Source organism: Moschus berezovskii, chromosome 11, assembly GCF_049115385.1.
Source record: "Moschus berezovskii isolate FMDL1 chromosome 11, NW_MosBer_1.0, whole genome shotgun sequence".
Classification (NCBI taxonomy): Eukaryota; Metazoa; Chordata; class Mammalia; order Artiodactyla; family Moschidae; genus Moschus; species Moschus berezovskii.
In genome coordinates this window covers 93,580,680-93,708,379 of record NC_142470.1, presented here as the reverse complement: position 1 = coordinate 93,708,379, position 127,700 = coordinate 93,580,680, and the positions used below count along the sequence as shown (strand labels likewise).

The window sequence follows — 127,700 nt, the reverse complement described above, 5'->3', positions numbered from 1 at the left end:
ATGATACAGGATGCTCGGGGCTGGTGCACGGGGATGACCCAAAGGGAGGATAAGGGGAGGAGGGAAGTGGGAGGGGGGTTCAGGAAGGGGAACTCATGTACACCCGGGGTGGATTCATGTCAATGTACGGCAAAACTAACCAATATAATATTGTAAAATAATTAGCCTCCAATAAAAAATAGGCAGTAAGGGAGAATCGGTTATGGGGCAGTTAGATTTGGTTATCTGAGTCGAATGGTATATATGGCTGTAGATATGATATATATATATATATATATATATATATGGATGTAAAAAACCTCACAAACCAAAAAATATCAGGAGTGGCTCTTTAAAAAAAAAAAAAGCATCAATTCTTCGGTGCTCAGCCTTTATGGTCTAACTCTCACATCCATACATTGCTACTGGAAAAACCTATTTTTGACTATACAGACCTTTGTTGGCAAAGTGATGTCTCTGCCTCTTAATATGCTGTCTAAGTTGGTCATAGCTTTTCTTCCAAGGAGCAAGTGTCTTTTAATTTCATGGCTGCAGTCACCATCTGCAGTGATTTGGGGACCCAAGAAAATAAAGTCTGTCACTGTTTCCATTGTTTACCCATCTATTTGCCATGAAGTGATGGGACCAGATGCCATGATCTTAGTTTTTTTAATGTTGTTTTAAGCCAGCTTTTTCACTCTCCTCTTTCACTTTCATCAAGAGGCTCTTTAGTTCTTCTTCACTTTCTGCCATAAGGGTGGTAACATCTGCATATCTAAGGTTATTGATATTTCTCCTGGCAATCTTGATTCCAGCTTGTGCTTCATCCAGCCTGGCATTTCGCATGATGTACTCTGCATATAAGTTAAATAAGCAGGGTGACGATATACAGCCGGGACATACTCCTTTCCAGTTTGAAACCAGTCCATTGTTCCTTGTTCAGTTCCTTGTCCAGGTTGCTTCTTGACCTGTATACAGGTTTCTCAGGAGGCAGGTAAGGTGGTCTGGTATTCCCATCTCTTTAAGAATTTTCCACAGTTTGTTGTGATCCACACAGTCAAAGGCTTCAGCATGGTCGTTGAAACAGAAGTAGATGTTTTTCTGGAATTTGCTTGCTCTTTCTATGATCCAATGGCTGTTGGCAATTTGATCTTGGCTCCTCTGCCTTTTCTAAATCCAGTTTGAACATCGAGAAGTTCTTGGTTCATGTACATTGAAGCCTCACTTGGAGAATTTTGAGCATTACTTTGTTAGCATGTGAAATGAGTGAAATTGTTTGAACATTCTTTGGCATTGCCTTTCTTTGGGATTGGAATGAAAACTGACCTTTTCCAGTCCTGTGGCCACTGCTGAGTTTTCCAAATTTGCTGGCGTATTGAGTGCAGCACTTTCACAGCATCATCTTTCAGGATTTGAAATAGCTCAACTGGAATTCCATCACCTCTACTAGCTTTGTTCGTAGTGATGCTCTCTAAGGCCCACTTGACTTCACATTCCAGGATGTCTGGTTCCAGGTGAGTGATCACACCACCGTGGTTATCTGGGTCATTATCTCTTGTATAGTTCTTCTGTGTATTCCTGCCACCTATTCTTAATATCTTCTGCTTCTGTTAGGTTCATACCATTTCTGCCTTTTATTGTGCCCATCTTTGCATGAAATGTTCCCTTGCTATCTCTAGTATTCTTGAAGAGATCTTCTTTCCCACTCTATTGTTTTTCTCTATTTCTTCACATTGATCACTTAGGAAGGCTTTCTCAGCTCTCCTTGCTATTCTTTGAAAATCTGCATTCAGATGGATATATCTTTCTTTTCCCCTTTGCCTTTCGCTTCTCTTTTCTCAGCTATTTGTAAGGCCTCCTCAGACAACCATTTTGTGTTTTTGCATTTCTTTTTCTTGGGGATGGTTTTGATCACCGCCTCCTATACAATGGGGTTTCCCCTTGTGGCTCAGCTGGTAAAGAATCCACCTTCTATCTGGGAGACCTGGGTTTGATTCCTGGGTTGGGAAGATCCCCTGAAGAAGGGAAAGGCTACCCACTCCAGTATTCTGGCCTGGAGAATTTCATGGTCTGTATCATGGGGTCACAAAGAGTCGGACCTGACTAAGCGGCTTTCACTTTCACTCCCGTAGAATAATACGAACCTCCATCCATAGTTCATGCACTCTGTCTATCAGTTCTAATCCCTTGAATCTATTTGTCACTTGTACTGTATAATCTTAGTGGATTTGATTTAGGTCATACCTGGAAATAATATGTCTGTCAGTAAATACAAAAGATAATTTTTCCTTTGTTTCTAAATACCTATCAATTGTTTTTTAAAAAAGTTTACAGTGTGTGGTATTTATAATATATGTAGAAGTAAAGTAGATTAACAGAAATAGCACAAAGGATGGGAGAGGACAGTAAATGGAATTATGTTGAAGTAAGGTTATTGTACATTAAGTTGTATGGTATTAAGGCAGACTGATGATGGTGTATCTCTCATCCAGCAAAGGGTACAAGGGCAGGGGGCAAAGTCCGGAGGAAACCAAAGACTGGCTCTGAAGAGTCCTCTCCCAATGGAGTTACACAGGATGTGCTTGATTCCTCCCGCATTGTTATGACGTCTGTGAAAACATTAGGCCTATCCCCGTTAGGCACAGTGAACCATTATCAGTTAGGGAATAGTGGGAACCCTCCCCCAAACCCAAGTTCCCAGATGCCAACTAAGGGCCGAACTGTCAAGGCCTTTCAAAGGATAGCAATCCCAGCCCTGCTATTTTAGTTCTTTTCTGCACCGTGGTTCAGGGAAGGCTTTGCAATGAGGAAAAGCAACATATGTGGGGGATCACAGACCAAGTGGGATGAGGAGGGTGTCTACAATAATGGACACTTCGTCTGAGGAAGTTATTCATAAGGGTGGGGGCAATCTGGAATGAGGAATAAATTTTCAAGAATAGAGAGGTGTATATATGGAGGAATGGTGTCAGCACAGATGACAAACTGCTTACATACAGGAGACTTGATCAAACAAGTCAATGTACATTAACCCTATTGGAACCATGTTTCTCACTGTTGCGGAGAGGAGTTATGAATACAAAAGAATGAAATTTGTATGGTTGGGTAGGAATTGGATTTAAGAATATGAATTCATAATTTAAGACATATAAAAGTAGATGAAGAAATGTAGATGTAAATATGCGTGTGTGTGTACACATATTGTCTAGTCCTTTGCATTGAGAAAGCCTTGGAATAATTACACCCCAAAAGCAATGAGCACAAGTATCACTCCTGTCTTCTAAATTCTCCACTGTCTTAGTCTGTTCAACCTGCTATATTTTTAGGTGGCTGCTTTTTTGGTGTTTTCTTTGGTACATGGCTTGTGGGATCTTAGTGCCCCTGAGCAGGGATCAAACCTGCACCCCCTTCAGAGATAGCATGGAGTCTTAACAACTAGACTGCCAGGAAAGTCCCTTTATTTCCTTCTTTGTGCTTGCTTTTAGTTTAGTTTGCTCTTCTTTTTCTAGCTTCTTAAAGTGGAAGGTGAGCTTATTGAGATTTTTCTTATTTTTTCAATATAGGCATTTGCAGCTATAAATTTCCCTCCAAGGACTGCCTCTGCTGCATCCAGTAAGTTTCAGTATGTTGTTTTAATTTTCATTCATCTCAATGTATTTTCTAAGTTCTCTAGTGATTTCTTCTTTGTCCTATTGACTAAGAATATGCTTCTTTTAATTTCCACCAGATGTTAGATCTACTAGGTATATAGAGTTGTTCAAGTCTTCAGTTTCATTGTGATCCTTTGTGTAGTTGTTTCCTATGATTTTATACCAGTTACTCAATTCCCTGTATTAGAGTCTTCTTTTCTCCTTCTTAAAATCGCTTGAGAAGTTTCTTTTTACTACCTCTAAACCATGTTACACTCATCAATAAGGAATTAGTTAACTATATTGATACTCAGTGATAGAGTCCACCTGCAATTCAGGAGACATGGGTTTGATCTCTGGGTCGGGAAGAGCCCCTGGAGGAGGAAATGGCAAACCTGCTCCAGTATTCTTGCCTGGAAGATTCCATGGAGACAGGAGCCTGGTGGGCTACAGTCATGGGTTTGCAGAGTCAAACTTGACAGTGACTGTGCACGTCCACACACGTGCACAACACATACACACAATTGATATTAAGGCACATGCCTATGACTGAATTCTCTAAGGCACTGAAACTATAATCTAGAAAAATTAAGACATGAGAAAAAGTCACAGTACATCCTTACATGAAGCAGGCAAACTATAAAGAATATGTACTGTCTGATTTCAGTTTTGTTACAATTCAAAAGACTGGAAAGAAACTTCAAGAATCAAAAATGATTTGCTCAGTGTAAGTGAAGCAATAATATTCTAATTTGCCTTCTCCATGCTAATCTTATCCAAGAGTAGCAAGTACAGGATAGCTGGTAAGGAGGTAAAACTAGGTTGTAAAGAATTCCAACACCACCCCTGACTAGTTGTTTGACCCTGACACAATTTTCCAAGCGGGAGCTAACAACAGTACCTGTATCAAGGGGATGCTGTGCTGTGCTTAGCAGTTCAGTCCTGTTGGATTTTTTGTGACCCCATGGACTGTAGGCCGCCAGGCTCCTCCATCTATGGGGATTCTCCAGGCAAGAATACTGAATGGGTTGCCATGCCCTCCTCCAGGGGAATCTTCCCAACCCAGAATTGAACCCAGGTCTCCCACATTGCCGCAAATTCTTTACCATCTAAGCATCCAGGGGACCCCAAGAATCCTGGAGTCGATAGCCTATCCCTTTTACAGCAGAATTTGACCACCCAGGAATCGAACAGGGCTCTCCTGTATTTGCAGACGGTTTGTTTACCAACCGAGCTACTGGGGAAGCCCAAAAAGATAATATAACGATTAAATGAGCTAATACACTTTAAGTCCTTAGTGCCTACTACATAAGTGCTTTAATAAATGTTAGACATTATCTTCCAACTACAATCCATTCTGCATACTACAGCCAAAATGTAGCTGGTCACTCCATTGTAAAAACTGTCCCCTGGCTTCCTGTCTCACTGGGGCGGGGGGAAAGCAAGCTCTTTAACCCTGATTAGAAATTTCTGCTTGATCTGGCCCCTATTTACCACTTTGATATTCTCTTCATTTCTTCCCCTCAAGGACAATGTTCCAGACACACTATCTTCTTTCAAATCTTAAAACACACTTACTTGAGTTTTGCACTACTTATCCTGCCTGCAAAAATCTTCACAAAAAAGACTTGTCATTTGAAAGTCAAATTTAATCTTCTTAGAGCTTTCTGTGACTACCTCTTTAAATCAGCGACTCAGTTACTCTCTGCTGCTAAGTCGCTTCACTCGTGTCCGACTCTGTGCGACCCCATACACGGCAGCCCACCAGGCTCTGCCGCCCCTGGGATTCTCCAGGCAAGAACACTGGAGTGGGTTGCCATTTCCTTCTCCAATGCATTAAAGTGAAAAGTGAAAGTGAAGTCGCTCGGTCGTGTCCAACTCTTAGCGACCCCATGGATTGCAGCCTACCAGGCTCCTCCGTCCATGGGATTTTCCAGGCAAGAGTACAGGAGTGGGGTGCCATTGCCTTCTCCGCAGTTACTCTCTTCTAGTACCCATTTTCTAAATGGCACTACTTACCAATATAGTTAAAGAATCTCCTCCTCCCTAACTGTTTTGCCTCTTCTTACTAGGTATCTGGAGAAGGAACTGGCAACCCACTCCAGTAATTCTTGCCTGGAAAATCAGATGGACAGAGGAGCCTGGTGGGCTACAGTCCATGGGGTCGCAAGAGTTAGACACGACTTAGCTACTTAACCACGACCACAAGAGTATCCTTTTCATGAGAGTGTACCTGATACACACGTGTTCCATATTCGATTTTTGCTGAATGAATTATACTTCAATGTGTTTTATTTTCTTTTTTAAAGTAAAATTAATCCTATAAAATTTAAGTAGTATTTTAGGAATTACCACATAACCCCCTCTCAGTGTCTATGCTGAGAGTCTTGTACTTTCCTCCTATTTAGTAAATCCTATTCACTTGCTCGGAGGAGGCAATGGCAAGCCACTCCAGTACTCTTGCCTAGAAAATCGCATGGACAGAGGAGCCTGGTGGGCTGCAGTCCATGGGGTCACTACTAGTCGGACACGACTGAGCGACTTCACTTTCACACATTGGAGAAGGAAATGGCAACCCACGCTGGTGTTCTTGCCTGGAGAATCCCACGGATGGCGGAGTCTGGTCGACTGCCGTCTATGGGGTCGCACAGAGTCGGACACGACTGAAGCGACTTAGCAGCAGCAGCAGCCGCGGCGGCACTCTGTCATTAGTCAGCCTGAGCAACAGCTACTATGGCAAACTAGGTATGTCTCTGGGTAAGTTTCTCTATCCTGTTTCCTCACTTGAAAAATGGGAGTGTTACCTATTTCATAAGGTATTGCAAAAATTAAAAAACACAACAGAGGTCAAAGCGCTTCAGGGCTCAAATAAATTTTTCTAGTTACAAACAAACAAACTGCTGCTTAAACCTAAAGACCTCAGCTGGCAAATCTGGACCCAGACCTCCGCCAGCTTGGAAGAGTAGCTCTAGCCGCCGCCTTCGCCTCTATAGAACGCAGGGGCAGGCCGGAAGTAGGGCGCGGGACCAGGAGGCCCGTGCACGCACTTCCGCCCCCCGCGTCGCTCGCAACCAATCGGCCTCTGATGACCACGCCCCTTCCGCTCCAGGAACTACCTGCTCCCAGAGCGTCTTCCGGTGGGAGCTGTGCTGCTCCTTATCATGGTGAGTTGGCCAGGGGCACGAGGGTTTCTATTGTGATTCTTCTTATCCTCCCTGGTTGCGAAGCGGCCTAGCAATGCTTCAGCTGCCCAGAGGAGGGGTCGTCAGAATTATGCTCGAGGTCCCCGGAAGGCGCCTCTAGCGTTGGAGAGAGTGCCCTCAGAGCTCTGATGCCCCTTCGCTCCCTCACCCGGTTCCTTATCCTGTCGGGACCCCGGCACCGCTCCGGACCGACTTTTCGGCTCTCATGAGTGTATGACTCCTCCCTGCCGTGGTATCCTTGATATAGGAATAAAACTGTTTGCTGGTGTCAGTAACCACAACACCGACAAAAGATCTGAAAACAAGTCCACAGCAGCAACGACTGTATTAGTGATGCTTACAGCAGTGATGATAACGTTGCATTAATGAACAGCATGATTAATAGGCTCTTGAAGCTGACGCCCCACTCTCCAAATTGGTTTTATTGAGTGCAGATAGCCGGGTACAGCACAACTTTCAGAAGGCCAAATATTGGCTTAAGTCAGAAGTGTCTGTCGTTCCTCTTTATTGCAGCTTTTTTGGTGCGTTTGTAGATCCCAGTATATCTTAGGGCTTTAGGAATATGGTGTTTAAATTTTGTTAGATAAGTTAGTTATTTTATTCTTTCATAAATCAAGTACATAGCTCTCTTAATTTTATCTAAGGGTAAGCAGTGGATTGTGATTTCAGCGTCAAAAGAGGTATACACCATTTTATCAGAAAAATTTATGGATCTCTTATTGATAGCCTGTATATGACAGAACGACCATGTTTCTGTATCTAAGCATTGTCATTCCGTTTTTCCCTTGAGTAGATATGGTGGAAAAAAATGTCTTATTTATCTAAGATATTTTCTAAATTTCCTGTAATCTTTCCTTTAAACATGCAGGAAGTAGGTACAAGTTGACTCTTTTGTCTATCCAGATACCCTCTGTGTTCAACACCAGAACATTCACCACTGTGTAGCAGAGTTAAGTTTCTGAAACTTGACCATACCAGTCCCTTGCTTAAAATTCTTCCCTTTTTTTTTTCTTTAGCCCACAAGCTAAAGACCTGTTTAGTATGGCGAGCAAAGACATCTGTAGTCTAGCTTCTTACCTTTGCAGGTTTTTTTCATGCATACATACGTATATCCATATTCCAGCTACCAGGAAAAGCTTGCGGATTGTGCTGTAAGAATTAGACCTTTGCACTGAATTAATATATGCTGTTCTATCTGCCAGAATCGTTCTCCATCCCTTACATGTCCTTTAGTCTCTTTCCTGAGCCTTTCTATCATGTCTCAAAGTCCTATTAAGTGCCTCCTTTAGGCTCCTATGAAGCTCCAGTAGCGTCTGTAGCTCTTACCAGACTGTGTTACGATTGTGTATTTACTTGCTTGTCTTTCTCACTTCCTAGGCTATAAGCTCTTTAAGAGCAGAACCTATGTATTCACTGTCATATTCCCAGAGTCTTTTGTACAGTGCCTGGCCTAGAGGAAGTTTTCAATAAATATCTGTTTCAGAGAATGATGAATAAGTAACCTTGGCGGTAAATACTTATGTTTGAAAAATTAGTAATAAGGGAAATATTAGTATTTAAGTTTTATTTTTAAAATTGCCCATTATTTATTATTAATAGCATATACTATGTGCAAAGCATAATGCTGTCTTAGAAATGTTGGGAAAATATAGCTCTTGTCATTGGTGAAGTTACTATAAATGAACTTACCATGCAAGATGACAACATGAAGACTACCCTGTGGTGAATTACAAAGCAAGTGGCATTAAAAAAAAAAACTGTCATTTAAATAACCTAATATGGCTTCTTGGAGGAAATGAACCAGTGAACTGAGTGCTTTGTCTCTTTATTCCAGTCTCTTAGTCTACTATTCATTACTCTCTTCTGGGTGAGGCGACAGAGAGGTCAGATAACTTGCTAAATGCTACAGGGCTATTAGTGCCTGGGTTAGACCAGTCTGACCTTTTCACTCTAGAATTATCGATATGATCATGAGGCAAGGAGTACACCAATATAGTGGAAATTGAGCAAGAGAAAAAATGGAAAGAAACAGGCTAACTCACTGAACACATTGAGTTCCAGGTTGTAAAATTTGGTGTTTATTCTGATAGCAATGGAGAGCCAATATAATTTTAGAAAGAGTGACATTAAAATTAGGGTATTTGTAATTATTCCTCCACTATCAGAATGGCATCAGAAATGGACATGTGCCTTTTAGAAACCTTATTGATTGTCTTAACCTGAAACTTAAAGTAACTGAAATAATTTTAAATGAGCTAGAAGTTAGAAGATATTCAAGGATACCAGTAGTAAGCAGAATTTATCTTTGGGACCAAAATATCCCACTCATAATTCTTTAAGAATAAAGTATGTTTGTTAACATTTATTAACATCTCAGATAAAAATAGCATATTGTTCCTTTTCAACTAAACTGACTTAGCAGAGCCTTAGGTTATTCACATACACGGATCTTTATTTGGGTATCAAAATTGGTAATACCTTTTTCTTGATGCTTTATTTTCACATTTTAAAGTATATCTTTAACTTTTAATTGTGTAAACTTTCAAGCATGCAGAAAAGTAGAGAGAATATCATAAGGTCCCCGTGTAGCCATAACTTGGCCTCCACAGTTACCAACATTTTGCTATTTTTGTTATGCCACATTTCTAGCACTCAGCCTATTTTCTGCCTTCGCTGAGTCTCAACATAATGCAACTAATGACATGTCAAACTTAAAAAAATGGAATATATAATTTTATAGCTACTGAGATGTTTCTAAATGCTAACTGTAGGCAAATCATACTTCTGCTTGAATTTGATCTGAAACTTCACATTTATAATCTGTTAACTCACATTTCCTCTGCTGTCTGTGAAAAGTCAGTGTTTGAGCCAAATTGGCCAACTTTAATGAGATAGAAATGCCACGTGGTATAATGATTGTGGCCTTTACCATCTAGGAAAATGTTTTATTCAAGTTGAAATCCAAATATTTAAGTGCATGGCACTTAGTAGTCAAGTTATTGTGCATGACCCATTGAAAATTGTGAAGGATATTTTTTCTCTAGAAACAATTACTTTACCTTTGTAATAACAGAGATTTTCAGTTTATTTTTGTAGGGTTTTCTTTCTTTTTTTTTGTAGATTATTTCCATCTTGAAAGTATATAGAAAATGTATCAGTTTTTTCCTTTACAGCTTCTTGATTTTATGTCCTCGTAACAAAAGTCTTCTCCACATCCAAGATTATAAAATTATACATCCATGAGTTTCTTCAAATGTTCTATTGTTTTATGTTTGAAAACTTAGATTGAGAAGTATAGTAAGGACCTATCTTTGCCTTTTTCCAAATACTGTTTATTGAATAATCCATACTTTCTCCTAGTGATGTTGGATACTACCTTAATTTCAGGCTAATTTCCTATATGTGGTTGAGCTCTCCTTTATGTTAAGGCTTTCTTACATTGTTTCCTGAACTTGAGTGGCAAATCCCTCTGTGGTCACCACTGCCATGTTCTTTCTTTGCTAGTACCATACTGCATACTAGCAGGGACCATGGAAGCTAGCTAGGATGTCACATACTTTGAATGCCTAAGAGACAAACTCAGAGGTTTGACTCTAATAATATTTGCCAAACCTTTCATATATAAAGCTTTAATTAGGTAAATGGTATAATTTCTTGGAAATTAGAGCTACTTGGAAACTGCTTTTCTGGTTCAAAATTGCTTAGGCAATCTATTTTAAAGCAGACTCCTAGGTTTGAATTCCTGCTCAGATGTTACTAGCATTGTGTACTTAGTTTACTAAAAATTGTTTCCACCACGTAGGTTATTGTGAATCTTAAATAGATAAATACATGTAAGGTGTCTAGAATAATTGCTTGGCATGTATCAAGCATTGAAGAAATGTTAGTTGTGATTTACTGTATCACAGGAGTGCAGAAGCTTAGGTACTTAAATGCTGATTTGTATACTTTTTGTTTACTTTAAAGGGGACAATTCATCTCTTTAGAAAACCACAAAGATCTTTTTTTGGCAAGTTATTACAGGAATTTAGACTTGTAGCAGCTGATCGAAGGGTAAGTTATTTTTATTTCGTAATCCTAGTTTTTAATTATTGTATCAGCAGTATTATAAAGTTGAAAAAGGTAATTTTTAAGACAAATATAAATCACTCTCAATTCATCACAGTGTTTTCACTTTTTTTTTTTGGATAAGTAATTTGTTAATGTAAAATCACAGCACTTTAGTATACAGTTGTTATGCCTGGGAGGAAACTCGGCTTTGATTAGTTTTTTTTCTAATTTTAAGGAGTTTTGAAGAAAAATTGTTTGGTGATTGCCTTATGTTGTTAGTTTTTAACAAATTAAGTGGATGTGGTGTGAAGCCATGTTTTCACATTTTGAATGTAAGGCAGAAAACAAGTTTTCTCATTAAGTTAAACTTTGAGACTATAAATAAACAATCAGTACCCATTTTGGTCACTAATGTAGACTTTCTAGTTATTATTCTGTTTTCATTGTTCTCATTACTGTCTCATTTATACTGTAAGTTCCTTGAGGGTAGTGACTATGTGTGTCTTGGTCACATTTTTAATAAAAGTATAAAATAAAATTTTAAATATGCTAGCTTTGTGTAACATAATAAGCAGAAGCAATAATATTGACCATGTCTTGTGATACTGAAGACTTCTTTTCTTTGTTTTTTTACTCTTTTATCTCCTGTTTATAAAACCTTGGGATATAATCAGAAGTCAGTAATTCTAGTATTTGGAAATATTCTCACCTGTAGATGTTAAACTTCAAGAGCCAAGGGTAGGGAACTAACTCACCTACTTCTTATTTATCCAGTCCATTTAGGATGCTCTCTTGAGAGCAGATAGTTATGATGTTGATGGAAAACAATTCTATTGCAGAAGTAAGCAGGAAGTTCTTTAAGTACACTTCAGTGAAGCACAGTATACCACAGAATAGGTGGTAGGAACAAAACTGATACAGGAACACCTGAATTATACAGATAACCTCTATCATAATTTAAATCTGAAGAGATCCACCTGGCTTATTGCTATTCATTACTTCTCCTGTCTTAGTTCTTAGTGATTTCATATTTCATGTGAAAGATCCTTACCCCTCTCAGTTCCTCACCACAAATCTTGTCCTGTGTCCCTCTCAACTGTCCACTCCTGTGATCATACCATGCTGCTGCTGCTGTTCAGCTACTAAGTCATGTCCGACACTTTTGTGACCCTGTGAAGCCCACTATCTGCCTATGTCCGAGAAATTTCCCAGGCAGAAATACTGGAGTGGGTTGCCATTTCCTTCTCCAGGGAACCTTCCTGAGTCAGGGATCAAACCCACGACTCCTGCTTGGCAGGCAGATTCTTTACCACTGAGCCACCAAGGAAGCCCAATCATGCCATACACTTTATCATTCACGATAACTATCCTCCCATTGTCTCAGTTATAAACATTTTACTTATCAGTCACTGTCTCTTGTCTTTCCAGTTCCCTTCTCTTACTGGGACCTCCAATTCTTTGACTCTGCTGTGTTTTCACTGTTTTTCATGTCTCTTATCGTCAATTGCTTGCTTATCAGTTTAGATTCTCTGGTCCATCATTTTCATTTTCTTGCACATGCCTTCAACTCCTTTGTTCCCATCTTCTATTTATCATACTTTATTGGCAAATCCTTAACGTTATTAAGCTTTACTCTGTACCTCATGCAAGCAACTGAGTGTAGCCTTAAACACAAAACCACACTGACGGGTCTTACTTTGTTGTTGTTGTTTTTTATTTTTTTGGCTACGCCATGCCACATGTGGGATCTTAGTTCCCCCACCAGAGATTGAACCTGTGCCCCCTTCAGTGGAAGCACAGAGTCTTAACCACTGGTCCACCAGGGAAGCCCCTGGTCTCACTTTAAATTCATGATCAAGTATGCCATTAGCGCTGCCCATACTGTATCTTCCTAGTTTATTCAGTTTCCCACGTTCTTAAGTGACAGTTTGATAGCATTTTCTTTCACTTCTATCCTCAAACTCCCCAAAGCTTGTTCATTCTCACTCTAACCTGTTGGATCTTGCTTCCTGTTTCTCTGAAGGAAAAGAAGCAATCAGGAAAAAACTTGTGCATCCTGTCATTAGCACCTCTGCCAACACTCTGCCTTCCCTCCCATTTCTTCGAATGAACTGTCTGATCTGCTCCATAAGGCCAGTCCCTCCGTTGTTGCCTTACTCCGAGCCAGTGTTCCTAGAGCCATTCCTTCTTCTCTTGCATTGTTGTTCCTTCTTTAATCTTTCTCCTTCTCGCATCATAATTACGTGCCATAAATACCACTCTCAGCTGCTGCTTCCTCTCTCTGCTTGCTTTTGAAGCAGAATTGTTTAGAATTGTCTTTACTCTCTTTGTTCAGTTTCTCTTCTCCCTGATTCTGTTAAGCAAAACCAGTCTAACTCTAGTCCCCACTTATCCACAGAAACTGCTTTTACAAGTACCTAATAACCTGTGTGTTGCCAAAAGCAGTGGTCATCCTCATTTCCCATCTTATTTGGCCTTCAATGGCATTTGAATCAGTCTTCCTCCTTAAAGTATTTTATTCACTTGGACTCTGAACTGCCACCCTTGATTTTCCTCCTACTTACTTCTTGAAAGTGTGAAAGTATTAGTCATTCAGTCATGTCTGACTCTTTGTGACCCCCTGGACTGTAGCCTGCCAGGCTCCTCTATCCATGGGATTCTGTAAGCAAGAATACTGGAGTGGGTTGCTGTGCTCTCCTCCAGGGGATCTTCCTGACCCAGGGCTCGAACACACGTCTTTTATGTCTCCTGCATTGGCAGGCGGGTTCTTTACCACTGGTGCTACATGGGGGGGCCCATTTCCTAGTCTTTATTTTTTAGTCTTCTTTGTTACTCTCTTCCCATCTTTCTGACTTTGGAGTTTGGAGTGTCCAGGACTTACAGAACTCTGGCCTCTCTTGTTTGCCTCATTCCGTCTTGGTGACACTTTCACTACCGTATGCTGATGACCCTGTATTTATATCTCAGCATCTACCTTCTTCCCTACCTCCAATTCCTATGTATAATGGCCTTCTCAACGTTTTCACCCAAATATCTAATAGCCATCTCAAATTTAGTAAGGTCAGACCTGAAATTTGATTTTCTATCTCTTCTTCACTACATGGCTCAGGCCAGAAACCTTGGAGTCACCTTTACCCCTGTCTTTCCTTCACTCCTCACAGCTGTTTTATAAGTAATTCTTGCCAGCTCTGTCCTCGTAATACCCAGAATCTGACTCTTCTAACACCCACCTTCAAAGCTACCATCTTTCCCCACGTGGTTTATTGCAAGCACATTCTAAATGGTCCTCCTGCTTTCATCCTTCCCCCTGTGCAGTATATTCTACGTTGAGAAGCTGAATGAGCTTTTTAAAATGAAAGCTAAGTCACTGTTCCATCTCACCTGGAATACATCCCAGTTCTTTTCCTGGCATACATGACACTACTTAATGTAGCCCCAGACTTCCTCTCACCTCTCTTGTCTAGCTGTCCTCAGCCCCTCTTTTATCTCAGAGTGTTTGCACTGTGGTTCCCGTTTTCTCTCCAAGATGTCTGGATGCTTAGCATCTTTGCCTCTTTCAGGTTTCTGGTCACATGTCACCTTATCAGAGTTCTTTTCTGACCACCTTATCTAGATGAGCAGCTCTTTATCTTCCATTCCTGTGTTCTTACCATGCTTTAGTTTTTCTTCCCAGCACTTAGCACCACCTGACTTTATATATTTGCTTCTTGTCTGTCACCCCACCTGGGTTATAAGATCCACGCTTCATTCACTGCTGTATCTCCAGTGCCTCAAATACTATCTGTTACAAAATAGATACTCAAATGTTTGTTGATTAACAGCTTGATTTGGCATTAGCACAGCATGTATTCCATGCTTTATCTGCCTTTTCTGTTCCTGAATCCCTGTCCTGACTCGGCCCCATGTCCAGTCATGTCTACATTAGGCATACAGCCCCTCGTCCTGTCAACCTGTCATATCAGTTCTCAAGTTTCTAACATCCCCATGTCACCTGCTCTTCTGGTTTTGCTCCTCCTTGAGGAGGAAGTTTGAGAATGGTGTCTCCCATAAATTCATGCTGGTAATTGTTGTTCTTTTTGATGATTCAGTAACGTATTCACCATAAGAGCTATTCTGAAGATTTTTTCTGTATTTAAGTTTCCAGTCCTACTTTACCATATCCCTTAGTTTTAGGAAATGGCCTTGTTTCTTCCTTAGATTTGTCACCTATTACCTCTGTGCTCTGTCACTGTCACTTCTTTCTGCCTTACGATTTCTGTCTCTTGAGTTACCGTCTTATCCTTCTCACTTCCGGTGGTGGTCTTCCTTTCTAGACCTACAGCTTTCATCTGTATTCTAAAACCATCCTATCCCATACCTTTCCCATACCTTACTTGACCTTTGCAATTATATGTTTAAACTTAACATCTCCAAATAACAACCTTTCCACCATTCATCTATACTTTGAAACAAGTGTAGACCAACACTCCCTATGTAGGGATTGGAGCAGAACAAAGTAAAAAACACTTCCCTTGATCTCATCTTCCTTTATTTTTAGAATGCTATTCCTTCCTCTGACTAACTCCTAGCTGTTTCAAGGTGTATCTCAAATTCTCCCTTTTTTGTGAACTTCTAAACTGTGGTAATCTCCTTTTTTTAGCAGTCCTTTTTCTTATGACTTATTTGGTAAATAACCAAGCATTGTTCTGTTTTTGGTGGGTGGATGGGCAGGGTAACTATTTTGATGTAATTGCAAGCTTACAGAAAAGTTTTAAGAGTAGTATAAGGAGTTCCTTTATACCCTTTATTCAGATTCATCAGCTGCTTTATATTTTGCCCCATTTGTTTTATCCTTGTCTCCATATACATGTTTATAGAGTCAAAATTATATTCAAATGTCATTGTATTTTCTTAACTATTTGAGAATTTATATGTCAGAATTTATTTTCTCTTGAATAATTCCCCTTCTCAAATTATCCTTTTAGGTTTATACATTATGATAATAACTTGGTTGATGAATTTTTTTTGGAAGTTTTAGAAACTGTAACCCTTCAGTTTTTTAAATCAGGTTGTGTTTTTTCCTCTGAATATTAGAGTATGAATCACAAAACTTGAGTGGACCCAAAGAAGTTTATCAGTGTTGTGCAAATAAGAATGATTTTCCTTTTCACAGTCCTGGAAGATACTGCTCTTTGGTGCAATAAACTTAACATGTACTGGCTTCCTGCTAATGTGGTGCAGTTCCACTAACAGTATAGGTATGTCACTGTTCTTATTTTATACAGTTAATTATTAATTTCACTTTTATTGTTCTTATTTTAAGTAAAGGTATGTCTTCCTTAACATGGAATATATTATTCTGAAATATAATTTGAAAGATTTAAATGAGGGAATCTATTCCAAAAGTACCTTGTTATATTCTGTTTTGGCTGTGTCACTTGGCATGTGGGATGTTGTTTTTTGTTTGCTTTGTTTACAATTTATTAAGCTCTTCCAGTGTTTCAGAGTGATATGGGGATTTCAATGATGTAACATGAATGGGACAAAAGGTGGACTTCGAACATAACAACTGTCATGATCGAGTAAGACTATTGATGTAGTTTTTCAATCTATCTGTAACAAATGTAGGTCTTCCAGCCAGGTGATCTTGTAATTCAAAAGTTTGGGGATAGGGATGTTAATATCCTTAAAACTGTAGAGTAATAGGCCCGTGTTATGTTGGTTGCACTATCTCATACTGGTTATTTGTAATGGCACAAGAGAGGCAGTAGGCTAGAAAGATTCCAACCAGCTGGAAGCAAGCGACTCCAAAAGAAATTCCGGAAACAACTCCCATTTCTGATTCTATAATGGTCATCACCATTATAAAACAACTCGTGCTTTGGATCTTGTCTACTGCATCACTTCTATAATCTCCTGTAGCGTTATATTGCTTTAAAGCTTTCTCATAATTATTCTTAAAGCTGTTCTTAATCTCATGTCTGAAAACAAATCCTACGATAGCAGCGACCAGTTCAACCAAAAAAATGAGAGTCAGAAACATTGCATACAGTTTCAGCATCCATGCAGAAGCTTGGCAGGTGGCAAAACAGCCAGAGGTGCCCAAAAGAATAATGACAGTGCCAGTGCCAATGAGCACAAAGGGGACATTGGTGGCTTTCTCATTTAAAAGGGAAAAATAATTCTCTAGGCTCACCTTGCCCCAAATGCCAACAGCAAGAAAGATAACACCAGTGATCCAGAAGATGAATGTATAGATCAACAGGACGCTCTTGAAACAAGTGATGACTGGTTTGGTCTGCAGCCTCTGAGAAGGGGACGCCATGACTAGCCCGAGACCGGCATGTGGGATGTTAATTCCCCAACCAGGGATTGATCCCCTGCTCCCTGCAGTGGCAGTGCGGAGTCTTAACCATTAGACTGCCAGGGAAGTCCCTCAGAAGTACCTTGTGAACTATAAAATTTGGTTCAATTGCTAGGCCTTATTTAAAATGAGCTTTATCAAAAAATTTAAATCTATTTGAAAAATGGAGATTTCTTTTTCTTTTTTAATTGAGATATAGTTCATTTAGTTTCAGGTGTACGGCATAGTGAGTCAGTGTTTTTATAGATTATACTCCACTCAGAATTACTACAGGGACTTCCCTTGGTGAGGAGGCTATCTATTAATACATTTGTTTGTTTTATTTTTTAGATTTCATGTATAAGTGATACCATATGGTATTTGTCTTTCTCTGACTTATTTCCCCAAGCAGAATATACTCTAGGGTTTATACATGTTGCTGCAAATGGCAGAATTCATTCTTTTTTTATGGATGAGTAATATTCCTTCCTACATGTGTGTCTGTTGATGGACACTTGGGTTGCTTCCATATCTTGGCTACTGTAAATAGTGCTGCTGTGAACATTGGGTGCGTGTATCTTTTTGTGAGGTATTTTTAGTGTGATAGATTAGTTCTTCAATTTATATAGTGTATAAATAAGATTTTGAGGTTTACTGGATTTTCCTTAAAAAGTAAAACCTCTTAATATCTTTCTTGTGTTTTTAAAAACCTCTTATATTTTTATGTACCATTATTTGTTGTATTTCCTAACCATGGATTCAGTAACATTTTAATTAGTCTTTCTGTTGTTTTGCAGCTTTAACTGCCTATACTTACCTGACCATTTTTGATCTTTTTAGGTAAGTTTAAAAAACTCTCCTTAATGTTTTGAAGCTTATATAGAATTTGTCAATCAACTATACTTCATTTAAAAAGAAAGAGACGTCCAGAAGACTTCCCTGTTGTTTTACTCCTGACCTTAATTTGTGGTTACATAGTTGTTTTATTTGTTAAAATGTACATATGTGCTTTATGCACATTTCTGTATAAATGTCCTATTTTGAATAAAACAATAAAAATAAATTTATTGCACTGAATTTATGAAATTTTCTTAATTAAAGGAAAGTAATCTGTGAAATAAGTAAAATTATCAACATGGATCATGTATACAAATAAAAACAATTAGAAGATATGCTGGAAGAAGATATCCCATTTACATAGCAACAGAAAAATACCCAGACATTAGGTCAGTTGCCTACCTATACATGAGTCAGCTGTGACCGGGGAGCAGGAACATGTAAGAGCATACCAGTTCCCACTGGAACTGTGTAGATGGGAAGAGAAACAAGGGGTATTAGTAACTGCAAAGCATGTATGTGATTGTGAGATCGAGAGACAACCTGTTGGCTCCTGCTTTTGGGGACCTTTCATATTTCCAGTGTGTGTGTACTTAGTCACTCAGTGGTGTCTGATTCTTTGAGACCCCATGGACTCATGGACTCATGGTAGCCTGCCATGCCCTTCTGTCCATGGGGATTCTCCAGGCAAGAATACTGGAGTGGATTGCCATGCCCTCCTCCAGAGGATCTTCTCAACCCAGAGATAAAACCCAGGTTTCCCGCATTGTAGGCAGATTGTTTACCGTCTGAGTCACCAGGGAAGCCCCATGTTTCCAATAAAGATTGCAAAGAGCTTGGACAATGATGTCTCCAATATCTGTGCCGTAGGTGTGTTATAAGGATGTTGTTTCATCAGTCACATAACTAAATCTTATTGATGGATCTAAAACAGATGGTTGTTATCTGAATTTCACACTGTAGTAAATTGCTTTAGAGTGAATCTCCACTAGATTTGGAAAATGACCATAACTTTACCTCATCTAGAATATTGTCAAGGTGTTATTAATATTTAGTTTAACTTTTAACATAGATTAAATAAAATTTATCAAAGTTGAAATGTTTATGCGTAGAATCAAGTAAATATTATTACTGTGTTATTTTTTGCAGGCTCAGTTATGGAAACCATTTAGGGTGGATAACTTACTGAGTAGAGAAAATATGAGTTTAAAGTTTCTAACTGTCTTAATGGTATATCATAACTTCTTCTGTTTCTCCCCATGTTAAAACGCACATGTTAGGGTGTTTATTGTGATTAGATTATGTATTATTAAAATAATTTGTTATTAGCCTGTTTAGCAACTTAGGTATTCTGAAAGCTAAATTTCTTTCTGTATGTCCTCTAGCTCTCATTCTAATGCTGAATTTATTTGCCTTTTTACTTAGTTTGATAACTTGTTTAATAAGTTACTGGGTGATGATGAGGAAACCTAGCCCTGCCTATTCATTTGGGTAAGTTCAATTTACTTTATTTTCTGCTAACTTATTGCTATTAAAATTAGTAGTTAAACTACTAAAGAACTAGTTTGAATATTTCTAGAAAATAAGTATTGCCTGTTTGGTGTGATAGTGATAAATAGTAAAAGTAGATTTTAAAAAGCATCTTCTAAGAGGATTCTAGATAAGAAACATAGATGTTTAAATTTAAATCATATTAAAGTAAAATGTTCACATTAGGTTCTTTGCTATTTTACAAAACAAATCTTAACATAAAATGTTCATTTTAAGGTCTTTGATACTTTGGTAATTTCTTATTTCAGTTAGAGAAAGTACAAAGGATTTTCATGTATGTATCTTCTAGCTGTTAAAGTAAGCGGGATACATTTTAACATTAATGCAGTGGCAGAGATGTATTTTTATCATAAGACTAGATTTGTGACAGCAACATACTGACAAAGATTTTGAGATTTCTGTGTCTATAGTTTAGAAACTGCTGAAAGCTGGAAAATAATCTTTTAAATCAGAGGATTTTTTTTTAATATTTATTCATTTATTTAGCTGTGCCAAGTCTTAGTTGCAGTATGTGGGATCTCGTTCCCTGACCAGGGATCAAACTCAGGGCACCTGCATTGGGAATCTGGAGTCTTAGCCACTGAACCACCAGGGAAGTCCTGGATTTTTTTTATTATTTTAGGAAAAGAAATGAATTCCTTTCAGATTCAAGGAAAGAACTAGAAAGAAAAATTTAACCTTGGGGAAGAAACTCTTGAACCAAACTTAACCTTTCTTTTCCATACAATTCATTGGGATTATATTCTTTTGAACAAAATTGGTTTTATTTACTTAAATAATAGGACAGAGTGAACATGAAATTTTAATGCAAAATGAAGATATTTATGTGTCACTGAAATTTGATAGAGTTGGACTGTTACTATGATAATCATTTGTAAAGAATAGATATCTGTATATGGAAATCTTAACTCTTGAGTCAGGCTTTTAGTGGTGACAGAAATCCAACTCAAACTAATTTTGGGGGAAAATGATAATGTATTTCAAAGTGTGGGAAGACTGAGGTAAGCTGGCACAGGGACACTCAGGACATTGTCTTTCTCTTACCTCAGTGGCCTCCTTTTCTCTGCATGTCAGGTTCGGTTTCTCAGACCATTTTTCTCCACTCTGCTGGAATGATCACTTCTAGCAAGACTGGAACTTTCTCACCTTCCTTCTAGAGAGGAAAGGACTCTTTCCCAGCTCTAGTTCGGAAAATCACGAGAAAGAGCTGTTTGTTTGTCCACTTTGGTATAGATGTTAGTCTTTTTAGTTCAGCTCCTGTGGCCAGGATACAAGGTTTAATAAAGACATGACAGCTCCCATTTTGGTCTCATTGCCTAGAGAATAGGAAACGAGAGAGCAATTAAATATAATTATAGTCAGTTGCATGGCTTGAAGTATCATCTATATCTGATAATTCCAAAATTCAGTTCTGCAGTTCAGTTCAGTCGCTCAGTCGTGTCCGACTCTTTGCGACCCTTTGAACCGCAGCACGCCAGGCCTCCCTGTCCATCACTAACTCCCAGAGTCACCCAGACCCATGTCCATTGAGTTGGTGATGCCATCCAACCATCTCATCCTCTGTCGTCCCCTTCTCCTCCTGCCCTCAATCTTTCCCAGCATTAGGGTCTTTTCAAATGAGTCAGCTCTTCGCATCAGGTGGCCAAAGTATTGGAGTTTCAGCTTCAACATCAGTCCTTCCAATGAACACCCAGGACTGATCTCCTTTAGGATGGACTGGTTGGATCTCCTTGCTGTCCAAGGGACTCTCAAGAGTCTTCTCCAACACCACAGTTCAAAAGCATCAGTTCTTCGATGCTCAGCTTTCTTTATAGTCCAACTCTCACATCCATACATGACCACTGGAAAAACCATAGCCTTAACTAGATGGACCTTTGTTGGCAAAGTAATGTCTCTGCTTTTTAATATGCTATCTAGGTTGGTTATAACTTTCCTTCAAGGAGTAATCATCTTTTCATTTCATGGCTGTAATCACCATCTGCAGTGATTTTAGAGCCCAGAAAAATTAAGTCAGCCACTGTTTCCACTGTTTTTCCATCTATTTCCCATGAAGTGATGGGACCAGATGCCATGATCTTAGTTTTCTGAATGTTGAGCTTTAAGCCAACTTTTTCACTCTCCTCTTTATAGTAGTGGTTAAAGTCATGAACGCTAGAGCCAGAGTGTCTGAGTCTGAAAATCTGACTCCTCCACTTGCTAGCTATATGACTCTAGACAGTTACTCTTCCTTTTGGCCTTCAAGTTCCTTATCTCTTATTTATTTTTTTAAAGAGGGATAGAATAGCCCTCATAAGGATTTAGATGAGGTAATGTGTTAAGTACTTTGACTGGTGTCTAACATAAGATGGGTCAATTAAGCGTTAGCTGTTATTATGATAATGAATATTTCTAGAGAATAAAAGCCATAGAGAATATATGTTGTATAAATAGGCACTCTTTCTAAAATCTAGGATATTCACTGTTTATTATCATTCTAGGAACTAGACTTTTTAAACAGTGTTTGGCTTATAGTAGTTATACTTGTAGTGAGTGAGTGAATGTGTTTTAGAGATGCTAGTTTGTGAATTGAAAAAATTATGCTAATTTAATTAATTTTCCAATTTCAGATTTGAAAGATTAGAAGTCCTGGCTGTATTTGCCTCCACAGTCTTGGCACAGTTGGGAGCTCTGTTTATTTTAAAAGAAAGGTACATTTGTATACAATGTTTCTGTCACTGCAAATTCTATCTATGTTACCTTTGGAAATAGGAAAGAATCCAGTGAGACATTCTGGTTAAAAGGGTATACAAATTAATATGAGCAATACTAGAGATTTGACAGTACAATTTCTTCATGTTTCAGACTTTTCTCCCTCTTTATACCCTTCTTTTATTACCTTTGATAACTACTAAATCCAGTCATTAGTAGATGTGAATAAAAGGAAGGGATTCAGTCAGACATGATTTAGTGTTTAGTATAAACCCAAAAGCAGGTTTGTTAGAGAAAGATTGGACATTGCACCTTGAGGATAATTTGTCTCATCTGCTTGTCTCATCGTTGCTAGTAATCAGTAGGTCATATTTAAAAGTTTTGTGAATTTATTAGATTAATTATGTATTTAATAAAGTTTTTTAACTTGATTCTTTAATATATTAACATTATTTCTTTTAGCGCAGAACGCTTTTTGGAGCAGCCCGAGATACACACGTAAGATTCTACTTTTGACATATAATACACTATTAAGTTTGATTACCAGTGATTAATTGGTATATTATGAAATAATATACTTTGGCCCATACTAGAGTTCAGAGTGTGGTAATATATATTTCACAAGCAAAATCCCCAAATCCCAAGACTCCTTCTTTTCACCCTTAACTGTTTCCAAGCCCCTATGTTTTTATACTGAACAGAAAAGCCTCTCGACTGTGATGTTGGGTCCCTCAGTATTTCCAAACCCCAGTGAACATGCTAAACCAGCCCTGTCTTGTCTTCTATAATTTGGACCCCCCCAAATTTTTCAGTAGCATCTCTAGAAGAGATGGAAATGTTATTAGCTGCAACATAGTTGCTAACTGTGTGGATCTATTCTGATCAGTTTCATTCAGGACAGTTTGACTTAGCCAGCAGACTATAAACCAAATATCTGTAGCATTTCTAAAAATTTATAGCAGCAGTTACCTATAAGAAGATACTGTTAATGCTAAAGGTCTTTTTTGGAGGAATGGGGATCCCATGTAAGATGGAGCAACCACATGCAGAACATGGGTCATGGAGCTAGAAACCAGGTTCGGATTGTGACTCTGCAAATACTGAGGCAGACCACTCTGCTTCATCATCTCCTAGTTTCGCTACATGCTGAAATTGCAAATTAATATTACCAAGAAAAAAATAACAGTGAATGTTATTCTTTTTAGGGGAAGATTATTAGTTGGTACTTTTGTGGCTCTTTCCTTCAACCTGTTCACAATGCTTTCAATTCGGAATAAACCTTTTGCTTATGTTTCTGAAGGTATGTTTTTGCTCACCATTAATAAAAATCCAATTAATTTCTCATAGCAACAAGTCTTTTGTTTGTTTCATTGATTCATAAATCAATGAGAAAGTGTATCCTGAGGAAAAGAGAGGACTACTTAACCCTAAAGTTCTAAAGTCTTCAGAAAATTATGAAGGAGAAAATTAAGAAATAGAATCTAACTTTTTAAGCTTTAAAATAACATATTCCTTAAAAACAAGCAGAACTGACATATTAAATTACATGAGATAAAAAATTGCATTTACCAGATAACATGAATGAAATTTTAAGTGTATGAACTACCTAAGAACGCGTTTTAGAAGCCTCAGTGTATATAGACTAGTTGATGTGCTCATTGCAAATAATGGTATTTTGTTAATTAACTTCGTTCCCAGGAACTCTCTGGGGCGATGATGGGTGGGCATATATTTGAAAGTAGCCAAATTTTAGTCCTTTTGATAAATTCTTTTACTTTTAAGTCTTTAAAAATTCAGTTAGAATTTTTCATTTTAATGGTCTAAATTATTGGCATTTTTCACTAGTTTCAGTGTTTCGGGATCCTACTCCCCCATACCAGATTAAGCACTGTTGGATGGCTGAAGTTTTACCTCACTTTACACTGAGGTAAAAGCAAAAGTGGGCTGTGTACACACACCTACACTTTGAAGAAAAAACAGGGGAAGGTCTTTTTAAGTCTCACTGACTTGAATACCAAGATAACCAGGGGAAGAAAGCTTTCTGAAATACCCATTCAAGCTTAAACAACTTCCTAAGTGTCATGAAGTATGAGTTGCATTTGTATGAATTAGAGTTTAAGAATTACTGCATGAACTAGAAAATTAAATAATGATATTTATGATCATCAGAATTACTTTGAAAAAACTTTATTAAGTACTATTATGCTCATTCTTGAAATTTTAAGAAGGTACAAAGATTTAGAAACTATGTTTCCCTGAAGAGCAGAAAGATACAAGAAGGAAACAGTACTGGTAGTCTCATGAGCCAGAGATAACATCTATTAACATTTCTGTTTTGTTCCTTTATTTTTTTTTCTGTGCACATATGTATATTATTTTACATACTTAGAATTATATCAGTTAAAAATTTTATGTTTGGCTTTTTTCACTTAACTTTGCGTCTTGAATATTGCCTGTCATTAAATAATCTTTGAAAAATAATTTTTGAATGCTTACATAACATTTTGTCATGAATATTTTAAAAAATTAGTCTATTGTACATTTTCAACTTTTCCTTTTAACTGTAACCACCTTTTTTCTATCAAATTTCTTGTATGCATTTCTAATATTCTCAGAGAAAAAATCATAAATGGGTTAAAGATACAGTATTTTTTTAAGTGTTTGATATATATTGCCAAGTTTATTTCCAGAAAAATCATCTAGTTTGTATTTTTATTAGCTGGAAATGAAAGTTCGCAGAAACATCAAGATTTACAACATGAGTTGAAATTTGAGTGAAAAATAATATTAAAGCACTTTCTGCCAGGCACTGTGCTCAATACTTTACACAGAACCCATTTAATTCTTCCTATAACCATATAAGGTAAATCATTTTATTCTCCCCACTTTACACTGAGGCACTGAGAGATTAAGTCACTTGTCTCAGGCTATATATCTAGTCAAGGGCAGGGTTGAGGTTGAAGCCAGGTATTCTGGCATCAGAGTCTGCTTTAACTGGTCTTCTGGGCCACTTTTTATATGGCTTGTCAATCTTTTCTACATCATGGTGCACCTAAATGAGAATTTCTGTAGCACCCTGGGGTAAATGTAAGAGTATGCTTGCACCTGGAGGTCAGTCACTGACTGGCATCTGCTTGTAGCCAGATACCTGGCCTCTCTGAGAGCTAAGAGAGTTAGTAGTTGGTGGACCTGCAACTGATTCTCAACACACTGGTTAGGAAGCTTTGCTTTGCAGTATAATAAGCCTTTAAGACTTCAGATTAATATTAACAATGACATATGCAAATTCATTGATTCCATCAGATCAGCTATGTACTGTAGTTGAAACTACTTTTCATTTAGTATCCTAAAGGCATAAAAAAGAAAAAAGTTCTAAATATAATGTATCCCTTTGTAGTGTTACATAGTCATCATGAAATTTACTTTTTAAATTTAAGAATCAAGTATTTCTGGTAATCTAATTATTATTTCTGGTAATTTTAATAATTTAAGTATTTTCTTTTTAAAGCTGCTAGTACGAGTTGGCTTCAAGAGCATGTTGCAGATCTTAGTCGAAGGTAAGATGTTTGGGGTTTCATAAAATACATATTGTTAAAGGAATGCACAGGAAACACATCTATTATGGGAACTTAACATTATTCATTGCTGAGGTTACTATATGAATCTCACAGATCAGATTCTTCTTTTCCCTTCTCTTTTTCTTATTTTTTAATTAATAATACAAAAGAGAACTTTACAAGTGAGAGATTTGTTCCCAAATCCTTTGTTAAACAATTTATGATACTAAAATACAAGTCACCTTTTATACAGTTTTCATTATTATTACATAAGTTTTGCTAATGAGTATTCTTTTTGTTTGTTTTTTCATAGCTTGTGTGGAATTATTCCAGGACTTAGCAGTATCTTCCTTCCCCGAATGAATCCATTTGTTTTGATTGATCTTGCTGGAGCATTTGCTCTTTGTATTACTTACATGCTAATTGAAATTAAGTAAGTATTTTTTATTGCTCTCAAGTGGATTTCCATTCCTGGGGCCTGATTTTTAAGGGCATTAGGACATGCGGATTAAGTTTTTAGCATGTTTATGACCTGCACAACTTTGGTCAAGTCTTGTCTTCAAGTGTCTTCATCTGAAAAAATTAAGCGGGTTGGATTCAATAAGAAATCGTCACTACAATTTATGATGCAGATGGGAAAGCTATTTAAATTCCCTTCTGCTGGCCAGATGAGTGAAACAGAGGAGAGGAGAGTGAGAGACACATAAATCACAGCTGCTGTTGCTGAAAGAGGAAAGAGGAGTAGATGTGAACCAACTGTTTTTAAAAGCAAGCCTGTTAGGATTAGTCTTCAGCAAGCTGAAGTTTAGAGTTATGACATTGTTCTTTGACTCCCTGCCCCTTTGCCTGCTCGCCTAGGACATCACTAGCATTGTTTGTATTTTCTACCTTTCTGTGATTCCTTCACTATTTCTAGCCCAGACCTCTATATCTCAGAGCCTGTCTTCTGGTCATGGCCACCTCGACTGAACCCGTTTTCCCCATCCGCTAAACTGCTTTTGTGTGTATTTCCTGTGAGAGTGACTGCTACTGCCATCTATTCCATTGCATTCTACTTTGTTTTGTTCGTTTCAATTTTATTTATTTATGCATGGCTGCACTGGGTCTTTATTGCTTCGTCGGCTTTTCTCTGGTTGTGGTGGCCGGGGGCTCGTTGTGGTGCTCAGGCGTCCCATTGCAGCGGCATCTCCTGTCGTGGAGCACGGGCCTCAGAGTTGCGGCAAGTAGGCTCAGTAGTGGCGGTGCACGGTCTTGGTTCTTCTGCAGCATGTGGGGTCTTCCTGAATCAGGGATTAAACCCATGTCTCCTGCGTTGGCAGGCAGATTCTCTACCCCTGAACCACTAGGGGAGCCCTGCTTTCCACTTTTAAATTGTGTGAAAAACATACATAAAATAAAATTTACCATTTTAGCCATTTTCAAGCATACAGTTTAGTATTTTCACAGAAATTTGGTGCATTCATTTTGTTGTACAACCATCATCATGATTCATCTACAGAACTTTTTAATCTTCCCCAGCTGAACCTGTACCCGTTAAATAACTTCTACCCATTCGGGCTCCTTCCAGCCCCTGGCAACCACTATTCCACTTTTGGTCGCTATGAAGTAGTCTGAGTACTTGATTTAAATGAAATCATATGTATTTGTCCTTTTGTATCTGGCTTATTTCACTTAGCATAATGTCCTCAAGGTCCATCCATGTCAGAAATGGCAGGATTTCCTTCTTAGAACTGAATAATGTTCCACTAGTGTACATATTTATGTATATATATATGCCACATGGGGCCTCCCTGACAGCTCAGTTGGTAAAGAATCCACCTGCAATGCAGGAGACCCCAATTCAGTTCCTGGGTCGGGAAGATCTGCTGGAGAAGGGATAGGCTACCCACTCCATTATTCTTGGGCTTCCCTTGTGGCTCAGCTGGTAAAGAATCCGCCTATAATGAGGGAGACCTGGGTTCAATCCCTGGGTTGGGAAGATCCCCTGGAGAAGGGAAAGGCTACCCACTCCCGTATTCTGGCCTGGAGAATTCCATGGACTTTATAGTCCATGGGGTCGCAGAGAGTTGGGCACGACTGACCGACTTGCACTTTCACTTTCCATGTGCCACATTTTCTTTATCCTTTTATCTGTCAACAAGCACGCAGGTTGTTTCCATGTCTTGGCTGTTGTAAATGATAGTCTTGTCTCCCAGTCTTGTTTAATCTTTCCTTTTTTATCTATTCCTTCTTCCCATTCTGTTCCCTAAATTGAGGCCTTTATCCTCATTTCCTTGACCTAATTAGAATAGTCTCCTGATCTCAAAATTTTTCTTCTCACACATCTTTAGTTACCTGCTCTTTTACTACAGAGGTGATCATTAAAAGCTTCAAATCTAGACATAATATTTTCCTGTTTCAAAATCCTCTCCTTTGTATACTTAACAAAATTAAAAGTTGCTAGTATGATGAAGCCTCTACCAACCTTACTAGCCATCCATCTGCCTATGCTTAACTGTTGCTGGTTTCTTCACTGCATTAGGGTTTTCATGCCCTTGCACATGCTGCTTTCACTGTCTGCAGTATCTTGCCCCCATCATCTTGGCCATCTTTGAAGGCTCAGCTCAGATGTCACCTCCTTTTTATTTAGCCTTTCTGGATTATCCTACCCTGTAGGCTCACTACTCACTCCTTTGTGCAACCGTGATACCCTGTAGGACTTCTCCTTTGTACTCAGTCATTTCTTATATTTTTCACAAAGGCAGGAACTGTTAAGAATCTCATCTTATGAAATTCCTGGGGAATTTGAACTTTTTTAATACTAATTATTGGAAAGTTAATGTTTACAGCAAATTGATAGAATCACAGATGAATTCCATTGGTCTTTATCAGAAATTACTAGTTAAAGGTTTTTATTTGTTGCAGCAAATAAATATATATGACATACTTACACTTGACAAGTAGATTAAAAGGACATTGTGGGGAAATACATTTTTTTCTTCGTAATCTCTCTTCACACTAATTAACATAATTATTAGTTATTTTCCCTTAAACGTTGGCAAGCAAGGATTCTGAAAACTTTCTTTTTTCCTTTGAGATGTTCTCATTGCAGTAGTGGCCAGCTGTGGTAAAATAGTCCTGTTGCTTGAGATAGATAATTAAAGTTTGGTGGATTAAATTGTACGAAGCCTAGTGAAGGATACATTTAGGATTTAGAATTGTTTTTCCTTTCTAGTAATTATTTTGCCGTGGACACTGCATCAGCCATCGCCATTGCTCTGATGACATTCGGCACTATGTACCCCATGAGCGTGTACAGTGGGAAAGTGTTGCTCCAGGTAACGGTCATCTTTCAGTATGCATGCTTAAAATTAGCTGTGTCCTCTTGCCAGATTATAAAAATAAACGTGTTCTTCTGCCACATCATGAAATTTTTAGCTACTAGAGGGTCCTGTTGGAAATGAAGCCAAACAATAACCTCTGAAATTTGTATATTAAGAACCAGATGAAATTATATTGGTGTACAAAATAGGCACAAATGAGTCTTCATATATTTATATATAAGACAAAAGCATAAATGAGAAGTTTTGCCTCTAATAATATTTCAAGTAAAAACAATATTAGTTAAAATCTCTTTAAATACTTTTTTTCCTCTAATAAATGTGTTTTGGCTATTGTATAATCCAGTTATGATTGTTTTCTTATTTCCTATCCTTGAATTAGTGAGACTTCTAAATTTCAAACTTAAAAACGAGAGATCACTTCTTATTGAAACAATGGGAACACCTGTAGACAGCACCTGACTGGACAGATGGTTTCCCAGGTCTAGATGACTGTATAGGCACTGCTTCTCATTATGCCTTTCCCACACATCTTTTCTAAAATATGTGAGTTGTATCTCCCTCTCCAGAAGCAACAATAACAATAAGGTATTAGTTTACTAGTGCTATGTCTTATACAAAATTTTACTTTCTTGAAGATGTTTTTGTTGATTTGTTGGTTCTTTAAGGCTTATTTGGTTACAGAAATAGCAGCTTCTTTGCAAGATAAGAAATAAGCATGGGTGGATTCCTGATGTTGCTTTATGAGTGAGTCAGTTGAAACCTCTCTTTCCTAAACCATGTGAAGGCACATGTGAAACAAAGCCAAGGCTGGTATAAAATGCATGTTTGTTTTATTTTTTTACTGTCAGGGCCACTGTCGCAAAATTTTTTATCTCTAGATTCATGTTCTGTTTTATTTTATTCCCCCAGACAACACCACCCCATGTTATTGGTCAGTTGGACAAACTTATCAGAGAGGTAAGATGGAATAATAAATAAAATCATTTTAATTTATGATTAGAGAATACAAAGAGTGGGTACAAATAATTTCAAGCTCTTTCTAGAATTTTAGGGAAGTTTATGTAACATAGTGACAAAAATTGAAAAATTTGACCACTTGCTCAGTCTGGAAGCCAAATTCACTTGAAATAAATGTAGAAGGTAATTGTCTAAAGACCACACTATTTGTTACAAAGGGCTGTGAATTGTATGATTCTGTATTCAAACCTGGGCTTCCCAGGTGACTCAGTGGTAAAGAATCCAGCTGCCAGTGCAGGAGACACAGGAGATGCAGGTTTGATCCCTGGGTCGGGAAGATCCCCTGGAGGAGGAAATGGCAACCCACTCCATTCTTGCTGGGGAAATTCCATTGACAGAGGAAGCTATAGTCCATGGGGTCGCAAAGAGTTGGACAAGACTGAGCACGCACACACACAAAGCATATTCAAACTTAGGATTCTGATTAAGTCAGAGGCCACTTTGACATGGTGATTGCTTCACCATATAGTGGGCTTTGATTTTGTATTGTTATAAAATTTCACCTGTTAACTAATGAAGGAATATGATAATCAGATTATTTGAATGTTGAGAGTAATTAAAACTATTGATTGTCAGTATCACAGAGGCCACTTTGATCAGTGTAGCTGACTGTTAGTCCCTTAATGGACCGGAACCTGGTGGTCCGGAGTCAACTGATGAGAAAGTAAAGGAGAGAGAAAGAGGCTGATATTCCTTGGTTTACGCAGAAAGTCAGTAAAGCCCCTGGCACGGTGCTTGCTCTGTTCACGAAGGCCTCAGACGCCCTCTAGATGGGGTGAAGGCACAGAGCGCCTTCTCAGAGGGTCTTAGAAGCCCGGGCAGGAAAGTGAACCCAGAGAGCCTCTACGCTCCAGGAATTAGCCTGAAAAAGACAGATGGCGGGGCGGGGCGGGGGGTGGGGGTGGGGCGGAGAGGGGGAGAGAACGCAAGACAAGGGGACCAAAGCGCTGATGGAGCAAAGGCATTTTATTCAACATTGTGCAGGTATTTATACTGTAGTTATTCTCAGCAAAGATAAAGATTAAATTCCAGACTTACAAAACATAGGCGATCCATATTAAAGAGAGGGAGTTGTAAATAATCACTTTTACCATATAGTTCATAAAAAGGAAGAGGGTACTTATCACTGTATAGAAAAACTAATGAAGGAAATGCCTGGATTCCTGAGCCCCCCGGAGAGGCTTGCTTCTCCTCTTAATTCCTGAATATTCAGGAATTAATAAGGAACAGAGAATTCCTGACAGATCCAAAACAGCACACAGGAAACCTGGATATAAACATAAACTATCCTAATAAGATGAAAAGAACTGCACAGTGTTGAAAAAGGTGTGGGTGAGGGAAGTAAAGACCTAATTCTAGAGAAATTGGTGCAGATAAGAAACTTGAAAGAAAAAAAAAGACCCTGGCTCAGTATGGAACAAGGAGAAATGATATCTTGAGTGAATGGTCTGGCACTTCTTTTGGCTAATGAGTGTCTTCATGCAGGGTTTGACCATGTCATTCCTCGGTGTAGAGCAAGTCCGTAATTTGACTGAGCTGTGTTGGATATGTCGAATAAAAAAACCCTATTTCTATGTTTTTGATTAGGTATCTACCTTGGATGGAGTCTTGGAAGTCCGAAATGAGCATTTTTGGACCCTAGGTTTTGGCTCATTGGTATGCTTTCTATGTATTACTTTAGTTATATTTTAAAACATAGTTTATAATTTTTAGGCTCTTTACCAGCTCCCTCATGCCTCAGCTGGTAAAGAATCTGCCTGCAATGTGGGAGACCTGGGTTTGATCCCTGGGTTGGGAAGATCCCCTGGAGAAGGGAAAGGCTACCCACTCCGGTATTCTGGCCTGGAGAATTCCACGGACTATATATATTACTTTAGGTATGTTTTAAAACATAGTTTATAATTTTTAAAACTGAGAAAAGCTTTTCTTTAAAATTTTTATAGATACTTTGATTCCCATTTCTGTTCAATAAAGTAAAATATGTAGATGGATTCAGTAACCTAATTGAGATTAATTATGGGATGTTTGTCTTCATTTTTTTCCTTTCAAACTAAATGATCTTAATACTGGGCTGTTCAAAAGAGAAAAATCCATAGTCAGACATTCCTAAATATGAAAAGGTTGCAAAAGTAAAATGTGCAATTATTTTCTTTTTTATTGCAGTTCTGATTTTGGAGATTTTTGCTGTATATGTTAAAGAGTTATAATAATAGCTGTTTCAGCATAAAATTCCATCTTTTCTAATCCAGTTTCGACCTCATTAACCAAAGAGATTTTGTTATGGCATGATTTTATTCCTATGTCAGGAAAGATGAAGAAAATACAGGAAAGTACCCAGAAAAAAAATTGAAACAACCGTATTCCTGTCATGCAAAGAAAACTGCCATTGATTTTTTGGTGTTAATACTTACATACTTAAACTCTTGAGAAAATGAGGTCGTGCTGTTTTATAATTTGTTCTTTTCACTTAATATATCATAAACAGTTCTCCATGTTATTAAATATTACTCTTCTACAGTACCAGTTTAAAAAAATAGAGGATTTGACTTTTGTAACATAGATTTTAGAGGCAGATTAGGGTTGGTCCAACAGCTCAATGATATCACTGCTTTGCAGTTTTTAGTTCAGACTTATACTCTTTTAATGGAAAAATGGCTACTTATCTCTCCCTTCCCCTTCTCTTCCCCTCTCTCACTCATTATTTTGGATATCTCAAACTCATTCTCTAGTAAATTCTTTAGTAAAAAGGCCCTTGCAAACAATATTCCCTAAATTTTTGCATGTTGAAAGCAGTTGTGAACATTATTGAAAATCATTTGGCTGGATGTAACATCCTGAGCAGATGTTTTATTTTCTTGAGTTTCTTACCTCTGGCATAAGGCATTGCTGTGATAAACCCTGATGACTCATAGTCTTATTTTTTCCCCTTGATATGTGACTTCATCTTTTTACCTCTATGCCTAAAATATTTTTAAAGCCAGTAATTTTACTAGAATGTGTCTTGGTGTTGATGGTCCGTTATTTCAGGGATGCAGTGTACCTTTCTATAATGTTATTTAAAAAACAGTTCTTTAGAATTTTCAGGAAAGTTTTTTTTAATTAAAGTTCTTAATATTCTCTTCTCTTGCTTTGATTTTCTTCTTTCAGTTCAGTTCAGTTCAGTCGCTCAGTCGTGTCCGACTCTTTGCTACCCCATGAATCACAGCACGCCAGGCCTCCCTGTCCATCACCAACTCCCGGAGTTCACTCAAACTCATGTCCATAGAGTGGGTGATGCCATCCAGCCATCTCATTCTCTGTCGTCCCCTTCTCCTCCCGCCCCCAATCCTTCCCAGCATCAGAGTCTTTTCCAGTGAGTCAACTCATTGCATGAGGTGGCCAGATTATTGGAGTTTCACCTTTAGCATCAGTCCTTCCAATGAACACCCAGGATTGATCTCCTTTAGAATGGACTGGTTGGATCTCCTTGCAGTCCAAGGGACTCTCAAGAGTCCTCTCCAGCACCACAGTTCAAAAGCATCAATTCTTCGGCGATCAGTTTTCTTCACAGTCCAACTCTCACATCCATCCATGACCACTGGAAAAACCATAGTCTTGACTAGATGGACCTTTGTTGGCAAAGTAATGTCTCTGCTTTTTAATATACTATCTAGGTTGGTCATAACTTTCCTTCCAAGGAGTAAGCGTCTTTTAATTTCATGGCTGCAATCAGCATCCGCAGTGATTTGGAAATGCCTATTATAAGCATGGTGGAGTTTTACCTTTCTTTCATATTTGTTATTTTCTTTCAGTTATTTAATATCTCAATTTCCTTTGATTTGTAAAACTTCTCTTTTTATATGTATATTTTTCATAATATACTTGTATGTTTATTGCTTTTCTAGCTTAATCTTTGTTTCAGAAATTTGGGAACGACTTGCCAGATCTGGAACCCAGGCCCACAGCAGTCAAAGGACCAGGTTCTAACCACTGGACAGTTAGGGAATCCCTGAAAACAAATTTCTTTTCATGTATTTCTAATTGCCACTCCATTTCTAGGTTTTCTATTTTGATTTATATTATTCTTAATCAGTTCAAAAATTGATTTATAAAAGAAAGTCCTAGTTCTTATCAGTTTTGTAGGTAAATCTTTCCAGTCTTTTATAATCTATTCTATATTCTCCTTTTTTCTTATAATAACTATGTGTGGGATTTAGATTCAGTTCTTTTCTTTTGCTCCTTTTTATATGAAATTCGTTTTCCTGAGTTTTAAAATAAAAAAAATGGTTTAAGGTAATATGTCTGAATTCATGGTTCTAGAGCGCCCTCTTCTGATGAGTCTTGAAGTGAAAGTTTTTTTCCTCCTGGTTCTGCTCCTCTCCCATTTGTATCTGAACCTTCTTTATCCTCTGTTTCTACTCTGCTGCTCAATTTAGATTCTCTTCCCAGCTGTTTCTTCTTAATGTGGGGCTTTGTGCTGGAAGGGAGCTTTGCTTGGTTACTTTTGAGTGCTCACAGGGTCATACTACTCCAGTTCTTCATATCTTATTGCAGACCCAGTGTATTCACCTGGTATTGAAATGTGCAAAACACCTTCCAGTTCCCAGCTGCCTTTCTCAAATTCACTGTCCTAGATTTCCATGAAGAGCTAGTTACCTATTGTGAGGTTTTTAGGTCGATCAGATGCCCTTTTGTATCCTCCTCCACAAATGCTGATACCTCACAGGTCTTACCGTTTGTATTTGGGTTTTCTTAGGGTGTTGTGTTGAGTACTCTTGCCTAGAAAATCCTGTGGATGGAGGAGCCTGGTAGGCTGCAGTCCATGGGGTCGCTAAAAATCAGACACAACTGAGCGACTTCACTTTCACGCCTTGCAGAAGGAAATGGCAGCCCACTCCAGTGTTCTTGCCTGGAGAATCCCAGGGTTGGGGGAGCCTGGTGGACTGCCGTCTATGGGGTTGCACAGAGTCGGACACGACTGAAGTGACTCAGCAGCAGCTGCAGCAGGGTGTTGTGTTATCTTTTTTTTTTTTGGTAGGTGTTGTCCATAGGTTTTTGAATTTGCTATCTTAGTTTCTGTTTTTATGGGGATATTTGGGGAATTTCAAAAAATGCTACCAATGCTTCTGTCTTTCAAGAATCCTAGCATAATTCATAATGACTGCAGAATTTTACGATATATGAATATACCATATTTTATTTAATCAGTCCTCTAATATAAAATGTGTTTTTTTTTCCTTAGCTGTGCTATGCAGCATGCAGGTTCAAGGCCATTTGTTAATTGGGGATGGGAGGGTTTTGATGTTGAGTTGAATGAGTTCTTTTATGTCTTCATCAGACATACTGTTTGCAAATATCTTCTCCCATTCAGTAGGTTGCCTTTGATGGTTTCCTTCGCTGCACAAGCCTTTTATTTTGATGAGGTCCTGTTTGCTTATTTTTGCTTTTGTGGCCCTTGCCTGAGGAGACAGATCAAAAAAGATTGCAAAGGCTGATGTCAAGGAGCTTATTACTGCTTGTGTTTTCTTAAGTTTACTCGTGTACATGGTATGAGAAAATGTTCTAGCTTTGTTCTTTTGCATGTAGCTGTCCAGTTTTTCTAGCACCACTTGTTGAAGGAACTGTCTCTTCCCCTTTGTATTTTCTGCCTCCTTCATTGTAGACTAATTGACCGTATGTATGTGGTTTTATTTCTGGGTTCTCTGTTCTGTTCCATTGATCTGTGTGTCTGGTTTGTGCCAGTACGGTGCTATTTTGATTACTATAATTTTTGTAGTATAGTTTTGTCGGGAGAGTGTGTAATTTTCTCAGTTCTGTCTCACCGCAGCAAAAATTTGAAGCAGTGGACCAGTGTTACAGCTCAGTTACAGCTCAGTTTTATTTGGCAAACAAAGGAAAATACATCCTCAAGGCAGGAGGATGGGCCAAGGGGCTCAGTTTTGGCTCCTTTTTTATCTTCTTTCTCCTCCCCCTGAACCTGCCCTATGTAAATTGGGCTAGCCAGGAGGGCTGTTTGTTTCACCTGAGGTCCTCACTCTGGTCCTTGGACCTTCCTTTGTTCTATTTTTGCGGGCTTTTTCCTTTCTTTGTCTTTTAGCCACCACTATTTTGGGCTCCTTTTTCCTATTCTAGCTACCTAACATTCCCCCCTCAAGAGATGGGAGGCCCAATTCTTTGGGAATAGGGGCATCAAGGTCTCTGTGGCACTTCCTACTGAGTTGGGACAGTGAGGGGCATTGGGCCTCCCCCTCTTGCTAATCTCAAGCCTCAGAGTCCTTATAGCAGTATCCATCTAAGGATGAGTGATATTTTCTATGGTCGGGTGTAGTTTTATATATCCTTGTTGAACTGGCACCGCATGTTGTAGCTTGTTGACTTGGGCGGGGACAAAGTAGGTTAGACAATTGATAATACATGGAGCAGTCATAAGCAGCATCAATATGGTGATAACAGGGGTGGTAGGAGCATTAGCCAACTCCAAATTCCCCCTCGCCAGGAGAAGAATCCCCCAAAGAGAGATTGGAGCCACCCCAAGAACTCTCTAGCTCATTCTTTGAGATCCTGTAGGAGATTTTTTTTGACGACTGTGTTCTTCTTGAGGACTGTGAGACTTTCTTTAACTTAGCTGGAGGTATTTACCTAGAAACGATATGTCTCATTCAAGATGGCTCAAGTCCCTCCTTGTTCAGGGATCAGGAGATCTATCTCCTGTCTGTTTTGGAGTATAACCTCTGCCAAGCTGTGTTGGCTCTTTAGAGCTATCTTGAGAAATCTTATCCCCAGAAACTTGATTTTGGGGGCGTTTATTAAAATGACCCTCATTTGTAGTTCTGAATAGGTATCTGAGATCTCCCAGGGGTTCACAGGTATATTGAGTGTCCTCTTTTGTCTTCTTCCACGGCTTGACTTGTGATTAGTGAATCCAGGAGTTGTGTCCTGGTACCTTGACTGCTGTGAGTGTAGAAAGTATTACAGGTTAGGGACCCTTCCATGTGGGCTGGAGTTGAGCCTTTGGGGACCCATCTTTCAAGATTTTAATTAGGACTTGAGTCTCTGGAACATTTAGTGGTGACTCTTAAGAATCTTTTGGGTCCTGGTTGACACCCCACAAAGCATATATCTTGTTGGAATTGCCCAGTGGCCATGGTATAAGACGGGAGGGTTTGAGCCTCAGGATCTAGGAAGAGGTCACTGACATAAACAAAAGGTCTCCCATATAGCATCTTATAAGGACTAAGACCAACCTCTTCCTTAGGGGCAATACGGGTGTGGAGGAAAGCTATTGGTAAAGCCTCCTTCCATCCCAAGGAGGTCTCCTGGGTTATCTTTTTTATCACTGATTTTAAGAATTGGTTGGCTCTTTCTACTTTTCTTGAAGACTGAGGCCTCCAGGCACAATGGAGATAATAAGTAATGCCCAATGTTTTAGAGACCCCTTGGGTGACCTTAGAAGTAAATGATGTCCCATTGTCACTTTGTAATGACCTGGGCAGGCCAAATCTCAGAATGATTTCATGGATCAGTTTTTTTTCCCACCTCCTCAGCCTTCAATCCAACCTGTGACTGTATCTATCATGACTAGTAGGTATTTATACCCTTGAGAAACTGGCATCTGGGTGAAGTCCATCTGCCAGTCTTTTCCTGGGTAGGTCCCATGCTGTTGGACAGGCTGGGCCAGTTGGGGTCTTCGAGCTCCTTGGGAGTTGTTTAATTGGCAAGTGGAACAAGAGGAGACCATTTGCCTTATAGTTGTTTGGAGGCCTATGCCTCTGAAGGACCTTTCTAGTAATCTTTGGAGGGCCTTCTCCCCTAAATGAGTGGTGGCATGTAAGGAGTTAACCAACTTCCGTTGGAGGTTCCCAGGCAGAAAAAGGAGTCCCTCCTTTTGGAACCACCACATATGATCTTATTGAAAGCCCTCATTCTTAGCTTTAAAAGTCTCACCTTTAGTATATGAAGGAGTTTCTGGCAAATTAGTCTGTGGAACTAGGGTTCAGTTCTTGATCAGTCGTGACCGACTCTTTGCGACCCTGTGAATCACAGCACGCCAGGCCTCCCTGTCCATCACCAACTCCCGGAGTACACTCAAACTCATGTTCATCGAGTCGGTGATGCCATCCAGCCATCTCATTCTCTGTCGTCCCCTTCTCCTCCCGCCCCCAATCCTTCCCAGCATCAGAGTCTTTTCCAGTGAGCCAACTCGTCGCGTGAGGTGGCCAAAGTATTGGAGTTTCAGCTTTAGCGTCAGTCCTTCCAATGAACACCCAGGATCGACCTCCTTTAGAATGGATTGGTTGGATCTCCTTGCAGTCCAAGGGACTCTCAAGAGTCTTCCAGCACCACAGTTCAAAAGCATCAATTCTTCGGCGATCAGCTTTCTTCACAGTCCAGCTCTCACATCCATACATGACCACAGGAAAAACCATAGCCTTGACTAGACAGACCTTTGTTGGCAAAGTAATGTCTCTGCTTTCTAATATACTATCTAGGTTGGTCATAACTTTCCTTCCAAGGAGTAAACGTCTTTTAATTTCATGGCTGCAATCAGCATCCGCAGTGATTTTGGAGCTGTTTCCACTGTTTCCCCATCTATTTCCCATGAAGTGATGGGGCCAGATGCCCATGATCTTAGTTTTCTGAATGTTGAGCTTCAAGCCATCCTTTTCACTCTCCTCTTTCACTTTCACCAAGAGGCTTTTGAGTTCCTCTTTACTTTCTGCCATAAGGGTGGTGTCATCTGCATATCTGAGATTATTGATATTTCTCCCAGCAATTTTGATTCCAGCTTGCACTTCTTCCAGCCCAGCGTTCCTCATGATGTGCTCTGCATATAAGTTAAATAAGCAAGGTGACAATATACAACCTTGACGTACTCCTTTTCCTATTTGTGGCAACCCCTATTAGGTCATTGTTCTGTGAAGCTGCTCTCTTAGCTGCCTCATCAACTAGTTGGTTCCCTTGTGCCACTTCTGTGCTCCGTTTTTGGTGTCCTTTACAATGGGAGACTGAAACCTCAGTGGGCAGATGGACTGCCTCCAAGAACCTAAGGATTTGATGACCATATTTGATTGGGGCCCCTCGGGTGATCAAGTGGCCTCTTTCTTTCCAAACAGCAACATGTGCATATAGCACCAGAAAGGCATAATTGGAATCTGTAAATTGCTACTCTTTTTCCTTTCCCCAGCTCTAAGCTCAAGTCAGGGCTATGAGCTCAGCTAATTGGACTAAAGTAACTGGTAGCAAAGGTTTGGCCTCTGTGGTCTCAAAATTGGAGACTACTGCATATCTAGCTCTTCTTTTTCCATCCAAGACAAAGCTGTTTGCATCATTGTACCAGATTTCCTCAGGATTAGTCAGAGGATCTTCTGACAACCCCTCTCAGGGTTTTGTCCAGTGGTCCAAGGTTTCCAGGCAAGAGTCAAAGGGGAGAGAGCCCTCGGGGGTATTCAGGAGGGTGGCTCGGTTAGGAACCTCATAAGGGGATATAGTAAGGCCTGGATTTTCCATCAGCACTACTTGATATCTGAGGACCCTTTGATCGGACATCCATAAATGGCCTCTCCCATTCAGTTGTTTCATTTGGTGGCTGGTAAAAATAATTTGCTCCCAGAAGAGAGTTTTAAAGCATCTTCTATCAGGACTGCAATAGCTGCAAGATTTCAAAGGCAAGAAGGCCAGCCTCGGGCAGTTGGTTCAAGCCTCTTGGATAAGCAAGCTACAGGCTGGGGCTCAGGTCCCAGTCTTTGAGTTAACACTCCCAAGGCTCTTCCTTCCTTTTTGTGAATGTAAAGTTGGAATGCTTTTTCTAGCTCTGGTAACCTCAAGGTGGGTGCTCGAGTTAAGGCTTGTCTAGTGTAGCCTCTGCCTTCTTTTGAGGAGTTCCCATATCAATGGGATTGAATCATCCTATCCCTTCAAGTTTTCATATAAGGGCTGAGGAATTAGACCATAGTTGGGTATACAGATTCTATAATACCCAGTTAACCCCAGGAAAGCTCACAATTGTTTTCGAGTTGTGGGGGAGGGCAACTGGAGGATTCCTTGTACTCAATTAGAGGACAGCCTCCTGGACCCATGTGTAATCTGAACTCCCAGGTAAGTGACCTTTGTCTCAATCATCTGTACCTTAGCACAGAAGACTTTATATCCCCTCTCTGCCAAAAAGTTTAGATCCTGAATTGCACGTTGGGCATTTTTCTCATCTGGAGAGAAGATTAGCAGGTCATCTACATATTGTAGTATTTTCCCATTAGGTCCCAGGTCCAGGTCTAGGAGATCCCAGCTAAGAGCCTGCCTAGACAGGTAGGGGCTGTCTCTGAGCCCCTGAGGTAATACTGTCCAAGTCATCTGTTGGTGTTTTTCTCCTGGAGTTTCCCACTCGAAGGTAAAAAGATACTGGGATTATTTAGGCAGTGGTATGCAAAAGAATTCATCCTTGAGATCCAAGACTTTAAACCACTTGGCACTGGGTGGAATTTCTCCCAAGATTACATCGGGATTGGGTACTGTGGGATGGAGGGGGACTATAGATTCATTTATGATCTGGAGATCTTAAACTGTTTGCCAGGTCCCATCCTTTTTCTTTACAGGGAGGATTGGGGTGTTACATGGCAAATTGGTGGGGGCTAAGTTTGAGTGAACTCCAGGAGTTGGTGATGGACAGGGAGGCCTGGTGTGCTGTGATTCATGGGGTCGCAAAGAGTCGGACACGACTGAGTGACTGAACTGAACTGAACTGAACTGAATAGCCCACAGGCAAGGAATTTATTTATTTTAGAGGCTGTAGTCCTTCCCGAGCTTCTTTTCTGAGAGGGTATTGTTTCTGGTTTGGAAACCGAGTGGGATCTTGGAGGACAGTGATGACCAGTTCAGCTTGGTAGGCTCATACAGGAGTCCCCTGGTCCCACACCTGGTGGTTAATTTTGTCCTCCCATAGTTTTTGGTCTCTCCCTATTGGAGAGGGTGTGACAGGTTCCTCAGTAGTAACCAGGAGCTGTAGGGCTCTAGGGGCTGAAAAGCTTCCCATCACAAGAGTGGTCCCCAGTTTAGTGAGTATATCTCTTCCCAATAAGGGGTTGGGACACTCAGGGACCACCAGAAACTGGTGGGAAAATATTTGTCCACCCCAGCAACAAAGAAGTGCTCGAGTGAATCTTTTTGTAGTTGTTTTTCCTGTAGCACCCTAAATGTTACAGGTTTGGGAGGAGAAGGTTCCGGAGTAGGAGATCAAGACAGAGTAGGTAGACCCTGTGTCAACCAAGAAATTCTCGGACGTACCTGCCACATCCAGTTGCACCCTTGGCTCCAGCCCTGTGATGGTTGTCTGTGACAGGCGGACTGGCTGGATTGGGCCGCTTCAGTCCTGTTAAACTATCGTGAGGGAAGGCTTGGCACTTGAACTTGAGGCTCTTGGGTCCCCAGGACAGTGTGCCGCCCAGTGTCCCGATTGATGGCATTTGTAGCAAGTCACTTTAGGAGACTTGTCAGGATTTGGACACTCTTCGGCCCAGCGTCCCGCCTGTCTACAGATTAGTTATTTGCCTCGTGCCTTGTCCTTTAAGGACTTGGGGTTTGCCATAGGGCTTCCCTGGGGAGCAGCCAGAATCTGGGCATGCCTTGTCTGTTCCCTTTTTCCCTTTCCTGGACTTTGGCCTCCCTCTCCTGTTGTTCTCTGTTCTAAGAGGTATTGGTGGCTAGAGTCTGGTGGCTGGAGTCTGGAACATCTCATCTAAAGAGGCAGCAGGGTCCTGCTGCTGTAGCTGTTGTAACTTTATCCTGATGTCTGATCCACACTGGGACAGGAATTTGTCCTTTAAAATCACCTGTCCCTCATAACAGTCTAAGTCCAGATTGGTAAGTGGGGTTCTTGTTGGGCTCCTGAGTTATTGCTGACCCCCAGGCATAACTGATTACTTTTTGCTGGGCTGCTTTTAGTCCTGCCTTTACACAGATTAGAAAATGATCCCTTTTCCAGTTGTGCTCAGGGTCGTTATAATTCCAGTTAGAATCTGAAGAGGGAACCACAGTTTCACCCGCTGGGTATTATCACTTGACATATGAAGCCCTGTAGCATACCTTTGGGCTTCCTTTAAGACCCTAGCGTACTCAGGGTCAGATAAAGTTTGACTAAATATGACTGTGATGTCCTTCCATGTCAAGTCAAAGGCCAAGGTAATGTGTTGAAATGTATCACATTCCAATATATCTATATATTTACTGGGTCATCTGTATAGCTTCTCAGCTCTTGTTTGATCTGTCTTGGAGAAGTTCTAAGGAGAAGGGCTTGTGGACCTGAACTGGTCTGAATTCTCCAGTTTCAACTAAGGGACATACTCGAGTTGGCTTTTGTGGAGGGGATGCTCCCGGATATGGGGGCACGTTTGGATGGAAGAAGCACAGGCAACTCGGGAGCCTTGGGAGTTGAGCCTTCATAGGGGGCTTCATTCTCTTGGTTGTCTGTGCCTAACACCATTTGCCTGGTAGGCTCACTTGTAGCCCATACAACAATCCCATACTTAACACAGAGTTCCTTTATATCTCTTAGAAGAAAATTTGGACATAGGGGATATCTGTCCATTTCCCTTATCTTTTGCAGAATAAGTCTAGCTGCAGGATGGTGTTGTAATTAAAACTCCCATCCTCAGGCCAGCTTTCCTTATCCCCCAGAGACACAAAAGAATTTTAAACGACTTCTTAAGAGTTTGAGGATTGAAATAGATTCCAGTTATCAAGAATGCATCTCAAGGGCATCTGTCAGGAAATGGATTGGTTATTTTCCATCTGAAAGACAGTGATGACAGAGAGGAAAAGAAAAAAAAAAAAAAAACCTAATAGGCCTCCTTCTATTTTTATGGGTGGACTTCCTTAGGTGTGAGTCTTTCTGAAGTCTATCCTACTCAGTATTGTTGCAACCTGAGAGCTGGGTGTCCCCAGGTCAGGGTGCAGATCCCCTGCAGGCTGAGTCATGATAGCCTCCTGGAGATCGAATTCCTGGGCAGGTTGAGGCAGGTTGGTCTCCCGAGAATTGGGTCCCTGGGCATTGGTCAAGGCATGTCGACCTGGGACCCCTGAACTGGTGGTTCCCCAAGCAGGTTGAGGCGTGACAACCTCCCAAAGACCAAATCCCTAGGCAGGTTGAGGTAGGTCAACCCCTGGGACCCCTAGCTGGGATTGGGTGTCCCCAAGGTCTCCAGCATGACCAATGCTGGGTACAATTAAGGGGTTGTAATCTTAACTCACTGCTGGTTTGTCCACTGCAGATGGGAATAGATATCATGATGTAAAGCAATCCAAGCCTGTGCCCTGAGACTGGAAACCTGGTGAAACAGCCATCAGCCTTATCTTCTTATTGCTCTGAGGGAATGTAAGTCACTGATTTCTTCCCTTAGTCCTCCATAAGAGCAGTTTAGGGTATTTCCAATGGTAAACATTTCATTGTCATACACCCACTTTAGGTAATAACACAAGTAACGAGAAAGGAGTGAGTTATCTTGGCCTGTTAGGGGCATTCAGTTCACTTCAGTTCAGTCGCTAAGTCATGTCTGACTCTTTACAACCCCATGAACCACAGCACACCAGGCCTCCTTGTCCATCACCAACTCCCAGAGTCCACCCAAACCCATGTCCATTGAGTCGGTGATGCCATCCAGCCATCTCATTCTCTGTCATCCCCTTCTCCTCCTGCCCTCAATCTTTCCCAGCATCAGGGTCTTTTCAAATGAGTCAGCTCTTCACATCAGTTGGCCAAAGTATTGGAGTTTCAGCTTCAACATCAGTCCTACCAGTGAACACCCAGGACTGATCTCCTTTAGGATGGACTGGTTGGATCTCCTTGCAGTCCACGGGACTCTCAAGAGTCTTCTCCAACACAACAGTTCAAAAACATCAATTGTTCAGCGCTCAGCTTTCTTTGTAGTCCAACTCTCACATCCATATGTGACCACTGGATAAACCATAGCCTTGACTAGATGGACCTTTGTTGACAAAATAATGTCTCTGCTTTTTAATATGCTATCTAGGTTGGTCATAACTTTCCTTCCAAGGAGTAAGCGTCTTTTAATTTCATGGTTGCAATCACCATCTGAAATGACTCTGGAGCCCAGAAAAATAAAGTCTGACACTGTTTCTCCATCTATTTGCCATGAAGTGATGGGACCAGATGCCATGATCTTCGTTTTCTGAATGTTGAGCTTCAAGCCAACTTTTTCACTCTCCTCTTTCACTTTCATCAAGAGGCTCTTTGGTTCTTCTTCACTTTCTGCCACAAGGGTGGTGACATCTGCATATCTGAGGTTATTGATATTTCTCCCCGCAGTCTTGATTCCAGCTTGTGCTTCCTCCAGCCCACCATTTCTCATGATGTACTATGCATACAAGTTAAATAAGCAGCGTGACAGTATAGAGCTTTGACGTACTCCTTTGCCTATTTGGAACCAGTGTGTTGCATATCCAGTTCTAACTGTTGCTTCCTGACCTGAATACAGGCTTCTCAAGAGGCAGGTCAGGTGGTCTGGTATTCCCATCTCTTTCAGAATTTTCCACAGTTATTGTGATCCACACAGTCAGAAGCTTTGGCATAGTCAATAAAGCAGAAATAGATGTTTTTCTGCAACTCTCTTGCTTTTTTGATGATCCAGTGGATGTTGGCAATTTGATCTCTGGTGCCTCTGCCTTTTCTAAAACCAGCTTGAACATATGGAAGTTCATGGTTCACATATTGCTGAAGCCTGGCTTGGAGAATTTTGAGCATTACTTTCCTAGCATGTGAGATGAGTGCAATTGTGCAGTAGTTTGAGCATTCTTTGACATTGCCTTTCTTTGGGATTGGAATGAAAACTGACCATTTCCAGTCCTGTGGCCACTGCTGAGAGTTCCAGATTTGCTGGCATATTGAGTGCAGCACTTTCATAGCATCATCTTTTAGGATTTGAAGTAGCTCTACTGGAATTGCATTACCTCCACTAGCTTTGTTCGTAGTGATGCTTCCTAAGGCCCACGTCAATTCACATTCCAGGATGTCTGACTCTAGGTGAGTGATCACACCATTGTGATTATCTGGGTCATGAAGATCTTTTTTGTACAGTTCTTCTGTGTATTCTTGCCCCCTCTTTTTAATATCTTCTGCTTCTGTTAGGTCCATACCATTTCTGTCCTTTCTTGAGCCCATCTTTGCATGAAATGTTCCCTTGGTATCTCTAATTTGCTTGCAGAGATCTCTAGTCTTTCCCATTCTATTGTTTTCCTCTAATTCTTTGCACTGATATCTGAGGAAGGCTTCCTTTTCTCTCCTTGCTATTCTTTGGAACTCTGCATTCAAATGGGTATATCTTTCCTTTTCTCCTTTGCTTTTCGCTTCTCTTCTTTTCTCAGCTATTTGTAAGGCCTCTTCAGACAGCCATTTTGCTTTTTTGCATTTCTTTTTCTTGGGGATGGGCTTGATTCCTGTCTCCTGTACAATGTCATGGACCTCCGTCCATAGTTGATCAAGAGTATTTTAATATAATTGGGGTGGAGTTATGTTGCCTACAAGGGGACAGAGTCCTGGTTGTAGGAGTTAGTAAGTGGTTTAAGAACAAATTGATAAAAGGCAATAGACTATATGTTCCATAAAAGTAGAGTGTAGATTTGATCTGGTGCTATGTTGGTAACTTTAGGACATGGGTGATAAGGATTTGGGCCAAATGGCCTGCAGGGCTAACTCCCAAAGTGGCAAACATTGTCCCTGGAAGCCCAATTGACCTTGAAGGGATACTACCAACAGATGGACTTCTAGCAGGCATTGTGTGCCTGTCACCTGCCCTAGCAGGTTCACTGAGAGATTTTGTAGGAAACACGGAAGATGAAGGCCTGACTATCTAGAAGGATTGGATATTATATAGTATTTCCCTCCCAAGGGCCAGCTATTTTCTGGTTTCTCTCCAGAAGACAGTAGAGGCAACATTGTGGGCAGGGCTCAGGAAAAGAAGGAGACAGGATTGAAGGGGGCAGGGTACAACTTTTGAAAGAATGACATAGCCCAAGAGCATAACATAAACCAATTAAAATTAAATGGGTCCAGGACAAGTCAAATTTAACTAAACCTTAATTCTCAGTCTGCAAGCTTAGTGACACATCCAGAGGCACCAGGACAGTTCCAGGGCACTATCAAAAGACCACGGAGTGGGTGGTTCTCCAATGTTAGAATGATCCTCCCTTTTTAACATAGGAAATCACACACTCTGGACTGTGCATCTTTCTGAATCCAAACAAATCTACTTCTTACCTATTGCTGTGTCTCTCACTGAATTTTTTGCAATGAGACATCAAGACCCTGAGCTTCATTAGGTCCTGAAACCAGGCACCCTGAGTTTTGGCTGGGCTTAAGTCCAAGTTGGATATGACTGAGTGACTAAGCACAGCACAGAGTCCCTGCCATGTGGCTTTGAGTCCCAATCTTAGGTAAACAGTTTCAAACACAACTTTCAGAAATGGAAAGATGATGACCTGCCCAATACTTTGTAAGCAGTGGCATAGATGGAGAGAGGAGCTGAATGACGGGAGGGAAAAGCAGTGGGAAAAACATGCCGAGGAACCCCCTTCATAACCTACTGGAAAGTCTGCTCAATACCTGACCTGTGTTCACAGTTTTCATTGGCCTGATCCTTGGCACAAAAAAGGTTAAGGACAGAAGAACCCCTACCCGCTTAGGCAACAGCTACTAAGGTGCAACAGATAGTAGAGCCTTCGGGACACACTGGGGACTAGCCCCTACCAGAGTCCCTCAATCGCACCCACTGCCATTCAGGGGTTTCGAGGAAACGAAATTAGAGATCGTAAAGGAATTTAGATTTTGTTAGCCATATGTCCCTCCAGCCATCAGAGCAAAGACCTCCTACCTTAACCGGAGGTCTTCTGAAATCGGAGACTGAGCTGCATGAGCTTTCTTCCGAGTTTGTTTTTGCTGTCCCAGTTTCCAGCATGCTAAGCTTGTCACTGCCACTGCGCTGGGTTTTCTTCGTGTTCAGCTTCCATCACGTGAGCTTTCACCAAGTTGGGCTTCTGCTGTGCTTGGCCTCCACCTTGTGGGGGCTGAGCCAAGATTGTTTCAGCCAAGTAAAATCCAAGCCATGGAGCCAGATATGTTGAGGGAGTGTATAATTTCCTCGGTTCTGTCTCGCCACAGAAAAAATTTGAAGCCATAGACCACTGTTTCAGCTCAGTTACAGCTCAGTTTAAATGGCGGACCAGTGTCACAGCTTGGTTACAGCTCAGTTTTGTTTGGCAAGCAAAGGAAAACACAGCCTCGAGGCGGGAGGATGGGCCAACCCAAAAGAAGAGAGGGGCTCACTTTTGGCTCCTCTGTTTATGTTCTTTCTCCTCCCCCTGAGCCTGCCCTGTGTACACTGGACTAGCCAGGAGGGCTGTTTGTTTCACCTGAGGCCCTCACTCCTGTCCTTGGACCTTCCTTTGTTCCATTTTTGTGGGCTTTTTCCTTTCTTTGTTTTTTGGCCACCACTATTTTGGACTCCTTTTTCCTATTCTAGCTACCTAACAGTTTGAAAGCAGGGGGCATAATACCTTTGTTCTTCTTTCTCAAGATTGCCTTGGCTGTTTGGGGTCTTTTGTGGTTCCACATAAAATATGGGATTATTTGTTTTAGGTCTGCGAAAAATGTCATGGCTGAATGTGCTTTGGGTAATGTGGACATTTTAGTAATATTAATTCATCCAGTCCACAAACACAAACTATCTTTTCATTCTTGCCTGGGAAATCCCATGGACGGAGGAGCCTGGTAGGCTACAGTCCACAGGGTCGCTAAGAGTCAGACACGACTGAGCGACATCACTTTCACGTTGCACTTTCATGCATTGGAGAAGGAAATGGCAACCCACTCCAGTGTTCACCTGGAGAATCCCAGGAATGGAGGAGCTTGGTGGGCTGCTGTCTGTGGGGTCGCACAGAGTTGATCACAACTGAAGCAACTTAGCAGCAGCAGTATTCTCTTTAGCTTCTTTCATCAGTTTTGTAGTTTCAGAGTATGTGTCTTTTACCTTCTTGGTTAAATTTATTCCTAGATTTTTTACTCTTTTTGATTCAATTGTAAATACAATTTTCTTGATTTTTCTTTTTGATAGTTCATTTTAGTATATAGAAATGCAACAGATTTCTCTATATTAGTTTTATATCATGAAACTTTGAATTCATTTATTAGTTCTAATAATTTTTTGTGTACTCTTTAGGATTTTCTAAATATATTATCATGTCTTCTGCAAACAGTAATGATTTTACTTCTTCTCTTCCATTTTGGATGGCTCTTATTCTTATTCTCTGATTGCTGTGGCTAGAACTTACAGTACGATGTTAAATACAAGTGGCAAGAGTGGACATCCTCATCTTGTACCTGATCTTTAGAGGAAAAGCTTTTAGCTTTTCATCATTGAGTATGATGTTAGTTGTGTGTTTGTCATGCATGTGTGCATCATCAGTCACTCAGTCATGTCAGACTCTTTACAACCCTGAGAACTAGAGCTCACCAGGCTCCTCTGTTCATGGAATTTCCCAGGCAAGAATATTGGAGTAGGTGGCCATTTCCTCCTCCAGGGGATCTTGCAGACCACATCTCCTGTGTCTCCTGCATTGGCAGGTGGATTCTTTACCATTGAACCACCTGGGAAGGCCTCATGTTTGTCATAAATGGCCTTTATTGTGTTGATGTATGTTCCCTCTATACCAACTTTGTTGAGGGTTTTTATCATGAATGGATGTTGAATTTTGTCAGATGCTTTATCATATCAATGATCATATGATACCATTCTTGATATTTTTGTTTGTTTTAATAAAAATATGATCATTATTGTACCTACTATTAAGATGTGTAATGACCATTTATAAAGTTAGTAAACATACTTCTGACTGTCGTTTTAATGCCTAGGCTCTCTATCCTCCTGGTAACCTAGGCTAGAAACCTTGAGATTGTCTGTTGATAAGTTCATCTCCCTCCTTCATTATTATATCCAGTTGAAAATCGAAGTCTCCCACTTCTAACGCCTGGAATATCATGAAATCATTTGTCCCTCTGTAGTCCCACTTTATCTGTCCTATCTTGGCCTCTCCATTCCTAACCTAGACTGTTTTAGTCAATTCCTAAATAATTAGCAGTTATCCATAACTGTAATTTTTCTGAACTCTGATTATCTTACTTCTGTTGGATTGCTGCAACTAAAACTCCTTATTCATGATTTTTAGAACCCCACAGCTAGCCTTTCTTTCTAACTTTATTACCTAAACTTTCTTTCTTCTTCACGTTCTTCCTTTCCTTATTTGTTTCCTCCTTTTCTTCCTGTTTTTTCTCTTTCATTCTTTTTCTGCCTCCTGAAATACTGTACTTCTTTTATATAGTAATGTTGCTTATTCTTGCCCAAACATGCCATGTTTTCAACTGCTATTGCCCCAGCTTAGAATGCCTGTCTCTACCTTTTGAGATTTCATTTAATCCCCAGCCCTAGATCACATGCCATCTTCTTTTGAAGTCTTCCTCAACTGGAATTAATAGCTACCTTCTCTGCCCTTTCAGTGCATTTTTCTATATACTTCATTTGTGTTCAGCCTTCTATTGCTGTATACCTGCCTTCCTCCTACATGGATTTTTTTCTTTAGTATTTTAATGTTATATTTTATTTAGAGTCATAAATTATTTTTTAACTATATCAACAATTACAACTAAAGTAGTTTTTAAGGAATATCAATAAAATGTTTCTTTCTAATGGAATTTTCAGTAGTATAATTGTAAGCAGTCTTTTTCTTATGATTTTGTCCCTTTTAGGCTGGATCAGTTCACGTGAGAATTCGACGAGATGCCAATGAACAAATGGTTCTTGCTCATGTGACCAACAGGCTGTACACGCTTGTATCTACTCTGACTGTTCAAATTTTCAAGGATGATTGGATCAGGCCTGCCTTACTCTCTGGGCCTGTTGCAGCAAATGTCCTAAACTTTTCAGATCATCACGTAATCCCAATGCCTCCTCTGAAGGGTACTGATGATTCAAACCCTGTCACATCAACTCCAACCAAACCTAGTAGTCCACCTCCAGAATTTTCATTTAACACCCCTGGAAAAAATGTGAGCCCGGTTATTCTTCTAAATACGCAAACAAGACCTTTTGGTTTGGGTCTTAATCATGGACACGCACCTTATAGCAGCGTGCTTAATCAAGGACTTGGAGTTCCAGGCATTGGAGCAACCCACGGATTCAGGACTGGTTTTACAAATATCCCAAGTAGATATGGAACTAACAATAGAATCGGACAACCAAGACCATGATGTATATAATTTAATTTATTTTTATGAGGAATATTGACTCCTTGAATTTCAGTTTATTTAGTAATCCACTTTGCATCGACTGTTCAATCATTTACTCTAAATGTTAGAGAGTTGTAGGCTTGTTCACATTTCATGAAACCAATGAAACTATATTTTTGTAAAACATATTTGGGGCAGTGAGAACCTTTTAAATGTTATAGACTTTAAATAGGCTTCCTTTAGCGTGTTCTCTAAATTTGAATTTTGCTATCTTTGGTTTTGTAGTTGACTGCAGTGTGATATAACATTACCTTTATAAGAGAACCACTTGATGGAGTAGATTTGTCACATTATTAAAAATATAATGCTTTCTTCAGTGAAATTTATAAACATGCTTCTTGAGTACACATTTTAGGAAAGGAAAAAAATGTCTGTTCTAAAAGTCTCTTTTATAGATTTTCCAAACTCAATTGCTTCATTTTTCTTTGAGGTCCTCCTGCAGTATGCAAAGTAAAAGCAAACATTTTTATCAGAAATTTTGAAACATATTTTACTATCTGGCACAGTTAAAATTTTTTAATTATCAGTTTTTTAATAGTTTTTCTCATTAAAAAATTTCAATACATTTGTAAGTGACCCATCATTCTTACAGTGTCTTATTTTGGTTAAATAAACATATTATCTTTAAGTGATATGCAGTGAAGGAATCCCAGTTTTCAGTCTTACATTTAATTAAATACTGACATAATGATAGATTTTTATCCTTTTTGTCACCTTTTTATTGGTTGACTTTAATTTTTCATTTTATTAACAAAATATCACATATATTACCAAAATATGTGGAATACCATACGATGTAGTACTTTTTGATCCTTTTTTCAAATTTGCATGAACAGTTTAAATTTAAATTATATAATTTTGCCAAAACCTAGTGCACCTTAGGTTTATAGAATGTAGTATTGGTTAGATCTTCAGTAGGCAGTTTCTAACTTATTTAGTTCTTCTTTATTGACAATAGTGAATTGTTGTCATTTATAATGAAGTGTGAGAATCATGTAGATTATTTTATTTTTAAATTATTTTCCAAATGCAAATGTTAAGGACTTCCAACATGGCCAGTATTACTTATAAAAAGTATAACAAGCAACAGTCACAAATTACCTATGATTTTTTTTTTCTTCTCGTTTTATCATGCATTTTATACCTAGGTTTTAAAAATGGATTTTGAGAGTGGATTCAGCTTTTCTAGAATCCAGTACTCCTGGAGATTAGTGACATTTCCAGCCATCAACAACTATCTAAAGAAGTGTTTGTTGTTGTTTGTTTTTTTTTAAGTTTGCAACCTTCTTCAGTCAGCTCATCCTCTTTTAAATATAAGCAACCCTCCCAAATTCCTGTTTCTTTACAGTGGAGTAATAAACACCTAAGAAACCATCTCTGTCAAGTAGAATTGTAGTCACACTGTGATAATAAGTGACCATGTCCCAAGTAACTTTTGCTTGATGAGGAGTTGATCGTTGTCTTTGACATTTACTGCCCTGTTCAGCCATTTGACCTGCTGAGGAAATGGAGCCCATGCCACCTTGACGGCTGGGGAAAATGAAACGTAAATGTGATAAGGCAACCTGTTCCTTGACATTTGTCTTTCGTCCTCCAACTATTACTATACCTGTTATTGGTTTACTATTACAGGGTGATTTTTCCTCCATTGATCTCATCTCAATGTGAATTTGGGTCATGCATGAAATCTGAAGAACTGCCTTGTTCTGAATGGTGATTAAGAGGTATGTGCTGCCACACTATGCATGTCTTCTCCGTCTCCAGGGGATTTTTAAAGTGCCCGGGTACTAAACACAGTTCTGTGCAAGGTAGAATGCCTGTTTCCTCAACACTCATTCAGAGGTTACATCTGTTCTGTTGTCCTTCCAAAGGTGCTTTGATATCCGACTACACTACTTGAGAAGTTGCATATGGGTTCTCGAAGGATTGGCCCTACTTGCTGAAATTTGATAATGCCAACTGCTGCATGTGGCATTGCTCCAGGCATTATTATATAAAGAAGTCTTATTTGCCAACCTTTGGCCAGGTTCTGGGTATGAAAATAAGAAACTTGGCCAGCATAAGCCTAGATTTAGTAACCTAACTGGTAAATCTTGCCATGGAATTACATGAAGCTAGACCTGAGATTCATGGGGTCGCCGTGAGTCGGACACGACTGAGCGACTGAACTGACTGAACTGAGACCAAGAAGCAAGTTTGAGTTAAAAACTTGACCTATGGTTTGTGATTAAGAGCAAGTTCCATGGAGTGTGATTAATCTTGTTTGAGAAATTATTGTATTATAATGGGGGAAAACACTGGGCTGGAAGACAAGGGATTTGGATTCCAGTCCTGATGCTGCCACTGTTTGAGTAGTTTTATAACCATGGGTAAGTCATTTAACTCCTCTGAGGTTTCTCATCTGTAAAGTTAGGGTGGGGTATGAAGTAGTCAATCTGTAAACTGTCAGCTCTAAAACTGTATTACTAAATCTGCAGAAAATATATCCAGTTGTGAAATAGAATATTGTACCCAGAATTTCTTTTTAGTGACTACCTCAACATACAGGCCAAGTGTTACCTATGCCAACACCCAAGCCATTAATTTGAGGTGCCATGAGAACGGAGGGTAAACTACAGGCTGACGTTTGACTTTTGTGTATTTCAGAGTTGCCTCAACTTAAATCTGTTTAGCTTAAACAGATTTTTCTTAGACTTCTTTCTTTGTGAGGAAGGATTATTTTTGGAGGTGTTGGGGAAAAGATTAGGACAAGGTACTTACCTTTCACAAGCTACAAAAGAATGGGATCCATTTTTTTCTTCTTTAATCTCTGAAGTCACAGATGTAATTGCATACGTGTATCAGCAACTGATTTAGCTACTCATTCAAGCATCTGATTGAGCTACTCATAAACTGCCAATTTTTTGCTTAACTAAAGATTGCTGATTTTGGGGGGCGGGGAGCCTGATTTGCTTTTTATACAAGAAAATACTTTTACATTCCAAATTGTTTGAATTAAACTATTTGAATAAAGAATATATGTGGACTTTTCTCTCTGCTTTTAAATAATTTTGGCCTGTTTGTTTCAATAGCTATTTATTGGTAACTTTATCTCATATTCATCAAATGCTTGTAAGGAGTATAGTACATGCCATACACTGTACTAAGTAAATGTGCATATAGTATATAAATCTTGGTGACCTGCTATTCTTGAGACGGAAGAGAATACAAGGATAAACAGGAGTCCCCTTCAAGTAGCTGACAGAAATGACCAGACACCAGACTTATTTATCAGTTCAGTTTAGTCGCTCAGTCGAGTCCAACTCTTTGTGACCCCATGGACTGCAGCACGCCAGGTCTCCCTCTCCATCACTAACTCCCGGAGTTTACTTAAACTCATGTCTGTTGAGTCGGTGATGCCATCCAGCCATTTCATCCTCTGTCTTCTCCCGCCTTCAGTCTTTTCCAGCATCAGGGTCTTTTCAAATGAGTCAGTTCTTCACATCAAGTGGCAAAAGTATTGGAGTTTCAGCTTAGCATCAGTCCTTCCAATGAATATTCAGGACTGATTTGCTTTAGGATGGACTGGTTGGATCTCCTTGCAGTCCAAGGGACTCTCAAGAGTCTTCTCCAACACCACAGTTTAAAGGCATCAATTCTTCAATGCTCATATTTCTCTATAGTCCAACTCTCACATCTGTACATGACTACTGGAAAAACCATAGCTTTGACTAGACGGACCTTTGTTGTCAAAGTAGTATCTCTGCTTTTTAATATGCTGTCTAGGTTTGTCATAACTTTTCTTCCAAGGAGCAAGCGTCTTTTAATTTCATGGGTGCAGTCACCATCTGTAGTCATTTTGAACGCCCCAAAAATAAAGTCTCTCACTGTTTCCATTGTTTCCCCATCTATTTGCCATGAAGTGATGGGACCTGATGCCATGGTCTTAGTTTTCTGAATGTTGAGTTTTAAGCCAACTTTTTCACTCTCCTCTTTCACTTTCATCAAGAGGCTCTTTAGTTCTTTGCTTTCTGCCGTAAGTATGGTGTCATCTGCGTATCTGCGGTTATTGATATTTCTCCCTGCAATCTTGATTCCAGCTTGTGCTTCATCCAGTCCAACATTTCTCATGATGTACTCTGCATATAAGTTAAATAAACAGGGTGACAATATACAGCCTTGACATACTGGAACCAGTACGTTTCCTGATTTGGAACTGGTCTGTTGTTCCATGTCCAGTTGTACAAACTGTTGCTTCTTGACCTGCATACAGATTTCTCAGGAGGCAGGTAAGGTGGTCTGGTATTCCCATCTCTTTAAGAATTTTCCACAGTTTGTTGTAATCCACACAGTCAAAGACTTTGGCATAGTCAATAAAGCAGATGTTTTTCTGGACCTTTCTCACTTTTTTGATGATCCAGTGGATGTCGGCAATTTGATCTCTGGTTCCTCTGCCTTTTCTAAATCCAGCTTGAACATCTGGAAGTTCATGGTTCCTGTACTATTGAAGCCTGGCTTGGAGAAATTTGAGCATTATTTCACTAGCGTGTGAGATGAGTGCAATTTTGTGGTAGTTTGAGCATTCTTTGGCATTGCCTTTCTTTGAGATTGGAATGAAAGCTGACCTTTTCCAGTCCTGTGGCCACTGCTGAGTTTTCCAAATTTGCTGGCATATTGAGTGCAGCACTTTCACATCATCATCTTTTAGGATTTGAAATACCTCAACTGGAATTCTATTACCTCCACTAGCTTTATTTGTAGTGATGCTTCCTAAGACCCACTTGACTTTTCATTCCAGAATGTCTAGCTCTAGGTGAGTGATAACACCATCATGGTTACCTGGGTTGTGAAGATCTTTTTGTACAGTTCTGTGTATTCTTGCCACCTCTTCTTAGTATCTTCTGCTTCTGTTAGGTCCATGTCATTTCTGTCTTTTATTGTGCCCATCTTTGCATGAAATGTTCCCTTGGTATCTCTAGTTTTCTTGAAGAGATATCTAGTTTTTCCCATTCTATTGTTTTCCTCTGTTTCTTTGCATTGATCACTGAGGAAGGCTTTCTTATCGCTCCTTGCTATTCTTTGGAACTCTGCATTCAGATGCTTATATCTTTCCTTTTCTCCTTTGCTTTTCGCTTCTCTTCTTTTCTCAGCTATTTGTAAGGCCTCCTCAGATAACCATTTTTCCTTTTTTCATTTCTTTTTCTTGGTCTTATTACTGTCTCCTGTACAATGTCACCAACCTCCATCCATAGTTCTTCAGGCACTCAGTGTATCAGATATAATCCCTTGAATCTAGTTGTCACTCCCACTGTATAGTCATAAGGGATTTGATTTAGGTCATATCTGAATGGTCTAGTGGTTTTCCCCACTTTCTTCAGTTTAAGTTTGATTTGGCAATAAGGAGTTCATGATTTGAGGCACAGTCAGCTCCCGGTCTTGTTTTAGCTGACTGTATAGAGCTTCTCCATCGTTGTCTGCAAAGAATATAATCAATCTGATTTTGGTATTGACCATCTGGTGATGTCCATGTGTGGAGTCTTCTCGTATTGTTGGAAGAGGGTGTTTTTTTATGTCCAGTGTGTTCTCTTCACAAAACTCTATTAGCCTTTCCCTGCTTCATACTGTACTCCAAGGCCAAATTTGCCTGTTACTCCAGGTGTTTCTTGACTTCCTACTTTTGTATTCCAGTCCCCTATAATGGAAAGGACATCTTTTTTGGGTGTTGGTTCTAGAATGTCTTTTAGGTCTTCATAGAACCTTTCAACTTCAGCTTCTTTAGCATTACTGGTCGTAGCATAGACTTGCATTACTATGATATTGAATGGTTTGCCTTGGGAACGAACAGACATCATTCTGTCATTTTTGAGATTGCATCCAAGTACTGCATTTCAGACTCTTGACTGTGATGGCTACTCCATTTCTTCTAAGGGATTCTTGCCCACAGTAGTAGATAAAATGGTCATCTGAGTTAAATTCACCTGTTTATACATGTCATCAAGTTAAACTCCCTCCCACTTCCCCTTCTTCTTTGGCCTCATTTTCCTGGCATCCTCCTCTTTTCTGTCTCCTTTTTATTTGAGTGATGAAATTACGAAAATTGATTTCCATGGACGAGGCCAGCTAAGAAGGCGATGATGCCCCACACCATCCTGATATCCGTAAAAGAAGAAAACATTTAGAAGGGGTGAGTTAGGCAGACGTTGTTGAGAAGGATAATTTTTAGATATATAGTGGATTGCTATTTACTTTCAGACTCTTGAAGTATATGAGCAAAGTTTGTTTTGTTTTTTTTATTAGCCAGGTCTTTATTGCAATCATGCAATTTAAAGAAACAATCCAAACATCTCAGTAACTTACAACAGTAAGCATACATTTCTTATTTATATGTCTGCAGGGCACCTGGGGCAGTTTTTTGAGCAAAGATTTTTAAATCACCAAGCTGAAAGTAATGGAGTCCCCAAAGCATTCAGAGGCTAAGGGTACCATTTATTTAAGCAATTACTAGTTTAAAAGCACCTTTAAGAATACTGACATCATCATCATCAAGTTGCCACCCAAAAAGCTGAACCTCTTGCAGAAAAGTTAGTTTGGATAACACGTGGCTAAGTTTCCTGACTAATGATGCATCAGGTAAGAGTCCTTTCATACTGAAATCAAAAAAACACCAATTGCTTAAGATTCTCAAATCCACTCATGAAGGCAAGCCATCCATCGCTGCTTACACAATTTCCCGCCAAATCCAACTGCTGGAAGTTCTCCAGAGGATTCTTTTCAAAAAATACACCTGAATAAAAACAGAAATAAATCCATTAACTGGAAAAAAGTTGTTTTTTGTTTTTTTTAAAGAGAAATGGCTATGTTTGGACCAGTGCTTTGCTTAAGAAAGAAATTCTCTGTGTAGTTAGAAAAGTTACTATAAACCTGGTTCATTGTATTTACAAATTATATTTTTCCTAAAGTGTAAGGGAATCTGATAAATAGCAATTATAGCAAACCAATATAAATGAATTATATACTTTTTTAGTGGAGGATTGTGTAAAAATTGAGATTTGGGAGATACAATTGAAATATTCAGTACATGTTTTCAAAAGTGGAGTCAGACTTTGGCAACATTAGTTCATTTCTTCTTCTGGAGAAGCGTATGCTACCTAACAATTATTTCTTTGGGTATGAAATGTTCCAAACTGTAAACTTGAATATCTAAACTACTTCAGTATCTCAAGATAAAGAGTTTTGGGGTTGTTATTTTTAACCCTCTTTAAACTCTTCAGGAATTTCCTTACAGAATAGGGCACTCTAAAGTACCTCCTCCAGGGACTGCCCTTATGGCAGAAAACGAAGAACTAAAGAACCTCTTGATTAAAGTGAAAGAGGAGAGTGAAAAAGCTGGCTTAAAACTCAACATTCAGAAAACAGATCATGGCATCTGGTCCCATCAGTTCATGGCAAATAGATGGGGAAGCAATGGAAACAGAGACTTTGTTTTGGGGGGCTCCAAAATCACTGCAGATGGTGATTGCAGCCATAAGACGCTTGCTCCTTGGAAGAAAAGTTATGACAAACCTAGACAGCATATTAAAAAGCAGGAACATTACTTTGTCACCAAAGGTCCTTCTAGTCAAAGCCATGGTTTTTCCAGTAGTCATGCATGGATGTGGGAGTTGGGACTATAAAGAAAGCTGAGCACCAAAGAACTGATGCTTTTGAACTGTGGTGTTGGAGAAGACTGTTGAGAGTGCCTTGGACTGCAAGGAGATCCAACCAGTCCATCCTCAAGCAAATCAGTCCTGAATATTCATTGGAAGGACTGATGCTGAAGCTGAATCTCCAATACTTTGGCCACCTGATGCGAAGAACTGACTCACTTGAAAAGACCCTGATGCTGGGAAAGATGGAAGGTGGGAGGAGAAGGGGATGACAGGATGAGATGTTTGGATGGCATCACTGACTCAATCCACATGAATAAACTCCAGGAGTTGGTGATGGACAGGGAGACCTAGTATGCTGCAGTCCATGGGGTTGCAAAACTGAGTCACTCAGAACTGAGTGACTGAACTGAACAGGGCTGCCCTGGTGGCTCAGTGGATCAGAATCTGCCTGCCAGTGCAAGAGACAGGGTTTCAATCCCTAGCAGACCCCGCATGCCTCAGAGCAGCTAAGCCCATAAGCCACCACTGTTAAGCCTGTGCTCAAGAGCCTGCCAGCTACAAATACTGAGTCCACACACCCTACAGTCTATGCTCCGCAACAAAGGAAGCCACTGCAAGAAGCATACTTACTGCAACTAAAGAGTAACTCCCGCTCTCCGCAATTGGAGAAAAGCCTGTGTAGCAACAAAGACCCAGCACAACCAAAAATAAATGTTTAAAATTATTTTTTTAAAAAAGTACTCCCACAATGGAAAGGTAAATATCCTAGCCATTACCATGAAGTCAAAGGTAACACCCTAAGAAACGGAGGAGTAAAGAACATGTAGGTTTCTGGGTCTGAAGACTGCACAGAGCAAAGCCACTTCACCTGCCCGGACTGCGCAGTCCTGAGTGTTACAGGAGAGGGGAATATAGCCCTGTGCTCTGTAAGCCAAGGTGTGGTTGGGTCTCCTTAGACCAGCTTAGCCTGTGCCCAGCCTCACTCATACATAGGGCCTCACTTTCTCCTTTCTTCCTCCTTCCCATAATGAGCCCTTCTTTCTTCCTCAGAGGTAGGTTTCTCCCTTCTCTTATACCTCATTCTCAAGTCCTTTCTGTCTCTGCCTCTTTCTCAGGTTCTTCCCAGCAAAGTATGTGCTCAGTCAAAATACTGGTTGCCAGTTAGCATGTCTGCATATAAAGCTCTTTCCCCACAAAAAGCAACTTCATTTCTCCTTCTCGATTACCAGAACAGATTGTATCACCTGAAAGGAACTTTAACAAAGAAGAATTTCAGGCCCATCCCACCCTCAAAGGGTAAGCTATTTATACAGGCTACCTGCCAGGCTTAAAGAATGGTATCAATTAGATTTTTGGATAATTACCAGAATGTGCAAGAGCACACGAACTAAGAACAAGCAATGTAATCTGCAAGGGCACGCATTTTTTCATTGAATCTGGTGTTTTTTGTCATCAGGAGGAGCAGACTACTTCTGAGAGAAGAGGAATCAGTGACATTTAGCTCTGTAGACTGTATGTGGGTTGTGGAGAATGCAAGTGGCTTGATCCTAATTCCAGGCAGAGTCTCAGATTCTCTGGGTAGAAGGATTCTGATCCTTGAAGGGTTCCTACAACCTAAACAAAGCTAGTGTGGCAGAGACCACCCTGTAGTTCCCCTGAGCTAGAGCTCTTACCATTTATTCATTCAACAAACAGTTTTGAGTGCCTTCCATGTACCCTGGATTGTGCTGGGTGCTGGGGATAACTTAAAAGGACATATGGTCTCTGTCTCCTTGGGCTTACACGTAGTGTGAAAACATACATAGTGAAGTAACTAGATGGAAGATAGGTGCTGTGGTAGGTCTGGGAGCCTTGGGAACACACAAAGGCAAAAGACCTTCCAGCCCCACTTTGTTTGCAGAGCAGTGGCAACTGGGCTTCTATACTCCAGGAGAAAAACAAGGATCTTCTCAGGGAAAACTGAACTGCCTCCAAGGAAAGGCCCTATACAGGAAAAGCTATTTCCTGACCACCCACGGTGAACCTAAGCCCCTCCCTCAGGTGCAGGGAGCTTCCTACCAACTTGTGCCTCACTCTAAAATGTGAAGAGAACAGTTCAGAAATACCAGACAGTTGAGAACAGCCTCCAACAAGAAACGAAAGACAGACAAAAAGTCGAACAATAAGCTCCCAAGAAATGAGGCAACATAGGGAACAGGAAAAACAAAATAAATTTAGTTTTTTTTCAGAGACCCCCCAAAAGTTACTGTGTCTAACAATAAAAATAAGATGCTATTTAAAAAAAAATTACAAGTAGCAAAACAGAGCACTTGGAAAATTCTGAGGATCCATGTGGCAGAATGGTTTGGCCCAAAACTTACCACTGAACTAGAACATAAGTATGGTCTGTGGTGGTTCTTTTTTTTTTTTTTTTTGAGAAAAAAAATTGGATAATGGAGTTCAGATGTGATGCCTGTCTTTTTGAGAACATGCTAGATTGTGAGTTTAGCCTCAAACATATAAATCAAACTATGTCATCTACAAAAGTAAGTGAGAACAAGTGCAGTGGATCCTGAGCTCACAATGATTCCTATTTAAGAGTCCCAGACTGCTGATCAGGAAGAAACAAAATTTGGGGAGTCAAAATTTAAACATGGCAATTAAAGCTTTAAGACGAAGTGAATCTCTGAGGAAGAAGAGCAGAGAACCTAGGACCAGGTTCTAAGAAAAATTGGGAACATTTCACATCTGTGTGGAGAAACTGCCATGGCAAAGGAGACTGAGAAGTAACCAAGGTAGCGTGGAAGTCTCCTTTTGAAAAGGAGAGTGCTCAGCGTTAACTTTCACACCGGTAAGTCAAGCACTTCGGGAAAATATCCATTGATTCATACGCAAGTGTGTAGATTCAGCTGGAATAAGTAGGAAGCAGAGGATGGCCAGATAATGGAGATGTGTTGAAGGTACATAAATTTTTGCCTTGAAGGGAAGGAGGGAGAGGATGATAGTCATAGGAGGAAGATAGGAGTCAGAAAGAGTTCTATATAAAATGAGAGAGATTTGAGCAGCCTTAAAAACTGATAGGAAAGAGTAAAGAAGGGCATGATTGGTGAAATGAGCTTGAACAGGGATGAGGGTGGGGCTGGGATCTCAGTCAAGGCCAGAGCAGAGAGACTGCCCTTAAAAGGGGAGAGACCTACTATAAGGTAATAAGAAAAGAGGGGGCGGAAATCACATTCATTGTGAAATAGAGAAAGACAGGGATTAAGGAGAATAAAGTTTAAAATTGTTCATATAGAGGGAGCTGCATACAGAGGCACAGTAAGATTGTCAGGAAATGTTGGCAGGTTGTGTTTGTTGTTTATTCAGAATTGGATAGATCACTAATTTCACCTATTCACTCATGAATCTATCACTTAACCTGAGAATAAGAACATGGATAAAAACTTGGATCTCTTATGTGGTATCCTCCTGTTGTACACATCTGTCCCCGCTGACCCACGGAAACTACTGTTCTGATTTAGAGTTTGTCATTCTTTTGTATTTTTAAAAATACAGTTTTGACAAGTACTGCGTAAATACAGTTGCTTAGGATATACTTTTAGGGTCTTTTTGATATAATATACATACCATAAAATTCAACCTTTCAAAGTATAACTATAGTGGATTTGGGGCTTCCCCAGGAGCTCAGCAGTAAAGAATCCACCTGCAATGCAGGAGATGTGGGCAGGAGACTCGGGTTCAGTTCCTGGGTTGGGAATATCCCCTGGAAAAAGGAAATGGCAACCCATTCCAGTATTATTGCCTGAAAAATCCCAATCCATGGGATAGGGGTCTCAAAAGAAACATGACTGGGCAACTAAACAGCAGCAACATAGTGGGTTTTAGTATATCCACAAAGTCATACACCATTGTCTAATTCCAGGACATCTTCATCACCCTGAGAACTGAACTCCACAGCGTTAGCAGTCATTCTCACCCCACCCCCCAACGTTCAGTTCAGTTCAGTTCAGTTCAGTCGCTCAGTCGTGTCCGACTCTCCGCAACCCCATGAATCACAGCACGCCAGGCCTCCCTGTCCATCACCAACTCCTGGAGTTCACTCAAACTCATGTCCACCCCCCAACATTGGCAACCATTAATCCACTTTTCGCCACTATGGATTTGCCCATTTTGGACATTTCATATAAATCATACTATATATGGTCTTTTGTGACTGGCTTCTTTCACTTAGTATGATATTTTCAAGGTTCATCCATGTTATAATGTGTTCTAACACTTCATTCCTTTTTACGGCTGAATAATACTCTATTTTGTAGATACATCACATTTTGTTTATCCATTTAGTAGCAGTGGACACATGGGTTGTTTCCACTTTGGGATTATAAAATATGCGATGAACATTGCTATGCGTGTTTTTGTATGAACATATATTTTCATTTCTCTTGGATTCCTCAGGGTGGAATTGGTAACTCTATGTTTAACCTTTTGAAGAGGTGCCAGAATGTTTACCTAAGTAGGAAACAGTCCAACCACCAGCATACGAGGGCTCCAATTTTTCTATGTCCTTGTCAACACTTTTTATTACCTGTTCTTTTTTTATTATAACCATCCTAGTGGATGGTAAGAGGCATTTCACTGTGCCTTTGGTTTTCACTTCCCTGATGGCTAATGATACTGAGCATTTTTTCTGATGTTTATTAGCCATTTATATATCTTCTTTGGAGAAATGCCTATTTAGATTCTTTGTCTTCTCTAAACTCTGTCGAGTTGTCTTTTTATCAATGAGTTGTAGGAGTTCTTTATATTGTCTGGATAGTAGTCCTTTATCAGATATGTGATGTGAATAAAGCCACTACAAACATTCATGTGCCTAGGTCGCCACTTTGATTAATGAAATTATTTATGTTGCTTTGCTTTTTCTTGATCAATTTTGCTTAATTTTTATCTCTATTCCTTTGTTACTCTTTAAAGAACCGTTTTAAGCTTTACTAATCTTTCTTTAAATTTATTTTTGTCTTCTATTTCATTGATTTATATTCTTATGTTTATTATCTTTAGTTTACTCTTTTTCTGGCTTCTTAAATTAGAAACAATAATTTTCAGGCTTTCTTCTCTTCTAAGTATTTAAGACTACAAGCATTTTATTCAAACCTTGCTCTTGCTGCATGCTATGTTTCTATATATAATGCTTTCTTACCATTTTCTCGAAGTATTTTTGTTGAAATTTGTCACTATAAACGTGAAGTGTACCTATCTGCCAAACTGTGTGATTTTTCCCAGTGGTCTGAGTATAAGTACAGAACAAGTGGAAAATTGAGGCCAATCCAGGTTTTCAGTTTTGCCAGCAGATGTACCCTAACTGAGCGACTGAACTGAACTGAACTGTACCCTAACCACTGTATCTAATTTCACACCTCACCTCCACATCTCATTTTCTCCCTGCATCTCATTAAGTAGTCTTTATTTAGAAACTCCATCTCTCATTACACTTTCTTCATTTCACTTTTGCATCTATCGCACACATAGGCCATCACTAAATGTCATTGCCTAAATTGACTTGTCATATTGTGGACCATAAGAGTTTCAGCTATTTTGACAGGAACATTTACAGGATGAAGGACGGAATTTAAACTAGGTGGGAAGAAAAGTCAAAATAAACAGGAGCTATTTAGTGGGTAAGTGGTAGTGGGCTCAATGGACTGGATGTCCCAATGAAATAAAATGAACTGGCAATGAGTCACTAAGTAACTAAGATGGAAATTTAGAAAGCTGTTTGAGAATGAATTGTTTGAATTTAATATCTTAGAGGTAGAACAGTTTTAAGTGGAGTTATCATAATCTGATAATTCCATCCTCACAGATGGGTGAAGGATAATAGAAGGGAAAGACCAAAGAGGAGGTTCCTGAGTGTTGGCTGAGTAGTTTCACATAAGAAGTGAAGTCTTTTCAGTTGATGACCAAAATTAGAGGGTGAGGAATTCTGTAAGACAGTTGTCAAAGGCTTCAGTGCATAAGAAAAGATGACAGTAAATTCAGAATTCATAGCAATAAGGACAAGCCATAGTTCAGTTAAATGGCCTAAGACACATGGAAGTAGGAATCCTTCATGAGGTTGGAGGAGTGGACTGGAAGGACAGTGAAAGTCAAGGAGAAATTGACCTTGCCTTTTGGACTCTGAGAGGCATAAAGATCAAGAGAAAAAAAGTGACTGATTAAGAGAGCTGTAGGGGAGAGCCAGGTTTTAGGTAGGACCAGGAGGTGTCTAAAACCCTTGGTAAAAAGGTACTTTTCTGAAAATACACCTTATGTCTCCAGCGCATCTTATCTACCACATATTTCATTAAACACTTCCTATGATGTATTTCCTCCCTGCTTCTTCCTATGTATCCTGTATTTCATTAGACTCCCCATCTCTTATTACTAGCCTGAATTTTATTATCCCATCTCAAGACATATTGTGTCTCATCTATCACATATACCATCACTAAATAGGGATGGGAATCCCAAAGCCAGATCTGAGCCAGGAGAAGTATTATGGACCAGAGTCAAGAAACTTATGCTAGAGGCTTGAAGAATTGGTTGGTTCAGATATCATAAAGAGTTTGTGAAATCATACAAATGTATTTTAGAATTTGAGGATGATTTTATATATAAGAAAATAGCATTTACTATAATGGGTTTTCTAAGAATCCAAGCTAGCCTATATCTCATGGCAAATTGTGGAGGTGCTATAAGTTCTTTTGTTCTTTATACAACATATTTATTGAGTGTGGGATATACACTCAGTACCAAGTCTAATGGCCTGAGCCCTGTTTTCTAAGATCTCACAGTTAAGTGGGGCAGATAGATATATGAATACATTCTCTAAGTTCAAATGGTAAGTGCTCTACAAAAATAAATGGCTATCTGTGTGTAATAATGAAAACCACACTTTTTTAAAACCTGAATTGAATATAAGTACATTGGAAGACTGACATGTATATTAAAGCTGAACATATGAAAAGTGAAAGTCAGTTGCATCCAACACTTTGTGACCCCATAAACTGTAGCCCACCAGGTTCCTCTGTCCATGGTACTCTCCAGGCAAGAATACTGGAGTAGGTAGCCATTTCCTTCTGCAGGGGATCTTCCCAACCCAGGGATCAAACCCGGGTCTCCTAAATTGCGGCAGACTCTACCATTTGAGCCACCAGCAAAGCCCATAGCTTAACATACGCTTTACCTGTAACCCAAACCCACTCCTATGTAGACACCCAGCAGAAATGTGGCCATATGTTCGCCAAAAGATATTCACGAGGATGTTCATAGCAGCACTATTTATAGTATTCAAAAGATAAAACTACTCAAATATCAACAGTAGAATGGGAAAAACCAGTTGAAGTATGTTCACACAATAGATTTTACAGCAATGAGAATGAATGAATCTTGCCTACACATAATAATATGGATGAATTTCACACACATGATATTGAACCAAAGGAAACTCAAAAGAGTATACAGTATATGATTCCATTTATGTAAAATTAAAAAGCAGCCAAGACTAATCTATGATGTTAGATGAAGCTGGGAGAAGGGAGCTACAAAGCTGAGAATCTTCTGTTTCTTTCTTTCTTTCTTTTTTTAATGTTCCGTGTCTTGATCTGGGTACTAGTCACATGGGTATATGAACCTTATGAGAATTCGTTGTACTATCTGCTTAGGATTTGTACACTTTTCTGTGGGTATGTTACATATCAATTAAAAGACACAAAACCAAAATGAACTCAGATTCTGGCTTCTTCTGCCTTTTAACATGATTCATATTATGGAGGAAATAAATCTATTCTTCTCTCTGCTGTTAATAGAGCCCAATAGTAGAGGGGAAGAGGAGAAACCTGAGTGTGAAGCCTGTTATTCATAGAGCACATTAGTCTGGCTATGGCTTCCCTGGTGGCTCGGTGGTAAGGAATCCTCCTGTCAATGCAGGAGACCCGGGTTCAGTCCCTGGGTCAGGAAGATCCCTTGGAGAAGAAACTAGCAACCCTCTCCAGTATTCTTGCCTGGGAAATCCCATGGACAGAGGAGCCTGGCAGGCTACAGTCCATGATGTGCTAAAAGACTGGACACAACTTAGCGACTGAACAAGAATGTGAAGGAAGGTCCTGAACTGAGTTTGGTATTAGGGGGCTAGATGTAATTGAGTTACTCTTCATAACAACATAAAAGGATTTTTTGGGGGGGATTGTAAGAGATGGTGATGAAATAGGACAGAGCAATTGACAGGCAACTGGACCCTGAATTGGCAGAAATGGTCTTGCATCTATTTGAGAAAGGGGAAGTGCCAATATTAAACCTAAGTGCTATTCAGAGCTATCATGTAAGCCCACCCCTTACAAATACTTATAAGCATTCAGTAAATCTGCTACATCTTTAATTATACTGGGACCTTCTTGTAGATGTTAAGGATAAGGGAATTCTCCCCATCTGAGTAACTTGGAGAATCGGGAAAGGAACACCCCAAGGGGTAAGTTGACACGGATCTGGAGTCACCCAAAAACAGAAATGCAGAGCCAGGAGGGACCATGGAAACAGAAACCCTGGATCTAGCATATGGATTAGAGCAGGGTTTTTTTTAAATCGTTTTTTAAATTGAAGTATAGCTAATTTACAATTATAGTTTCAGGTGTACACCAAATTGATTTAGTTCTGTATATATATTTCCTGTTCAGATTCTTTTCCATTATAGGTTGTTGTAAGATATTCAAAGTTCCCTGTGTTGTACAGTAGGTCCTGTTGCCCATCTATTTTATATATAGTAGTGTGTATATCCGGAGAAGGCAATGGCAAGCCACTCCAGTACTCTTGCCTAGAAAATCCCATGGATGGAGGAGCCTGGTAAGCTGCAGTCTATGGGGTTGCTAAGAGTCGGACACGACTGAGCGACTTCACTTTAACTTTTCACTTTCACACATTGGAGAAGGAAATGGCAACCCACTCCAGTGTTCTTGCCTGGAGAATCCCAGGGACAGGGGAGCCTGGTGGGCTGCCGTCTATGGGGTCACACAGAGTCGGACACGACTGAAGTGACTTAGGAGTAGCAGCAGCAGCAGCAGTGTGTATATGTTAATCCCAAACTTCCAATTTAATTCTCTGCCTGATCCCAATCCTGCTGTTTTCTTTGGTAACCATAAGATTTTTTTTTATGTCCGAGAGTCTGTAAATAAATATTTGCATCATTTTTATAGATTCCACTTATAAGTGATGTCATATAATATTTGTCTTTCTTTGTCTGACTTACTTCACTCCACATGATCATCTCCAGGTCCATCCATGTTGCTACAAATGGCATTTCATGCTTTTTTATGGCTAATATTTCATTGTATATATGTACCACATCTTTTTTTTTTAGTGGTTTTAAGAAGACTTTAAAGTATATGTAAATACTATAAAAATGTATGTGTATGTGTGCATTGGATAACAAGATAAAATGTACTTTTAAAATGTGGGTCATAGTCAAAAAAATTTGAAAGACTCTGGACAAGAGGCTTAAAACAACCATCTAGGTTTCTCTTAGGGGTGCAGAAGAGAGAGCTTAAGGAGACAATTTCATCAAGAGTAGCTAGTGGGAAGCTGCTGTATACAGGAAACTCACCCTAGTGTTCTCTGACAGCCTAGAGGGGTGAGATGGAGTGGGAGGGAGGCTGAAGAAGGAGAGGACATATGTACACCTATGGCTGATTCATGTTGATGTATGGCAGAAACCAACACAGCATTATAAAGCAATTATTGTCCAACTAAAAATAAATACATTTTTTAAAAAAAGGAGACTATTTCACCAAGAAAGAGATACATCAGCTAGGTCTTAAAGGGCTGTAGAGGAGGTGAAGGACTTCCTAGAGGGAGTGCATGTACAAAGGCATTTTGGAGGACTAGCAAGAGGTTCATGCGGTGGGGAGGCTTGCAGCAGATGAAGGTGGAGAGGAATGTGGATTGGGGCTGTATTGTGAAGGATCTTATACATCAAAAGTGAGCAGCCTGAAGAAGTTCTTTTTTAAAGGAAGATGACCCTAGCATCTGGTTCCCCTTGAAGCTGCCAGAGAATAGTGATCACAGTACCATTTATTGAGCATATACAATGAATCAATATTGAACTTCTTACTATGCATTAGCTCAATTATGGTTTAGTATAATAACCTCTCATATGGTAGGCATTGTAATTATCCCCATTTGACAGATGAGCAAACTGAGGTTCAGCAGCTTGAAGTTGCTTCAGGCCATACATCTATCAAGTAGAAGGGATGGATAGGTCTGTCTGACTCTGAAACTAATTCACTTAACCACTTCATAATGATGGAGCCTCTAGAGGGGACTGACAGACAGCAGTTTCTTCACCTGGCTAGAGACCAAAGGCAGAGAATGCTTGGCTCTCACTCTTCAGCTAGTGCCTCACATCCAAGCAGACTGCTTTTTATACCTCTAGCTGCATGTGTGTGCATGCTCAGTTGTGTCTGACTCTTTGCGACCTCAAGGACTGTAGCCCACCAGGCTCCTCTGTCCACGGGATTTTCCAGGCAAGAATCTGGAGTGGGTTGCCATTTCCTACTCCAGGGGATCTTCCCGATCCAGGGATCAAACCTGGGTGTCCTTCGTTGGCAGGCAGATTCTTTACCACTGAGCCACCTGGGAAGCCCTTATACCTTTGTGGGGTGGAGGAAATGGCTGGAGAGGAGCCATGCCAGCACCTGCACTCTCTCGCTCCTTTCATCAACTCTTCTGTCTCCAGCCCTCTCCCTGCTTTGGTCTGACAACTTTCTTATGTCTCTGCTTCGTTTTTTAAAAAAAAATTTTTGGCCTTGCTGCATGGCATGAGGTATCCCCAACCAGGGATGGAACTGTGGCCCCTGCAGAGGAAGTGCAGAGTCCTAAACACTGGACTGCCAAGGAGATTCCATGTCTCTGTTTATAAAACAGGGATAATAGTTATGTTTTATTAGGTATATAATGGTAATTCCACAAATTCTTTTTAAAAACACTTTGAGAATAAATTAGTTCTTCATTTTGGCATTTTTTCACTTGCATCTTGGGGTACATCATTACAGGTAAATTCCCAAGAGTCAGCTGTCTTCTGTTATATTTACATTTCTCATTTACATATGGATGCTGTTAAGTACTAGGCTATTAAAGTGAAATAGCAAATTGCTCCCTTAGCTTAGTTCGTAATAAACCCACCAAGCATCTCCTTCTCTGATCTCAATAGTCAGCCTCAGAAGTGGGCAAGTTAAGCAACTACCTACTTACACATTTGAAAGATGATAAAGGGTCTCTACGTAAAAATGCCTTCCCTCACCTGTAATTCTAATTCTACACACTCCCCAACAGCTTCCTTGAAAAGACATATCCTTTCCAACTTGCTTTAGGTATGAGGTTACCTGAGAAGGATTATTTATTAGCTAATTAGCCTGTCACAGAAACCCCACCTGCTTCCAATATCACCCAGAATAGAAGAAGGTCCCGAAAGAATGACACCCAGGATGATATGATTTGATGGTTAAGGGAGGAGGTAGAGGAGATGGATGGAGAAGGCAATGGCAAGCCACTCCAGTACTCTTGCCTAGAAAATCCCATGGATGGAGGAGCCTGGTAGGCTGCAGTCCGTGGGGTTGCTAAGGGTCGGACACGACTGAGCGACTTCACTTTCACTTTTCACTTTCACACATTGGAGAAGGAAATGGCAACGCACTCCAGTGTTCTTGCCTGGAGAATCCCAGGGACGGGGGAGCCTGGTGGGCTTCCGTCTCTGGGGTCGCACAGAGTCGGACACGACTGAAGTGACTTAGCAGCAGCAGCAGCGGAGATGGAAGTGGAGTTAGAAATTAGAGGAAGGAGAGGACTTCTCTGGTGGTCCAGGGGTTAAGAATCTGCCTACCAATGCAGAGCACACAGTTCAACCCCTGATCCAGGAAGATCCCACATGCTGCAGAGCAACTGAGCCTGCAAGCCGCAACTACTGAAGCCTCTGTGCCCTAGACCCTGTGTCCCACAACAAGAGAAGCCACCAGGATCAGAAACCCATGTGCTGCAACCAAGAGTAGCCCCAAAGTCCAAGCACAGCAGCAGAGACCCAGTGTAACCAAAAATAAAAGAATCAAGGGAAGGAAAGACCCAGAATCTCAGCACCACTAGGAACTGCAGAACCTTTGGGCAGCCTAAGGAATGAAAGACATATACATCTCTAAGAGAAATTTTAAAAGAGGGAGTCAGTCTGTAATGAGTACAGAGTTTCAGCCAGGGAAAATGAAAAACTTCTAGAGATGGATGGTGATGGTGGTTGCTTAAGAACGTGAATTCCACAAAACTGTAGATTTTAAAATGATTAAAATGGTATGTTTTATGATGTGTATCCCATAAATACTTTCTAGACAATCTGTGAGGGAGAGGAAGGCAGTTGAGGCTGTTTTCACCAATCCTTTGCCTTAGGTAATATAGTAGTCAGCCTTCAAGTTGGCTCCAATGATCCTCACCTCCTAGTATCCACTCTTTTGTGTTGTCCCCTCCCACACTGGGTTGGGCTGATACGAGCAACCATAGGACACAGCAGAGATGACCCCAGAAATGATCTTCCCAGGCTAGGTCATAAAGGGTATTGGAATATCTAACTGATTTCTCTTTTGGATCTCTTGCTCTGGAGAGAGTGAGCTGCCATGTTCTGAGGACATGCAAGCAGTGTATGGAGAGGTCCAGGGATGAGAAACTAATGCCCCATCCGACAGCCAGCACGAACCTGCCAACCAAGTGAGGAGCCACCTTGGAAGTAGGTTTCCAGCAGCCCCAGTCAACATCTGTACTGCAACCTCATGATGCAAAGCCAGAACCACCCAACTAAGCTGCTTCCAAATTCCTGACCCACAGGAATGTGAGGTAATGTTTATAGCTGTTTGTTTGTTTTATAGCTGGTTTAAGCCACAAAGTTTTGGAGTCATCCTACACAGACATGATAACTAATACGGAGAGCATGGGGACACTGCAACTGCCTGAGGCTGTTGTGTCTTCAGTCATCTATGTATCTTTGTTTGTTCCTGGATTATTTCACAGCTACTTAAATGTATTCCATGATCCCATTTACATTAAAATTGCACTAGGCCTTCCCTGATGGCCCAGACGGTAAAGAATCTGCCTGCAATGCAGGAGACATAAGAGATGCGGGTTCAATCCCTGGGTTGGAAAGATCCCCTGAAGAAGGGAATTCACTCCAGTATTCTCGCCTGGAGAATTCCATGGACAGAGGAGGCTGGGGTTCTAGTCCATGGGGTCACAAAGAATTGGACACAGCTGAACGACTAACCTGGAATGTTAGGTCCATGAATCAAGGCAAATTGGAAGTGGTCAAACAGGAGATGGCAAGAGTAAATGTAGACATTCTAGGTATCAGTGAATTAAAATGGACTGGAATGGGTGAATTTAACTCAGATGACCATTATATCTACTACTGTGGGCAGGAATCCCTTAGAAGAAATGGAGTAGCCATCATGGTCAACAAAAGAGTCCGAAATGCAGTACTTGGATGCAATCTTAAAAATGACAGAATGATTTCTGTTCGTTTCCAGGGCAAACCATTCAATATTACAGTAACCCAAGCCTATGCCCCAACCAGTAACACTGAAGAAGCCAAAGTTGAACAGTTCTATGAAGACCTACAAGACCTTTTAGAACTAACACCCAAAAAGATGTCCTTTTCATTATAGGGGACTGGAATGCAAAAGTAGGAAGTCAAGAAACACCTGGAGTAACAGGCAAATTTGGCCTTGGAGCATGGAATGAAGCAGGGCAAAGGCTAATAGAGTTTTGCCAAGGAACACACTGGTCATAGCAAACACCCTCTTCCAACAACACAAGAGAAAACTCTACACATGGACATCACCAGATGGTCAACACTGAAATCAGATTGATTATATTCTTTGCAGCCAAATATGGAGAAACTCTATACAGTTAGCAAAAAAAAGACCAGGAGCTGACTGTGGCTCAGATCATGAACTCCTTATTGCCAAATTCAGACTGAAATTGAAGAAAGTAGGGAAAACCACTAGACCATTCAGATATGACCTAAACCAAATCCCTTATGATTATACAGTGGAAGTGAGAAATAGATTTAAGGGACTAGAGCTGATAGATAGAGTGCCTGATGAACTATGGAAGGAGGTTCGTGACACTGTACAGGAGACATGGGACCAAGACCATCCCCATGGAAAAAAAATGCAAAAAAGCAAAATGGCTGTCTGAGGAGGCCTTACAAATAGCTGTGAAAAGAAGAGAAGCGAAAAGCAAAGGAGAAAAGGAAAGATATAAGCATCTGAATGCAGAGTTCCAAAGAATAGCAAGGAGAGATAAGAAAGCCTTCCTCAGTGATCAATGCAAAGAAATAGAGGAAAACAACAGAATAAGAAAAACAAGAGATCTCTTCAAGAAAATTAGAGATACCAAGGGAACATTTCATGCAAAGAGGGGCTCAATAAAGGACAGAAATGGTATGGACCTAACAGAAGCAGAAGATATTAAGAAGAGGTGGCAAGAATACATAGAAGAACTGTACAAAAAAGATCTTTATGACCAAGATAATCACGATGGTGTGATCACTGACCTAGAGCCAGACATCTTGGAATGTGAAGTCAAGTGGGCCTTAGAAAGCATCACTACAAATAAAGCTAGTGGAGGTGATGGAATTCCAATTGAGCCATTTCAAATACTGAAAGATGATGCTGTGAAAGTGCTGCACTCAATATGCCAGCAAATTTGGAAAACTCAGCAGTGGCCACAGGACTGGAAAAAGTCAGTCTTCATTCCAATCCCAAAGAAAGGCTATGCCAAAGAATGCTCAAACTACTGCACAATTGAATACTTTACTACTCACACGCTAGTAAAGTCATGCTCAAAATTCTCCAAGCCAGGCTTCAGCAATATGTGAGCCGTGAAATCCCAGATGTTCAAGCAGGTTTTAGAAAAGGTAGAGGCACCAGAGATCAAATTGCCAACATCCGCTGGATCATGGAGAAAGCAAGAGAGTTCCAGAAAAACATCTATTTCTGCTTCATTGACTATGCCAAAGCCTTTGACTGTGTGGATCACAATAACTGTGGAAAATTCTGAAAGACATGGGAATACCAGACCACCTGACCTGCCTCTTGAGAAACCTGTATGCAGGTCAGGAAGCAACAGTTTAGAACTGGACATGGAACAACAGACTGGTTCCAAATAGGAAAAGGAGTACGTCAAGATTGTATATTGTCACCCTGCTTATTTAACTTATATGCAGAGTACATCATGAGGAACACTGGGCTGGAAGAAGCACAAGCTGGACTCAAGATTGCCGGGAGAAATATCAATAACCTCAGATATGCAGATGACACCAGCCTTATGGCAGAAAGTGAAGAGGAACTCAAAGGCCTCTTGATGAAAGTGAAAGAGGAGAGTGAAAATGTTGGCTTGATGCTCAACATTCAGAAAACGAAGATCATGGCATCTGGTCCCATCACTTCACGGGAAATAGATGGGGAAACGGTGTTAGGTTTTATCTTTTGGGGCTCCAAAATCACTGCAGATGCCGATTGCAGCCATGAAATTAAAAGACACTTACTCCTTGGAAAGAAAGTTATTGCCAACCTAGATAGTATATTAAAAAGCAGAGACATTACTTTGCCAACAAAGGTCCATCTAGTCAAGGCTATGGTTTTTCCCGTGGTCATGTATGGATGTGAGAGTTGGACTGTGAAGAAAGCTGATCGCTGAAGAATTGATGCTTTTGAACTGTGGTACTGGAGAAGACTCTTGAGAGTCCCTTGGACTGCAAGGAGATCCAACCAGTCCATTCTAAAGGAGATCAATCCTGGCTGTTCATTGGAAGGACTGATGCTAAAGCTGAAACTCCAATATTTTGGTCACCTCATGCATACGAGCTGACTCACTGGAAAAATCTCTGATGCTGGGAGGGATTGGAGGCAGGAGGAGAAGGGGACGACAGAGAATGAGATGGCTGGATGGCATCACCGCCTCGATGGACATAAGTTTGAGTGAACTCTGGGAGTTGGTAATGGACAGGGAGGCCTGGCATGCTGTGATTCATGGGGTCGCAGAGAGTCAGACACGACTGAGCTACTGAACTGAACTGAACGACTAACACATTCTTTCTTTCTTTTTCTTACTTGTTTTGAATACCCAACAAGTGACTTAAACATATTTCCCAAGATTGGAGGGGCCTTGCTGAATTTCAGATATTTAAGGCCAGGAAGAGCAATTCCTAACATAATACACCTTATCAGATAATGTGAATGCTTTTCCTTTAAACACTTTAGGTGAAATGCTTGAAGACAGGCCAGTGTCTTCAATCATTTTACTCTTTAAGATATGTGAACACTCTTTCAATATGTTTGTGTAAAAAAGAGGAGTCAAATAAATAAACAAATCAGATTCTAGCTAACTAACTAAATAGAACAAGCCAACTGAAGAACTTTGTGAGGGCTAACTTCCTTTCTCTTAGCTCTGTATGTATACCTACCTAGAATTCTAATCTCTGCATCTGTGAGTCCCCAGTTTTTCAGACCAAGCTTGACGAGCTGTGGGACCTTCTCCAGTTGCTTCAACAGTCTGGCCAGACTGACTCGTACATCACCGCACCAGGGCAGCATCAGAACGGTTAGCTGTTCTAAGACGTGCAGCCTGTCAACTTGAAGAACGAGGGAGCAGTTTCAGAAATTGGATCCATCTCAAAATTGATAAAGGATGAAGGGATGTGAGAGAAGGAACGACTATTATATCTGAAGCCTGCTCAATGTGCAGTAAGAATCTACTTGTTTTTTTGTTAATATTTTTATGGGAAGTGTTCAAGAATATACAAAAATATATAAAACTATATGTACTAGTATGCCAACTTTCAACAAACACCAAATCATGGATAATCTTGCTTCATTGTCATCAAATTCTTTCCCTTCTGTATTATTTTGAAGCAAATCTCAGACAGTAAGTACCAGGTTGTTTTATTTTAACATAATCACAGAATTGTTATCACAGCTTAAAAATCTTATCACTAAATTCTTAAGCAAATTTGACTTGAATGTCACTCTCAGACACTAGCTCCCTGGAAGGAGGTAACCAAATGGGAATCTCAGGTGCAATGATATGGGAAAACTAATAACTCAAAAAGCATTGGCCTGTATTCTTCAAGAGTAGTTTAAAAAAGGTCTACATTGACTTATGTAATGACTTTCACTTTCACTAAGGTTCATCTAGTAAGGCATATGTGGATAAAAGAAACTGCAGGAGTCAGGCTCTGCTTTTCTAACCTTTTGAGTATTTGCTTTTGGCTAAATTATCATTCTTACTTAGTTGATGAAGAGCTTCTTTTCCAGATGATTTTCAGATAAATCAAGAATGCTCAGTCTGGCCAAGTTATGAAGATTCTGAGCTGGAAAAAAGAAATTTCAATCCAAAACAAGACTTTCAGGGAACTATAAATGCATTTTAAAATATCCTTAGAAGAATTCTGAGTCCTTGTTTTCTTTGTTGGTAGCATACAAATCATTATTTCACTTGATTAATATAATTATTCCCAAAAAGTCTCTGGAAAGATTTAACCCCCAGTTGCCACAACTATGATTGATGCACATATATTTCCTGGTCCTAAGTTCTGACTAAAAAACTTCAATTCGCCATAAGCCTAATGCAGCCTGGAAGATAGTTTTTATGTCATTTTAGTAAATTCACTCTGCTTTTCTAGCCTTCAGCAGCTTCATCTTTAGAATGAGGAGGTTGAAATGGATAAACTCTTGAGGTTGCTTACAATTCTAAATACCCTATCATGCAGGAGAAACAAAGGAACAAAAACCAGATAAGATGAACTGTTCTTTGTGTACTCAGTTTAGATAATTTTGTTAATGTCATAGTTGTGATGCTAATAATAAAAACTTATAAATTAAAAAAACACAATGAGAAAAACAGAAAACAAATAGCAAAATGGCAGCTGGAAATCTATTCATATAAATAATTATATTCATTGGATTAAACATTCCAATTAAAGACAAAGATGAATAAAACTAGATTTTCTTTTTTAAAGCAAGACCCAACTCCATGCTATCCATAAGAGATGTATTTTAATAACAAAAATACAAATATATTGATGTTAAAATTTTGGGAAACTGTATTACATGTAAACATTAATCATAAATGCCATTGTTAAGCAGTTAGAATAAGAAAAAGGAGTCCAAAATGGCGGTGGCTAAAAGACAAGAAAGGGGAAAGCCCATGAAAAGGGAACAAAGGAAAATTTTGAGGACTAGAGTGAGAACCTCAGGTGAAACAAACACACTCCCTTCCTGGCTAGCCCAAATTTGCATATGGCAGGCTCAGAGGGTGGGAGACAAAAAGGTAAAAAAGAGGGAGTCAAGACAGGTGGGGCCTCTCCTTTGGGGTCAGCCCGCCTTCATGCCTCGAGGGTGTACTATCCTTTGTTTACTGAATAAAACTCTGAGCTGTAACACTGGTCCACCGTTTCAAATCTTTGTTGTGGCGAGTCAGAACTGATGAAATTACGCTCTTCTGACACTATCATTCTAGTGAAGAACTGCTTAATTCTTTTCTTCATTTTCAGATATTTATCATGGTTATTTAATTTAGTTGAAGTTTTTCCTATCAAGACTGATTGGAAAGATCTCCTTTAGAAAATAGTCAGTTTTTAAATGAATACATACTTTTGTTATAATATTAGCTATTATTATTTTTAATCAATCATATGAACCCTTTTTCTTCGAGTAAAGTATCTTCTGTGATTTGGTTTAAAATACAAAGCCTGGGACTTCCCTGGTGGCTCAGTGGTAAAGAATCTGCCTGCCCATGCAAGAGACATGGATTCCATCCCTGGTCCAGGTTGATTCCACATGCCTCAGAACTACTAAGCCCGTGCACCACAGCCACTGAGCCTGTGCTCTAGGGCCTTGGAGCCACAGCTATTGAAGCCTATGTTCCCTAGAGCCTGTGCTCCTCAACAAGAGAAGCCACTTCAGTAAGAAAACAACTAGAGAGTAGCCCCTGCTCATGGCAAATAGAGAAAAGCCCAAGCAGCAACAAAGACCCAACAGAGCCTAAATAAATTAAAAAATTTTTTAAACCTGCAGAGCTTCTCTTAAAAAGGGTACAGCTGGTATTTTCAGTTCTAAACCTGTCTCTCCCCAGGGCAAGTGAAGAAGTAAAGGAGTGTGCTCATCATTCTTATGCTTCTCCTTGTTTGTCTGGCCTTTTCTAATCCCTAGGTTTCTCTAACTTTTGGTTTACATTGGTGTATACATAATTTTCTTAGGAAAGTTTACAGATTCTTAGCAGTTGTTTATTCTGTTTTTTTTAAAGGGCTACACCATCTTTTCCCCAAAATCCTAAATTAAAAAAAAAAAAATCTAAATTGACCATATCTAGTTTATCCAGAAATATGTAAAAATTTCTCCATACTTGGTATATACACCCTTTAGGAACTCAAGACTAAGCTCTTATATTGATGCATATAACCTCCATCTTAACAGGGCAATAGGTAAGAATTAGGACAGAGAACATTTTAGAAAATCCTTCTCTCTCTGCTTCTCAATCACTTACTTATCCATTCAATCAAAATTTTATTAAGCAGTTACTATATAACAGAATGTTCCAAGTTTTAATCACTCATTTCTTATTTTCTTCCTCTTTACCCTCTCTTGGGCTTCCCACCAGGGAAGATATAAATCCACCCACAGCACAGGAGACCTGGGTTCGATCCCTGGGTTGGGAAGATCCCCTGGAGAAGGGAACAGCTACCCACTCCAGTATTCTGGCCTGGAGAATTCATGGACTATATAGTTCACAGGGCCGCAAAGAGTAGGACACAAGTGAGCAACTTTCACTTTCGCTTGCCCTCTGTTAAAATGACATCTTCAGTTATCCCAAAATTCTCTCCTATTATTCATCCATAATAAATTTTCATTCCAATCACAAAGAAGATCATAAAAATAGGCTTGATGTTACCTAGAAGTCTTTATTATCTTTTCCAATTTCTCTATAGATTTCCATTTGAGAGATTTAGCATGCCTTAGTATAAACATATCGCAAGTTTTCTTATACTGTTTTCGTTCAGTTAATGTAGGCAGCAGTTACCTAGGGTTTTCACAGCATTTCCTGAAAGGCAGCAGGAGACTAATTGAATTTCTTTAAGGGCACAGGGTTCAGCTGATAGAGACTTGACTATGTAATCCATTCCTTCCCCTATATCAGACAAGCGGGTCAAACGAAGTACACACATCTTTTTCAGATTTGTCAGACCTTCAGCTGCAAACCAATGGAAAGGAAATGCATTAGGACACCAAGTACAGAAAGGCCTTCTTGCATTGTATAAACACAGCGTCAGAGTCTTACTGTTATTATTATTAAACTTATATTAATAAAAATATTAGAGAAAACAAAAATCTGACCTAGTTTTAAAGCATCTTCCTCATTCATCTTAATATTATTCAGTATGAGCTTCATAAGATTCTTCAAATTACCTAAACTGTCAGTCAGACCACCTGCCAAAAGAAAAGAGGTTGGTGTTCAGCTGTCATTTCCTAGATTTCTGTGACCAATCACAAGAATTTTTTTCTACCATGGGCAGGAAATATTCATGAAATTGAAACACAGATATATAATTTTTGTTCAGAGATGGAAGCATGTCTTCCCAATGTAATGGAATTACACTAGAACAGTAACTGGAAAATCTCCAAACAGGTGGAAATTAAACAACACACTTCTATACAAGCATCAAATAACTCTCAAGGAAAACTGGATAATATTTTGAAAAAATATTTTAAAAAACTGAAATATATCAAAATCACAGGTTAACAGTTGCTTAAAAGGAGATTTAGAGCATTGAATACTTATATTAGAAATAAGAAAAATTTTCAAATCAGTACCAAAGCTTACTTAAGAAACTAGACAGAGAAGAGCAACATAAACCCAATGGAAGAAGAAGCAATATAATAATAATGGGCAGAAATCAATAAAAATCGCAAACAGATAAACAATAGGGGAAAATCAATGGAAATTAAAAGCTGTTTCCATGAAAAGACCAATAACTTTGATAAATTTGTAGCAAGACTGATAAATAAAAAATGAAGAAAAACAAATTACCAATATCAGAAATGAAAAGGAAGATAACAATACAGAAATCACAGATGTTAAAAAAACAGAGAAAAATAATCGTAAATTTGACAACACAGATGGGTGTGTTTTAGTCACTGAGTCGTGTCTGACTCTTGTGACCTCATGGACTGTAGCCCATCAGGCTCCTCTGTCCATAGGATTTTTACAGATAAAACTACATAATTTCTTTCTTTTAATTTATTTGTTTTAATTGGAGGATAACTTCTTGAGGTGGTTTTTGCCATGCATCGATATGAATCACCCCTGTCCTGAACCTGCCTGCTACCTCCCTCCCCACCTCATCCCAGAGCACCAACTTTGAGTACCCTGCTTCATACATCAAACTTACACTGAAAATGACACAATTTCTTGAAAGCCCCAAGCTACTAAAATTTATCCAACATTACATAAATAACCTGAATAGTCCTATGTAACTAAGGACATTAAATTTGTAGTTTAAAATTTTCTCAAAAAAGAAAGTTTCAAGCACAGATAATTTAACTTGCAAATTCTACCAAACATTCAAAGAAGAAATAACATCAATTCTACACAATAACCATCAGGAAACAGAAACACAGGCAACACTTCCCAACTCATTTTATGATGCTACCATTCATTAACCAACGTGAAGCTCAGACCCAGAAAATAAAACAAAAGAAAACTTTGAAGCAGTATCACTCATGAGCATAGAAGCCAAAATTCTCAACAAAATATTACCAAGGTCCAGGCACACATAAAAAGAATATTTTACTACCACCAAGTGAGCTTCATACAGGAATGCAGGATTGTTTTCATATTTGAAAATCAATCCATGTAATTCACTATATTAACAGCCTAGAGAAGAAAAATGAAATAATCATATGAATTGATACAGCAAAAATATTTGTCATAATCTAATAACTATGGATGGCATCACTGACTCTGTGGACATGAGTTTGAGTGTACTCCGGGAGTTGGTGATGGACAGGGAGGCCTGGCGTGCTGTGATTCATGGGGTCGCGGAGAGTCGGACACGCCTGAGCAAAAGAACTGAACTGAACTGAACTGAACTGAATTCATGAGTAAAACTCTCAGCCACCAAGGAATAGAAGGAAACTTCCTCAACCTGATAAAAGGCATCTTAAAAAAAACAAAAAACAACAATTAATGAATGTAATACTTAATAGTGAAAGTCTGAATACCTTCTCCCTAAGATCAGAAACAAGGGAGGATGTTCACTCTCATCTCTTCTGTTCAACACTATTTACTGCAAGTCATAATCAGTGCAATAAGGCAAAACAATGAAATAAAAAGTATACAAATTGGAATGGAAGAAATAAAAATATTCTTTTTGGAGGGGACATGAAATAAGTTTATCATAGATACAGAGTACAGTATCAACACACACAAAAATCGATTGTATTTCTGCTGCAGGGTCGGGGGCACTGACTGTGGCAGTGCGAGCATGGGAACTTTTGAAGGAGGTCGCCGTTATCTTCATCACCTCCAGCATAGTTTGGTCTCAGGTCAAACAGGGAGGGGACACAGCCCTGCCCACCAACAAAAATTGAATTAAAGATTTCCTGAGCATGGCCCCGCCTATCATAACAAAACCCAGTTTCCCCCACAGTCAAGCTTCCATATGCCTCTTATCCTTATCTGTCAGAGGGCAGACAGAATGAAAACCAAAATCACAGAAAACTAATCAAACTGATCCTATGGACCACAGCCTTGTCTAACTCAATCAAACTATGAGCCACGCCATATAGGGCCACCCAATATGGACGGATCATGGTGGAGAGTTCTGACAAAACATGGTCTACTGGAGAAGGGAATGACAAGCCACTTCAGTATTCCTGCCTTGAGAACCCCATGAACAGTATGAAAAGGCAAAAAGATAGGACACTGAAAGATGAACTCCCCAGGTCAGTAGGTACCCAGTATGCTACTGGAGAAGAGTGGAGAAATAACTCCAGAAAGAATGAAGGGATGAAGCCAAAGCAAAAGCAACGCCCAGTTGTGGATATGACTGGTGATGGAAGTAAAGTCGATACTGTAAAGAGCAATATTGCATAGGAACCTAGAATGTTAAGTCCATGAATCAGGGTAAATTGGAAGTGGTCTAACAGGAGATGGCAAGAGTGAACATCGACATTTTAGGAATCAGTGAACTAAAATGGACTGGAATGAGTGAATTTAACTCAGATGACCATTATATCTACTACTGTGGGCAAGAATCCATTAGCAGAAATAGAGTAGCCCTCATGGTCAACAAAAGTCTAAAATGCAGTTCTTGGGTGCAATCTCAAACACGACAGAATGATCTCTGTTCGTTTTCAAGGCAAACCATTCAATATCACAGTGATCCAAGTCTATGCTTCAACCAGTAATGCTGAAGAAGCTGAAGTTGAACAGTGGTTCTATGAAGACCTGCAAGACCTTCTAGAACTAACACCCAAAAAGGATGTCCTTTTCATTTTAGGTGACTGGAATGCAAAAGTAGGAAGTCAGGAGATACCTGGAATAACAGGCAATTTTGGCCTTGGAGTACAAAATGAAGCCAAGCAAAGGCTAACAGAGTTTTGCAAAGAGAACGCACTGGTCATAGCAAACACTCTCTTCTATCAACACAAGAGAAGACTCTGCACATGAACATAACCAGATGGTCAATACCAAAATCAGATTGATTATATTCTTTGCAGACAAAGATGGAGAAGCTCTATACAGTCAGCAGAAATGAGACTGGGAGCTGACTGTGGCTCAAATCATGAACCCCTTATTGCCAAATTCAGACTTAAGTTGAAGAAAGTAGGGAAAACCACTAGACCATTCAGGTATGACCTCAATCAAATCCCATATGATTATACAGTGGAAGTGACAAATAGATTCAAGGGATTATATCTGATAAAGTGCCTGAAGAACTATGGATGGAGGTTCGTGGCATTGTACAGGAAGCAGTGATCAAGACCATCCCCAGTAAAAAGAAATGCAAAAAAGGCAAAATGGTTGTCTGAGGAGGCCTTACAAATAGTTGAGAAAAGAAGAGAAGCTAAATGCAAAGGAGAAGAGGAAAGAGATACCCATTTGAATGGAGAGTTCCAAGGAATAGCAAGGAAAGATAAGAAAGCCGTCCTCAGTGATCAATGCAAAGAAATAGAAAACAATAGAATGGGAAAGACTAGAGATCTCTTCAAGAAAATTAGAGATTTCATGCAAAGATGGGCACAATAAAGGACAGAAATGGTATGGACCTACCAGAAGCAGAAGATATTAAGAAGTGGTGGCAACACTAAACAGAAGAACTATACAAAAAAAGATCTTCATGACCCAGATAACCATGACAGTGTGATCACTCACCTAGAGCCAGATATCCTGGAATGCAAAGTCAAGTGGGCCTTAGGAAGTATTACTAGGAACAAAGCTGGTAGAGGTGATGGAATTCCAGTTGAGGTATTTCAAATCCTAAAAGATGATGCTGTGAAAGTGCTGCACTCAATAAGCCAGCAAATTTGGAAAACTCAGCAGTGGCCACAGGACTGGAAAAGGTCAGTTTAAAGGCAATGCCAAAGAATGCTCAAACTACCGCAGAATTGCACTCATCTCACACGCTTGCAAAGAAATGCTCAAAATTCTCCAAGCCAGGCTTCAGCAGAATGTGAACCGTGAACTTCCAGATGTTTAAGTTGGTTTAGAAAAGCCAGAGGAACCACAGATCAAATTGCCAACATCCATTGGATCATCGAAAAAGCAAGAGAGTTCCTGAAAAACATCTGCTTCTGCTTTATTGACTATGTCAAAGCTTTCAGCTGTGTGAACTGCAACAAACTGAAAAATTCTGAAAGAGATGGGAACACCAGACCACCTGACCTGCCTCCTGAGAAACCTGTATGCAGGTCAAGAAGCAATAGGTGGAACTGGACATGGAACAACAGACTGGTTCCAAACTGGGAAAGGAGTATGTCAAGGCTGTATACTGTCACCCTGTTTATTTAACTTATATGCAGAGTACATCATGTGAAATGCTGGACTGGATGAAGCACAAGCTGGAATCAAGATGCCAGGAGAAATATCAGTAACTTCAGATATGCAGATGACACCACCGTTATGGCAGAAAGCAAAGAAGAAATAAAGAGTCTCTTAATAAAAGTGAAAGAGGAGAGTGGAAAAGTTCCTTAAAACCCAACATTCAGAAAACAAATATCATGGCCTCAGGTCCCATCACTTCATGGCAAATGGATGGGGAAACAGTGAAAACAGTGACAGACTTTATTTTTGGGGTGTCCAAAATCACTGCTGATGGTGACTGTAGCCATGAAATTAAAAGATGCTTACTCCTTGGAAGAAAAGCTATGACCAACCTAGATAGCATATTAAAAAGCAGAGACATTACTTTGCCAACAAAGGTCCATCTAGTCAAAGCTATGGTTTTTCCAGTAGTCATGTATGGATGTGAGAGTTGGACTATAAAGAAAGCTGAGCGCCGAAGAATTGCTTTTTTTGAACTGTGGTGTTGGATAAGACTCTTGAAAGTCCCTTGGACTACAAGGAGATCAAACCAGTCCATCCTAAAGGAAATCATTCCTCAATATTCATTGGAAAGACTGATGCTGAAACAGAAGCTTCCATACCTTGGCCACCTGATGTGAAGTCCTGACTCATTTGAAAAGACCCTGATGCTGGAAAAGATTGAAGGCAGGAGGAGAAGGGGATGACAGAGGATGAGATGGTTGGATGGCATCACTGACTCAATGGACATGAGTTTGAGCAAGCTCTGCGAGTTGGTGTTGGACAGGGAAGCCTGGTGTGCTGTAGTCCATGGGGTCACAAATGGTCGAACATGACTGAGTGACTGAACTAAACTGAATTTCTGTAGTAGCAATAAATAATTGGTAACCAGATTTTTAAAAAATATTTATTTATTTATATTTGGCTTCACCAGGTCTTAGTTGCAGCATAAGGGATCTTGATCTTCATTGCAACCAGGAGACTCCTAGTTGTGGCACTTGGGATCTAGTTCCATTACCTGGGATTGAACCCAGTCCCCCTGCATTGGGAGCAAGGAATCTTAGCCACTGGACCACCAGGGAAATCCCAGTAACCTGATTTTTTAAAATACCATTTTACAATAGCTCCACTAGAATGTGAAAAGTATAAATCTAATAAAACATATACAGGATCAACATGATGAAAAATTCAAAATAATGAAAAAAAATTAAGAAAAATCTAAATAAATGGAAAGAGAAACCATGGTCATAGGTTGAAATATTCAACATAAAAATTATGTCAGTTCTCTCTAAATTAGTCTATGCATGTGTATGCCAAGTTACTTCAGTCATATCTCACTCTTCATGATGCTATGACTGTAGCCCTCCAAGCTCCTCTGTCCATGGAATTCTCCAGGTAAGAAGACTAAAGTGGGTTCCATGCCCTCCTCCAGGGGGTCTTCTGGACCCAAGGATCAAACCAGTGTCTCTTACGTCTCTTGCATTGAGACAGTCCACTTGCCCCACCTGGAGAGCCCCAAATTAGTCTATAGATCAATGTAATTCCAACCAAGATCCCAGGAAGAATTTTTGACTATATAAATGTGATTCTTTGGAATTCACTGCCGGTCTAGTGGTTAGAACTCTATGTTTTCACTACCGAGGGCTCAGATTCAGTCCCTGGTTGAGGAACTAAGATCCCACAGGCTATGAGCCCTAGCCAAAAAAAAAAAAGTGATTCTAAAATTTATATGGAAAACAAAGGAACTGGAATATTTTGTAATTTTTTAGAAAAAGAAAAAGTAATTTGGAGGAATAATACTACCTAATTTTATGACTTACTATAAAGCAAAAGTTATTAAGACAATGGAGTATTGACAAGAAATAGGCCTGGGTATTGGCAAATGAAAGATCAATGGAAAATAGTATTCAGAATTACACCCATACAACTATAGCCAAATAATTTGGGCAAAGATAAAAGGTTATTCAAACATGAAAGAATTGTCATTTCAATAAACAGAATAACTGGATATCCATAGGGAAGAAAAATGAACCTTGATCTAAACTTAACACTTTACACAAATGTTAACTCAAAGTGCATCAGAGATCTAAATGTTAAACGTAAAACTTCAAAGGAAAATATGGAAAAAATCATGTTGACCTGGGGTTATGCAAAGAGTTCTTAGACATGACTCCAAAAGCATGATTCACAAAGAGAAAAAGTGGACGGCAATAAAACTTTTGTCCTATGAAAGACACTGTTAAAGAATGAAAAGACCACAGATTGGGAGAAAATATTTTCAAATCACTTATCTGACAAAGGACTTGTATCCAGAATGTATTAAAAAAAACACTTAAAACTCAACACTAAGAAAACAAATTAACCCAATTAAGAGTGGGTAAAAACTTGAACAGACATTTCACTAAGTTGGCAAATAAGCACATGAAAAATTTTCAACTTTTACCAGCCAACTCTGATGAGATAACACTATGTGTAGAGTTCTAGTTTCTCCATATCCTCAGCAGCACTTGGTATTGTTGTTTCATTTTTTTAATTATTATAAAATGAAAAAAAAGAGAAAAATAGAAAGAATACTAAGTGCCAGTGAGAATGTGGAACAACTAAAATTCTCATGTATTGCTACTGAAAATGTAAAAGGTACACAGTGGAAAATAGCTGGGAAGTTTCTTCAAAAGTTAAACAAGCACTTGTCATATGGCTCAGCAGTTCCAGCACTCAATATTTACCCAAGTGAATTGAAAACTTATTTTTACACAAAAACTTGCGTAATAATGTTTACAGTAGCTTTACTTATAATTGCCCAAGCTGAAAATAACCTACATGCCCTTCAGTAGTGACTAGATCCTAGCGGTAAGAAAAAATAAGTGCTGATTACAAACTCAAATGTCAGAGACGGTGAGAGAGATGATGTTATTACAAGAAGTAGAACAGGTGACCGCTGTGTCTTACTGGAGATTATCTGTCTTGTCCAAAGAGCATAGGATCAGACCATGAAGCGCTAGCCAGTTGTTACCAAGTGCAGTTGTCACGTCTGTAATTTTCAAGAGAAATGAGAATCCTATATTTTCATATGACATCTCCCAACTTCAAAATGGTGACAGCTCCTTCAAGGAAAAGAATCATTGTGAGGGGAGAGGGGAAGGAAGGAGACTCTTCATTATAGATTATTTTATAATTTGGACCTTACTCAAAAAATTTTAAATATTAAGAACAAAATATTGGCCAACATTAAAAAGAAAATTTTTAATTATATGTAGATCAAATTCAGCCTGTAAGTGACCAGTTTGCCAAATTGGCTCAAAGGAATTGCCATCAAGAGGAGACGGTAAGCCTTCTAACACAGAAGGTAGTCTAATAGTCTGAGTAACTATCCAGAACCTCATAGAAGGGATTCTTGCATTGAGTAGAAGGTTGCAAAGCTTATCCCCTACATGGTGACAAGTGAGGCAGAGCCAAAAGGGAAATCTTTTGCAGATGAAAACCAATCTCAGATTACAGTCACATAAAGCAAGGCTCCTGTCGACCCATAACTACACAGAACTCAGCAGCCCCTGCTCTGGTCAACAGGAGGGGTCTACACAGGTGTGGCTTGTCTACACAGGTAAGGGTCTACACAGGTAACCCTCACCCTTAGTGTTATTTTGAATTTGGGGAAAACTCCCCTTTACCCAGAAAGATATGTATTGTGTCTGATGTCTCGAATTTCTTCATGTTAGACAAAACCTGTTCCCAAAATTTTCTTTCAAAATGAATGATACTTGGGGTGGAGGTGGAACTGGGTATGTGCTGCAATGTCCTAGTTAAGAGTCTAGTGACATGACTGGCCACTAGCTTCTGCAGGTGATCAATTAATGGGTGGTTTTCCTCCCTGACTTCAAAGAAGGACAGGTGCTACTTGGTAGGAAAGCAGTGAGTGTTGAGTTGAGACAGATATGCTGACAAGATGGAGGGGTCACAGAAAACAAGCTTAACCTACTGTATACACACACACACACACACATCTACATACACACACACACTCACACACCACCATACACACTACCACATAGCTATGCAGTCAGGCTATAGGGCTTCAGTTCTGGGAATCCACCCTAGGGCCTCCCAACCTGACAACCTTCCCCTAGCAAGGAGCTCTCTCCCAAACCCTCCCACTTCCATTCTAAGTCCTGACTCCTGGTAGAAACTATTGGAAAAGTTCAAGCAAAACAAATGATAGCTAATATTTCTGCAATAAATAACCAGGTTGGATTATAGCTTAAACTGCTGGTGTTCACAATACCTGGCAGCCGTTGAATCTGTAGGTCATGAACACCCAAGGTCTGCAGGTTTGTCACAGATGTGATATGCTGCTCGTCTTCTAGGGTGAGGGGACTGGCTTCCACTATGAGGGAATGAATGGTCTTACAGGTGCTGAGGACTGAACTGAGGCTTCCAGCCATTCCGACACATCTCTTAATGTGCAACCTGAGGCTTTTAGCTGAGCTGAATATTTTCTCCAGATATTTGATATCTTTCTTACTCAACTTGCAGAAATCCCGGAGTGTGACTTCCAAGGTCTTGAACTCCTGCTTCTAGTTGAAGAACAAAGACACAGCCCTGCTGGGAATGTAGGTTCCTGAGAACTCTTGATCCTCGGTCCTGCTTGTGTCTTCTGTGGTCTTGTCCCACGAAGCCACAGCCCCCCCATAGAAGTCCAGTTTAACGAAGTCCAGAGCACTTGCACAGTTAGGCAAGTCTTCAAAGAAGTCAAATAAGTAGTCAGGGATATTCTCTGAGTTGATATATAAGCTTTTACCACGAAAGAAAGCTTCAAATTCTTTGCTCGGGCTAGATGTGGATACATTCTCCTGGAATAAGTTGATTCCACACTCTGTAAAGGAATTGATGTTTATGGCTTTCAGAATTTCCTGCACAGTGGTGCTTTTCATATTTTGCATAGATTCCTGCCTCCAGAGAGGCCTCTTGGTGACAGAAAGCCCAAGGAGACTGCCATGTTGACACACTGATGACAAGTGTTTCAGAACAGTCCGGGTGGCTTCAGCAGATGAGCCGCACGTGTACAGGAGCAGGTTGCTGTAAAGAATTTATACTTGGGCTTGAACCGTTGAGCTGTGTATTTACAGAGGAGTCCTGTTGTCATCCTCATTCACACTGGACAAGTCATCTGGTTCGAAATCAAACCTGCGGGAGAACACACCCTCCAGAGCTAGGTCTCCACAGTGGTCCAAACTCTGAGTGACTTCCCTTGGAGCCAGCCCTTTACGTTTGTGCCTGTTTTTATTTATTAGCAGATCATAGAAGGCACAGAACAGCGTGGTTTGTGTGTGAGAGTGGAACTCACTCTTCCCCATCTGGATTGCACAAGTGATGACCACAAAGAGCGGGGTCTTCATCAGATTCCTCAGGCACCTGGATTTCTGAATTTGGAGCAACAAGCCTTCGGCAAACTCCTTTCTCAGCACTTGTTGGATGAGAGCCTGGGCTCCGCTCTCAGTCATGTCCCCCACCTCGGCGATCAGTGCCCCAGACTGCCGGATGTGCCTCAGGCTCTCCGTGGTGGTGGTGACGATAACCATATTCTTGAAGCGCTGGTTTTCCTTTATCAGGGCTTCAATTTCTGGGCAGTTCTGGGCCTTGAATTCATTATAGCCATCAAGGAGAAAAAGAACCCTCTGCCGTAACTTCAGCAGCTTGGCCATGAAAGTCTGCTTACTGATCACATCAGGTATATCCAGGAGCTGGTCACAAAGGGTTTCGAAGAGTCCACCCTGGGCCCTGCTCAGACGAAGAAAGAAGACTAATTTGAACTTGGTGAGAGCCTGGCACTCTCCGGAGGCCCAGAGCATGGCGATTCGCTGCAGCAGGGTAGACTTCCCTTTGCCCGATTCCCCCTCGATGATGCAGGGACTCTGAAGAGTGTCCAGCAGGCCACTCAGGGTCAGCTGCTCCAGGCGGTGATGGTGTTGGTCCTTCTTCCATAGCACCGGTTCTGTGAAGGTGCTTTTCAAATTAAACATGATGTCAATATCCTCACCCAGGGGATAGAAGTTGAGAAAAGATGGGCTCTGATAGAAGTACTGTAATTCCTGAGCCAAATCATCTAAGTCTTCTTCTGACATCTGATGAAAAAGACCTGTTAGAGAAGAGGTGAGGTTAAAAAGGACCCAGTTCTGCGTCTCCCCAGAACTTAGTGTTCAGGAGGAGGAAGGAAGGGGTGGTGTTGAGAATCTGACTTTACTCTCCTTCCCCAGTTCTAAGCTGGCAGAAAGTGTTTCAGATGTTTACTCCTGCTTTTCCCTGTTACCCTTTACCCTCATTCCCCTTCTGTATCTTCATTTCCACCACCAAACTTTGTAGCAGCTGATTGGAAAGGAGAGGAGCCAGTGTTTGGGATAAGGAAAGTACATGAGACTAGTGGGGAAATGGCTTAGAATGATGGTCTGGGGTGGCGCTCAACAAATCAAGAGTTAACCTTGATTATATTTCATGAAAAGCAGAATCATGCTTCTTTAGTCAATCAGGCTCTGTTTAGCATGCTGCTTGGGTCAGAGTAGGTAGTCACGGGGTCACTTGTCCAAAGATGGTCCTCGCCAGATTGAGTAATGTTGAAAACTACTACTGCATTGACTTCTCTTTTCTAGGGGTGTGGACACTTGGCATGACGGATCTTAGTTCCCTGACCAGGGATCAAACGTGTGCCCCTTGCAGTGGAAGTGTGAACTTCCACTGAACTGCCAGGTGAGTCCCTGTATTGACTACTTAAGTACCTTCATTATCCAGTTTGACTCTGAAGTCAGACTATGCTAAATCACTATTCCCTGACCTTGGAGTTTCTTATTTGGCTTCACCATCAAGTAATCTAGTAGGAGTGTTTTTCTTTTTCCTGAGTGTGTCTGAGCTTTTCCTGAATGTGACCAAAGCTCACAGCCCAGGCGTATGAAAAGGGAGGAGAGCAGAGGCTCTGTCATGAGGATTATGGATCTTCTTCGTGGTTTATTCTATTTGTAGAGCATATAAAAGCAAACTGATACTTACTTAGTCCATGCAATTCCCGAAACAGAGGATAGTTTCACTTTTCAAGGGATTTAAGAAAGAGGTTACAGGCTTCTGAACCCTTCTTCAGAATCATGTGAATGACCCCTCTCGCAGCGTCCTGCTCAAACTTCTCGCAGCAAATGACATTTACTTCTTCATAATTCATAACATTCCATACAAATAGCTCATCCAAAATTTGCTTAATCACAGTCATTCCCATCCTTTGAATGAGAACTTGACTGTTCTCCTTTATGAAATTCACTGAGGGAGTGAGGGGAAATATACATGTATTCATTTATACAAAATATGTATACTAGCATCATGTTGCCAGAGCATTAGGGTCATTCGTCCCCCCGCCCCCACCTCCTCTGGACCTATCTTGAATTATGGGAATACCGAATGCTTGAATTCAGGCCTTCAAGCAGGGCTCTGTAAAGTCCCTCATTCCTAACATCAGAGTCCTTGGTGAACAAGATGTTTTCTTCTCTGATAACAAAGTAAAGTGAGTAATCTTGTCCTCACTGTACAAGAATAAGGTCAGAGGGGTAAGATGTTGGGCTTTCAAACAAGGAGACTGGCATACAATCTGCCAGTTGCTACCATCTGTGCAACCTTGAAAAAGTGAAAGTGTTAATTGCTCAGTCGTGTCTGACTCTTTGTGACCCCATGGATGGTAGCCCACCAGGCTCCTCTGTCCATGGAATTCTCCAGGCAAAAGCACTGGAGTGGGTAGTCATTTCCTTCTCCAGGGAATCTTCCAACCCAGGGATCAAACCCAGGTTTCCTGCATTGGCAGACAGATTCTTTACTATCTGAGCCAACAGGGGAGCCTTGGCAAGTTGCTAAGCCTCTCTGAGCCTGTTTCAGTGCTGTGCTGCTAACTGTTGAAAACACTGTCTCTCTGAGGGTAAAGGCCCAAATTCATAGCACATACCGATGTGCACATTATAAATATTCCCACTGTGGCCAATTTCCAGCTAACAGTGTATGTCAGCCAGCTAACATAAAGCATAAACATTCAGCAATCAGGTCTCATAAAACAGTAAGAACCAGCTCCAGTATACCATTGGTTCCTTATCTGCACAATGGAGTTGAGAAGTTACTTATGAAGTTGTAATGAGAATTCATGTATAGTATTTCATAGAAAGTAATAGCTCAATAAATGTTAGCTCTATTGTTAGCCATTATTCTGTTGCCACCACTCAAAGGAGTAGCACATTTTATCTTCAGTGAAATTTGGTGTTTTCTGGAGTATCACTGCAAAACTCTCATCTCTCATGGTGAGGTTCCCTGGAAAAGCTGTCTCATGTCTGACTTGCCAAGATCTAACTCTCCCAGGCAGTCCCTGCCAGCTCTGAGAAATGTCTCTCTGTTGTCGTACTGTCAGACATTGTCTGCGTTACTTTTTTCCCGGACTAGGCTGCTCCTGCTTTTCAAATCTTTCTCGACAAATCCAAGCGGATCTCTGCTCCCAAAGACCCCAAGGCCTCTCTGATCTGAACTGCATCCTAAGGTGCTCAGACCTCCAGGGTCCCATCCAAGGTCCCCCTTGTCTCTGTCGCTGATCCCGACTGTTAACCTCAGCTGGAATGTCACCACATTTTCTGCAATGGTGCACATGTTCTATATTTGTTCTGTCTAGTAGTGGAGCCATTAGTCACATGTGGCTATTGAGCAGTTGAAATGTGGCTTGCGGGACTGTGTGACTGAATTTTAAATTTTATTTAATTTTTGTTTATTTAAATTCACATTTTAAATAGACATATACGGCTACTTGCTACTAACTACATTGGACAGCATACTCTAGACATGGTCATCAGGGTGGAAAGAGTTATATCTTGGTTGCCACTTAGATCTACACAATGTTTCTTCACAGTAATATTGACAGATTTCTGTACTGTCTGACCAGGAGGGTAAGCTGGAGCAGGTGATGGCAGGGGACCAATATTTTAAAACCATCACTCTTTGTGGCTTATCTGTGGTTCTGCCATTTATCAAAGGCCACCATATTTATAACTGAATTCTCCAAATCACAGAAGAATATATGATGGGAATTCCATATATAACTGATCAAAGGAAGGCATAAATTGATTTTTCTATTCAATACCACCCATATTTGAAAGCACACTATGTAATCAGGCAGATTTGATTTCTAGTATACTTACTTTTTCTGAATAAAAACTTCTCGGCTTTCTGTATCTAAAAGACAATATTATTTCCAAATGGAGAAATCAAATATGACTCAAATATTATCCTCTTCTTTCTGTAAAATGGCTCCTCATTCTGTAAAACTAACAAGACAGAAACTATCAGGAAGCAACCACTGTCACTTTCATTTGCTTTTTTCCCACACCAAGAAGAACACAGATTACATAATGTTTGACATCTGTTTTTTTCATTTACTAATGTTTTTGAGACCTTTCTGTACCAGTTAAGTATTAAACTGCTTCATTTTTTCTTAAGATTTTTTGATGTGGACCATTTTTGTAGTCTTTACTGAATTTGTTACAACATTGTTTCTATTTTATGTTTTGGTTCTTTGGCCATGAGGCATATGGGGTCTTAGCTCCCTGACCAGGGATTGAACCCACACTCCCTGCACTGGAAGGCAAAATCTTAACCACTGGATCACCAGGGGAGTCCCAAAACTGCCTCGTTTAAAAAAATCAATCTCTTTGACGTATACTTCACACACAATAAAATACAAGGAACTTTCACAAATGTACACACCAAAGTTAATTTTACCCCAGTCAAGATTTAGAAAATTCCCATCAGTGCAGAAAGTTCCCTTGTGCCTCTTTATAGTCCCCATCAAAGCAACCACTGATCTGATTTCTTGAACTATAAATTACTTCTGCCTGTTCTAGCACGTGTGTGTGTGTGTAGTGGGAATTCCTAATAATGTACTTTCATAGCCTTGAGAAATTTCACAGAAATAGCACCTGGTAAAATAGCATATATTAAGAAACTGTGTAAATGATTATCTTTAATGTTTTTCTTAAAATAATTGCCCTGTTACAAACCCCAAGACCAGACCCAGAAGGGAGTATGACTGGGATCATGAAAGCATGGACCTTGGAACACCGGGTCAGCGTCAGGCATGAACACTGCCTACACACTTGCTAATTGTTCCCAAGACTAGCTGAGAAGGGAAAGGCCTGGGGTGAAAACAAGGAGATCTGGACTATGTCTGTGTAGTGTCTTGAGAAAGATAAGATCAAAGAAAGTCTTGTAGTCTGCAATTAGGAATAAAACCTGGACTCAGAGTGGACTCTGCAACTCAGTCCAATAGAGGCTGCAGGTCCCTTGACCCATTGCACCAGATTTCGTGTTCTGTCTTCATTCTTATTGCTTGCTACCAGACCATTAGGGCAACATGTATGCTCAGTTGTGTCCAACTCTTTGCGACTCTATGGACTGTAGCCCACCGATATCCTCTGTCTGTAGGATTTTCCAGGCAAGAATACTAGAATGGGTGGCCATTTCCTCCTTCAGGGGATCTTCCCGACCCAAGGTTGGAACCCACATCTCCTGAGTCTCCTGCATTGGCAGGCAGATTCTTTTACCACTGAGCCACCTGGGAACCCCCTGCCTGTTCTAGAAGTTCATGTAAATGGACAAATGTAGTGTTATTCTTGTGTCTGGCTCCTTTCACTTACTATTGTGCTGTTAAATTTTGCCTTATTGTTTGCAGGTGTTGATAGTTCAGTCCTTTTTAAATGGCTGAGTGGTATTTCACTGTTGGAAAAGATCCATTTACCAATTAGTTCTGTTGATAGACATTTGGTTTTTTTCCAGTTTGGGGCTGTCATAAATGAAGCTTCTATGAACATACATGAACAAGTATCTTTATAAACATATGTTTCTTTTTCCATAAAATATGGAAAATAAAAATTATGATTGGTACAACGGTTTGCCTTTTATTATTCTGCATCTTTTGAAGAGCAAAATATTTTTATTTTTATGAAGCCCAACTTACTAATGTTTTCTTCTTTGATTCATGCTTTTTGTGTCCTATCAACAAAATCGTTCTCATCCTGAGCCTCAAAGATTTTCACCAATTTTCTTCTAGAGGTTTTGTAAGTTTAGATTTTATTTAGGTCCCGTTTATTTATTTGTCTGCTTCTTTTTGGCTGCACTGGTCTTCGTTGTTCCTCCTGGGCTTTCCCTCGTTTTCACAAGCGGAGGCTCCTCTCGAGTTGTGATCCGTGGGCTTCGTGGAGCAGTGGCTTCTCTTATGCGGCATGTGGGCTCCAGAGCTTGTGGGCTCAGTAGTTGTGGTGCATGGGCTTCGTTGCTCTGCAGCGTGTGTGATTTCACTTCCTGGACCAGGGACTGAAGCTGTGTCCCCCACACTGGCATACAGACTCTTAACTGCTAGACCAGCAGGGAAATCCCCATTGATCCATCATGAGATAATTTTCTTGATTATGATGTGAGATAAGGAGTTGAGTTTCACTTTTTTCCCATAGGAATATACAATGTTTCCATCACGATTGGTTGAGAAGAATATCTTTTACCCATTGAATTTGTGAATCTATTTCTGGACTCTATTCTGTTCCACTGATTTATGTCTGTCCTTAAGCCAATATCGCACTGTCTTGATTACTCTGATGCTGGGAAGGGTTGGGGGCGGGAGAAGAAGGGGACGACCGAGGATGAGATGGCTGGATGGCATCACCAACTCTGTGGACTTGAGTCTGAGTGAGCTCCCGGAGTTGGTGATGGACAGGGAGGCCTGGCGTGCTGTGATTCATGGGGTCGTGGAGAGTCGGACACGACTGAGCGACTGAACTGAACTGAACTGAACTGATAGTAAGTCTTGAAATCAGGTAGTGTAAATTCTTCAGTTTTTTTCTTTTTGAGAATTGTTTGCATTCCCATATTTATTTTATTTTGTTTTATTTTTACTGTGACAAGTTAGGGCAGTTTATTACACAGCAAAAGCAATCAGAACAGAGAAACAGGAAATGATGGCGAACATCAATAGTGATGCAGCTTCTAAATCACCTAAGTCCTAGAATCAAACCTCCTATTTTCCAAGTTGTGGATGCTACGGGGTGTCACAGTTCAACCCTTCTCCCTACATTTAAGAGTTCCCTCTCTTCAAAGCCTGGTTTATGTCAGTTCTCTGCTGTTTCCTGTGTAACTTCTAGATCAAGAAAGTGTGAATAACTTTATATAAACACTTAAAATTTATTTCCTGGAAGCTCACCAGACCAGACTTGTGAATCCTCCCTAGTCTGCATAGTAGAAAACAAGTTATATAATTTCTGTTTCTCAGGGCAGAAATGGCTATGCAAGACACAGAACACTGGGACTGATGCCTGAAACCTGGAATCATATTTTATTTATTTACTTTTAAATATTATAATTTTATTGGAGTATAGTTCATTTTCAATGTTGTGTTAGTTTCAGGTCTACAGCTAAGTGATTCAGTTATACATATACACATATTCATTCTTTTTTAGATTCTTTTCTTATACAGGTTATCATAGAATATTGAGTAGAAGCTCCTGTGCTAGGTGTTAGGTCCTTGTTGGTTATCTGTCTTACATATAGTAGTGTGTGAATGTTTGGGACTTCCCTGGTAGTTCCGACAGTAAAGAATCGGCCTGCAATGTGGGAGACCTGGGTTTGATCCCTGGGTTGGGAAGATCCTCTGGTGTGTATGTTCATCTCAAGCTCCTGACATATCCCTCCCTGCTATCCCGACATTTGCCTTTTGGGAACCATAAGTTTGTTGTCGTTATCTGTAAGTCTGTTTCTGTTTTGTAAATCAGTTCATTTGTATCTCTTTTTAAAAAATTAGATTCCACATATGGGTGGTATCTTATGATATTTGTCTTTCTCTGTGTGACTTATTTCACTCTGATAATCTCTAGATCCATTCATATTGCTTCAAATGGCATTATTTCCTTCTTCTTTATGACTGAATAATATTCCTAGGTTTCATAAAACTAAATCAACAGAGGAATGGATGGAGAAGTTATAGTACATATATACAATGGAATATTACTCAGACATAAAAAAGAATGAAATTATGCCATTTGCAGCAACATGGATGGACTTAGAGATTATCTTGTCCCAAGGAAAGGAAGGAAGCTACTGTCATACGCTACAATATTGCTGAAATTTGAGGACATGATGCTAACTGAAATAAACTAGTCATTAAAAAGATGAAAACTGTGTGCTTTAACTTACATGAAATGTCTAGAGTAGCCAAAACATTCATAGAAGCAGCCAGTAGAATGGTGGTTGCCATGAGCTGTTGGGAGGGTGGAAATGGGGCGGTCTTGCTTAATGGAGACAATTTCTATTTTGTAATATGCAAAAGATCTGGAGATTCTACCACAGTGTGAATATACATAACTGCTACTGAACTGTACACTTAAAAATGGTTAAGATAGGGGAATTCTCTGGTGGTCCAGTGGTCAAGACTCTGCTTCCACTGCAGGGGCATTGGTTCCAGGAACTAAGACCCTACAATCCATGTGGCGTGGCCAAAAAATAAACAAGTAAAATAAAATCCAATGTCTATTTTTTAAAAATGGTTAAGATGGTAAATATCATGTTACATTTATTTTGCCACATTAAATTAAAAAAGAAAGAAAATTGTCACTGAGTTTCCTTTCTGCCATTACTATCATTAATCCTATCATATGACTAATATTAAAAATTAAATTATAAAAATTATTAAAAATTAAATTATATAAAGGAGAGAGGTGTCTGAAATGATTTGTTTGAATGTCAAATATATGAGGAAGAACCAGCTAAGATACAAATAGTCATGCTCTTAGGGCCGAACTTTTCATCATTGGACAAATAAATGAGATTAAAATGGAACTTGTTAGATGACTAATGTATGGGACACCAAAGAACTCGACCCCAGTGCATCTGTGTGGAGTGCCAAGCATCTGAGGCTTTCAGAGATGAGAGAAGCAAGAAAAGCTGTCAAAGGATGAAAGAGTGTCCTTGAGGACAATTTTTCAAACTACTGAACTCAGTCATGATATCAACTGAGGGCAGGCAGACAGATTGAAAACCACAATCACAGAAAACTAACCAATCTAATCATTTGGACCACAGCCTTGTCTATATCAATGAAACTATGAGACATGCCATGTAGGGCCACCCAAGACGGACGGGTTATGGTGGAGAGTTCTGACAAAATGTGGTCCACTGGAGAAGGAAATGACAAGCCACTTCATTATTCTTGCCTTGAGAACTCCATGAACAGTATGAAAAGACAAAAAGAGAGGACACAGAAAGATGAACTCCCCAGGTCGGTAGGTGCTCAATATGCTACTGGAGATCAGTGGAGAACTAACTTCAGAAAGAATGAAGGGATGGAGCCAAAACAACACAACACTCAGTTGTGGATGTGACTGGTGATAGAAGCAAGGTCCAATGCTGTAAAGAGCAATATTGCATAGGAACCTGGAATGTTAGGTCCATGAATCAAGGCAAATTGGAAGTGGTCAAACAGGAGAGGACAAGAGTGAACATAGACATTCTAGGAATCAGTGAATTAAAATGGACTGGAATGGGTGAATTTAACTCGGATGACCATTATATCTACTACTGTGGGCAAGAATCCCTTAGAAGACATGGAGTAGCCATCATAGTCAACAAAAAAGTCCGAAATGCACTACTGGGAGGCAATCTCAAAAATGACAGAATGATCTCTGTTCGTTCCCAAGGCAAACCATTCAATATCACGGTATTCCAAGTCTATGCCCTGATCAGTAATGCTGAAGAAGCTGAAGTTGAACGAGTCTATGAAGACCTACAAGACCTTCTAGAACTAACACCCAAAAAAGATGCCCTTTTCATTATAGGGGACTGGAATGCAAAAGTAGGAAGTCAAGAAACACCTGGAGTAACAGGCAAATTTGGCCTTGGAGTACAGAATGAAGCAGGGCAAAGGCTAATAGAGCTTTGCCAAGAAAATGCACTGGTCATAGCAAACACCCTCTTCTAAAAACACAAGAGAAGACTCTACACATGGACATCACCAGACGGTCAACCCCCAAAACAGATTGATTATATTCTTTGCAGCCAAAGATGGAGAAGCTCTATACAGTCAGCAAACACAACACCGGGAGCTGATTGTGCCTCTGATCATGAACTCCTTATTGCCAAATTCAGACTGAAATTGAAGAAAGTAGAGAAAACCACTAGGCCATTCAGGTATGACCTCAATCAAATCCCTTACAATTATATGGTGGAAGTGAGAAATAGGAGAAGTCAATGGCAAACCACTCCAGTACTCTTGCCTGGAAAATCCCATGGACGGAGGAGCCTGGTAGGCTGCAATCCATGGGGTCGCTACAAGTCAGACATGACTGAACAACTTCACTTTCACTTTTCACTTTCACACATTGGAGAAGGAAATGGCAACCCACTCCGGTGTTCTTGCCTGGAGAATCCCAGGGATGGGGAGCCTGGTGGGCTGCCGTCTATAGGGTCACACAGAGTCGGACACAACTGAAGTGACTTAGCAGAGAGAGAGAGTAAGAAATAGGTTTAAGGGACTAGATCTGACAGTGCCTGATGAACAATGGATGGAGGTTTGTGACATTGTACAGGAGACAGGGACCAAGACCATCCCCAAGAAAAAGAAATACAAAAAAGCAAAATGGCTGTCTGAGGAGGCCTTACAAATAGCTGTGAAAAGAGAGAAGCAAAAAGCAAAGAAGAAAAGGAAAGATATACCTATTTTAATGGAGAGCTCCAAAGAATAGCAAGGAGAGATAAGAAAGCCTTCCTCAGCTATCAATGCAAAGAAATAGAGGAAAACAATAGAATGGGAAAGACTAGAGATCTCTTCAAGAAAATTAGATATACCAAGGGAACATTTCATGCACAGAAGGGCTCAATAAATGACAGAAGTGGTATGGACCTAGCAGAAGCAGAAGATATTAAGAAGCAGTGGCAACAATACACAGAAGAACTATACAAAAAAGATTTTCACAACCCGGATAATCACGATGTTGTGATCACTCACCTAGAGCCAGACATCTTGGAATGTGAAGTCAAGTGGGCCTTAGAAAGCATCACTACAAACAAAGCTAGTGGAGGTGATGGAATTCCAGTTGAGCTATTTCAAATCCTGAAAGATGATGCTGTGAAAGTGCTGCACTCAATATGCCAGCAAATTTGGAAAATTCAGCAGTGGCCAAAGGACTGGAAAAGGTCAGTTTTCATTCCAATCCCAAAGAAAGGCAATGCCAAAGAATGCTCAAACTGCCGCAGAATTGCACTCATCTCACACGCTAGCAAAGTAATGCTCAAAATTCTCCAAGCCAGGCTTCAGCAATATGTGAACCGTGAACTTCCAGATGTTCAAGCTGGTATTAGAAAAGGCAGAGGAACCAGAGATCAAACTGGCAACATCCACTGGATCATCAAAAAAGGAAGAGTGTTCCAGAAAAACATCTATTTCTGCTTCATTGACTATGCCAAAGCCTTTGACTGTGTGGATCACAACAAACTGTGGAAAACTCTTCAAAAGATGGGAATACCAGACCACCTGACCTGCCTCTTGAGAAACCTGTATGCAGGTCAGGAAGCAACAGTTAGAACTGAACATGGAACAACAGACTGGTTCCAAATAGGAAAAGGAGTACGTCAAGGCTGTATATTGTCACCCTGCTTATTTAACATATATGCAGAGTACATCATGAGGAATGCTGGGCTGGAAGGAGCACAAGCTGGAATCAAGATTGCTGGGAGAAATATCAATAACTTCAGATATGCAGATGACACCACCCTTATGTCAGAAGGTGAAGCAGAACTAAAGAGCCTCTTGATGAAAGTGAAAGAGGAGAGTGAAAAAGTTAGCTTAAAGCTCAACATTCAGAAAACAAAGATCATGGCAACTGGTCCCATCACTTCATGGCAAATAGATGGGGAAACAGTGGAAACAGTGTCAGACTTTATTTTTCTGGGCTCCAGAGTCACTGCAGATGGTGATTACAGCCATGAAATTAAAAGACGCATACTCCTTGGAAGGAAAGTTATGATCAACCTAGACAGCATATTAAAAAACAGAGCCATTACTTTGCCAACAAAGGTCCGTCTAGTCAAGGCTATGTTTATTCCAGTAGTCATGTATGGATGTGAGAAATGGACTATAAAGAAAGCTGAGCGCTGAAGAATTGATGCTTTTGAACTGTAGTGTTGGAGAAGACTCTTGAGAGTCCCTTGGACTGCAAGGAGATCCAACCAGTCCATCCTAAAGGCGATCAGTCCTGAATATACATTGGAAGGACTGATGCTGAAGCTGAAACTCCAACACTTTGGCCACCTGATGCAAAGAGCTGAGTCATTTGAAAAGACCCTAATTCTGGGAAAGACTGAATGCTGGAGGATAAGGGGAAGACAGAGGATGAGATGGTTGGATGGCATCACTGACTCAGTGGACATAAGTTTGAGTAAACTCCAGGAGTTGGTGATGGACAGGGAGGCCTGGAGTGCTGTGGTTCATGGGGTTGCAAAGAGTCAGACTCAACTGAGTGACTGTACTGAACTAATATCTACTGAAGTGTGTTATGATTAATAAAAAGTGAAATAAAATTTAAACTATCAGAATGCTCTAACTATTCTATATTTTTTCATGAAAGTTTTGTTTCAGATGCTTATATATCTTGGCACTGGGTAGTGATGTCTTACTTATTGTAAATTGAAATCAATAAAAATTAGAAGGTCAGTAGGGCTTCCATGGAGGGATATTTAATTCTGTCTGGAGAGTGTAAGTTTTGAATTGTTCTTGAAGAAAACCAAAGTTACCAGGCTGTAAAGGGGAAAGGCTATTTCTAGGCAGAGCAAACTGCACAGGGTAAGAACTATGGGGGAAGGAGCCTGAAAACAAGGATTGGGACAACTCCTGAGTGTGAGCAAGGGCCCATTTTGTATTTTGATGCCTGGATTGAGGTATTTCCAGCTCTAGCACTGACAGGCTGTGAATTCTCAATCAAGGGATAGTGACTGGTACACAGAAAGGATAACAGCTGTATAGTTTCTTCCTTCCCTTCCTACACGCCCCTTGGGAGAAAGCGTGTGTCAGACCTCCATTGAATGGGTCAGAGTTTAAGTGAGAACAGAAAAAAGAGGAAGAAGATAGAGGAAGGAGCCAAGAAGTTTTTTATATTCACATATAAACAGAATAAACTAGACCCAAAGTTAGCCATCCAGTCACCTTGTCCCCAAAAGTGATTAAACTTTACGTGGATCATCAGGCAGGAATCTCAGCTGATTTTGAAGATGTTAAAAATTCATATTCAATTTGGATACTGGAGAGTCTTCCTACCCACAGAGAAATCTGTGACTAGATTGGAAAACCTAGTCGGAGCCTGTTGACCTGTTCCTTATTTCTCTCAAGAATAAACGCTGCCTGCAGTCCAAAGCTCAGGTCCTCCACTCTGTTACCCACTGGCATCCAGAATAAGACTGTGACCAGCTGGCTCCCTTGGGCCCTGGCTATGACTCTGAACACCCCCAGCCCTCACCCTGAAGCAAAATGTCCAGAGAATAATTGAATTACATAGAAGAAGTCCTTTTCCTATATTTGTGCTTTGGAAAATAATATTTAGACTAATTCTAAAAATAGGTATTTTCTTCAGAATGGTTACATGGGTTCCTTAGATAACTGAATTTCCCCATAAAACTCATGTCTATGGAGCATTCTACAGTTTATGGATAAAATTAGAAAGAAGCTGTTAGGACTTCCCTGGTCATACAGTGAATTGAAATCTGCCTGCTAATACAGGAGACACAGGTTCGATCCCTGATCCAGCAAGATTCCACATGCCATAGAGCAACTAAGCCACAAGTATTGAGCCTGTGCTCCAGAGCCCGGAAGCCGCCAACTACTGAGCCCACGTGCTTCAACTACTGATGCCTGAGAGCCCTAGAGCCTGTGCTCTACAACAAGAGAAGCCATAGCAATGAGAAGCCAGTGTCCCGCAACTGGAGAGCAGCCCCCACTCACCACAAATAGAGATAAGCCCACGCAGCAACGAAGAGCCAGCACAGTCATAAACAAATAAATAAAATTAAACAGGAAAGCAGTTGGCACAGAGATGATCAGTGGGTATTATCTGTCTCCCTTTCGAGTAAAAAGGCTCTAGTCTAGAATGTAGTTAGATCTCCAATAGATTCCAGCAATCTCACAGATTATTGTTACTGTTAATGTTACAGGCTTAATTGTGTTCACCCCACCCCCCTGAAATCCATATGCTGAAGCTCTAATCTTTCTGGTGTTCTTATAAGAAGAGTAGATTTGGGCACACAAAGAGAGACCTGAGAGATGCATGCCCCAAGGAGAGATCGTGGGAGGACACAGGGAGAAGGCAGCCGTCTGCAAGTTAAGAGAGCAGCCTTAGAAGCCAGACCTGCCAACATTGTGTCTACCTTGAACTTCCGGGCTCCAGGATTGTGAGAAAATAACTTTCTGTTGTTGAAGTCACCCAGTCTGTGGTATTTGGTTATGGCAGCCAAAGCAGGCTAATGCAATTAGTATTATAGAAGGTCGCTGAACTGTTAGAACAGTGACAGGAAATGGGGTTCTATTCCATCTTTAGACAATTCTTTAGACAATTATTGCATAATCTACAGCAAGTCACTTGACGTCTCTCTGCATTTTCCACCTCTCTCCTCCAGGGTTGTGATGATTAACTGAGATGAAGTCTGTAAAGACCCTATCAATAACAGGGGTCCTCTATCCTTCACTTCTCTGTCTAGATAGCAGCTTTCTCCTAATTCAGGGGAGTGGTTGGACTGAGCAGTGTCCCCACAGCTTTTCAGCTCTGAACTTTTCCAACTCTAACAGAAGTCTTATGAAAGAGAGTAGGTTTTGTATCTATAAAGCCCCAAAGTATTTTCAAAGTCTTTCCCCTCACTTTGTCTCACAGTAAACACAAATGCACCCCTCTGACTTAAAGTTAGTTTAAACCTCAGTTTTGAAAAAATGGATGAAACCCCAGCAGACCAGACTCATGACTGCTAAAGTCTCCCTGGCTGCAAATCCAACCAGTCGTGCAACACTGCCCTCTTTAGAGTTAAGTCTTCATACCCACCAGAAACAAACTTTAAATCAATGTAAATCCAAATGTAAATATTTGGTTCCAAAACCCACTTAATACCCCATTCTCTGTCCCCACAGTACCTGGCTGAGCAATCCGGTTGCCCTCTGCATGATGGATCAAAAGACACTTTTAAAATAAAAGTTTCTCATCGTATGGCTAAAAATGAAAGTAAAATATCTTTTTGTTTGCTTTATATTTCATCGCAAAATCCGGTGTTCTTGTAGGTCTGAAGTCTCTCCATTCCCGGCAGGGGATTGTAAGAGAAGGGCAAACACTGACAAGTTCCTCTTTTTCTTCAAAGCAGTGTAAGAATGGTTTGGACACAGTATGAACTTCCCAGTTCAAAAAGAGAAGATGAGTCTAAGTACAAGTGAAATGAGCTTAAAAGATGCAAAGCTGGAAATTCACATCAGGAAAAGAAGTACTCATTTTTTCCCTGTTTATTCACAAAATGTGAGTCCTGTTGCTATTAGTTTATTATTCTATAGCTTAAAATGAAAACATAGAGTTCCAAAGAATAGCAAGGAGAGATAAGAAAGCCTTCCTCAGCAATCAATGCAAAGAAATAGAGGAAAACAACAGAATAGGAAAAACAAGAGATCTCGTCAAGAAAATTAGAGATATCAAGGGAACATTTCATGCAAAGATCGGCTCGATAAAGGACAGAAATGGTATGGACCTAACAGAAGCAGAAGATATTAAGAAGAGGTGGCAAGAATACACAGAAGAACTGTACAAAAAACATCTCGTGACCAAGATAATCACGATGGCGTGATCACTCACCTAGAGCCAGACATCTTGGAATGTGAAGTCAAGTGGGCCTTAGAGAGCATCACTATGAACAAAGCTAGGGGAGGTGACGGAATTCCAGCTGAGCTATTTCAAATCCTGAAAGATGATGCTGTGAAAGTGCTGCAATCAATATGCCAGCAAATTTGGAAAACTCAGCAGTGGCCACAGGACTGGAAAAGGTCAGTTTTCATTCCAATCCCAAAGAAAGGCAATGCCAAAGAATGCTCAAACTACCACACAATTGCACTCATCTCACACGCTAGTAAAGTCATGCTCAAAATTCTCCAAGCCAGGCTTCAGCAATATGTGAACCGTGAACTTCCAGATGTTCAAGCAGGTTTTAGAAAAGGCAGAGGCACCAGAGATCAAATTGCCAATATCCGCTGGATCATGGAGAAAGCAAGAGAGTTCCAGAAAAACATCTATTTCTGCTTCATTGACTATGTCAAAGCCTTTGACTGTGTGGATCACAATAAACTGTGGAACATTCTGAAAGAGATGGGAATCCCAGACCACCTGACCTGCCTCTTGAGAAACCTGTATGCAGGTCAGGAAGCAACAGTTAGAACTGTACATGGAACAACAGACTGGTTCCAAATAGGAAAAGGAGTGCGTCAAAAGTTGGATATTGTCACCCTGCTTATTTAACTTATATGCAGAGTACATCATGAGGAACACTGGGCTGGAAGAAGCAGAAGCTGGAATCCAGATTGCTGGGAGAAATATCAATAACCTCAGATATGCAGATGACACCACCCTTATGGCAGAAAGTGAAGAGGAACTCAAAAGTCTCTTGAGGAAAGTGAAAGAGGAGAGTGAAAATGTTGGCTTGAAGCTCAACATTCAGAAAACGAAGATCATGGCATCTGGTCCCATCACTTCATGGGAAATAGATGGGGAAACAGTGGAAACAGTGTCAGACTTTATTTTTTGGGGCTCCAAAATCACTGCAGATGCTGATTGCAGCCATGAAATTAAAAGATGCTTACTCCTTGGAAGGAAAGTTATGACCAACCTAGATAGCATATTAAAAAGCAGAGACATTACTTTGCCAACCAAGGTCTGTCTAGTCAAGGCAATGGTTTTTCCTGTGGTCATGTATGGATGTGAGAGTTGGACTGTGAAGAAAGCTGATCGCCGAAGAATTGATGCTTTTGAACTGTGGTGCTGGAGAAGACTCTTGAGAGTCCCTTGGACTGCAAGGAGATCCAACCAGTCCATTCTAAGGGAGATCAATCCTGGGTGTTCATTGGAAGGACTGATGCTGAAGCTGAAACTCCAATACTTTGGCCACCTCATGTGACGAGTTGACTCACTGGAAAAGACTCAGATGCTGGGAGGGATTGGGGTTGGGAGGAGAAGGGGACGGCAGAGAATGAGATGGCTGGATGGCATCACCGACTCAATGGACATGAATTTGAGTGAACTCTGGGAGTTGGTGATGGATAGGGAGGCCTGGCGTGCTGTGATTCATGGTGTCGCAAAGAGTTGGACACGACTGAGGGACTGAACTGAACTGAAAATGAAAACGTGTTTTGAACATTTCAGTTCAGTTCAGTTCAGTCGCTCAGTCATGTCCGACTCTCCGCGACCCCATGAATCACAGTATGCCAGGCCTCCCTGTCCATCACCAACTCCCGGAGTTCACTCCCGCCCCCAACCTTTTCCCAGCATCGCTGTGTGTGGGATTGGAAGGGTGACTTGTCAAGGTCCCCTGGTTAGGGAAGCTTGTGTCGATGTTCTGGTGGGTGGAGCTGGATTTGTTCTCTCTGGAGTGCAATGAAGTGTCCAGTAATGAGTTATGAGATGTCAATGGGTTTGGAGTGACTTTGGGCAGCCTGTATAGTGAAGCTCAGGGCTAGTTTCCTGTGTTACTGGAGAATTTGCGTGGTATGTCTTGCTCTGGAACTTGTTGACCCTTGGGTGGTGCTTGGTTTTAGTGTAGGTATGGAGACGTTTGATGAGCTCCTATCGATTAATGTTCCCTGGAGTCAGGAGTTCTCTGGTGTTCTCAGGATTCGGGCTTAAGCCTCTTGCCTCTGGTTTTTGGTCTTATTCTTGGAGTAGCGTCTAGACTACTCTATCTGTCATTTCCAAGGTGGTTCCCTCTGTTTTAGCTTCTGTTTGCTGGTCTCTTCAGTGTCTAATTTCCGCCCTGATACTAGGGGGTGGGTGGACACTTTTTAAGGCTCCGTTGTTCAGTCCTGTTCTGGGAAGGGAGGAACGCTACAGACGAATATCTCTGGCGTCTGTGGGGAGTGCTCGCAGCGTCTCGGCCACACTGGGTTTGCCCCCGCTCACAGTGCGTGTGTTGTCCCAGTCTACACTGCACAGGCTCTAGGTTGCTCTGCCAGGAACTGTCCGAGGCCAGCGCCGGGTTTTATGCACTTCCCAGGTCTGAGTGGCGTAAGTTCAGTTTCTCGGGTACTCCACAAAGGCGCAGACTTGGTTGGGCCTGTGTTTTGTGCCTTCCCCAGTCCGAGCAGCTCAGGGGACCAGGTGTTTGGCGAGCGCAGTTGCTGCGACTTATCGCCTCCCCAGTCCCTGCCACTCAGTTTTCTGGGTGTACAACTGGTGCACCTTCTCAGGGGGATATCGACCGGCCCGAGCCCAAGAAGTCCTGATTAGCAACAAGCCTGCCTGCAGTTTGTATCAGATGCCTTTCTGGGGCCGTGGTTGCCTCCTCCAGCTCTGGCTGACCTCCCTGCCTGTCTCGGCGGGGAAGGGGAATGGGCCGACCGCAGCCAGCTCGCTCTGCTCAGCCCTTTGTTCTGTGAGCGGGGCTGGCCGAGTCTTAGGTTAGAGCTTTCTGCCTTTTCGTGGGGAAGCTATCCCAGTCTGCTTTGCTCTCCCCAGTTCTCTCAAATGGTTCTTGCGGCATTCAAGCCCAGTCCTCTCTCTAAGCAGTTCAGCCGGCTCCTCCCTGCCCAGCCCCCGCTTGCTAATGGCGTATGCAGGCATTTGCGCTGCTTCTCCGCTGGGAGTTACCGTTTGGCGGGTAATCTGTGGATTTTAAAAAAATCTTAAAAAAAAAAAGAGGGTTATGTGGCCCTCTGAGATTCCAAGGCTTGCCACAGATTTGCCAGTGAGAGTGTTTCCTGGTGTTTGGAAACTTCTCTCTTTTTAAAGCCTCCCTTCCCGGGATGGAGCTCTGTCCTTACCTCTTTTGTCTCTCTTTTTATCTTTTATGTTTTTTCCTACCTCCTTTCAAAGACAATGGGCTGCTTTTCTGGGTGCCTGATGTCCTCTGCCAGCATTCAGAAGTTGTTTTGTGGACTTTACTCCGCGTTCAAATGTTCTTTTGATGAATTTGTGGAGGAGACAGTGGTCTCGCCATCCTATTCCTCCACCATCTTGTTCCTTCTTTTAATGTATCAAGTCTTAATTCCTGGAATCTGTAAATGTTGTATCTTTGTAGATATGGTTAAGGCTCTTGAGATGGGAGGATAACCCTGGATTATCTGGGTAAACACTGCTGCTGCTGCTGCTGCTAGGTCGCTTCAGTCGTGTCCAACTCTGTGTGACCCCATAGACGGCAGCACACCAGGCTCCCCCATCCCTGGGATTCTCCAGGCAAGAACACTGGAGTGGGTTGCCATTTCCTTCTCCAATGCATGAAAGTGAAAAGTGAAAGTGAAGGTGCTCAGTCGTGTCCAACTCTGTGCGACCCCATGGACCTCAGACCACCAGGCTTCTCTGTCCATGGGATTTCCCAGGCAAGAGTACTGGAGTGGAGTGCCATTGTCTTCTCCGGGGTAAGCACTAAATGCAATTTAAAAAAATGTCCATATAAAAGAGAGGCAGAAGAAGATTCAAAACAGACAGAAAAGGAAAAGTCAACATGACCATGGAGACAGCAATTGGACCGGCTGTGAGTCAAGGAATGCTGGCAGCCACCTGAAGCTAGAGGAGGCAAAAAAATGAGTTTTCTTCTAGAGCCTCTGGAGGGAGTGTGGTCCTGCTGACAACTTGGTATCAGCACAGTGAGGCCGATTTGGGACATCTGGCCTCCAGAGTGTGAGAGAGTAAATTTCTGTTGTTTTGAGTCACCTGGCATGTGGTATTTTGTTACAGCAGCTACAGGAGACTAATGCTGTAGTATGTCATGGTAAAATGAGCAAAATGATATCCACCTTCATTCAAGCACATCCTCCATATGGCCTCCTCACTTTCCTTTGCAAGCAGATTTGCAGTCAGGTGTTTTCAATACATTTAGAATGGATGCTCTGCTGTGCTCACCCAGTTGTGTTCGACTCTTTGTGACCCCATGGACTGTAGCCCACCAGCCTCCTCTGTCCATGGAATTTTCCAGGCAAGAATACTGGAGTGGGTTGCCATTTCCTGTTCCAGGGGATCTTCCCAGCCCAGAGATCAAACCCACATCTCTTGCATCTCCTACACTGGCAGGTAAATTCTTTGCCATTGTGCCACCTGGGAAGCTCAGCTTTAGAATGGATAATATACTAGAAATTTTGACATCCTGAATAAGTTCCAAGAGCTATGTCCCTTGCCCTTTTACTTTTCTTCCCAGTCTCTTCCCAACCTTTACTCTTCTGGGGAGTATGGCAAAATGGAAATGCCCAGCTATCTGGAGCTAAGACCTAAATTCAAGTGTGGGTTTCATCTTGCTTCTAAAACAGATCAGTTAAGCTTCTTAGCAGTAAAATGGTGGCTAGCCAGCTTGCTCCAGGATTTTTTGAACATCATCTGAGCTGCTGCATCTGAAAATACCACCTGCGTGTTAGTCTGTGACTTTAAACATTTATAGATACTCATGCCTTTTACTTTCAATATAATGGAAAAGGAGAGGAAAAGTCACAATACTTTTCTCCCTGGGGGCCTGCAACTCATAATTCTAATTGTTCTAGAATTTTGCTTGTCTTCTTGCCCAGAAAGTCAGTGGCAGGGGAAGTTACTGGGCCAATTCATGTTTGGTAACTTCCTCGTATGCTTTAAAAAGGAGAGTCAAAACTTCTTGACTAACTCCTTTAGGAAGTAGGGGTATATTGTGTCTATTATTCTCTGTTTTATATATATCCATAAAATGTTTTTAAAAAATCTATAAATCCCCATCCTTACTCCTTACAATTGGTATAATAATTCAGATACACTAATATAAGGGAGGCTTTAGTGAGAGAAACTAAATGTGGGAGGACAGATTGTTGATTTTCAAGGCAACTGAGATCCTCTCCTAAAATTAACATTTGAAATAGCTGGAGATATTTGGCAAGAAGAAAAAAACACCTTAAGGAGGTTTGATAGCTGTGTTCAGATGCCCTCAGGGGCGTGGCCTAGGGAAGAGGGAGAAGGTCTCAGATGTTTATGACAAATAAATACTGTTTACAAGGAATCAGAATCTCATTCAAAATGCCAAGAAGCCCAAAGATACTTCTTTAGGGTAATTGGTGATTACCTTTTACTCTCCTTGAATTTTAAAATACTCTTCCAATAATTGGAGAGTTTCCAAAATTCAGTTCAGTTCAGTTCAGTCACTCAGTCGTGTCCGATTCTCTGCTACCCCATGAATCACAGCACGCCAGGCCTCCCCGTCCATCACCAACTCCTGGAGTTTACTCAAACTCATGTCCACAGAGTTGGTGATGCCATCCAGCCATCTCATTCTCGGTCGTCCCCTTCTCCTCCCGCCCCCAACCCTTCCCAGCATCAGAGTATTTTCCACTGAGTCAACTCATCGCATGAGGTGGCCAAAGTATTGCAGTTTCAGCTTTAGCATCAGTCCTTCCAATGAACACCCAGGATTGATCTCCCTTAGAATGGACTGGTTGGATCTCCTTGCAGTCCAAGGGACTCTCAAGAGTCTTCTCCAACACCACAGTTCAAAAGCATCAATTCTTCAGCAATCAGCCTTCTTCACAGTCCAACTCTCACATCCATACATGACTACGGGAAAAACCATTGCCTTGACTAGACGGACCTTGGTTGGCAAAGTAATGTCTCTGCTTTTTAACATATTATCAAGGTTGTTCATAACTTTCCTTCCAAGAAGTAAGCGTCTTCTAATTTCATGGCTGCAATCAGCATCTGCAGTGATCTTGGAGCCCAAAAAAATAAAGTCTGACACTGTTTCCACTGTTTTTCCATCTATTTTCCATGAAGTGATGGGACCAGATGCCATGATCTTTGTTTTCTGAATGTTGAGCTTCAAGCCAACATTTTCACTCTCCTCTTTCACTTTCATCAAGAGGCTTTTGAGTTCCTCTTCACTTTCTGCCATAAGGGTGGTGTCATCTGCATATCTGAGGTTATTGATATTTCTCCCAGCAAACTTGATTCTAGCTTGTGCTTCTTCCAGCCCAGCGTTCCTCATGATGTACTCTGCATATAAGTTAAATAAGCAAGGTGACAATATACAGCCTTGACGCACTCCCTTTCCTATTTGGAACCAGTCTGTTGTTCCATGTAAAGCTCTGACTGTTGCTTCCTGACCTGCATACAGGTTTCTCAAGAGGCAGGTCAGGTGGTCTGGTATTCCCATCTCTTTCAGAATGTTCCACAGTTTATTGTGATCCACACAGTCAAAGGCTTTGGCATAGTCAATGAAGCAGAAATAGATGTTTTTCTGGAACTCTCTTGCTTTTTCCATGATCCAGCGGATGTTGGCAATTTGATCTCTGGTGCCTCTGCCTTTTCTAAAACCTGCTTGAACATCTGGGAGTTCACGGTTCACATATTGCTGAAGCCTGGCTTGGAGAATTTTGAGCATGACTTTACTAGCGTGTGAGATGAGTGCAATTGTGCGGTAGTTTGGGCATTCTTTGGCATTCCCTTTCTTTGGGATTGGAATGAAGACTGACCTTTTCCAGTCCTGTGGCCACTGCTGAGTTTTCCAAATTTGCTGGCATATTGATTGCAGCACTTTCACAGCATCATCTTTCAAGATTTGAAATAGCTCAACTGGAATTCCGTCACCTCCACTAGCTTTGTTCCTAGTGATGCTTTCTAAGGCCCACTGGACTTCACATTCCAAGATGTCTGGCTCTAGGTCAGTGATCACGTTATCGTGACTATCTTGGTGTCGTGAAGATCTTTTTTGTACAGTTCTTCTGTGTATTCTTGCCACCTCGTCTTAATATCTTCTGCTTCTGTTAGGTCCATACCATTCCTCTCCTTTATCGAGCCCATCTTTGCATGAAATGTTCCCTTGGAATCTCTAATTTTCTTGAAGAGATCTCTTGTTTTCCCTATTCTATTGTTTTCCTCTATTTCTTTGCATTGATCACTGAGGAAGGCTTGCTATTCTTTGGAACTCTGCATTCAGATGTTTATATCTTTCCTTTTCTCCTTTGCTTTTCACTTCTCTTCTCTTCACAGCTATTTGTAAGGCGGCGCAGACTCGAGAGACGCCGGCTCCGGCGGCACAGACGCGAGAGATGCCGCCCCGGCGGCGCAACCGATCAGGCAAAGAGGCGCGGCCGAGAGGAGCTACCCCACACCTGAGGCTAGGGCCAGGGGCCGAGAGGAGCTGCCCCACGTCCAACAGGCGGTGGCTGCGCGGGCACAGGAGGGCCGAGAGGAGCTACTCCACATTCAAGGTCAGGAGGGGCGGCCTTGAGGAGATACCCCTCATCCAAGGTAAGGTACAGCGGCTGCACTTTGCTGGAGTGGCTGTGAAGAGATTCTCCACGACCAAGGTAAGAGAAACCCAAATAAGACTGTAGGTATTGGGAGGGGGCATCAGAGGGTAGACACACTGAAATCATAATCACAGGAAACTAGTTGATCTGATCACATGGACCACAGCCGAATGTGGTCCACTGGAGAAAGGAAGGGCAAACCACTTCAGTATACTTGCCTTGAGAACCCCATGAACAGTATCAAAGGGCAAAATGATAGGATACTAAATGAGGAATTCGCCAGGTCGGTAGGTGCCCAGTATGCTACTGGAGATCAGTGGAGGAGTAACTCTAGAAGGAATAAAGGGATGGAGCAAAAGCAAAACCAATACCCAGTTGTGTATGTGACTGATGATAGAAGCAAGGTCCAGTGCTATAAAGAGCAATATTGCATAGGAACCTGGAATGTTAGGTCCATGAATCAAGGCAAATTGGAAGTGGTCAAACAGGAGATGGCAAGAGTGAACATAGACATTCTAGGAATCAGTGAATTAAAATGGACGGGAATGGGTGAATTTAACTCAGATGACCATTATATCTACTACTGTGGGCAGGAATCCCTTAGAAGAAATGGAGTAGCCGTCATGGTTAACAAAAGAGTCCGAAATGCAGTACTTGGATGCAATCTTAAAAACGACAGAATGATTTCTGTTCGTTTCCAAGGCAAACCATTCAATATTACAGTAATCCAGGCGTATGCCCCAACCAGTAATGCTGAAGAAGCCAAAGTTGAACAGTTCTATGAAGACCTACAAGACCTTTTAGAACTAACACCCCAAAAAGATGTCCTTTTCATTATAGGGGACTGGAATGCAAAAGTAGGAAGTCAAGAAACACCTGGAGTAAGAGGTAAATTTGGCCTTGGAGCACGGAATGAAGCAGGGCAAAGGCTAATAGAGTTTTGTCAAGAGAACGCACTGGTCATAACAAACACCCTCTTCCAACAACACAAGAGAAGACTCTACACATGGACATCACCAGATGGTCAACACCGAAATCAGATTGATTATATTCTTTGCAGCCAAAGATGGAGAAGCTCTATACAGTTAGCAAAAACAAGACCAGGAGCTGACTGTGGCTCAGATCATGAACTCCTTATTGCCAAATTCAGACTTAAATTGAAGAAAGTAGGAAAAACCACTAGACCATTCAGGTATGACCTAAATCAAATCCCTTATGATTATACAGTGGAAGTGAGGAATAGATTTAAGGAACTAGATCTGATAGATAGAGTGCCTGATGAACTCTGGACGGAGGTTCATGACATTGTAAAGGAGACAGGGACCAAGACCATCCCCATGGAAAAGAAATGCAAAAAAGCAAAATGGTTGTCTGAGGAGGCCTTACAAATAGCCGTGAAAAGAAGAGAGGCGAAAAGCAAAGGAGAAAAGGAAAGATATAAGCATCTGAATGCAGAGTTCCAAAGAATAGGAAATCCATATTCCTAAATCCTTCCCTGGTGGCTCAGCTGGTAAAGAATCTGCCTGCAATGTAGGCAACCTGGGTTCGATCCCTGGGTTGGGAAGATCCCATGGAGGAGGGAAAGGCTACCCACTCCAGTGTTCTGAACTGGAGAATTCTATGGACTGTATATGGGGCCACATAGAGTCAGACACCACTGAGTGACATTCACTTTCATAAAGCAGAAGCCAGAAACCCTTTTTTCTAAAAAAAAAAAAAAAATTATTTATTAAATGTTTTTTCTTTTTCTGAATATTCTACCTATTTTATGTATGTATTTATTTATGGCTGTGCTGGGTCTTCGCTGCTCCATGCAGGTTTTCTCTAGTTGCAGTGAGCGGGGGCGTCTCATTGCGTTGGCTTCTCCTGTTGTGGAACATGGGCTCTAGAACACGAACCCAGGAGTTGTGGCACACAGGCTTGGTTGCTCTGTGGCATGTGGGATTTTCCCGGACCAGGGATTGAACTCATGTCTCCTGCATTGGCAGGCAGACTCCCAAACACTGGACCACCAGGGAAGTCCTTAAAAAATTATTTATTTTGGTTAGAGGATAATTACAGTATTGTGATGGTTTTTGCCATACATCAATATGAATTGATATTAGGTGTACATATGTCCCCTCCCTCTTGAACCCCCTTCCCACCTCCCTCGCCTTCCCACCCCTCTAGGTTGTTGCAGAGCACCAGCTTTGGGTTCCTCGAGTCTACATCAAACTCCCACTGGCTATCTCTTTTACATATGGTGATGTACATGTTTCAATGCTATCCTCTCAAATCTTCCCACCCTCACCTTCCCACACTGTCTCCAAATGTCTGCAGAAATCCTCGTTCACAGGGTTCCTTGAAGTTAGCGAGTACATACGTACCCTCAGGGTTCTGCTGATGGGAAGCCAACATAAGACTATAGTTGGAGCGCCAAGGGGTTACAGTGTGAAAGCCATCCTGGTGAAACAGCAGAGAGACATCCCTCTTGTGAAAGCAGTGGCACAGTTGCTCCAGCTCTGTCCTGCAGAGCCTGAGTCCAGAGGTAGAGACAGTAGGGTTTCCAAGCGACCCAGCACTGGAATTACCTGTTCTTGCCTACACAGCCTTCCAGGCCTGGTTCTCTGCACCACCCTAAAGATTCTGTTACTTATTTGATATCTTCAGTAAATTCCTTTTCTGCTTAAACTCGCTGAAGTGGGTTCTGTTGTACTTGCCATGTAAAGTACTGTCTTAGCAATTAATTGGCATCAATTCTCTAGGAGTTTAGCATTTGCTTTATGTGGGAAGCTGAGTTAGTTCTGATCTCTATCTAATTTATGATTCTGTGAGTTAGAGTGGTAAGGGTACAGGAAGCAGGACACCTGGGTAAATACATTTGATCAGTTTCCCATAAACAATTTGCAATTATTTTTCCACTATCAGTTCAGTTCAGTTCAGTCACTCAGTCGTGTCCAACTCTTTGCGACCCCATGAATCACAGCACGCCAGGCCTCCCTGTCCATCACCAACTCCCGGAGTTCACTCAAACTCACATCCATCGAGTTAGTGATGCCATCCAGCCATCTCATTCTCTGTCGTCCCCTTCTCCTCCCGCCCCCAATCCTTCCCAGCATCAGAGTCTTTTCCAGTGGGTCAACTCGTCGCATGAGGTGGCCAAAGTATTGGAGTTTCAGCTTTAGCATCAGTCCTTCCAATGAACACCTAGGATTGATCTCCTTTAGAATGGACTGGTTGGATCTCCTTGCAGTCCAAGAAACTCTCAAGAGTCTTCTCCAGCACCACTATAGGTGACTTAAAAATTGAAGCAAGAGTGTACAGAAGACAGTTGGGCCAAGGCTTAGCTGACAGTCCACCCTTAGTCATATAATAACTCCTTTAGGTAAAGCACAGCCCTAACTACTCGGTCCATTTTTACAATGGAAATATTTTGAAACGAGTCTATGATGACTCTACCTTCCTTTGTTTGATTTAGTGACTAATCTCACAGTTAACACATTCAGGTGTGAACATATGCAAACTTTGTTTCTGTATAAATCAAGCTGCTGTTCTGATACAGCCCCCATTTCAGTTGATGGTAGACTTCTAATCTATTCATTTTGAGGTAAGCTTCTCCAGTTCAATGAACCCTCAGTCTATCCAGATCTATAATTTAGTCATATTCCAACTTAAAACTCCTGTTCGTATTTTTTCCTCTCTCTCTCCTTCCTGGGAAGTATTCCAAGTTGTGCCTCTAACAGCAGTAAGGAGGATCCGAATCCCCTTCTCCACTCAATTCCTCTGATGGAGCATGTTGGTGGTGCACTCATCTTGAGTGTGGTGCTTGGCTCATGGGTGTTTAAGTTCCATTTCCTGATGTGCATTCTATCTGGTTGCCTGATTCCAGGAGACTGCTAAAGTGTGGTTCCTTCCTCCTATTGCTCCAAGTCAGCAGTTTACGTCTCAGCCTTTGAATGCATGTTTTCCACCCTTGCCTGATACGCTGACTCTCTCTCTGCTTTTCCCATCTCCTCACAGAAGGCTGGGAACTTTGGACTTCCTGAATGCTATAGGAAAGCCTCCAGAAACTGGATGGGAGGGGCTTCACCTCCCTACCGCGGATGCTCCAGATTTCTGGGTCAATGGACTCAGAAACACTGAGAAAGTTCTTGAGAGGAAAAAATGAGCAAGCATAACTGGTTAGTATCTAAAATAATTCACCCATCAGATTTTATTGAGGGTGGTACTCGATTAGGCTATTTATGTTTGAAAAGTGAATATACTGTTTTCTGTTTTTAAAAAATTGATTCTGCAAAAGCATTTTTGTATGTAATTAATGAGATGAGCTTTGGTTCAGTGAAGAAAATGCAGCAAGCACTGAATGAAATATATTTTTACTGTTTGAAAGTAAACTGCTTTTATCCTTATAAAATATTTTTAAATTAAAAAAGTAATACATATTAATTTCAGAAAATTTGGAAAACATAGAAAACTTAATATAGAAAAACAGACATCACTCACAGTGATAATCACTTGACACTTTGAGATGTTATCCTTTCAGTTATATTTTCTTATTTCTCTGTATCTATATAATACTAGGACCATATGCAAACTGGGATCATGGTAGATTGTTTTACAAACAGATATTTTTCACTTCATAAAGAATTTTGAGATTTTCCTCCATATCATGAAATAACTCAAGAAGATGCTTCAGTGTATCATTTTATTAAATGGATGTCCCACAATTTCCTTACCCATTCTCCTGGACATTTAAATTGTGTCCAGTTTTTAATCTTTAATAAATGTCCTCAATGTGCACATTTTTTAAAATTAATTCTTTTTTCTTTTTTGTATGCATTGCATGACTTGTGGGATCTTAGTTCCCCAACCAGGGATTGAACCCACACCCTAGCAATTAAAGTGCCAAGGCCTAATCACTGATCCTCCAGGGAATTCCCAGAACAAATTCTAAAAAACAGAAATTTGGTGTCAAAGAAAATACAATTTTTAAAGATTTTAAAATAAAATTTGTCAAGAGAAAAATCAGACAGCTCAAATTAATGAGTTTTAGTACTTCACTATGTATGGGAAGATTCAAGAGACTGGGCACAATAAAGTCATACTTATGAATGTATGCTGTGTATGATCCATCATACGAATGAATATGAATGATACATTATACATTCATACGTATGAATGTATGATATACAAATTGTCAAATTGTTTTTTAGAAAAGATGTATCTATGGAACTACTGAGAGATGAACCATTCATAACCCGTAACATTGGGCACTACATTATCATTCCCTTTATCTTTGCTAATCTGATTAATACAAAATGGTACCACACTATTACTTGATTATACTTTTCTTTAGATTATTAGTCAAGTTGAGTTCTTTTCATCTTTGCTGACAATTCTGAGTCCTTATTTTATGAATTGTGTGTTCAAGTCCTTTGCCTCTTTCTTTATGTTTTCTATTGAAGTACTGTTGATTTACAGCACTGAATTGGTCCCATGGACGGAGGAGCCTGGTAGGCTGCAGTCCATGGGGTCGCTAAGAGTTGGACACGACTGAGTGCCTTCACTTTTCACTTTCATGCATCGGAGAAGGCAATGGCAACCCACTCCAGTGTTCTTGCCTGGAGAATCCCAGGGATGGGGGAGCCTGGTGGGCTGCCGTCTATGGGGTCGCACAGAGTCAGACATGACTGACGCGACTTAGCAGCAGCAGCAGCAGCACTGGTTTTAGGTGTACAGCAAAATGATTTATTTATACATATATGTGTATGATTGTTTTTCACCATAGGTTATTATGAGATGTTGAACAGAGTTCCCTGTGCGATACAGCCTCTTTTTTACAAATCAACTTTATTGATTTACAGTTTATATACATGAAATTGTACCCATTTATAGTTGTTTAGCTGATGAGTTTTGATAAAGACCACCACAAACATAACAGAGAACCTTTTTATCACTCTAAAATTTCCCTCAAGCCTCTTTGTAGCTTTGGTCCCAGACAACCACCAATCTCCCTTTTGTCACTGTAGATCATAATTTCTCTTATTTAGAATTTCATATGAATGGAATCATGAAGTATCTACATTTTTTGTGTTTGTTTTCTATCACTCAACATAAGGCTTTGGTATTCATCCATATCCTTATGTGTATCATAGATCATTCCTTCTTATGCTGAGTTCTATCCCATTGTATGGCTATATCACAGTTTATCCATTTATCTACTAATCTATTGATGGACATTTGGGTTGCTTCCAGTTTTAGGTTGTTATGAATAAATCTGCTATGGAATACAATGAAATGTTACTGAGCCATAAAAAGGAAAGCATTTGAGTCAGTTCTAATGAGGTAGATGAACCTAGAGCCTCTTATACAGTGAAGTAAGTCAGAAAAAGAAAGATAAATATCATATACTTACACATATATATGGAAACTAGAAAGGTGGTACCGATGAATTTATTTGCAGGGCATCAGTGGAGAAACAGACATAGAGAACAGACTCATGGACACGGGAGGTGGGGGAGGGAGGAGAGGGTGAGATGTATGGAGAGAGTAACATGGAAACTTATATCACCATATGTAAAATAGATGCCAATGGGAATTTGCTGTATGACTCAGGGAACTCAAACAGGGCCTCTGTATTAACGTAGAGGGGTGGGATGGGGAGGGAGATTCACCTATGGCTGATTGATGTTTATGTTTGACAGAAAACAACAAATTCTGTAAAGCAATTATCCTTCGAAAAAATAAATTAATTTAAAAAAACTGCTATGAACATTTCATACAAATCTTTGCATAAACATAGGTTTTCTTTCGGTAAGTACTTAGAATTCATGGATCCCATATTAACTATATGTTTTCAACTTTATAAGTAACTACTGAAGTTTGTTTTTGTATGTGAGAGTTCCACAAACACATCCTCTCCAGTGCTTAGTATTATCAGTCTTTTTCTTTTTTAAAAAATATTTTTTATTTGGCTGTGTGGTTATTAGTTGTGGCACACAGAATCTTCACAGCAGAATGCAGGCTTCTCTAATTTCAATGCATGATCTCTAGGACATACGGGCTTTGTTACCTTGCAGCATGTAGGATCTTGTCAATAGTTCCCCAACCAGGGATTGAACCTGTGTCTGCATTGGAAGGCAGATTCTTTTTTTGTTTGTTTGTTTTTTTTTAGGCTTGGAACAGCTTGCAAAAGCTGCTGGGCAATGCCCTGCGGTTTTTTGTTTTTTTTTTTTTTTCTAATTATTTATTTATTTGCATTACAATAGTTTAATATGAACAATCAGAACTAATGAACAGTATAACAATATTTAACAACTGAAATAATTAAAATAAACTATAAAATTACTACATAAAACAGGTCTGATCTAGCTTATTTACTTTCTATAATCTCTTGGAAGGCAGATTCTTAACCACTGGACCACCAGGGAAGTCCCATATCAGTCTTTTTCAATGTAGCTGTTTAATGAGCCTGCAGTAGCATCTCATTGTGGTTATAGTTTATATTTCCATTGTGACTAACAATGTTGGGTACTTTTAATATGCTTATTGATCAAAAGAATATCTTCTTTGGTAAAACATCTGTTCAAATCTTTTGTCTATGTTTTTAATGATGAACTATAACCATTTTTTAATTATTCTAGAGGCAAATCATTTGTCAGATATATGGATTGTGAATATTTTCTCCCAGTTTGTGGTGTGTTTTTTCATTGACTTAGCAAAATCTTCAACCATTTTTAATTTTTATGAAGTTCAATTCACCATTTGTTTCATGTTTTGTGTTTTTCCATCACATTTAAGTTTGTTACCACAAGATGGCAAAGATTCCATCTGCGATCTTAATTTTCCTTTGCCACATAACATAATGTGTTCACAGGTTCTGGGCTTTAGAATGTGGACATCTTTGTTGTTGGTGGTGGTTTGGTCGCTAAGTCATGTCTGACTCTTTCTTTGGGGGGCATTATTCTGTCTACCGCATATGTCCTTTATCAGAGTGAGGAGCTGCTCTTTCGTACCTAGTTTGCTGAATATTTTTTATCATGATACATATTGAGTGTTTACTAAGTGCCAACCACTCTGCTAATTGCTTTATACAGGTTATGTCATTCCCTCACCTACGACATGATTATCATTCTCAATTCACAGAGGAGTAACTTCCCCAATGTCATATAACCAATGGCAGAATAAGATTTAAACAGAAATATGTTAAAACTGAAGTTCAGTCTTTTAGTAACTGCTAAAAATAAACTGGGTTTCCCTGGTGGCTCAGATGGTAAAGAATCCACCCTCAATGCATGAGACCTGGGTTCGATCCCTTGTCAGGAAGATACCCTAGAGAAGGGAATGGCAACCCACGCTAGTATTCTTTCCTGGAGAATTCCACGGATAGAGGAACCTGGTGGGCTACAATCTTTGGGGTTGCAAAAGAACTGAACATGACTGAGCAACTAACACACACACACACAAATAAACTACAGATTGGATATTATTCACTTTCTGCACAAGGTCATTCACTTATCTTTTTAAACTGCTTTTACTGAGATATAGTTCAAATACTTTCCACTTTGCTTATTTAAAGTGTACAATTCAGTAGCTTTTAGTATATTCTTAATGTTGTATGTCCATTTATGCAACATACATACAGTCAATTTTAGAATATTTTCATTACACCAAAAGGAAAACTTGTGCTTTTTAGCTGTCATCCCTAACCCTTATTCCCCCTAGCCCTAGGCAATCACTAGTCTACTTTCTGTCTCTAGAGACTTCCCTATTCTGAATATTTCACATAAATGGAATCATAATATGCACTCTTTTGTGACTGGTTTCTTTCTCTTAATATTTTCAAGATTGATCTATGTTGTAGCATTAACTCATTACTTTTTATTACCAAATAATATTCCATTGTATGGATATACCAACTTTACTTATCCATTCATCAACTGATAAACATTTAGACTATTTCCAGTTTTGGCTTTTATGCATAATGATGCTATAAATGTTTGTGAACAAGTTTTTGTGTGGACATAAGTTTCCATTTCTCTTGGGTATATACCTAGGAATAAAACTGCTAAATCATACAGTACATCTATGTTTAACCGTTTGAGAAATTGACAGACTGTTTTCCAAAGTAGTGGCACTACTTTCTTTAAATAATGAGAGTGGTGTTATGTTCCTCTACATCTTCATCAACACTTGCTATTGTCTTTTTTGTTATAGCCATCCTATGGGTGAAAAGTGGTATCTAAATTGGTTTTTGCATTCATTTACACTTTCATTTATTCACCCTTTAAAAAAATAAATGAACAGGGAAGGACCTGCCTGGTGGTGGTTCAGTGGCTAAGACTTTGTTCTCCCAATGCAGGGACCAGTTCAATCCCTGGTCAGGGAACAAGATTCCACAAGCCACAACTAAGAGTTCAAATGCCACAACAAAGACCAGACACAGCCAAATAAATAAACTATTTAAAATAAATGGGCAGATAAATAGCATAATGAAATATTTGTGATAAGTTCTAGAAATAGCCAGGGTACTATCATTGAGACTAATATGGCAGGCAAGGAATCTAGGAAGGTGATATTTAAGCTGAGTTCTCAAGAATGGATGGAACCAGCCCTGAAAATGCCAAGAAGAACTTTCCAGATAGAGAAGAGCAAGCACGGAGAATTGAAAAAAGTCCAGGGTGATTTACTGCAAGTGGGAGAGTGCAAGAGATGACGCTAGTGAGGTATGCAAGAGAAGGTAAAAGAGTTTGGATTTTATCCTAAATACAGTGGGAATCCATGAAAAGGTGCTACATTGAGAGAGGCATGATGGTGTTCTTGTTTTAAAAGATCACTTTAGCTGCTGCATTGTAAAACCAGTTAAGACGTGTTCACAGATTGCCACGTGAGAGATAACAGTAATTGAATGAGAGTGACAGTAGTGAAGATGAGTAGAATTTCTTCCAAGCTCTATTTGAGATGTAGAACAAGCAAGACTGGATAGGACCTGAGGGGTGAATGAAGGGGAGGAGTCAATAATGACATTCAAGTTTCCGGCTTCAGTGAATGAAAGTGTCATTTACCAAGATAAAGATGAGTTAGCAGTGGTACGTACTGGCTCCAAATATGCTTAAATAAATCTTGAAAACTTTCGGTTCATTTTTTCTGGAGTTATTGTCCATTCAAGTGGATAAACATATGCTTCATTGGTTATAAATATAATGACAGTTGACTGAGGTCAGACGGTAAAGCATCTGCCTACAATGTGGGGAAACCCGGGTTCAATCCCTGGTTGGGAGGACACCCTGGAGAAGGAAATGGCAACCCACTCTAGCAATTTTGCCTGGAAAATCCAATGGATGGAGGATCCTGGTAGGTTACAGTCCATGGGGTCGCAAAGAGTCAGACATTACTGAGCAACTTCACTTCATTTTGGATTTATTTGCCTTTATGCTACAGTTTGTTGTATTACATTCTTCTCTCAGTAGTATTAGTTCAAAATAGAAAACATTCCCTTCCATTCACATCTGAAGTGTCTCTTCAACCCACTCTTTAGATTCTACTTTTCGGGATTTCCCTGGTGGTCTAGTGGCTAAGACTCTGTGCTCCCAATGCAGGGTACTCCGGTTCTATCGCCAGTCAGAGAACTAAATCCCACATGCTGCAACTAAAACCCAGTGCAGCCAAATAAATAAATTAATTTAAAAAAAGATTCTACTTTTCAATCACTCTGAAGTATCATAATTTAATTGAAATCATTAAGATGATAGTTTCAGGAATTCCTTGGTGGTCCAGTGGTTAAGACTCCACACTTACACTGCAGGGGGCAAAGTTTTGATCCCTGGTTAGACCTAAAATCCCTCATGCTGTATGGTCTGGTCAAAAAAAGAAAGAAAGAAAATTGAAACAAAAAAATGCTATATCCATCAATTTGGCATGTTTTTAAAAATAATTATGTCCAATATTAATAACAAGGATGAGGGTACGGAAAGTTTTATACTGTGTCAATGGAGGTACAATTTGTTACTATCTCTTGGAAGACAATTTACAAATATGGATTTTAAAACAGACATTTTTACTCTTTGATATGAGTTATTCCTCTTTTTAAAAATATATCCTAAGGAAACACTCATGAATATGTATTAACACAGAAGTACAGCTATAAGGTTGTTTATCATGGTGCTGTTTTATCATTATGAAAATTTGGAAAGAAAGTCAATGAAAACAGAGTTTACAAATTATAATATATCCAGGAAATGAATAAAAGGCAACATTAAAATGTTATAGAAAAAACATGGTGACATTAGAAAATGTTAATGCTATGGAATACAAAATATACTTATATATAAATACTTCAGAAAGTATTGTAAGAGTTTAAGACGTTAATAGTGGTTACCTCTATAGGTAATATAACAGGATGATTTTTCTTTACAATTTTCTCCAATAAGCATGTAATAATTTTAAGATTAGACAAAGACTGATAAACTAAAAGACAAAACAAAAAAATTCATGAGTTTCCCACTTAAATTTGAGTTAATTTCAATAAACATCACAAATAAAGTTTTTTAGTCTGAAGACTAGCCTCTTAATATTTAAAACATGAAAGTCAAATAAGCAAATTAAATATAGCATGTGTACCACTTCTGAAGGTCAACAAACCCATTATTTAAAGAAACAAAACAGGACACGAATTCCTGAAACAGGAATCATAGTCCACAAATATCCTGACGTCAGCTGTCCAAAGTCTGGACTGGAGAAGTGAATGTCTATAATTTATTAGGACTATATACTCATTGACAAAATGATTCCTGAGTGTGTTGCAGCACCTGGGTAACGACATCAAAAACTGCTCCCTTAAATTTTGTTGTAACTACTGCAAACTGATTGCTAAGGTGCCAAATTCAGTTGACAACCAGAGCTGTGTGGGGGGAAAAAAAAACAAAAAGCAAAAAATATGAACAAAAACAAAGAAATCCTTAAACATCAAAGGAAGAGTAATGAACTCTGAGAAGTAGCAAAATACAAAGCAGTTTCAGAACACTGTGGCTGAGACTCTGGAGTTAGATGACCTCTGTTTATATCTTAGTCCTGCCACTGAGTATTTCTGTGGTTTTTGACAAGTGATAAACTCTTTTCTGCCTCATAGTCGTTATCCATCAGGTGGGTAAAATAACAGTATCGACTTAAGGAGGTTGTCATGAGGATTAAATTATTTAATGTAACGCTTTACCATAATGCTCAGCACTCACTAATGAAACTATTAGCTGTAGGTATCATGCAAATGTTATCCATTATGGTTATACATCCAATTGGAGTTTCAGGAGAGGAGACAGAGAATAGAGTAGGAACAATATTGGAAACGATAATAACTAAAAATTTCAAGAATTGAAGAAAGACAAAATGTTGAGATTCAGGTTATACAATAAGTTCTAAGTAATATAAACAAAAAGAAATGCATACCATACTCATTTCAATATCCATTCTCTGCATATAGAAAGGCAAAGGCATATTAAAAGCAACCAAAGAAGACAGAGAAAACATCTTCAAAGAAATAAAGCTGTTTTCTCAATAGCTACCAGAAAACAAAAGACAGGGGGATATCTTTTGAGAAATATGTGCTAAGAAATAATAACTGTTGACCCATAATGGTGTTACCTGGAGGAGGAAATAGCAACCCACTCCAGTATTCTTGCGGGGAGAATCCCATGGACAGAGGAGCCTGGTGGGCTACAGTCCATGGAGTCAGACACGACTGGAGAATTGGAAACAACTGAAGTGGCACACACATGCACACACACAATGATGTTCCCAATACAAATATTTTTTAAAACAGAAGGAAAATAAAGACATCCGTATATAAAAACACATATTATTCCACTACTGTATCTTCAATAAAGGAAATCTTAAAGGATGTACTTCAGGCAGAAAAAAGTAGAAAGTCAGAGGTGAAAGAACTAATGGTGATTAAAGAAAATTAAATTTGGGGGAAGGAATCTAAATAGACACTGAAAATGTAAAACATAATATCAATTTTTGTGGAGCAAAAAAATAGCATGAAGCAGAACCAAAATCTATAACAAAAGTAGTTTCCAAGTTGTTTCAGTCAGTTCAGTTCAGTCCCTCAGTCGTGTCTGACCCTTTGTGACCCCAGGCCTCCCTGTCCATCACCAACTCCCAGAGTCCACTCAAACCCATGTCCATTGAGTCAGTGATGCCATCCAACCATCTCATCCTCTGTTGTCCCCTTCTCCTCCTGCCCTCAATCTTTACCAGCATCAGGGTCTTTTCAAATGAGTTAGCTCTTTGCATCAGGTGGCCAAAGTATTGGAGTCTCAGCTTCAACATCAGTCCTACCAATGAACACCCAGGACTGATCTCCTTTAGGATGGACTGGTTGGATCTCCTTGAGTCCAAGGGACTCTCTAGAGTCTGACAGAAATCTGGTCCACTGGAGAAGGGAAGGGCAAACCATTTCAGTATTCTTGCCTTGAGAACCCCATGAACAGTATGAAAAGGCAAAAAGATAGGACACTGAAAGATGAACTCCCCACGTTGGAAGGTGTCCAATATGCTACTGGAGATCAGTGGAGAAATAACTCCAGAAAGAATGAAGGGATGGAGCCAAAGCAAAAACAATACCCAGTTGTGGATGGGACTGGTGATAGAAGCAAGGTTCAATGCTGTAAAGAGCAATATTGCATAGGAACCTGGAATGTTAGTTCCATGAGTCAAGGCAAATTGGAAGTGGTCAAACAGGAGATGGCAAGCATGAATATCGACATTCTAGGAATCAGCGAACTAAGATGGACTGGAATGGGTGAATTTAACTCAGATGACCATTATATCTACTACTGTGGGCAGGAATCCCTTAGAAGAAATGGAGTAGCCATCATAGTTAACAAAAGAGTCTGAAATGCAGTACTTGAATGGGATGGGGAGGGAGGTGGGAGGGGGTTCAAGATGGGGAACACATGTACACCCGGGGCAGATTCATATCAATGTATGGCAAAACCAACCAATATAATATTGTAAAGTAATTCAGTTCAGTTCAGTTGCTCAGTCGTGTCTGACTCTTTGCGACCCCATGAATCACAGCACGCCAGGCCTCCCTGTCCATCACCAACTCCCGGAGTTCACTCAAACTCATGTCCATCGAGTCAGTGATGCCATCCAGCCATCTCATTCTCTGTCGTCCCCGTCTCCTCCCACCCCCAATCCCTCCCAGCATCAGACTCTTTTCCAGTGAGTCAACTCGTTGCATGAGGTGGCCAAAGTATTGGAGTTTCAGCTTCAGCATCAGTCCTTCCGATGAACACCCAGGATTGATCTCCTTTAGAATGGACTGGTTGGATCTCCTTGCAGTCCAAGGGACTCTCAAGAGTCTTCTCCAGCACCACAGTTCAAAAGCATCAATTCTTCAGCGATCAGCTTTCTTCACAGTCCAACTCTCACATCCATACATGACCACTGGAAAAACCATAGCCTTGACGGACCTTGGTTGGCAAAGTAATGTCTCTGCTTTTTAATATGCTATCTAGGTTGGTCATAACTTTCCTTCCAAGGAGTAAGCATCTTTTAATTTCCTGGCTGCAATCAGCATCTGCAGTGATTTTGGAGCCCAAAAAAATAAAGTCTGACACTGTTTCCACTGTTTCCCCATCTATTTCCCATGAATTAGCCTCCAATAAAAAAAAAAAAAAAAACAGAATGATCTCTGTTCGTTTCCAAGGCAAACCATTCAATATCACAGTGATCCAAGTCTATGCCCCAACCAGTAACGCTGAAGAAGCTGAAGTTGAACAGTTTTATGAAGACCTACAAGACTTTCTAGAACTAACACCCAAGTTATTTGGGGCTTATCAAAGTTATTGTGGTCTAGAGTTTTTGTATTATCTCGAGAGAGTAACAATATTGATTAACTTTAGACTGTGATAAGTTAAGTTCGTGTTCTTTACTGTCTGATTCACCAGGGAATCCTGATAAGTTAAGTACACATGATAAAAGTGCATTGCATGTATATATTGGAAATTAATCCTTTATTGATTGTTTGATTTGCTATTATGGGGTGGGATGGGGAGGGAGATGGGAGGGAGGTTTATGAGGGAGGGGATATATGTATACCTATGGCTGATTCATGTTGAGGTTTGACAGAAAACAAAATTCTGTAAACCATTATCCTTCAATTAAAAAATAAATAACTTTTAAAAAAAGATTTAAAGAAGTGCATTGCAACTGATAAGAAAATAGAAGTAAAGAGATAACCTCTAAACTAGTAAAATGAAAAAAAACAATGAGAGAAAATAATCAAATTAAAGAAAGAAGAGAAGCCAAACACAGTTAAATTTAATAGGCAGACAAATAGAAAGCACAAAACAAGATGGAAAAAATAATAAAAGCAATGCACCAGTAACTACAATGAAAGTAGATGGACTCAATGCTCAAGTTTAAAAGCTAAGGGTGTTACTCTAGGGAAAAAATGCTGTTTACAAAAAGACATATCTAAACTTTAAGGATACAGAAAAGTTAAAAGGATGGGCACAAAAGTATGGGAAAGTGTACTAAAGAGTTCAGCACTCTCATCCCAACAACAACACAGTTTAATTGGAGAAAATTTGAAAATTATTTGAAAAACCAATTATTTAAAGTCTCTAGAAATTGTCCTTAGGGTACACAACAAATGGAGAAACATTCATTTTCGGAAAATCTATTTAATCTTCGTAAGAATGAGAGTGGGGATTCCATGCTGAGAGGGGCAAGTTGTGAAGACCCTAGGCTCAGAGCGCAACCAGCTAATCAGTGAAGGACTGCCATGACACAGAGCCAGTCTTCAGAGACTGAGAGAGGTGGCTATTTTTTCAAATGCAGACTTTTTAAAGTATTTATTTATTCATTGCTGCTCAGAGTTTTGCTTGCTGTGCACAAGCTTCCTCAAGTTACGGACAGCAGGGGCTATTCTGTAGCTGTGATGCATCGGTTTCTCACTGCAGTGGCTGCTCTCATT

General features: G+C 40.2%; 2 protein-coding genes and 1 pseudogene across 5 annotated transcripts; 1 reads left to right on the top strand and 2 right to left on the bottom strand.

Moving 5' to 3' along the window:
• The first annotated feature begins 6,658 nt into the window (after window positions 1-6,658).
• Window positions 6,659-53,501, top strand: SLC30A6 (solute carrier family 30 member 6). 4 transcript variants are annotated; one of them, XR_008682447.2, is made up of 15 exons: window positions 6,659-6,772; window positions 10,778-10,864; window positions 16,014-16,098; window positions 17,981-18,023; window positions 19,446-19,511; window positions 22,178-22,258; window positions 22,722-22,757; window positions 23,465-23,559; window positions 25,768-25,816; window positions 26,130-26,249; window positions 29,031-29,133; window positions 30,049-30,096; window positions 31,744-31,812; window positions 49,937-52,200; window positions 52,348-53,501. XR_008682447.2 is itself a non-coding variant. In XM_055399936.2 (14 exons), the coding sequence occupies exons 1-14, from the start codon at window positions 6,770-6,772 to the stop codon at window positions 50,435-50,437; spliced, it is 1,386 nt and encodes a 461-aa protein (XP_055255911.1). In that variant the 5' UTR covers window positions 6,659-6,769; the 3' UTR covers window positions 50,438-53,501. The 4 variants fall into 4 exon arrangements, 3 of the variants coding, with proteins under 3 accessions (XP_055255911.1, XP_088697686.1, XP_088697685.1); XM_055399936.2 differs by having other exon boundaries at window positions 49,937-53,501; XM_088841560.1 differs by lacking the exon at window positions 6,659-6,772 and adding an exon at window positions 6,878-7,161 and having other exon boundaries at window positions 10,777-10,864; window positions 49,937-53,501.
• On the bottom strand, window positions 16,318-17,174 carry LOC129539386 (tetraspanin-6 pseudogene; annotated as a pseudogene).
• A 3,110-nt stretch (window positions 53,502-56,611) lies between the features above and the next one.
• On the bottom strand, window positions 56,612-103,606 carry NLRC4 (NLR family CARD domain containing 4). The gene is given in 13 exon segments (XM_055400867.2): window positions 56,612-57,116; window positions 57,118-57,239; window positions 74,609-74,776; window positions 75,432-75,452; window positions 75,455-75,514; window positions 78,223-78,393; window positions 78,537-78,629; window positions 87,506-88,306; window positions 88,309-88,364; window positions 88,366-89,359; window positions 90,262-90,522; window positions 92,427-92,552; window positions 103,433-103,606. Coding segments are annotated over 12 exon segments (2,919 nt in total). The 5' UTR covers window positions 92,428-92,552; window positions 103,433-103,606; the 3' UTR covers window positions 56,612-56,945.
• Between the last annotated feature and the right edge of the window lie 24,094 nt (window positions 103,607-127,700).

Excerpts from the sequence above, each read along its gene's own strand:
- SLC30A6 (XM_088841560.1), top strand. The coding sequence starts at position 7,025 with ATGACTCCTCCCTGCCGTGGTATCCTTGATATAGGAATAAAACTGTTT. Across the intron at positions 18,024-19,445 it reads ACCATTTTTGATCTTTTTAG|TTTGATAACTTGTTTAATAA; the intron begins GTAAGTTTAAAA and ends CTTTTTACTTAG. Across the intron at positions 19,512-22,177 it reads AGCCCTGCCTATTCATTTGG|ATTTGAAAGATTAGAAGTCC; the intron begins GTAAGTTCAATT and ends TTCCAATTTCAG.